A 142,929-nucleotide genomic window follows, 5' to 3' on the forward strand; every position below is an offset into this window, starting at 1 on the left:
CGACTGTCACCCCTCCATTTCCTGCCTCTTCACTTCTGCTCTCTGGGTGTACAATGCTCAATAAAGTCCTTGAACATAAGCCTTTTGCCTCATGTTCTGTTTTCTGGGGAACCCAGGCTAAGACACATGGTGTGAACCAATCCCAAAGGCCATAGGAGTGTTGTGTGCTCCACGGCTAAGGCTTGGATGGCCTGAGATAGTGTCACCGTGGCAAGGGGGGAGGGCTCTACCGGATGTGAGCGGGGTGGGATGGACAAAGGAGAGATGGCCCACAGTGCCTGCCAGGCAGATGAGCGCTGTGTGGATCTTACCTGAATTCCTTACAGTGGCCATTTCCAGTTCGCTGGGGTGGTTTCTCCACATGACTGCTGACACCTAATACATGCCTTTTACAAGCAGAAGTGATGGTACAAGTCAAATTCAGCCTCTTCAGTCTGGTAATTTCTGTTTTCAGGAGGGTGAGTGAGAAGCGACTGCAGCTGTCCAGGGCAATCACACATTAGAGAAGTGTTAATGTGGCTTTTACCTTAAATGAAATCTGACTGTAATTCTGCATTCCTCTGGATTGGGGCAGAGGCCTCTCTCAGTGGTTATGGGGCTTGCAGCCCGCTTCCTAGGTCAAGCTGGAGAAGCCTGGTACAGAGCAGGATGTTCTGGGAACGCTTCGAGTCTTTGTTCTTTGTTGTTCCCATTTATTCAAGCTGCCCTGCACTACCTTCCGGCGTGGGAATCTTCTGGAACCCAGAGTCCCTGCCTAGGGTCCCCTTCCTGCTGAGAGAGCAGCCTTGGGCCCCACTCTCTATCTGTGGGAACCTCAGACTGCAGCCCCTCCTTAGTGTCATGGGAATGCTACTTTCTACTTTTCTTCACTTGCTTTGCAGCCTTTTTCCCCCACCACTCTCGCCACCCCAGCTAACACAACGCAAAAGTACTGCTGACTTCTCTCCACCTGGGGACCCCCAGCCATGATCTCAGACCATTTAGACCCAGGGTCATTAAGTGGTGGGCTGCCGAAGTCCTGGACTCTGCTGCCCCTGGCCTTGTGTTATTTCCAGTGTTTTACAAAACGGGGACTTTGATGTGTAAATGCAAGTATTAGGCTTCTCTGGAAAAGTCACAGTATTTGGCAGGGCTGGATACTGATTCCTTCATGACAAGTTGGCTGGGACTAAGGAGTGGTTGCTGCATCAGATGGGGTATGTGCCTGCTCACTTGGGAAGGTCCCTAATATGACCTATGACTTCACTTTTGGTCTTTGTAGGCATTTTTGTGAGAGTCTTAAATTTGTTTCATTGATTCAGTAAGTACTTATTGAGCATCTTTTCTGTGTCAGGCCTTGTTCTAGGCACTAGAGATAGAAATGACAAGGACCAGGAATCCTGTTATGATGGAATTTATATTTTGATGAGGAGACAGATAATTTTAAAAAGCAGAGATTCTAATATTCAAGATGTCAGGTGACGGTTAACTGCTATTAAGAACATAAAGCTGGGTAACGGTCTTAGGAGGTAGTGAACTGAGGGATGGGAACAGGTGAGTTGCTATCTTTTGTAAGCTGTTTCTAGAACGTCTGTTTTAAGGTGACATGTAGTGGACACTGGAGTGAATGGAGGGGCTACACAAAGCCAGGAAGAGAGGGTTTGTCTTTAAGCTGCCCCACTTCAGGCCTGGGAGGTAAGAGTGTAAGCAGACAGACCTTGGAACAGTCCAGGATAACATAAGGGTCAAAACACTGAGAGTTCTAGTGTGTTCTTAGTTATGCATTCTAGTAGAAGCTAAACACAAATAAATACCTTAATCAGTTTTCAGCCTCACTGCTACAAACATTTAAAAAAATTTTTTTTAAGATTTACTTATTTATTTGAGATAAATGTGAGGGGAGGGACAGAGGGAGAGAATCTTCAGGCAGACTTCCCTATGAGTGCGGAGCCCAACATGGAGCTCGATCTCAGGATCCTGAGATCACAACCTGAGCTGAAACCAAGAATTGGATGCTCAACCAACTGAGCCCCCCATGTCCCCCACGTTGTAAACATTTTTGATAGATAAAACCAAAATTTCAAATACAGTGTTTACCCTTTCCATGGATTGAATCAATCCCGTTTCATTTCTTATATTTTTGGGAGCTGGCCTTTCTGCTTTAGTCATAAACCCATAGAGTGAGCTTTTCTAAATTGGATTGTTGGATAAGTGTATGGCCTATCTCTGTATTCTTTTCTTGGGTTATGATCACAGTTCGTGTTAAACTACTACATGCTGCCTAGTCATACACGAGGATTTGGTCACCCACATAAACATGATGCTGTTGTGAGTTCATTTTTCTATTTAGAGAAGCATGTCAGTTAGAAATACCTCCACCTAATTTCCCAGGCGCATGCGTGCTAAGTGAGTCACTAAAATAGCCCCTTGAGTAAGTGGCAGCTTTAAAAACCATCCAGCTGCTGACTTCAAACTAGAAGGTCAGCAAAGGAAAGTGGAAGTTGGATTTTGAATGATCAAGGTGCCCACAGGGATTTAACTTGCACAGCTAGCCTGGGACTTTTCCTTGGATTTCTTGCCTGTTGCCTAGCTTTGTCTTCTCTCTTCGGACATCAAGATGAATGTGCAGGCTTGCTCTAGGTGTGGGTATGGAGTTTATCCTGCCGAGAAGATCAGCTGTCTAGATCAGGTCAGTGGACATTTCTTGGCCTTTGGAAATAATAACCAATTTGGGAGATTTGTCTTCTTACATATGGACGTGTAGGGTTTTTTGGACCACCAAAAGATGTATTTCTCATCTTTCTTCATTTCTACCCATTTCTATCTCTGTCTTCTATGTTGCCTTGAAAAAAAAAGGTTATTCATTCATTTAACATACTGTAGTCGTGTGTGTGTGTGTGTGTGTGTGTGTGTGTGTATTACCATTTTATCTCTAAGGATCCATTTTTACCTGGAAATGTATAAGAATCCCGAGTCTGGAAGAAAAGGTAATTTTGCTACATCTTTTTCTTATATGATTTCTAGATCTGGCATAAAGCATGTTTTCACTGTGAAGTTTGCAAGATGATGCTATCGGTTAATAACTTCGTGAGTCACCAGAAAAAGCCGTATTGTCACGCGTAAGTGTTTGGTGCCCCACCCCACCACCTCTTGGGTTTTATTTATTTTTTAACAAGTAGCCAACCAGAGCTTCCAATCACACAGCCCAGCGTTAAATCCAAGAAATATCTTCCCCCAGTTTTTCATTTAAGTATAATCATTGATGAGCCCAATGGCAGGATTTTATGCAAAGGACAGAAAGTTGAAATTTTCAAATTTCTTCTAAGTAAAAAGTCAAATATACCCGCTATAACCCCATATCAAATCCTTAAATACTGTTCAGAACAGTGTAATTGCCTCAGATATGCCTATAAAGCCTTAATATTTTTCTTTTAAATAATTCCAGAATGCTTTTCTTTTTTTTCAGAAAGTTTTTAAGTGACCATTTCCAGTTAAATTTGGTCTTTAAATTGTATCTATTGAATTTATTTGATTTCCTTTATTTTTTGTTTAAGACATTGCCTGGAAAATTGTAAACTTAATTATTAAGTTTTTTATTTGAGTTTTGAGTTTTTATATTTTATTGAAAACTAATCATAAATTGCATGTAAGAAAACTAAAAAATATTCTATTGAATGAACTGCCATCTTTTTTTTAACATGCAATTATTAAGTTTTATATTTATCAATTTAAAAAAATGACTATACCTTTAGGGATAGTCACTCAATCATCTTGGGTAAAGTACATTTCTAATTTTGGTTTATATCTATTTTTTCTAGCCATAACCCCAAAAACAACACTTTCACAAGTGTCTATCATACTCCCTTAAATCTTAATGTGAGGAAGTCTCCAGAAGCCATCCATGGGGTAAGAGACTTAATTTTGAATTTCAAAATAACCTTTAAAGAAAATTTCTTAACTCAGGTTCTTAAGTATCTGTGTCAACATTGAACCTGCTCATGTTCTTCATTTATAAGTACATTTAAGTAACAAATATTGCTGTTTGTCCCACCACGAAGTAAGGGCCAATACCCAAGATAATCTAGCTTGAATATCTGATGTCTTTGTTATCTCTGTCTGCCGGCTCTGTTCACATTGATAGTCCCTGTATACAATAGGTGTTTAATAACCTAAAACAAATTTTATATAGCTGGAAAACATTACAAGAGCCTTTCCTTATTTTCTCCCATGATTATTTTGGTATAGGAAACTAAAAACCTCTAGTACCACACTCTCAAAATCTCTCTGAATTCAGGAGTTTTTACGATTACTAGCAGCCTCTCTTTCCCCTTGGGGTAGGGGGTAGGTCAAAAATATTTTGATTCGGAAGTGATGTTTGGATAGGCAAGGGAGCCTTGTTGATAAACCAACTTCTTTTGAAAAACCAACAATTGGATCTTGTCAAATAGCTTGGATGCCTGCATTTATTAAAATGATGACTCATTTAACTTCTTTCCCCCTGCCCCATGGAAGTTGCTCTGTGGGATGGAGCTAGCAACCTTCTAAAATTAGAAAATTGCATAGGACGTGGAAGGCTGTCAGTGATCTGCCCTCCTCATGTCACCTCACCTCAGACTGCCTCTCCTGCCTGCCTAGACTGCCAGTCTCCTCAGGAAAACGTGTTAGATCGAGCTTACCCCCACGCCTCCTGCCAAGGAGCTTATTTTGCTAAGAGCCCTGCACTAATTGTGAGCTTATTATTTTTTTAACATGCTTATGTAACATTTACTGTACAATCATTTAATTCACTTAATACACATTACTGTCCAATAGGGTAAGTACTGTTATTCTCTCATTCTGCTGGTGAGGAGCCCGAGGTTCAGAGCTGCTCATACATCACTGATTTCGAAGCATTCGCAAGCCTTAAGAATTCACAAACAATCCTAGATTACTGAGAGCATTTGTTCTTTTCTTTTTAAATTATGTTATGTTAATCACCATACATTACATCTTTAGTTTTTGATGTAGTGTTCCATGATTCATTGTTTGTGTATAACATCCAGTGCTCCATGCAGAACGTGCCCTCTTTAATACCCATCACCAGGTTAACCCATCCCCCCACCCCCTCCCCTCTAGAACCCTCAGTTTGTTTTTCAGAGTCCATAGTCTCTCATGGTTCGTCTCCCCCTCCGATTTCCCCCCTTCATTCTTCCCCTCCTGCTATCTTCTTCTTCTTTTTTTTTTTACATATAATGTATTATTTACTTCAGAGGTACAGATCTGTGATTCAACAGCCTTGCACACCTCACAGAGCTCACCATAGCACATACCCTCCCCAATCTCTATCACCCAGCCACCCCATCCCTCCCATTCCCCACCACTCCAGCAACCCTCAGTTTGTTTCCTGAGATTAAGAATTCCTCATATCAGTGAGGTCATATGATACATGTCTTTCTCTGATTGACTTATTTCGCTCAGCATAATACCCTCCAGTTCCATCCATGTCGTTGCAAATGGCAAGATCTCATTCTTTTTGATGGCTGCATAATATTCCATTGTGTGTGTGTGTATATATATATATACCACATCTCCTTTATCCATTCATCGGTCGATGGACATCTTGGGTCTTTCCACAGTTTGGCTATTGTGGACATTGAGAGCGTTTGTTCTTTTAGGGTGTTGTTTTCGTCCCTTGATGTCTAAGGGCAGCTACACAAAATTGCGCTAAATACTGAGTGAAACTCTTACTTAAACAGGGTGCCAAACATTCTGCTGGGCTCTTTCTCTATCTTCTCTCATTTTTTCTTCAAAGGAATCCTCTGTAATGTTACCATCTTACAGTTGAGGAGGCTGAGGCTGAGAGAGGTTAAGTAACCTGCCTGGTTTTACCCAGCTACTTGAGTGGGTACAGATCCAGATCTATCTGACTCTAGAACCCATATCCTAAACTGCTCCACTGGCCTACTTCTATGCACGTAGTGCAAACTGTCCAGAAGGAAAAAAGCACTTGTTTATGTTTACAAACATCCAGATGTTTCTACCGTTGTATAGCTAGGGTTTGACAGATTCAATGCCAGGAGAAGTACTTACAGCATCTGAGTGCTGTTTGGACACATTACATTCTCTACAACAAGATCCCTAATATCCTTACTTTTCCACACTACACTAGCTTTTAACAGGCATGTCCCTACCTTCCAGTCGTACAACAGGTCACACAATGTTACCTTTCTTTGAGGTGGTGGTGGATTCATTTTCTTTTCACTGTGTGTGACAGGCCCAATCTGAAGTGAGAATTTTCCTGGTTCTGGTTCTAGCCACAGACAGTGATGTGACCTTCCCGGGATGCCTGTGTGTGTGCATTTGTTTGCTTCTGTGTGAATATGTGTGCATGTGTGTAAATGTGTGTGTGTGCATATGGGGACTGTATGTATGTGTGGGTGTGGGTGTGAATAAGTGTGCACGGGCACACACACGTGTGTATGTAGTGCGTGGGTATACATATGTGTGCATGCATGCATGTGTATGCATGTGTGGTGTGTGGTGTGTATGTGTGTACGTCTCTCTGTATATTTGTGTGTACATGGTGTGTGTGTATATATGTATATTTGTGTATGCATGTGTGCGTGTGTGTGTGTGTATGTGTGTGTTATGCCAAACAATTGGCTGTTGAGGTCACTTTCTCCTCCTTCCCCACCAGGAAAAATTTCAGATGGACAGCTGTGCCCCTTCTAGGCCCGGGGTCTTATAGGCACCTGAGGAAGGGGATGGATGACTTTCTTGCCTAACTCTTGCATCTCTGACAGAGTTTGCCAATTGAATAAAAACAAATTCGTTGTGCATGTGTTAAAAGAAAGAACGAAAGGGATGCTTCACTGATGGTGATGAAGGAGAAAAGGAAAGAGTTTGAGTTGGCATTCAAAGCAGGCTGACATTTTTTGTGTTTCCTAAATGTCACCCTTTTAAAGCTAAATAAATAAATGTCTAAGACAAAATTTCCTGTTTGGTAGACGTGCATGGAATTTTTAGGAGAATAAAACATCTAGATTCTCTTTTATTCAGAGAGGGGACTTTAGCTCTTAATGCTTCTTCCTTACCCCACTCGCGACCCTTAATGGCTTTTTTTTCCTCTTCCTACTTCCTCAAAATAATCTGGAATCTCATGAAAAGTCTCTGGTGAGGCAGGTATTCCCCAGTGAAGGATTTGTTCTGTGGGTGGAGGGCAGCAAATGAGACTTTCTATCTATTTTGATCACGCGTTTCTGATTCCTTAAGGCAATGGCTCTCAAGAAGGGCAATTTTACTCCTCAGGGGACATTTGTGATGTCTGGGGACTTTTTAGAATGTCACAACTGGCAGGGAGGGGTACTGTTGGTGTCTGACGGGTAAGGAGCAGCTATGCTGCTAAACATCATGCAGTGCCCCAGACAGGGCCCGGGAAAAAGAGTTAACCGGCCCCCAATATCAGTAGTGCTGCTGACCAGAAACGTTGCCTTCAGTCTATGTCATGTTTGCGGTAGTTTCTCAAAATCCAGGGGAAGAAGCAGGTAAAGCACTCTCAATTTGTATGTTTAAAAATACACATATTGCAGCTGCGCCGAGCAGTAGTCAGCCTAGAAATTTGATGAGAGGAAGTGCCCTTCATGTGGAAATAGAATTCCTGGATTCTAAGCCTGGCTCTGATTACCTGTTGAATGACTTTAGTAAGGTCACTTCTTTGCTTTCAGTTTCTTTCTTCATCTGTAAAATTCATGATTTCAACTCCTGCTTGTTAAATTGCAGGTTTCTGGCCCCATTTTAGACCTCATCCATTATGATATCTGGATTGGGACCGAAGACCTTTTGATTTTTTCTTTTATGGCGGGTCCTACTTGTGTTGTCTTTAAGAACTCTTTGCCCAGCCCAAGACTCCGAAGATACCATTCCCATGTCAGTTTTGCCCAAATTGATCTACACGTTCAGTGTAATTCCAGCCGAAATCCTGGTGTTCTTCATAGAAATTGACCCACAGATTCTAAAATTGATGTGAACCACACAAAGATTCTAGAATAGCCAAGAAACTCTGAAGAACAAAATTGAAGGGCTTTAGTTACAAGATTTTGAGATTTACTATAAAAGTGGTAGTCATTAACATAGCGTAGTATTGCATAAGAATAGACAGGCCAGTAGAATGCAATCCAAGGTCCAGAAATAGAGCCGCTCATATGTGGTCCCTCGAATTATGACAGATGTGCCACTGCAATCCAGTATAGCAAGGATGATCTTTCAGGAAAGCGGTGCTGGAGTTATTAGATATTTGCGTGGAAAAAAATGAACCTGGACCCCTACCTCACACCCATACACAAAAAAACTAACTCAAGGTATATTACAGGTCAAGATATTAAAGGTAAAATTATAAAGCGTAGGAAAATGCATACATGAATTGAGGGGGACAACATGTTAACAAGCTCCCCAGGTGATTGTGGCACAGACTAAAGTTAAGAACCACTACTCTGATATCTAGCATTTTCTGAGGTTACTCTAACCTGAATACTGGGTGTCGTGTGATAAGTTCATTGAGACCTTCAGTCTTTTTAATTGCACTGCTGACTAGAGCTTTGCACACTGCAGGGGCTCTGCATGTGTCACCTGGCTGGTGGAGCAGGTGCGCCTGACAAACACAGTGTGTATGTTGTGCACTTATGAAGCTTTGCTGTTGAGATTTAGAACAGTCCCTCCACTTAACTATATGTTGTTTATTTTCTTTCTCTTCTCTGATGGAAATGTTACCGACAATGTCTCTGTGGTGCAGATTGATGACCAAGATGAGGGCGGACAGTTTAAGTCGGTTTTTCAATGGGACATGAAATCCAGGGATGGGACAGATGCACCTAAGCAGCAGGTCCTGATGAACGAGGTGAGAGGAGAGGTGTGAATGGGTTTGGGAAAAAGGGAAAAGACCGACACATTCTGCAAGTGAGATGCATTATGAGTATAACTTCTAAAGAAATTGATTAGGCTTTCGTTCACCCAGTTTGTGATTCCAGCTGTCTACAGAAGACATCCCCCAGCATGCTTCCAGTCCAAACTCATTAGTCAGTTTGTGTCTTCCAACTATTGTGTTTCTGTCCCTGGGAACAATCACCCAGGCCGGAGACCACGGCTGCCCTTCCTGCCTCTGATCCTTCCCTCAGCTCTGCCCCTTGCCCTGCATTTCACTCTCCCTGCTCTGATGCACGTCATCTCCTGCCTGAACCTTTGCCAGGACCTTCCGAAATGGCCTTCTCTCTTCCGGCTTTGCCTCTGTCCAGTCTGTCCAGTGATGTTGGTCACACACAGCTTCCTGGATGGCCCTAACTTACTCTTCCTACCACCTGAGAATTTATGCTCACTAGGGAGAGTCTCATTGTTTCAAAATTCCTCAGCCATTTACTTTTCATTATACACATAATACTTGCATTTTCCTCATTGTAAAAAAAGCCAAGTACAGAGGAACTCCTTGTGCACCATCTCTAATCAGTCCCTCTACAGAGGTACCTGTCATTATCAGTCTTGTGGGTATTCTTTCAGACTTTACTCATTTATAAATATAGATCTATGTCATTTATTTCTTATCTATTCCCATTTGGATATGACCACTGCCATGTACTGAGGGGCCATTGGTGAATTATTTAACCATTCTTTTCTTTGGCTTTCTCATCTGTAAACTGAACTTCTGACAATTCCTGATTCACAGAACTATTGGAAGATTAAAAGAGTATACAAATGTAAAGACCTTAGAACAATGGTAGGCACAGTAAATATTAGCCATTATTTTCACTGAACATTACATATGTGTATTTCTATTGGGATGTGTAGTTTTTTCCCCGAAACAGCATGCCTTATTTTGTAGCTTATATTTTTCAGTGAACAAATATCTTGGAGATATTTCTGTGTCAACTTCCTTGTAAGCTATTGCGGGATGGGTGTATCATGAATGCAACCATTAAGAATGGATGTATCATGCTCTTCTATTGATGGGCAGGGTTCTTTCCAGTTTTTTTTTTTTTTTTCCTATTACGAAGTTGCAGTGGACACCCTGTGTGTGACCTCTTCTGGACACAGTGAGGGTTTCTCTAGAATAGGTAATGAAAAATGAGGTTGCTAGGTGATGAAAGGGTGCATGCCTTTTTAATTTCCATGGCCACTGTCAAATTGCACTCTAATATGGCTGTGCATTTGATACTCTTATGGGCAGAGGATGGGAATACTTATTCCTCCACACTCTCATCAATATTTGGTATTTCCAGATAAAAGTTTTTGACAATTTCTATCTTGTTGTTTTAAGTTAAATTTTCCTGATTGTTAGTATGATTGAGCATATTTTCATATGTGAATTATCTGTCTTTCCAGATCTCCAAAGCATGATTCTACCCAACCTGTCCAATTTGCCCCACCTCCAGCCCACTTGGCTCCTCATCTCTTCCCCTCAATTCCAGTCAAACCCATCTCCTCATGATCTTTCACACAAAGCCAGTCATTGCCTTCATGCTTTAATTCATCGTTGTCCCTACTCCTAGAATTTATTCAACAAATACTTGAGTCAGTTATGTGCCAGGCACTGTTCCAGGCTGTTAGAATACATCAGTGAATAAAACTGATGAAAATCCTTGCCTTAATGAAACTGACCTTCTAGAATGGATGTCCTTCTTTCTCCTTTTGCCCCTGTTAACTGACCTCAGCCTTGGAGGTCCAGCTTAGGTTCCATCTTCCTATCCAGAATGGGACCCACCCATATACAGATTGCTTCTTAAAACCTTGTGTTTATCCTCAATACAGTACACTTATGCACACAAACATTTTCTAATCATTACTTGTTTCCTTTGTTGGGTTCATCTCCCTATAGAGGCGACAGATATCTTAAATAAGAGACTGTATTCCCTTTTTTTTTTTTTGGCTTTTCTTTTCCCAGTGTTGATTGCTTATCCCAATATTAAGCACATGACAAGTAGTAGGTTTTTGCAGCGTGTCTGAATCAGGCTGGTTAATCTCACATCTCCCGTCCATAGTGACTCCCCACTGCTCAGTCTAGGTACAATGATGAGCAAAGAAATGCTGAGTTACATTTGAAACCCTTCTAGAATATAAGTGAATCTCAGAAAGTTTAACTTTTTAGGATATTAGATTATTTTCTAGGTGAAAAAATTGAACTTTGTTGTTAGGTGAGACCCACCATATGCCAATAGGAGTTTATAGTTTTTAGAGAATTTCTCTTACGTTGACAGTGTACATGAGCATTGCTAAGAGGGTGGGGTAGGTCTTACCAACCAAATGTGTGGGGTATGTGTTTATGCATTTGTGTGTTTCCTTTATAGAGAGCCTATTGGACTGGATATGGGGAAGGGAATGCTTGGTGCCCAGGAGCTCTGCCAGACCCTGAAATTGTAAGGATGGTTGAGGCCCGAAAGTCTCTTGGTGAGGTAAGGGCCTTACAACCTATTCTAGCAATTAGTTTGAATGTTTCTTGATCTTAAGATTGTGGTAGACAAACTACTGGCCCCTCCCCCAAAGATTACCAAGTCCCAATCCCCAGAAATGTGTAACTGTTACATTTCCTGGCCAAGGGGGCTTTGCTGATATGATTAAGTTAAGGATCTGGAGATAGGAACATTACCCAGGATTGTTAGGGTGGATGAATGTAATCACAAGGGTCCTTACAAGGAGGGAGGCAAGAGGGTCAGAGTCAGAGACAAGGTGATGTAATGACAGAAGCAGAGGTCGAAGCCATTGGGAACCATACACTAAGGGATGCAAGTGGCCTCTAGAAAAGGTTAAGAAATGGAGCCTCCTCTCTAGCCTCCAGAAGAGACCAGCCCTGATGGCCCATTTTAGACTCCTGCCCCCCAGCACTGTAAGAGAGATTTTAGTAGATTTTCATGTAGAAAAGGCAGTTTTAGCCCAGATTGTGGAAATCCTTAATAATTTACACATGGTACCTTCTGGTCCTCTTCACACACTCAGGGCACTTACCCTTTGAAGAAACCACTTTGGAAACTATTGTCAGTCTTTAGTGACTTAGTCTTTAGCAGATGGAAAGAAAGCAGAGACACAAATGCTAGGAGCCATGTCTCATTAGGAAAACTAATCATCAGAGGTACGCAGAAAGTAAGAAGGAAAATCTAACATTTTACTCTCAATGCTGTAGAACTAATTCTAGTGGACAAGTTACAGAAAAATCTCCCGCACATTAACTGCTGCATTATCATACAAGCCTTTGAGTCGAAGGGGTTGTGCTCTCTTTGGGTCCCTTGGGTTGGGCCAGGTTCCACATAATTTGACATAAGCCCTGAATGGGAATCCCTTTGACCTGGGAAATAGGATTTCTTCAGTGTCGAAGATGTTATTCAAATCACCAGTGGAATAACATTTTCGAATTTACTCCAGGTGATTGAAATGGTTTCCAACTACTTTATAAATCCAGTTGCATTGGTTCTGATGATGCTCACAGTTCCAGTTTTCTTCGTTCTTATCTGATATCATATTGGTTCTTGTGCTGATGTTGATTCTGTCCAGCAGGAGTATACAGAAGACTATGAGCAAGAGAGGGGCAAAGGGAGCTTTCCAGCCATGATCACGCCTGCTTATCAAAGAGCCAAGAAAGCCAACCAGCTGGCCAGCCAAGTGAGCATCCCAGGGCTTATTTCACCATAGATTATGCTAATTTTGGTCACTGATGAAACTCTGGGATTCAGATAAAAACCAGTAAGAGAGTGCTTATGGACAGTAGGTGTCATTAGTGTGGTATTATGGAGAAAACTGTGCTCTTATGTTTTCCCTACCTGTTATCTTTTGTGCCTTGACTGGGCCACATCTATCAAATGCAGAGACCAGGTAGCTCATCCAAAGACTGGACCAAATAATTTCTCGAGGTCACTTTAGCATTTTAGACACGGATTGTTATTAAGTGGATGGCACGTCCTCCTGAGGAATAGCAAAGCTTGTTGGCTAAGAGCTCAGATTTTTGGAACCAGAATGCAAGGACTGGAATCCTGACTCTCTCACTTACTAGCTGTGTGACCATGAGCAAATGACTAAGTTCTCTATTCCTCAGCAGCTCATTTGTAAAATGGGGAAAATAATAGTCCTGCCTCATGTGATTGTTATAGAGATGAAGTGAGTTAATATTTGTTAATGGTTAACTGTGCCTGGCATTCTCTTGGACTTAACATAGTAGGAATGATGCTTTTTAAAGAGGAGCTTAGGAAACCAGCCCTAAAGACTTGGCCATAAGCTTGTGTTGAGTCTAGCATGATGGTATAGCTTCAGGACAGCTGCAAGGAAGCGTCCTCACAAAGGCTGGTGGGTATGACCTTGACTCCATGCCGTCTCTTCATCAGGTGGAATACAAGAGAGGGCATGACGAGCGTGTGTCCAGGTTCACCACAGTGGCAGACACCCCTGAGCTGCTACGGGCCAAGGCAGGAGGACAGCTTCAAAGTGATGTAAGAAATGATGGAGGCCTAGAGGCCTTCAAGATTCTCCTTTCCTTCCTTCCTTGGAGGTGGAGGGAGGAAGAGTGGAGGAGTCCTCTTGGTTCCGTGTGGGAGCCAGGGAGAACTTTCTAAGGTCAAGGATGGTCAAGTCAGATAAGTCAGCCAGCACAGACCTTGCGAAAACTCTTCCTTAGAGAGAAAACTTAGTATCAGTCACAAGTCAGATGTATGTGATTAATCTGAAAAAATTCAGTCCTTGTCACCGCAAATTATAGAATATAACTTCTAAGGAATTTCTACATTTGCCTTTTCACAGCCCCCTTGTTTCCTAGCATAATAAGACCAAGAACTTAGTCTTTTTCTGAGCAGGAAGTGTAAGCACAAATCCAGATTCAGCTTAACGAGTGGCTTCCACTTGCCTTGGGTTGAGAAGCCTCTTTTGTCTCCTAGACTTGACTGGTGGCCCGTTGAAGGCAAAAACCTCCTTCCTCTGCCCAGCCCCACCACCTGGCCCACAGCACATGCTTCATAAGTATGTGTTGAATTCTGCATTGAGTATCTCCATGTACCAGGCACTGTGCTGGGTTTGGGGAAATAAAAAGGTAAAGAAGATGCATGTGGTCCATCAAGCCAAAAACCAGTGATCTTGCCATAGGGGCTGTGTCAGGGGGACCTGAGGGGGTCATGCAAACCCTTGGCAGGACTTCTCATCAGATGGCCTCATACATTGTGGGATTGTGGCATGATGTTTATTTTCTTTTTTCATCTTCCAGGTGAGATACACAGAGGACTATGAACAGCAAAGAGGAAAAGGCAGTTTTCCTGCTATGATCACACCTGCATATCAGATAGCCAAGAGAGCCAATGAGCTGGCCAGTGCTGTGAGTGTCCATGACAGTGTATTCGTGGTAGGGGAGGAAGCAGGAAGTTGCCTGGGCCTGGCGAGTACAACTTCCTGTCTCCTTTTGCATGCACTGTGGTCCAGGGAGTAGCTTTCCCTGGACCCAAGCAGAAACAGAATATTCTGTAAGACATTTGTTTTTACTCTTCTGGCTTCTGTGCATAGAAGGTGAAATTCCCGAGGTTTGTCCTTACCCTTCATTTAGGTGAAGTACCATCAACAATATCAAAGGGAAATGAAAGGAATGGCTAGTCCAGCTGCTGGGGCTGCAGACACAAGGGAATGCATGGACCAGTATGGCCAGGTAGGTGATGACACCACTCCTGGGAGTCTGCCCTTTCTGATGGTCAGTAGCCTGCTGGCCTGTCACACGACGATGGCCCTTGAGTCAGGGGTTGGGCTGTGGTTTATCTTGCCCTATTTACGAAAGGTGGATTTTCCAAGTCAGAAAGCAATGACAAACAATTACATTGGGCCCAACTTGATCCGCGTGGGAAAACAGTTTCTAAGCACTTTTCCCTTTCTTTTTTAAAAATAAAGAACCTCTGTGAAGAGGGTGGATTTGCCAAGAGTAAAGCTTTCTCACTTATTCATTGAAGAAGACCATATTGGAAGGCTAAGTGTGTGTGCTGGAAGAGTACATGCAGGGAGTTTAGTTGATTTTTTAAAACTAATTGGAAACTTCTTTGAATTTTTTGTCAGGGGGTAGATTCTACAACATATATGATTTATTCAACATACATAATTTATAAAAGGAGACAACTTGTTTCTTTTCTTTAGAAGAGTGTCTAGGGAGACACTTGTGTAAAACTTGGGATCTGTGTGAAGATAGGGTGTGACCCCTTTGCAAATGTCTGTCTGAGCAAAAATGTTCAGTCTTAAATGAAAAGGTCCATTTTATTAAATTCTGTAAGTTACTTAAATGGCCTCAGTGCTTTAACCTCAATGAAATTATGTTTTTATGAGTTTCATGTTTTAAATCTATGGTATACAAGGCTCAAGACAACTTTTAAAAATCAGTTTTAAAAATTGGTTTCTATATTTGGCAGAAAATATTTTGTTCTAAATGTGGCCAACGCTTTCTGCCAGTACATGAGCGTGTCTAGACATATCTATACACATCGATGAGATGTAACCTCACAGTGTTGTAGTTGGTTCTCGCTTATTAGGACATCTTGGCTGAAGTTTCCGGTCATGCTAATAACAAATCTAAGAATCAAAGAGGGTGCTGTTTGAAAGGGCCCCCAATAACTGTCAAGAGGATCAGCCTCGTGTGGCATTTCCTTGTGTGATTTAGTGGGACCCCCCCAGGCATGAGTAGGAGGGAGTGAGAAAGAAGCAGACAGTCAGATAAACTATAAATACCCATAGTGCCTAAAATGCCAAACAATTCATCCTTCCTTTTCATGAATAACTATTTTTTTAGGTCGGTGGGCTGTATCATGTAATCTACTTATTGTTTGTAACCAGTCAAATCCCCAGGAGGATTGAATGTCTCACTAAAAGATTTATACAACTAACATAGATACATAAAAGCAGAGAGGTTAAAATAAAGCTACAAGCCAACCCCCACCCATAGAGCAGAAGGGGCAAAAGGGGATTATCAAAGAATTTGGGGGCCTTCATTATTATTTTTTTTTTTTAGTTTAACTTTTTTTACTTGTTGCGTTTGGCCCAGAACATTTTGGCAGCCAAACATACAGGAGCACTCAGGCTAAACAGTTGTCACTATTGGATAAAGGAAAAGCCTGGACTTTCTAATTTGACCCAACTGTTTTATTTTTTAAAATGTGTGTGCCAGACTCCGACCCTGGTGCAGGAGCAGGGCAGGCCCTTGCCTTGGAGGAGGCCGGAGGGAGATGGAGTCATGAGCTTGAGGGGGCACAGAAAGCTGTTTCAGATGGGTGGGAATACAGATGAGGAAGTATATGATTCTGCCTGGGGCAGGACTGGGAATGAGGGAGGAGTTTCCCAGAGAGAAGGTAGTGTGGGACGGGGTCTTCAAGTATATCCCACTGCCAGGAAAGCTTTATGCTACTGATATGAGAGAGAAGGTTTTCTTTTGTGCGAGTGGATGGGTGATGTGGGGAAGAGGAAGGAAGAAACAGGCTCAGATTATAATAGTCTGACATACACATTCAGTCCCATTTAGAGCCTCTTAGGGCAATTTGAAATTTCCCCCCAAATACAAAAAAATTCAAATAGTTATAAAATGCTCTTCTTCTTGGCAAAAAACATACATCACTGGGAAAAAGGTATCTGGGATGTGTTAATGGGTTTCTCTGCATAGATCTGCCAATGGGCCCAAGAAAGGCGGCATTTGAGATTACTAGAAGGCAGAGGGACCTCCCGGGTGTCAGATATGAAATGAGTACTCCAAGGGTGCCTGGGTGGCTCAGTCGTTAAGCGTCTGCCTTCGGCTCGGGTCGTGATCCTAGGGTCCTGGGATCGAGGCCCATGTCGGGCTCCCTGCTCCGCGGGAAGCCTGCTTCTCCCTCTCCCGCTCCCCCTGCTTGTGTTCCCTCTTGCTGTGTCTCTCTCTGTCAAATAAATAAATAAAATATTTAAAAAAAAAAAAGAAATGAGTACTCCATAATCCATGGGTCTGGGAGACTTGTAGAATATCTGGATTTATCTAGTGGAAATGTTGATGATGAGAATTACCATTTATTTAGTGCTGACTCTGTGCCAGGCACCAGTAAGTAGACCTGACTTCAGAGTCCTCCATCTTAGCCACCACACGGTTCTGCTCTTAAGGCGATCCCTGGAATGTCCAGTGTGGATGGGCCTCTATAGGAACAGGCTCTAGGAGAGATCATTTCCAACTCCCCACCCATTCAGGGAGGGGCGCATCCCTGATGGAAATTTTCTATTCGCCCCGCAGGGTTACTTGGAAGAATATCAGGAGCACAGAGGAAAAGGCAGCTTCCCTGCTATGATCACCCCAGCTTATCAGAATGCTAAGAAAGCCAATGAACTCGCTAGTGATGTAAGTACCACTTGGGGATGACCCGCAGAGCCACTGAAGCAGAGGAGAAACAAGACGTTGAAGACTGTGCTTAACTGAAACCTACACACAGATCAATTTATTTAGGGCTGAGCCAGAGTAAAATGTTATAGCCCTCAATTTCTCTCCAAATTTCTGACATCTTCTTTTGTTCAAACTCTTTGGTCACATTTATCTGCTTCAAAGGAGTGTGACACCGACAAATGGTGGAACTTACTTTAGGTGAGTTAAAGCAAGTGCAGATGCTGGTCCAGCCAGATAAGCTGGGGTTAGAAGAGTATTTGCAAAATAAGCCATTTAGAAACCTAGCACTTTAGGGGACTAGCTGATGAAAACAGCTTATATGATTATCAAACTGGGTGTAACCCAGTAGATAAAATGATTTTTATTTGCAGAATGCTGGCCAGCTGGCGGTCCTTGAAAGATAAGCTATAATTAAACTCAGTCGAGTGATGTGCCCATGTAGATCTAAGATGCCAATTTGAGCTTGGTCTATGTATAGTTAGAAGCCACGCATGAGTTTCACACCCCCTTTGCCCTTCTCCTTTGCTCTGTGCTATTCAATTATTATACCCATTTGCCCAAGACAGTGCATTCTTGCCCTGAGAGGGGAAGTAAAACACGTAACTCACTTGGCCCCTCGTTAGCAGTTTAGATGAGAAAAGATGTTGAAACCATGAGCAGACTGGGTTTGGAATTACACCCTTTGGCATGCTTGTTTCAAGACGTTTCTTCATGCAGAATTAGAGTATAAAGTACACAAAGTGTGAAAAGGGCCAATAAAACTTTAATACAAAAGGGACTGAGTGGTTTATGGATTTCATGGAGGAAAAAAAAAAACCCATGTGATTTTTTTTTTTCCCCTTCAGAAAATTCTCTTAAGTAAATGTTGACATTAAATGCAGGGTCATTTTGGGGTAATTTCTCTCACGGAGCGTGAAAACAACAACTCTGGGCCCTCTTTGTGTGCTTCTTTCAGATAAAATACAGGCAGGACTTCAATAAGATGAAAGGCCCTGCGCATTATCACTCCCTCCCAGCCCAAGACAACTTGGTTCTCAAGCGGGCCCAGAGCGTGAACAAGCTTGTGAGCGAGGTGCGTATGGGGGACCATGGATGGGGCAACCCCAGCGTGAAAAATTCTGAGCAAAGACACAGGAGCTAAACACGGTTACCAGTTCCCATGGAACAAATGGGCAGTAAAAAAAGCAACTCACTAGAGAGCCTAGAATCAAACAAATTAAAACAAATGGAATTTCTCCAAGGGTTCAGAAGTTTCCTCTCCAATTCTCACAGGGCTGTAGATATTCAGAAGTTTCAGGCAGCCGATTTTTGGTTGCAGAATACTTCCCTAGCCAACCTTTATAACAATACGTCATTCAAACAGAGTGGAAATCAAAGATCAGAAAGTGTTTCCAACATGGAACCTCTCTCATTCTCTTATTATTGGAGTCCGGTGTCCCAGAAGCTGTGTGTCTCCCGTGAATTCCCGTAGCTTAGAGGCTGGACTGGCCGCCAGACTGTGTGTTTTGTTTGGTCTACCGGGTGATTCAGATTTTTTGAATTGCTGGGACTCTGGCAAGGAAATAACCCCGCTAGCTCCCAAATTCTTATCACTCCCTCCAGTCTTTTCTTTCCAGCCGCGTCTCATTGGCATTTCCTTAGTAGACCCTAAGGGCATTTGAGTTAACAACCTCTTGCAAAGGGAAGAATGAGGGCTATTAAAAGTATTCCCCTAACAAGTTATCTGCAACTCAGAAGCAGATATTCAAGTATCCTGTATTTCTTCCCTAACCTCTAAAGGTCAGTCTTCTTCCCCCCAATTATTCCTTAATCTGTGGTCCTCTAACTTTGGGCTGCTCAGAATCACCAGGAGTGACGTTTTCCTAATCTCAGTGGGAGGCTCACGTATGAGATGGTTCTGATGCTCTAGGCCAGAGGCAGCCAACTACGACCAGAGTGTCAAATCTGACCCATAGCCTGGTTTTGTAAATAAAGCTTATTGGAACATAGCCACATCATGCTTGGTTACATATTTTCTCTGGCTGCTTTCACCCCACAAGAGCAAAGTCAAGTAGTAAACCTTGCTCTTGATTCACAGAACATTAGATCTAGATGGGACCTTGGCAGTCTTTAGTTCCTCACTTTGTCATAGATCTAGAAAAGTACAGTGTCTTATTCTGGTTCAGAGAGACTTTTAGGGACAAAGTTGGAACCAGATCTCTGAAAGTACAGTTCTACCACCCAGGAAAAACACTGTTAACATTTTGGCCTTTTTCTAGGAGAAAATACTATAAACAAGTATATGAATATAAAGACATTTATAGATTAGAATTCAACTATATTTATAGCTTGGTATACTTTTTTCACTTCTTGTCAGATTGTGAGCATTATAATGCATCTTGCATACTTTAAAAAACATGTTTCCACCATATGTTTTATAAGATAGGATAACAAATTGTATTTTTTTTTTTTTTTTGGTAAGAGGTCACAAAAGAACCTTCAGTTTATTTTTGCCCTTATAACCATAAGTAGGACATCTAGTTGTAGGAAATCCAAATGTTTCCTTTTGCCCTTATAAACATCCAGTAGGACAAACCAGTCATGCTCTATTCATGGTAATCAGCCTTCAGCTGCCTCCTCCAATTATCAGGGACGACTTGGGGTTTATTCAATAACTATAACCTCACATCTTACATCCAGCTACCCCAGGGAGCTCAACTAGCCAACCTGTTTAAAATTAGAAGACGCTCTGTGCATCTATGAGTGGTCTCATTTATTATACTCCTTTGTAAAGTAACTTTTTGGGTTAAATTTTATTGAAGTGTACATATGGTGAAGTGTACATGCCGTATGTCCATAATGGGGGAGATTTCTGCAAGTGGACACAACGCTAGCACCCAGATCAAGAAACAGAACATGACTCAGACATACCCCCCACAATCCCCCAGACACTTTCCCCCAAGAGTAACCGCCGTCCTGATTTCTAAAACCCATTTTGCCACTTTTTGGTCTGTATGATCTCTTACTGGATTTTCTCTTGGAAGGGACCATATATCTTTTAATTTTCAGAACCAAACTGATGATTTACTTATTTATTATTTGAAAGGAAAACATGTACTCTTAATTTAGAGTGTCCTATGCCTGGTATTTTTAAATGTTGGGTTGAAAGTTTTCTAAAAATATCCTAGTAAAGTCCTGGTGACATTTTCAAGAGTGGCTTTGGGGTTGGTTCTATTGTGCATCTGGTGTTTTGGTTTCCAAGGTGGAATATAAGAAGAACCTGGGAAGTAGTAAAGGTCACAGCATCAACTACTGTGAGACACCTCAATTCAGGAACGTGAGCAAGATCTCAAAATTCACCAGTGATGTGAGTTTTTAACACCTAAGCATTTCTTTGGACTTTTTTATGAGCTAATTCCTAGGTCTCTTAAGAGACAGTCTATGTGAAAAATCTGTTTGTCTCAGAGAAGCATGGCCTCTTGGGCGCAAATACCTAAGAGCTTTGATCAGGATTGCCTGCAGGGAGTAGTCCACATAGTGTTAAATTCTGTCCCATCCTCCACCACACACTTGACCTTGAATCCTTAATGGCAGCACCTCTCCTCCTGTGTTCTTCCTGTGTAGCAGTATCGGGGGCTCCTGGTGGTGAATGCTGGTGGGGGAGCCTGGCTGAGCATGCGACGTCCCCTCTCAATGTGATTTTGTGCTTCTTAGTTCATGTCTGATCTCATTTAACCTGGGGACCCAGATGTGCTTTCCTGGTTTTACAGAGAAGCAGATGGCATTCGCAAATTTGGAAATTCTCAGAGAAGTTCTGGAGATGTTTCCTTGAGAACATCAAGGACCTATACTAGATGATGTGATTTTATTTCTGCTTCGCTGCATACTGTAGTAAAATTTAAGATCATGAGGGACTTTGTAAGGCTCAGAGAGGAATTTGTTTTGCCTACATGTAGTGGTGAAGAGCACCAGCTTTGGAGCTGACCGACCTGGCTCCATAGTTAGTCAAGTGTTCGACTTTGGGCAAGTTGTTTAAGCCCCCTGAGCCACTTTGTCCATGTGTAAAATGGGGATGATACTAAGTCCTTCCTTCTCTTGGAGTCCTTGTGAAAATGAACTGAGTAGAATCGTGTCTGATGCATGGTAATAGTATCTGTTTAAATAATCTCCGTGCCTAGAAAGTCATTGGCCTCCCAGGTAGGTGATTTTAATGCCGCTTCATTAGAAGTTACCCAGATTTTCCTATTTATGACTTTCTGGCATCCTATTTTGGTTTTCCCTTCATTTGGTAAGATGCATTTGGGACATGACATCCTTATTTCACACGGTTTTAGTAGCCACTAATTTGTGGTGTAAAAAAAGCATAGAATTTGGCAAAGCTCAGGTTATATTCTTCATATAACTGGAAACAGAGGTAATAGCACACAGTGATTTGCACCAGCCCCTAGCGTGGGGCTTTGTGCCCCGTGTCTGCATGATCCGTCTTGTCTGTTGAGAGCCCCCCGCCCCTGCCCCGCCGCCCAGCTCATGGGAGGTTTTCACACGGGAAAAATCTGGCACATTTACAAGTGAAAATGTTAAAAAGAAAATTGGATCTGTTTTGTGCTGTCTGTACTCACCAGATCCTATGTTTGGTTGTGTGCCTTTGTGCTTGTCTCCCTCCATCTTCTTGTGCTTGCTTGAAATTTAAGTGGTTTTTTTAAATGAAGGTTTGGCTTATTTTTTTATTCAGTGATACACTGACTAATTAAATAGGTTCTATTTAATCATTTATATTTCCAATTTAGTGCATTACGATGAGTAGTTGATCTTCAACAAGTTGGGAAGAGAAATCTTTTGACTGTTTTGTGTTTCCATGTAGAATAAATATAAGGAAAATTACCAGAACCACATGAGAGGCCACTATGAAGGAGTTGGTATGGACAGACGGACTCTCCATGCTATGAAGGTTGGAAGCTTGGCAAGCAATGTGAGTCCAATTTTGAAGGGCCTGTTGGTCTGGGGACATATTGGGGTGGAGGAAGGTAAAATAGGAGGAATTCAGCCAACTCTTTTTCAAACTTCCTTTTTTAAAAGTCAGTGTCCTGTTGTATAAAGACTGACCCATAAAAGCTTCTAAACATTAACCAATATAACCAAAGCTAAGTAAAACCCTTGAAAATTTTCAAAAGCTTCAATTTATTTATCTCAGCTTTCTCTGGCTTGAAGAGTACTTAGATCTATTATCTTTGATCCAGTGTGAGAAAAACATGCAGTTTCTGAGAGATAAAGAGAAATGGATGAACATAATTCTTATTTGAAATTCCTCAAACTTCCAAAGCGTTTGTGATTTATTTGGGGTTGGTTGGTTGGTTGGTTGGTTGGTTGGTTGACTCATTTATTCAATTGTAGTGTTCATTGAAGACCTCCTATGGGCAAGTACTGGCCAAGGTAGTGGGGTAAAAAAAATCCATCAGATCCCATAGCATGGAATCTCTTAATCTCTCCTTGGCATTGTCAGTTCAGTTGACATGTTTGTAAATGCCAAGTTGTAAATCTTGGAGGTAAAGGGCACTTCAAAGGAACCGATTTCATTAGTAAAACATACAAATGTCAAATTTCCTCTGCTTGAGAATGTCAAATTTGACCTTTAAAAAAAATTAATTACTCTGAAGACTCTTGACTTTTCGTTTATTTTCTGGGGGGTTAGCCAAGAAGCTCTTTCATCATACACCCATGTGCCAGTGTTACTTTTTAACAAAAACTATAAGGAGTTCCATAATTAATAAGAAAGATAAAATAAATGTGCTACAGATGGAAGTTAGCTAATTTTTGATTAATTAAGAAGAATTCAAATTAATTAAAGGCAAAGTGTGAACATAATTTAATTTTCCTTGGAGGTGATGAAATGGAATTAATTTTATTTCTGGTTACTTTTTAAAAGTTTCCCATGACATTCAAACAAGGTCAAAAGAAAGTGGGGACTAATTTCTTTTCTCTTGTGTTTTTTTTTTTCTTTGTGTTTTAGATCGCCTACAAGGCTGACGATAAACACGACGTTGTGGACTACAACTACAACTACCCTGCCACTCTCACTCCTTCCTATCAAACAACAATGAAACTGGTTCCCTTGAAAGATGTAAGTGCCCCTCCAGGAGCATCTTCTCTTATTCCTTGTCCCGTCTTCTTGTGGAGTGATTCTTAAGTAGCAAGATGGAAAGAAACAAGACACAACAGTTCCTAACGGAAGGGATTGAGAAAGGGAACTCTTCCATTAGGAAAGTCCATTCATGCATGTTTGGAAACTCTTAGATTTCCCATGTAAGGTGGGGACAACTCTGGTTTCATCTTGAAAATAACCAGCAGTCAGTTAGAATTTGGTAGAATATGTCTGCCTTTGGGCACCTTTAAAATTACTATTCCTTAACAATGATGAACTTTCTTTTTTTTTTTTAATTTAAAGTTTTGGAGTGTGCTATGTTGAGGGACTAAAGGAAGTAAAATAAAATGGCTGTAAGTTGAGAGGAAGAGGTAATGTTGACTTACTTTTTTTTCTCAAGAGCACTTGGGAAAGTATATGTATTTCTTAATTACTATAGCAGTGATTTTATTTATCTATAGTTCGGCTTGTCCCAGTGAAATAAGTATAATTAATTAAATTTATTATTTTCTGATTATAGGAGTTTTATTATATTTGTTTATTACAGGAAAGTTAGAAAATACAGAAAAGCACAAAGAAAAAGATTAAAGTCATCTGTTTTCTTAAACTGAGTTCATATCATAGTTATTTGTCAGTGATGGTTATCTCAAATTATTGATCTAACCAATCAATAATTTAACAAATAATTCAACATATATTTACTGAATGCCCAGTACTACTTTCCTTCACATTCCTTTGGGATCAGCACGACTCCAGTAGCACTGACTTGGGTTTTGCTCCCGGTAAGTAGGTCTTCACATTGCTCTCCCCTTTGCTTGGAGTGAGAGCAGTGTTGGGTTCAGCTGCGCATCTCCAGTGTTTAGCATGGTTTATAGGACAACAAAGGACAATCAATGGCAAACAATAATTTAATGAATGAAATGGGCTTTTCAAATATATAGTAAAGCAAAGGATGGGAAGTCGAGGACTATAAAGGGAGACTAAGCTTTGCTTCTTCTTTTCCCAGGAAGTTTGGTTGGGTTGACTTATCACTTCACCTTCATGAAACCCAAGGTTACACTTGACTACCTAAGCTACTTCCTTTCCTTTTTTGCTGCATGCATTACCTGGGACTTGAGGACCAGGTATTGAGGACCTCATTAGAATGGGAGTGTGTACTGTGTTCATAGAGCTATTTGAGAGCACAAACTAGAGAGATTCCTACAACTTGGTACTCCCGGTGTGACATGACTCACTATTACATTTGTCTGTGCAAGACTGTGGATCAAACTATGCACCTGAAATACAGCCTGCTTACCTGGGCAAGTCTAATAGAAGAATGAAACCAGCCTGGGTTAGAAGGATTAATTAGAAGCAGAGGGAGAGTGGGGCGCCTGGGTGGCTCAGTCGTTAAGCGTCTGCCTTCGGCTCAGGTCATGATCCCAGGGTCCTGGGATCGAGCCCCGCATTGGGCTCCCCGCTCCGCGGGAGGCCTGCTTCTCCCTCTCCCACTCCCCCTGCTTGTGTTCCTGCTCTCATTGTGTCTCTCTCTGTCAAATAAATAAATAAAATCTTTAAAAAAAAAAAAAAGAAGCAGAGGGAGATTCTGAACTGGAAGACCAAGAGCCAGATCCAGGTTGCAGAGGTGTTTAGTTTGACCACACAATGTTTAAAAAATAATTGGACCATCATTTAGAGATTTTGGGAGTTCATATAAAAATTCATATTTTCATCTATTCTAGAAAAATCTAAAAACTCTGGGAACGACAGCTCTAGTTCCCGCATGGAAGCAACTGGCTGGGACTGAGGGGCAGGTGCTAAGTGTTATCTTATTATCCTTCACCTTCCCTTCCTGGCTTCCGTGTGAATTTGAGTTTATCACCCCTAGTGTAGGGACTTAAATATTCAGGAAGTTTGGGGAACCCATTAGAAGAGCATTTATGGTCTCTGTTGGGTGGCTCTAACCGTGGTCAAATAGCTATGAAATTAAATAAACAAGCACGGGTCTTTAATTAGAGAGCATTCCCTTCAGATGGATTTTATCAGCAGTAATAGCATTAAAATGAGACTCCATCCTCAGCAAAGAGTTCCTTCAGAAAGTAGATTGAAGCAATGGCCAAGCATCTGTGATGTTGCAAGGATGTGATTAATCATGGAGACTATTAATTACGTCCCGCAGAGGAGAGTGATTGTGCTCTGCAACAGATTTAATGCAAAATTATTGGGAAGGAATATGCCTTTTAAAAAATACAGTTTTCATGACATTTTATCATGCACAATTCTAAACTCTAATAGCCTCTTTATTATGAGATGATAATTTCCCCTCTGAGTTAATGCATTAGGAAGCCAGTGCACTCTAATCTCATTAACGGTTAACATTGAAATGACTTTATATTTCCTACTTTTCCTTTATACTCCTTATCCGCAACTCAGAATGTGCAAAAACTTCTGTCATTGAACCATTAACCCAAAAGCACAAAGCGAGGCTATTCTTTAGCTCCGAATCCAACAAAATACTCTGTGTCCCAGTGTCAGGAACACTCTGTTTTTCCTAGATCCTGTCCTAGAAATTAATTTATAAGTCCTCTGTTTGTACCCAGGATATATTTCCCTGTCTAAACAGTGGTAGTTTTGGCTACAGGTGATCCCAGGTTCATCTGTAAAATAATAGTTCCAAGCACACGACGCTAGCTCTGGCAAACCAGATTGACAGTGTAGAGGGTGAGAGCCACTTTGGGAGGCAGAATGCTAGAATTTGAATCCTGACATTAGCTGGGTGACCTTGGGCCAATCACTTCAGTTCTCTGGGCCTCGGTTTTCACATCGTAAAGTACGGATAACATGAGTGTCTATCCACAGGGTGGTTGGATTAAATGCATTAAGAGGTGTGAAGCGCCTGAAATAATGCTAGGCACATAGTAATGGTATTGTTTTTAGGCCATGATTATTATTAGCCCATAAGGGGGCAGGCGGGAGTGGAGTGAGTGCAAGGAAGAGAGGAAGCATAGGTCTATTTCACTTGGGTCACTGGGTTCTAAAAATATTGAACTATTTGTCAGCATTTAGAAATTACAAGACTTGACATAATAATATGGATATTTGGTTTGTTTGGAATCACTGGAAAATCTGATCGCGCTGGGCCCCACATTGTTGCACCCTAACTGTCCCCCAGAGCTGAGTAGCAATGGCTGTCCCTTGCCACAGCCCCCCCCCCGCCAACTCCTTACTACTTCCCCAACAATGAGGTCAAACACTGAGCCCAGACTAGTGCTTCACCGGTAGCCAGCTAGTGGTTTGGCTGGCTGTCACCAACTTTGTGACCTTTGGGCTACAAAGACTCCCTGGGGAGGGCTGTCACCTATGGAGGCAGCAATAAGATAGAATGGCAAAGGCATCAGACTCCAGACAGAAGGGAAGGGTAGTGGAGTGTAGTATCGGGCAGAGCCGGCAGCCGGAGGAGCATGGCCGGAGGCGGGAGGTGGAGGTCTGGGCAGGGATGGCAGTAGATAGTGGGGATGCAACAAGGGGTCTGTGACGATCTTAGGCATGGTGTAGGCCTAAAGAAGCTGCCACACTGTGTGGGATACTGGGTGGCGTCCTGGGCTTCAGGCAATAAAACAGAGGCAGGAAGACTGGGTGTGGGGCGTTCAATGACCCGATTGCTGTGAACAAAGCCAGAGCATAGCTGATGGAAGGGCGTAGCCTGGAGCCTGTGTTGGGGCGGGGGGGGGGGGGGGGGGGGGGGTTGCTCAGGGATCTCCAGGACTGAGTCAGTTTGGGGTCCTGGGAGCAAGGACCCAGCTGAGATATCTACGTGGATGGGGATGTGTCTGGGTTTGCTCACTCTGCGCAGAATGGACGCTGTTTGTTGAAGGAATGAATGAATGAACAAATGAATGAATGATGGGACCACGCAGGCAGAGGTCGTTTGCCATCCACCACCTCATGCTCTTTCTCGTCACTCACCTGCATCCCAGCTCCCCTTCCACCTGTGAGGGTGCCTGGGGCCCTCACTCAGCTCCACTCCGCCCCCTTCCCTTATCACCTGCCCTCAAGCCTCACATGTTCCTTTGCCTCTCTGCTCAAGTTCCCATTGTCTCTGCAGCGGCTCTTAGGCATGCTTGGAGGAAAATAAGATGATTGGATGAATATCTTCTCATGGGCAAATGGCTAATAATCCTTGAGTCTCTGAGGGGCAAATTGTACTTTCAAAGGAGAAAAGCCACGAGCCCCCAGTATCTTGAAATAGTGGGAAACCGGAAGTCCGTGCACCAGGCGGTGCTGGAGGCTCACCACCTTCTCTTCTGAACCCACCCACCCTTCTTCTTTCAGGAAAGTGCCCAGCTTCGGGCCGTTTTCTTGGGGACTCTGGCAAGGTGGAAGCGAGGGCCAGGCGGGGCTGGTGTATGGGGTGAAGACATGTGAGACTGTCCTCACACGGGGCCACTGATGTGCCATTGCCTCCCACTTAGACACCGCATCAGTTGGACTTTTTGTCTCATTTTTCTTTCCCTTCTTAAACCTCTTTTCTTTTGAAGTATAAAACATATATAGAAAAGAACATTAAGTATAGATAGGCAGCTTGAATTATTATAAAGCGACCTTGTGCATGTGTTTTTCTTTGGGAACACACCTAGGAATAGAATTGTGGAGACTTGGGGTACGTGTGTGTGCCAAAGCGCCATATTGGTTCCCAAAGTGGCTGTGCCAACCCTCACTTCCACCAGCTGTGTTGTGAGAGTTTCCGCAGCTCCCACATCCTTGCCAGCCCTTGGTATAGTCAGCAGTTCAAATTTTCACTCTTCAGGCGAATGTGGAGGGGTGTCTCATTGCAGTTTTAATATGCATTTTCTCTGGTTCCTAATAATAACAATGTGGATGAGCACCTTTTCCTGTGCTCACTGACAGTTTCGTTGACCTCTTGTGTGCGCTGCCTGTTCAAGTCACTCACTCTTCAACATATCATTTTTGTTTTTAATCTATGGGCTTGGAGTGTCTGTTCGTTTCCAACTGGAATCTTTGGTCCTTTTAGTAATAGGAGAATCACAGCTCTGCTGGGCTTAGGGGTAGGAACTAAGCAAATCTTAAAGAAAGTGCTGGTGACATCTTCTTATGTCCTTTTTTTTTTTTTAACCAGGTCAACTACAGGCAAAGCATCAACAAGTTGAAGTACAGCTCTGTGACCAATACCCCTCAGATTATCCAAGCCAAAATCAATGCCCAGCAACTGAGTCATGTAAGTGACCTGCCCTTCCCCAGCCAGGTGTGGGGGACTCAAGTGCTTTGCGGCCCCTGGATACCTGGCTCCCCAAGGGTTTGGCATTCATTAACGGTGACATATGTCTTGTGACAACCACAAGATGACCCCCTTCAATTTAAACTTTTTATTATGGGAAATTCCAAATATATTTAAATGTAGAGAGGATAGTGTAATGAGTCCCCATGTATCCATCATTCGGCTTCAACCTCTATCCACTCATGGCCAGTCTTGCTTCATCTGTATGCCCATCCCCTTCTCCCTCCCTGTTATTTTGAAGAAAATCCCAGAGATTAAATAACATAATCCATCAATATTTTAGGATGCATGTCTAAAAGATAAAAAAATTGAACATGTTTATACAATTTTAATACATCACACCAAAAAACTAATAATAATTCTTGATATCACCAGTGTCCTATTAGCATTTAACATTCCAATGATCTGATAAAATTATAATTTTACAGTTTTACAGTTAGTTTGAATCAGGATCCGAATGAAGTCCATGCTTGTGACTGGTTGATAGGTCTTTAAGATTCTTTTCATCTTTATGTTTTCCTGTTTATCTCTTTTCTTTTCTCGCAAGTGGTTTATTGAAGAAATTGGATTGTTGATCCTGGTATGTTTGCCACAGTCTGAGCTTTGTGTACTGCATCCCAGTGTGCACTTCATGTGTTCCTCTGGCCTCCAAATGTCCTTTAAAATAGTAGTAGTCAGATCTATAGGTTTGATCAGGTTCAGGTTCAATTTTGGGGCAAGGATGCTTTTCAGATGATGCTGTATTTTTCCACTAGGAATCACATAATGTCTGGTTGACTTTTTGTGTGTGACTTAAGGTGGCTTTTTTTTCAATGTGGGCAGCCATTTGATAATTACTCTCTGAGTATCTACTCTGTGTATAAGCAAGATGTTCAGCACTGCGGCATGTTAAAAAACAAAACAAAACTAAACAAAACCCAAAAAACAAGTTCTGTACTCTCAAGTGCTTCAAAGGAGAGTTGGTGAAGTAACTGCAGGGAAATCTTTTATAAACTCACAACTCTGAGTGTGCCTTTGAGTTGTTTTAATTTTCATTTGACCTCTTTAATCAGTTAATTTAAAACATTCATAAAATTGCAGGCTTCCTTGTCAAATGCCTTTTCCAGAAACTCCTTCTCAGCTGTGGGCCCAAGGGGAAAGTGAAAAAGAGAGCATTGCCTCCGGAATTCACCTTCTGTCTGTCTAAAAACCTTGCATTTACCCTGTGGGTTTATTTTAAATCCAACAGGTGAATTATCGTGCTGACTATGAGAAAAATAAGTTGAATTACACATTACCACAGGATGTACCTCAGCTGGTGAAGGCCAAAACCAATGCCGAACTATTTAGTGAGGTGAGTGAGCAATGGAGGTGAGAACTTGATGGAGCTTATCTAACCAATGTGAGGATGAGAGCACCAGGCCCAACAACCAGAGGCTATTCTGTTTGTGAGAGATGTTCATCAAAGGAGCTCATCATGTTATGGTTTTGAATTTTGCTGTCTCATGGCATGTGGTCGTTCATTGGGGATAAATTGATCACAGGAATTTAATTCTTATTATGTGAATGTGTGTACAGTATGAGCTGAAACACACACACACCATCTTCATTGTCATCATCATCATTGTCCTAGTGACTTCTGACTGCAGCTTTGCTGTGCGGAGAAAATTTGAGTTATTTTTTTAAGATTTTGTTTATTTATGTATTTGAGAGAGAGACTGAGAGAGAGAGCGAGCACGAGCAGTGGGGAGAGGGAGAAGCAGACTCCCCGCTGAGCAGGGAGCCTGAACTGGAGCTCGATCCCAGGACCCAGAGATCATGACCTGAACCGAAGGCAGATGCTTAACTGACTGAACCACCCAGGTGCCCTGAAAATTTAAGTTTTAAGGTCAATCTTAACCACTAGATTCTTCCTGGAGTCACAAGAGGGCTGTGGTTAGGCTTCTTATCCTAGATGGGGACAGGAGAAGAAAAAAAGGAGCCACCATTTATTGAATGCCTGCTTTCTGCTGTGCACCGAGATAGGCATCTTACATATGGGATTATCCAATTATCATAACCCTTAGGACCTATTTATGGCAGACACACAGTGGCCTGGTCTTTGGTATCAGAATGCCCTGAGTCAGAAGCTGGCACTGCCATTTTTAAGCTATGTGACCTACATAAGGTTGTTGATGTCTCTGAGCCTCACAGGCCTAATGCGAAGATTGACGAGTAGAAGGCACTTAGGAAAGGTCAATAACCTGTAGGTGTTGTTACCATGCCAACATCAATAGCTTTTGTCTTTACCAGCTTCGGTTCTGTGTTCATGTTCTATATCCAATTTATCCCCACAGCAAGCCTGAGACAGGTAATAAGAGGTTTTTTGTTATTGTTTTGTTTTCTTTCTTTTTTGCAAATGGCAAAGTAAGGCTGAGAGAGGTAATGTGTTTGCCCAAGGTCTCATGATCAGGAAACAACACAGCCAGATGGACTCATGACTCTTCTCTTTGTTCTGTCCCATCACCTCTGCCCTGCATGGCCCCATAGCTCAGGAATCAATGCACTGTCTCAGGAATTGCTATGACCATTTTGGCAATAATGGCCAAGATTCTGGTCTGCAAACAGATGAAGAAACCAGCTTTGTTGCCGTTGTTGCTTTGTTGTTGTTGTTGTTTGGGGGGGGCAGAGGGAGAGAGAGAGAATCTTAAGCAGGCTCCACGCTCAGCGCGGAGCCCGGTCTCGTGACCCAGAGATCATGAGCTGAGTCAAAGCCAAGAGTCCGATGCTTAACTGACTGGGCCACCCAGGGGCCCCTCATGTTGTTCTTTTAAATGTCTTTTTAGGGGCGCCTGGGTGGCTCAGCTGTTAAGTGTCTGCCTTTGGCTCAGGTCATGATTCCAGGGTCCTGGGATCGAGCCCTGCATCAGGCTCCCTGCTCAGTGGGAAGCCTGCTTCCCTCTCTGCCGCTCCCCCTGCTTGTGTTCCTTCTCTTGCTGTGTCTCTCTCTGTCAAATAAATAAATAAAATCTTTAAAAAAAATGTCTTTTTAAACTTCGGGCAGGAATATGGATCCTGACTCCTATTCACCCGTGTTTCTGTTTGTCAGGTTAAGTACAAAGAAAGCTGGGAGAAGGCCAAGGGGAAAGGATTTGAGATGAAGCTGGATGCTATTTCTCTGCTGGCGGCCAAAGCCTCTGGAGAGCTTGCTAGCAATGTAGGTTTCTTCTCATTAACTCAGAAATGCATAAGAAGTGGTTCCCATAAAAATGTCAGTGGTCCTGCGGAAAAAAATAATGACTGCTTATGTTGTAAACATCCCACGACTTTAATCTTCTTCTGGGTTCCTGAAAGACTGGGAGATTGTTTTCAGAATTGTTCCCGTTGCCTTGTGAATACCAGAGCCCCTGAGGTGGCAAAGTTTCTCTTCCCCTCACCGTAGACTTTCTTCTTTCTCTCAAGATTAAATATAAAGAAGAGTATGAGAAAACGAAAGGCAAAGTCATGGGCACTACAGACTCGAGGCTTCTGCACTCTCTGCAGGTGGCCAAGATGAGTAGTGAGGTAAACTCTTTCCTGTCCCTCAACCCTTTCCTCAGACTTGTGCTGCTTTAAAAGTCCTTCCAGGGCCTACTTTGCCTGGGATCTTTTGATTGACTCCCACCTATACTTTCTCTCCTGGCTTGAGCAAGAAGTTTGTTCACTTTCTTTATTTAGCCAAAGTGTACTGTTCTTTCAAAGTAAATGAGGAGTGTGGGCCCGAAGTGTGACCGGTATCTACGGCTCAAGGTACAAAGGTGTCCGTCCACCTGTATTATTCCACAGACATTTACCAAGCAACTACTACGAGCAAGATCCTGTGTAAGACACCAGGGCTGTAGGAATGAACAACACATAACAGGTTCCTCCCCAGGGGGGCTTATTTCTATGGGGAGAGTCAGACACTAAGCATCCTGCTTGTTGTGGCAGTGTCCCGGCTGAGTCCTGTGGCTGCAACACACTTGATATCCAAAATAGTTGGCAAACAACTGGGGCATCCAAACTCCAACCAATCAAAATGACGCTGCTTGTAAACAACTGTAATGGCTGGAGATTAACCCTGCTAAATGTCACTTACCGAAATCCTTTGGGGGAAGGACAGACTTGGTTTCAGATCAGGTCTTCCCTGCCAATGTTGAGCAGGCCAAAAGGACACATGAGCATTGAGTTTCTGCTTTACAATTGCTGCTTCCAGTTAGGAGGCCAGCTTATGCTGCTCCCGTGGTACAGCCAGATATAATTACCTGATGAGTCATTTAGGAGCCATGGTTTGACTAGAATAAGAGAGTTGGCATCTGGGTTGCCATTTTGGATGTGCCTATGAAACAAGTACGATGACATGCATAATCATGAAATATACTGAGACATTGAGAATTCGGCTTCTTCTTAGAAAACAAAATGATACTTCTTATTTGCAGTTGGAGCAATTGGGGCCAAAAAGATTGTGTCTTGCTCAAAGTCATATAGTAGTCAGTGATAAAGGTGGAGGGGTAGCGTTAGATCCTAGGACTCTTGCTTACTGGCATCATACTGCTTCTATTATAGCATGCCACCTCCCCCCCACACATACCACCATCACCACCATCATCAGTATTACCACCACCATTGCCACCATCATCACCATCACCACCATCATCACTATCACCACCACCATCACCACTGTCATCATCACCACCATCAACACCACCACCATCACCACCATCACCACCGTCATCACTATCACCACCACTGTCACTATCATCATCACTATCACCACCATCATCACCACCATCACCATCACCACCATCATCACCATCATCACTATCACCACCATCATCACCACCATCACCACCATCACCACCATCATCACTATCACCACCACCATCACTATCACCACCATCATCACTATCACCACCACCATCACCACCATCATCACCATCATCACTATCACCACCATCATCACCACCATCACCACCATCTCCACCATCTCCACCATCACCACCATCACCACCATCACCACCATCATCACTATCACCACCACCATCACCACCATCATCACTATCACCACCATCACCATCACCACCGTCATCACCATCTCCACCATCACCATCATTACCACCATCATCACTATTATCACCATCACCACCATCGTCATTGCCATCCTCACTGTGAACATTTATTAGGTGTTTGCTATATGCCAGTCCCTGTACTAAGCAGATTTCAGCTACTATTTTGCTTGCTTATCACAATAGTCCCCTGAGGAACATGAGCACTTAGAGAGGTGATGTAACTTTCCAGAGGTCATTCAACTGGCAAGGGGTAGACCAGCTTGAACTCAGGCTGATCTGGCTCTGGAGCCCAAGGTTTGTTATTCTGCCTCTTAAGGAGTCTACAGAAACCTTGGATAGAAACTTCTCCTCCTGGATCAGCCAGATAAAAAGATTTAATATTGGTGAGAGGCATTCTTCCTAGAGACAAAGGAGTGTGGAACTATAGCTCCCCAACACCACCCCCTTCTAGAGCCAGAAATTGGGTCACACCTTTCTGACAGATAAGTGGCATTGCCAATTCCTCACAAAAGCCCGGGCTTCTTTCCTGTGTCACTTCTGCAACGGCAGACTTCAAGTAATGGGCCTTGTTGATACATTCAAGGTTGAATACAAGAAAGGCTTTGAGGAGAGTAAGACCCACTTTCACCTACCCATGGATATGGTACACATCAAGCATGCTAAGAAGGCCCAAGCTCTGGCCAGCGACCTGGACTACAGGACAAAGCTGCATGAATACACCGTACTGCCTGAAGATATGAAGACTCAGTGGGCCAAGAAAGCTTATGGGCTCCAGAGTGAGGTGAGCTCTCCCTCACTGCCAGTTCTCCTCATGCATCTCCTGCAGTTGGGTGCAGTGACACTGTGAGGATGATTTGGAACCTGTGTATGAATCTATTACATAACTCGGAGGTCTAGGAAGAACTGCTGAGAGGTGCTGGGCCCAGGGAGGATGGGTGGGGAGGTAGAGCTATAGATAGAAGTCGAGACAATGGAGGCTAGAGGGTGAAGGACTGGGGCTCTGAGCTATTGCCAAAGTCAAGATCTGCTGATAATGGCAATGGGGAGAAGCAAGTGTTGAATACGGCAAGTAAATCTCGGAAATTTTGTAGGTTGGTAGATTAGATTTTTGGTAAGAAAGTCTGAAAAGCCCTCTTTTTGGTCGGTTGTGGGGTTTCAGCACTGAGGCAGAACATGCTCTGCTGGTTACAAGGTGGGGCCCAGTGGCTTCACCCCTAAGGAGATTGCTGTGCCTGATTATAAAAGAATGGGGGGGGGCAGTTCTTTTAGGAAAACAAAGGCAAGAGCAAGGGTTTCCCTAAGTCTCCCAACACCTTTGCCCCATCTGCATCCCTGCGTCCCATTATAGCTTGGGTTTTCTCTTGCAGCTGCAGTACAAGGCCGACCTGGCATGGATGAAAGGAGTCGGGTGGCTGACGGAGGGGAGTCTCAATCTGGAACAGGCCAAGAAGGCTGGACAGCTGGTCAGCGAGGTAACCCGAGCTCAGGCCCTGGCTTCCAGTGGTTCTCAGCCCACGAGTCCCCGTGAGCCATTTTTCCCTCTGCTTCCCCCTCCCCAACCCCCATGCTTTTTTGAGCCTGACCCAGAGGAGTCCTTTTTCATTTTTGCACCTGCAGTGCACCCTGGTTAGTCTTCCACACCCTTACCCATCCCGGGGAGGTGTCTGCAAGAAGCCTACCGATTTACATAGAGTAGCAGCGGCATCCAAGGGAAAATTCAGAAGGGTTGTCACACACAGTCGATGAGCATGAAGGGAAATGTGTTTGTCATGGGAGGCGTGTGTGATTGCTCCTGAATCAGAGAGCCTGATGTCCGGAGGTCGGCGTTCACATGATGCCTGTGCCTTAAACTCGCTGCAGACTTTGGGCAAGTCCCTCGAGCCTTCTGATCTTCTTCCTCCTGGGTGAAACAGAGAATGTTACAGAGTCCCTGTGGCTCCAAGCCTCAGCTTCTCTTTACACCATGTAACGCTGGCTTGGGCAGCAGGCGGAGGAGGATTTTGGAAGGGCATTTCATGTGGAAGTGTGATTATTGCAGGAGCTCTGTTTGGGATCTTCAAAGGGAACTCTTGTTTCAGGATCAGGAAGGCTGAGTCAGCATCCCTCTTGCAAATGGCAATTATAGTGATAATGTAGCTGACCTCTGTGGGCTGATGATAATTATGCAATCGTCGCTGTCATTGATTTGACCGTTTTGAGTGTGTTACATACATACTGCTCATTTATGGCTCACAACCGCCCTATGTGAGGAGACACTTATTACCCTATTAATATCCTCTTTTTCATGAGGAAAAGAGAGACTGAGAGTCACATTTCGAGTAGGTAGCAGAGCTGGGATCTGTCTCTGTGTGTGCGGCCCGAGGCCCCAGCTCCTGCCCACAAAGTGGTCTTGCATCCCCAAAGCACGTTTTGTAAATTATTCTTATTTTTCCACTGCTCCTCCTTCTCTCAGACACAGACACACTTAAGGTTAGAATATAGAAATAAAGAAGGTAGAGAACAGTGAACGACGTTTTACGGTTCCTATTACTTAGTTTCTTTTCAGGCCTGCTAAACTCCAGGAGGAGTAAACAAAGCCCCATTTGTCTTGGGTAAAGATTTGGTGAGGAAACCTAACCGACTGACCTCCATCCTTAGGAGTTCCCATCCCTGTCTGACTTCCTGTGCCTACTAATTATTAAGCTCCTCAAGGGCCAGGAAGACAGCATCCTCTTTGCCTGTTTTATATTTCTGTTGTGCCCTGTAGAGGGTGGGTTCTTGGCTCTTCGGTAAGTTCTTAGGATTTGACCAAGGCAGAGTCTGGAATTATCGGGAATTTCCAACCATGGAAAGGTAATGCAACTTCCTTCAATTTTGTGGTGAAGGAGTTTTCCCATTCAACACACTGGAACGAGAGAGGAAAATTACAAATCTCTTTGGAATATTGTCTCTGGAATTTTTTTTTCTCCTCAAGGGAGGACATTTGGAGGCTTTAATATTCCAAACCCTATTTTGGGTTCAGTTGGTATCTGTGACCCTCTTGCTGACAGCACAGGGGTTTTGCTCCTCTCTGCTCTCCCTGCCACGTGAAGCTTTAACTTCAGTCAGCCATGTTCAGCTGCTGCCTTTCCCATCAACTTTGGCACCTCCTGTGGAAAAGCCAGCAGAGCTAACCTCCGGGAAGGACAAGAAGTCCCTGTGGGGAGACAGAATTAGCACATTTGAAATTTTGCCAGTCACTTTGTGGCTGGGAGGCAGGGGCACCAGGAAGACAGGACCTCAGTGATCACGAAGAAACTGTGGGGGTGAATCCCACCTGGCCGCCAGCCTCCTCCGGTGCGCAGCTCCTGGGGTTTCCTCTCCCTAGAGCATAGATGGTCATACTGTGCATGATGGTGATGTGAACACTCCCCATGTCCTCGGACTCCCCTTGTGGAAAGCAGAGCCCTGAAGCCTCCGCTCCGCCCCACAGTGGGGCAGCTGCTATTTTTTGTACCATTGTGGTGGGAGTGGCTCCGGGGATTAAGTGATGTGCCCAAGGTCATGAAGCTGGAAAGAGGAGGAGGCGAGGTTTGGCCTCCATCTTCCTGGTTGTAAAGTCCAAGTTCCCTTTGCCTCACTTTCCTATGCCAGGTCTCAATTTATAAAATTGGATGCATCCCAGGGCACAAAGTGGAGTATAGGGTTTAGTGAGGGGAGAAATTCAGGTCCTCATTCAGGAGCAGCACCTAGGAGAAGCTCCCCAGAGCAGGCTGTCTTAGGTCTGTGGGGTCCCGATTAAGCTGCAGGCCCAGCTGGAGGATTCCCCCCGCCGAGAAGATGGGGGAGTCACTGAGAGTGCGCGTGTGGATGTAAGCACAAGTGTGGTGGTGGGGACAGCCAAATCCAAATGCCACAGGGATCCTTTTCTTTGGAAACAGAAAAACTACCGGCAGAGGGTGGATGAGCTGAAGTTCACCAGTGTGGCCGACAGCTCCCAGATGGAGCACGCCAAGAGGAGCCAGGAGCTGCAGAGCGGGGTGAGTCCTGAGCTGCCCCATCCCCACCATGCAGCTGTGCCTCAGGCAGGGCATCTCTGGGACAAAGCAGATGCTGCCCAGGCACGATCCAGGACCCAGTGAGCCTTTGCTTTCGACAGGCTGGGCCTGACTTTCCCAGGGCCTCCAGGCTGTCTCCGGAAGCTGGACCCCTGCTCCCCCTGCCTCACCCACTTCCCTTCTCTGCTGATTGTGAGGTTCAGATGCCTACTGACATTCTTCCTTTCTGGCTTTCAGGGTTGCCCACTCCCTTCTTTCTCCCTCTCGTCTCTCTCATCAAAGACTCCATAATTCTGCAGCCCATAGAGAAGTATCTTTGAGGCGGGTGACCTGAGCTCAGATCTGGGTAGCACGACAGTGAAACAGCACGTGCCTTATTTACACATCAGCGCTCGGCACTCCCTGTGCCCCTGCACCAAGCAGGTGCCGGAGTTGTTACAATGGGGCCAGGACCTCCCTGGCCTTCCTTCCTAAAGGTCCAGGTACACTCGCCAGAGAGGGTGCCATCAGCGGAGCTCAGAGTCGGCAGATAGCTGCTGTTTGGGGAGGGGGGGAGGAGAGGAGAGAGAGAAAGAGCAGAGTGGTAAGTTTTCCGTAGAGTAGATGCTCACCAACGCTGTCTTTCGGGTCACTGAACAGTGACACTGACACTTTCCGGGTGTCAGTACCCATGAATGCATTGGGATTGATGGTGGGGATGCCAGCGACAGTGTAGGCTTCTTATTTTTCTCATTTGGGGAGTCTGTGCTCATCCGAGCCCTCTGGGGGGTTATTTCCTGTGGCCGTGGACAGCATAGATGGGAACAGCTTGGGCAGGTTATCATGGGAGAAGTATGGGGACAGAGACCTTGGAGGTCTTCTCAGGTTTGTCCCCCGGCCACATTCTTCTCTCAGCTCTTCACGCTTCACCCCTCCTTTACTGGATTCTGCTGGCCAGCGTCTGGTCTGGGCAGTTTTGTAATGGACTGCCTGTGCAGGTCACAGAAACGCCAAGCAGATCTGAAGACACAGCAGTGATGCCAACCCGCCCCCCGCAACCTGCTCCTGACCCAGTGCTCTCTCCCAACAGGTGGCCTACAAGGCAGGAAACGAGCAGTCTGTCCATCAGTACAGCATCAGCAAAGATGAGCCTCTCTTCTTACAGGCCCGAGCCAACGCTGCCAATCTCAGTGAGGTATGGCAAGAGGGAGGGGGCAGCCGTAGGCTCTGCTTCCCCGTGTAGGCGCCCGGGCGACAAAGCCCACCCGCCATATTGGTGTGTCAACTGAGGTTCCGTTCAGTCTGGTCCATCCAGCAGAACTTGTTCCTGGCCAGTTTTTTGGGGGGGAGGGGTGGGAAGGCCCACCTTTCCTAGGAATGAGCTGGCAGGAGACTTGAACCACTGAGAATATAACAGGGTAGGAGGTGGTGGTGATTCTTGGGTCATAGTTAGAAAAGCATTAGAGTATTGATAGAAGGAAGTGAGAGTTTCAGGTGTTCGCTCCACACTGCTTGGGTTTGATCCTCGGGTCTACCACTTACTAGGTGTGTGACCTTGGGCAAATTCTTTGCACTCAATTGTCCCATTGGTAAAATCAGGGTCATACTAGTCCCTGTGTCATTGGGTTGTCACGAGGCTTCAGTGAGCTAATACACAGAAAGAACTGGAAGGAGTGTGCACAATGTAGCTATTACTCCTAGACACAAAAGCATGCATGGTCCCAACTTCCTCCTTTCTGTCTTCTAGGAGGGACCTTCCTTAGCTCTCCCACTCAGCAACCAGTCTTTGGAGTCCTGGTCTGAGTAATAGAGGGGAGAATTAGAAGGAGCAACAGAGGCTAAATTGATTCACACACATAGAGAGGGAGACTGGCTGAAGAAAGAACTTGAAATCTGCAGGTGGGGGCAGGACAGGAAATGGGAGGAGCAAGGACAGACCTAGGGGGACTAGAGGCTGGGGGCAGGAAGACAAAGGAAGGTAGTAGCTGTAAATACAGCAGCAGCTGGGCCTGAGGGGGGGCGGTGGTGTGGGTGGGCAGAGGTAGGGAACAGACCTTTCGGAAGTGTTGCTGTATATTTTGCAATGTTATTCCACCGCGGGCATGTGTTTGAGACCTCCATGAAGACTCTATTTTTCAAGGCCTCCAGAGTTTGAATTCTCCTTCTTTTGAGTGAAGCCCTGTGTATCAGGAGGCCTTGAGGCAGGAACAAGGAGGTCCGGTGGTATGCGGGGTACCGGGTTGCCGTGGGGGGGCACGATCAGTGTTGGCCTCCGAGAGAGAGCATTACAGCAGCTAGGGAAGCCCTCCCACAGGAGGGTGATCTCTTCTCTCCTACCTCTCCTCAGAAACTGTATAAGAGCGGCTGGGAAAACCACAAGGCAAAAGGGTTTGAATTGCGTCTTGACTCCTTGGCCTTCCTGGCAGCCAAAGCCAACAGGGACCTGGCCAGCGAGGTGAGTCGGTGCTCAGTGAATGCTGTGGGAGAGCCAGCCAGAGAGGAGGGTCTGCACAGGCTCTTCAGCTCTCTGAGCCTCAGGGTCCAATCTGTGAAGCGGGGCCAGAGGTGACCACTTTGCAATGAGACCACCACGTGAGTGCCCAGCACACTGCTTGCCACACATTGGTTTTCGGTGGGTGAAAGCATGACTAATCATCTGAATGGCTTATTTGACAGATTAATTGATGCCCAGAGACTTTCCAGGACTATCTAAGGATGTTGTGGCCAGTCACCGACTAAGAGTACAGGCTCTGGTGGCAGGTGGACCTTGGATAAAATCCTCGCTCCATCCCATTAGCATTGTGACTCTGGGAAGACTGTGTCACCTTTCAAAATCTCCATTAACTCATTGGTAAATTGGCAGTTGCAAAGTGGTTATGAGGAAAGGAAACGATTTCATGCGTCCCGAGTTTCCGCCGTCCAAAGCCATCTGGTGGGAGTCTGATGGGAGCTGAGAAGCCTAAGCCAGAACGTAAGGCCAAGTCCGCTCACTTCATCAAGACAGTCTGGCTTCAAAATAGATGCATACACATAAATATACTTCTCTCTATAAATATATGGAGATATCAGCTGGACTAAACAGTGGCTTGGTGACACAGTCGATTTACCTTCTGGCGTAAGCTCCTTATCTCCTCACGTGTAAAAGCTCACCAACCAGCGCTGGTCTGCAGACGTGCTCTGAGAGGCCCGGGGGTGTGGATGCTCACCTTACAGTAAGTGGTCAATACATGGTGGCAGGTATTGATACCATTGTAGTTGGCACAGAGGACAGCAGAGCCCAGGTCTCCTGATAATGTTGAAAAGGATGCCCCACGGTGGTGTCCTGTTACAGTTTTTAAAGTATTTCCATATTTATTTTTTTCTTCTGATCCTCATTGCTCTTGGCTTCGTGTATTTTTCCAAGCTGGCATGCTCCCTGTGCTCCTGAATATTTCTATGTACCCCGGTTTTATAATTTGAGCCCCTTTCTCAAATGGCTATCATATGATGGCTATTCTGTGGCTTTTTCATTTCATGACTACTTTTTATTTATGATGTTTTCACTATTCCCAGAAAGGTATTTAAAATGACTTTCATGAAAGCAACAGGCCGCTTAAAAATAAGCCAGAAAAAATGAGGTCGAATAGTAGAGACAAGAGACAGAATGTCACCAGGAACCTGGGAAAAGACTGTAGTATAGCTGAGCATTCAGTTTCGCTCTGAGCTGACTGGCAGCTGAGGTGAAAAGGGAAATGAGTAAGATTTTATTTCATTGTTTGATTTCATTGTTTAAGGGCAAACCCTTTATGACACTAATTCTAATAACATTCTGTTGTATGGCTTTGTTTGAACTTCCGTGCCTTGGGTTTGAAAGCAAACAATGCCTTTAGGAGATGCTAAGGTACTCCGCTCTCTTCCTTCCATTTAGGTGAAGTACAAGGAAGATTATGAGAGGTCCAGAGGGAAGCTCATTGGGGCGAAGGACGCCCAGGGGGATTCACAAATGAGCCACTCGCTGCAAATGTCCAAGCTGCAGAGTGAACTCGAGTACAAGAAGGGGTTCGAGGACACCAGATCCCAGTGCCACATCTCCCTGGACATGATCCACCTCATGCACGCCCGCAAGGCCCAGCATTTAGCCACAGACATTGGCTACAAGACAGCATCTCATCAGTTTACCGCTCTGCCCACTGACATGAAGGTGGAATGGGCCAAGAAGGCGTATGGTTTACAGAGCGACGTAAGCTGTGTGTGTGTACTTGTGTGCTAGCATCCCGGGGAGCGTTTGCCTGAGCCTCCCCAGTAGATACATGTAGATACCTGTTTCTGGATCCCAGGGCGGACCCATCTTTGCTTTCCTGGTGGTTTGACTTTTATTTGAACTCTGCCCACTTTAGATTCTATACCACCACCCAGAAAATCACAGAGCGACTTTTTTCTTCTGGGGATTTGCTCTACCTATGTCTTTCCTGTTTCATTTTACTGCGGAGGGGGAAGACATATACCTGACATTCTTAACTGTGGCCTGTTCTGGGAGAGCATCTCCCATCCTCCTTCCAATCTTGGCCATCCCTTTTCAGGAGCAGCACGCTAACCCCCGAGAGCCCCCTCCCCTTTCTCCCTGTATGCCCTACCTGGCTCAATCCCACCCGCCTTCAGCTGACTCTTGCACGAGAAAGTGGGTGAGCTGAAAAGGCAGGTCACCTGCAGCCAGACTGTTCCACGAGGGGCTGGGGAGGGCGGCGTCGACACACCCTTCCTGGTAGAGCTGTTTCCGGATAAATGGGTGATATGCTCATTTTAGACAATTGTCCATTTAAATGGCTTCCCATGAAAACGACTCCTTCAATGGCAAGTAAAGAAATGAGAAATCCCCCCGCCCTGCCCCGCACCGAGGTGCGTAGGAAGGAATCGGGCGCCGTGGGAAGCCTCGGCTGTCTTGTGAAATTCCCTCAAATAGCTCCCTACATGGGTTCCGTTGTGAATTCTCATTTTCTTCTCCCCTGCTTGTCATTTTAAACAAGAAAACGGGCGAAGCAGACAATGAGGATGCTCCTCTTCCCGAGGTAGACGCGCGTCCCTAATGAGGGACCAGGTGGATCCGCCCCGCCCGCTCCACCCCCGGCGCTGCTGGGCGGGGCCTAACGCGCCAGCCGCGGGAGGCTCCAATTAAAGGGGAAATTAATTGACATTTTGGAGCCCTACCTGTGACTGTACAGAAATGGATAAGACAAAAGTGGCATCTAATTTGACTCAGCTGGCACCAAGGCGACATCTGGGCGCCGTTAATAGCCCTTTAAATGTCTGCGCACCAACAATGCCCTGCCTTTTTTTTTTTCTCTCTCTCCTTTGTCAGAACCAATACAGGGCAGATGTGAAGTGGATGAAAGGCACGGGATGGGTCGCCACCGGGTCATTAAATGTGGAGCAAGCGAAGAAGGCAGGAGAACTCATTAGCGAGGTGAGATTTCCTGACAGCGTGCAACAGGCCTGGCTGCACTAGGCGTGTGGCATTTCTGTATAAAATTAAAATAATTTCCACTCAAAAGGCAAAGAAAAAGGCAAAGCTACATGAAAGGCCTGGAAACCCAGAGTAGGGCTGGTAATTAGAGGGAAACTACATACCAAACACACACCAGTAGGGGCCCATAGAGCCCTGGCAAAAACAAAGTGGGTGACAAATGATATTATGAATAGTAATGACAATCAAAAAGAGCTCAATTGCTACCTACCAACTTACCTTTTTAATGAAGCAACAAGGGAGAGATGATGAAAAGATACATTTATTGCACCCAGAAAGCTCTTTTGTGACTTTATGCACATTTTCTCCCTCTCTTTCTGCCACAGTGTAAACAGTTTTTGAATATTCACGTGGTGTGGAGCACGTGACTTGGGTCTGTCCTGTTAAGGGGGTCTCACTTCTATTTAAATCTCACTCCTTTCTACTTGTAACCTCCCTAGCCGGACCCTAAGGCGTCACGGCGTGTTAAAAAGAGCCGTTTGCTCACGTTTTAGGAGAATTTCATTAAACAGATCGTTTAAAGACTAGATCCGGGTTTCTCAATCTCAGAACTATTGACACTGTGAAAACTGTTGCTGGCTGGGGGGAGGGGGGGCTATCGCGTCTTGTGGGGTGTTTGGCAGCACCCCTGGCCTCTATCCTCTAGATGCCAACAGCACCCTCTCCCCAGTTGTGACAACCAAAAGTGTCTCCAGACTCTGCCAAAAGGTAGAGAGACACCAGGGAGCTGTCCTAGCCTCATGCTCACATGGAGGCTGCACATCCTCCAACAGCCCAAATCCCCCTCTGTTCATGTCTGTTTTCTCAGAAGGAAAGTGAGAATTTTCTTAGTTGCCTTCAGAGTAACCTGGTCTTTCTAGACTTCTGGGTGGGGATGAGACCACAATGGCCATAACCCCAGAAGACTATATAGCCTGTTATAAGTCTCCTGGGACCTTGTTTGGAGAAGACTTTTTTACTAAATGTATAGGTAAAACAGAAAGACCCTTAAGTTGGTTTTTCAAACACACCTGCCCAGCGTTGATATTTTCCCAAGGGAGGTTATTTTAGTTAACCTGACATGTCACAGAGCTGGTTCCAAAAGCGGGATCAGTCTGAGTGGCCTAATTTTTTGGAATCTTAGTCAACATGCAAGGCTCAGAAGACCCTGGGGGTTCTGTGGCTACTGTACTACCCTAAGTAGTTCAGTCTGATTGAGGAAAGGCCCTTTTAAAAGGATGATTTTGAGAAACTTGCAGGAGCAAACATGTAGGTTTGAGGACTCATGATCCTAAACTCTCATTGGGCCCACTCATAAAAGGATGTGAAAAATAAATTATACACACAATTTAGACTTCAAGATGATTCCTTCATGCATCTAAGTCTGGCATCCAAGGGATCTTTCTGGAACTATTTATCCCACGGTGGGCTTAATTTTCCACCTCATTTTGCAAACCTACTCAACAAATGTGCTTATCTTCTATGCTTCACACCAGTTCTCAACTTCAGTAGGGCAAGAAAATCCTTCAGCAACTTTCCCCAATCATCTCATTTCAGTTTGGCACATTTCCAGTTTAGTGTCAAATTGGCTAACCTCTCAATTTTCAGACAGAATGCCATGCACTGTTGAAAGAGCCACAAATGCACAGATGCCTGTCACTTAAAGCAGACCTTTTTTTGTCAAGGACAAGATAGTAAATATTTTCAGCTTTGTGGGCCACATGGTTTCTGTTGCAGCTCCTCAACTCTGCCACATAAATGAACGAGCATGATTGTGTTCCAATAAAACTTTATTTACAAAAACAGGTGACAGATGGCTGGATGTTGAATTGATTCTTCTTTAAACAACCCAGGATATAAAAATTGAACCTGCTAAATGAGGAAATGTTTATAAAATAACTATTTGATTTGAGGAAAGATACGCTTTGTAATTCCATTAAGATAGCAATGGTTCTAGTCTCCTGGAGATATATATGGATTAAAACACACACACACACAAACAGGAATTAATTTAAGCGTGACTTTTAGAACCAGAGTTGGGTATCTAAGTCTTTGCCAGCATTTGAATTCTTTGTAATTCTTTTTTTTTTTTCCCCAGTGCCTTTCAAAATGTATGATGGCTCCTTTCAATAATAGTACCCTTCTTTTTGTTATTGTAACATTTTAAAGAATTCTTGCTTGTGTTAACTGACCTGGGTTCTAAAGGATTGAATTGTTCTATCACTGGCTGTTAAATGCAAGGGTTTTGACTGTGATAATCTCTGCCAAGTCCTTTTGGGGAAGGAAAACGGGAAGCTTCAATTGATAAATGTGACTTCCTTCTTGCTTGGAAGACCCAAACTAAGATATGTAAACAACTGTGACACAGTATTTGAAGCCTATAAAAAGAATCCTTCCCTAAGTGTGCATCCCACAGTATTTTACTGGTATAACCTAATTTTGCAATGTTTTCTTTGCACCAGGTAGAAATACTTTAATGTTAATTGACATGAGGTTATTCTTAAATTGAAACAAATATTAACCTGAAGGCACCTAGGATATAAAGATGGAGGAAGCTGAATAATAATTATGTTCACAAATTCACTCTAATCTCAAGCAACCTATGATTTTCCCTTTCAAATGGCATGAAAGAGCAGCACAAAATTCACAGCTTTGATCTTTTTCTGCTCAACAGAAGAAGTACCGTCAGCATCCAGATGCTTTGAAGTTTACCAGTATTAAAGACACTCCGGAGATGGTCCAGGCCAGAATTAGTTATACCCAAGCAGTGGATGTAAGTGATAATATATATACATTATGACTCTAAGAGTGGGCTCTTCTTTCAACACTGCGATTGAAGCTGAGGGGTTCTTGCCTTGCTCCTTCTGTTTTTCTAAGGATGAAGGAACTTCTTGTCCTTTGCAGAGGCACACCTTAGCAGGGGGGCTTCCTCATTAGGATGCAAATGGGGTGTTACTGCTCTTTGGATGCCAAGTGGGGCTCCACCACTCCACCGCCCCCGTGCTCTCCTTTCTTCCCATTTGCATGTCTTCAAGATTTGTCTGTGGTGGGGCTTTTCCTCTGTCCTTTTGTTTTGAAGTTTTGTTTTCAGAACTGGAATTTTTGGGGCCAAAACTCTTGGTAATTGGCAGACTCAGCCCTGCTAGGGTGCCTTGGGACCCAGGGGCAGAAATTCTTGCTCTCTGAATTCCCCTAAAGACTTTGAAAATGATTTGGGTCTTGTGTATATAAGACTAACTTTGAAGGCATTTCCCATATTCCCTTTATAATGTGAAACTGAGATCTGGCCTTTTGCCTTCACGGCACAGCGTTCGTTGGAGACTAAATTGAACCATGAGATCCTATAAAAACTCACTTTAGGACTAGGATTAACCACTTTTGGCTGATTCTACTGAGAGAGGCCCACAGATCTTTGTGCAAGGCAGACACGCCTTATAAATATCTTCAAACCATTCAACATGCCACAAGGAAAATTCACAAATCTTGATGGGAGAGGACTTTCAAGATTATCTCTCTTGCTTCCCAGTTGAATAAATTTTTCTGGGGGTGCTTCATTCAACAGGCACTTGGAAATGTCCTGAGTGCCTGTCAGAATATGTTATGAGATGATTTACACACTTATGGGTTTAGGAATTTATAATTTCTTGACGAGCAGCCCATCAGAAGTGCACTGAATTCTGAGAAACACAGATGGTCAAACAAGAACTTTTGTATGAAGGAAAACAACACCTGCTTCTTCCTTACCCTAACCAACTCTAGGGGGCACTGCTGTGATACGGAGAAATGTGGACACACTAATAAGATTTAGGATGGAAAAGCCTGGTTTAGAAACTTTCTCTGGCGGCTGATGCCAACTTCATATGTTGTCACTACGAGGATGTCATGAGCTCAAATCAGAGTTCCGGGTGAATAGCACCCCAGACCCGCCGAGTAGACATTTATTAGCACAAGAATCCTTGAGATGGGGGAAGGGAACAGGGATTGAAGTCAGTCCAGGGCAAACCTCACCTGGGGAAGAGCCATCTCTCATGCTTCTGAATTTTGATGCCCTTTCACGGTTTATAGGGAATAACAAAATTACTAACGGTTAAGTAGATCTCATTTTCTGCTGACCTGTGTCAGCAGATGCTACAAGTAGAGGGGGTTCACTGAGAGGCAAGTTTCAGCTTGCCATGTTCTGAGCTGGAGGGCTCAGGAGGGGATGAAGTACATGTCACCATGCTGGCTGTGAGATCAAGGTAGAGGCACCCAGCATCCTGTCTCTATGGGGAGGGGGCAGCCGCCCCACCCTTGTCCCCAGGAGTGCGACTTGGCTGATGGCTGCGTGGAGGAGCCTCCTGGGTCTAATACAAAACCTCTCTCCATTCACAGAGGTTATACAGGGAACAAGGAGAAAACATAAAGCATCATTACACTCAGACAGCCGACCTCCCTGAAGTCCTGCTGGCCAAGCTGAATGCCATGAATATCAGTGAGGTGAGGCTGACGGAAGGGGCACTGGTTTTAATTACAGGAGGTCAGGTGACCTGGACGGTGCACAACAGCCTGGGCTCAGAAGGGCCTGGAGCCAAGTTTAATGCTCTGCTGTCACCATCTTGAAATTTGTCATAGTTTTGAACAAGGGCCCCCACATTTTCATTGGCACAGAGCTCTGCAGAATAGGTAGGCTGTCCTGCAGAAGAGTCAAGCTCATTTACAAGGAGACTGGGAAAACTGCCTTAATACAAAGGGCATTTGTACCAAGGGGCTGAAATACAGGAGCATCAGAATATAGGCAAGTGTACCCAGAGGCTATGCCAAGGAGAGGCGCTTCCCTCCCGTGAACTTGATCAGCAACCCCCCCCCACCCGCCTTTCCTGTTTTTTGACAGAGACAGTTGAGTTTTGTGTATGTTACGTAAAGGGCTCTGCATACTCAGCCTTATTCCTGCTGCTTCCACTCAGCTTGCTGTTCAGAGAAATCTGGGTCTGTCTGACTCCAAAGAGTACCCCCCAAGAGGCTCTCCCTCCCATGGGTGGACACGAGGCAGGATCCACCTGGGTGGGGGCGGGGGTGGGGTGGGAGAAAACCCAACAACAAAGCAGATCCCTATCTGGGTAATGAGAATCTCAGAACCACCAGATCCCATGAAGGTCTTTGTTTGTTCACATCTTCTCAACAGACACGTTATAAGGAATCCTGGAGCAAACTTCGGGATGGGGGCTATAAGCTGAGATTGGATGCCATTCCATTCCAGGCAGCAAAGGCTTCCGGTGAAATCATAAGTGATGTGAGCATCCACCTCCATTACTGTGTCAATGTTTAATACTAACCAATTTTTACTCCTTTTGCCCCTCACCCCTGCCTTCTTTTGCCTGTGGATACTATCCTCTGCTTTCCCAAATGACTGTGTTAGGGTAATCGGATAACGACCAGCGAGAAAGAACAGACCAGACAACAACAAAAAATCCCCAAGCCCGGGTACAAAGCCCAGTGCCGGACTGTAACTCCGGGCCCTGGGCAGATGAAATGCACCCTCCACCAGGCGCTTTCCTAAAGCAAGTCCGCGGGCAGAGACTGCTAACAATGCACCCACCTTCCTCTAGCGTGGGCCGCCCAAGTGCTAACGCGTCCTGCCACTTCATATCCAGCCCTTTAGTCATTGGGAGTCTTGCATATGAAAGAATAGGCCTTTTGACGACTCCCGCGCGTTTTCTTTTAACTCACCCAGTCACTGTCAAAAGAACAAAACATTTTCGCCCAATACCCACCTCTCCCATTCTGTGTCCCTTGTCCCCAAGCTGTTACTCTCTCCCGCTCTCTTTCCCTTTAGTACAAATACAAAGAGGCATTTGAGAAAATGAAAGGGCAGATGCTTGGCTCCCGGAGCTTGGAAGACGATCTCAGCCTCGCACATTCAGTGTATGCGAACTCGCTGCAGAGCGAAGTAAGTGGGAGAAAATGCAGTGGAGCTGGGGGCCCACCCGCCTAATGATGCCCAGCCAGCTTATGTCCTTGGTCCTTCTGGTTGTGGTCACTGGTCCTATCCTGACTGACTCTGTGTCGTTGTTAGGTCCCTTGGCTCCTCTGGGCTTTAGCTTCTTCCTTCATCAAGAGAGAGTTTGAGCTCGTTGGCCTCTTCGGTCCCTTCGGGGTTGGGCATTCTATGATTTGACCAGTGGCCACAAATGGGGGCCTGTGGGTTAGATTTGCACGGCAGAGGTGCTCTGTTTGGTCTGCAGAGTGAATTAATTGCAAACCTTTAAAAACGGAAATTTTCATGTAAAAGTTTTAGACTTCTGGCCAGAAGCTGGGCCTGGATCCCTCAAGGCTAGAGTTGAAGTGGACTGCTGAGAGTCCACTGAGAAGGAATCTATGCTCCCCTGGTCATGCAGCCACCCCCTCCTCCGCCACTTCCTTCTTTACTTCCTGGTGCTACTTGTCTGGCCCCTGGAACCATCTGAGTTTGCAGCCCTTGAGTTCGACCCCCTGGATGCTGGCACAAGCGTGTACACACTGCCCCCTTGCACACATGTGAGTTGGCTAATGGTGGTGGTAAAACCTAGTATGTGCCCACTGTGTCACAGAGGATTAAGCACTTTTACACACCGCATCTCACTTGACCACTGAACTGTCTCTAGGAATGTCATTGTCTTATCAGCCTGGTTTGCTGATAAGAAAGCCTAGACTCTGAGTGCTTCAGTCCTTTGTCTAAGCTCAGCTAGAAAGTGGACATGGAGCCAGCCCTCCATCTCATGCTCTTTCCACAGCTTCACACGTTCTCTGCCATCTTGTTCTCTGCTTCAGTTTCCCCATTTCTAATATTCCCCCACCCCCCCCCCATTTTTGTGCTGGAGTGCTGACCTAAGAGTGTGGGGTTGGACATGAATTGTCCTCGGCTTTATGCTGGGGGTCAGGGGAGGATTCATGGAGATGGGAGCAGGAGGTTAGGGAGGGGTGGCTGGAGCTTTGGGAAGGATGGAATAGGTGGTGATTATGCATCAGAATTCCAGGAAAGCCCGGAGTGAGCTTTGCCGACCTTCCAACAGCTTCTCTGTGCATTGCAGTGGAGTTTGTGGTCTGGAATGGCCCTTTCTTTTCTTCCCTCAGCATGCATGGTGGGCTCTTGGGAACACGCATCCCTCAGAACTGGCCCCACTGCTCCTGGCCTCCAGATTTCTTAGGAGGTCATCTGATGCTTTGAAGAAACTCTTCACAAACTCACCCGAGTAGAGTCCCCGGTGTCTAAAATCTGAACTTGAGAGGGTGATGGGGAGAAGCTCTGGTGGGCAGGGCACAGGTTAGCCATGTAGCTTCTTGTCTCTGGAAAATAAGAAGATCTAAAGACTCGAGCAAGAGCATCACTGACATTATTCCTGTCTCTTGAACTTCTGTGTTATCCCCAACTGGGGGAGGCATGGTCCATCATCATCCAAATCATGATGACCTCCAGGAGCTGGGGGTGGTGAGTCTCAGGCCCGGGAGATGAGTCCTGCTTCTGAAGCCAGTCCCTGCAGAAAGGGAGCACTGGACCTGCCAGGAACGTCTCCCCGGCTTACCTGGGACAACTGCATGGCCGCTGCTCTCCCTGATGGCCCCTGTGCAAATGGTGGCTTTGAAATAGCCGCTGTTGATGTGTCTGCCCCTCTAGGTGAATTACAAGAAAGGCTTTGAACTCTCAAAGGCACACTGCCATCTGCCGTTGGACATGGTAACCCTGGTGCATGCCAAGAAGGCTCAGAGCCTGGCCAGCGACCAGGACTACAGACACTCGCTCCCCCGGTACACTTCCTTGGCCGAAGACCTGAGGCTCAGCTGCGCCAAGAAAGCTCACAAGTTACAGAGCGAGGTAAGGAGACCCGGCCTCTCTCTCGGGGCTCTGTCGGCTCAGATTTGACCATGAGGCAGGGACCTGCAAGCTTCTCTTGGTGCCGTGGGGGGCTCCGGAGGTGAGAAATCCTAAACCCGGGTTTTCTTCAGAAGCCCTGCCCGGTGTTCCTGCCCAGCACGATTGTACAGATCTAACAACAGCAGGAAACGTTTACTGTTTCTAAGCATTACGTTTTCATGCATGATCTCATTTAAACCTCAAAAGAACCCTATGTCAATAGTCTTTATTTTATGGAGACATTACAGTGAGGCTCAAAGAAGGAAAATATGTAGCTTGCCCGAGATCACAACTATCAGTGAGAAAGGGGGGCTGACACTTGAACTTAGACAGTATCTGATCATGATGCCTTCAGTTCACAGTTTTGCATGTTCAAGATTTGCCAGTGGCTTTGCCTCTGGCCTCAGGCTGGACTGGAGGTTCTTTATGGTGCTTTGTACATTGCCAGGCTTCCCATTTTCTGCAGCAGGCTATGCTCTGTTAGAAGAGGGTGGGGTCAGAGTGGACCCATTGAAAGCAGAGGAGAGTGTCCAGAGGAGGGCAGGACATTGGGCCCCAGAGATTCTTCCTGGGTCCCCGCAAGGAGTTGTGGAGGCCTTGATAGGCCTCCCACGTGCATTTTGAGCTCATGCCGCCTGTTTGCTGAAGCAGGTGGCCTGGGAGTGTTGGGAAGCATTGAGGATTTCCTTACTCCCGAAGAGAGCCTGGATGTCTCCCTTTAACAGGCAGCAGCGTCCTGTTTGGTACTCCCCTTATTTCCCAGCATGCTGGGTTTCCGTGCGATGGGGTTTGCAACTAACAGGCCGGGATTGGAGGGCAAAACACCGACAAAGACTGATTCCTGATCTGACAGGGCCTGGAAACAGAGGGGTGCTCAGATCTGGGTTTCTGTCATCTGTTCGAATCTGCTGCCTGTGCACAGTGTTTACTGGATGACATGAACTGTCAGGAGTCCCAGAGCAGCTGCAGAAACGAGGGAGCTGCCACGCTTAGCTCCGGACCTGTGTGTTGCCTGAGTGGATCCCTCGCCTGCCCTGCCTCTCATCGTGATAGCAGTTGGAAGGCAGCATGCCAGGGGGGCACCTTGGTGGCAGCAGGGGCGTGAATTTGGGGACCTTTTAAACTGTCAGCCCAAATCACTCAGGTACACGCACTCGCCCCTACCCGTGATAGACTCAGACAGGCCTGTGCCAGATGATTCTGGATTCATTTATTAGCTCTTTCTTAAGCCATGATTAATTAATGTTACCCTCTGCTGCTGGGTTTTGTTTTAGAAGACCTATTAAACCATCATTTCCACATTTGCCCCAAGACAACTGACTTCCTAACCACAATCTGCTCCAGCGTTTATTTTCTGAGAGCCCACGTTAAGATAAAAACCCACCTCTCGTCCCTTTGCAGCTCCTGAGACAAGTGACAGCAGAAAATCTTTTGTCCTGACCTACGGTTTTGTTCCCCCAATGAACATTTACTGAGAGGCGTTGTGTGTGCGCTGAGGATGATCTCTCTGCAGAGACTTGGCGTGGCCTTGCATTCTAATTATGATGTTGTCCTGCCATGGATCCTCGGGCGTCTCTTTCTTCCTTGTCCTGTGAGTTTGGCTTTTCTTATGCCTTGTGTTGTTTCTCACAGAATCTGTACCGGTCAGACCTGAACTTTATGCGAGGCGTTCCCTGTATCATTCCGGGCACGTTGGAGATTGAAGGGAGAAAGAAAGCATCTGAACTCATCAGTGAGGTAACCGGGGGCCCTGGACAGACAGGTGACGGGCGTCAGTCTATTTTCATGGCAGAAGTACCTCCCCAGCACTCAGCTTGCTGCTCACTGCTAGAGCGAGCTAGATGTTCAACTTAACAACGGCCACTCACAGCATTACCTCTTGCCAGGCCCTTCTTCTTACTAGATTCTCCATTCAGACTGGATGCCGTTTAAGACAGCTTTGCAAATACCAAGCCGGTTCTTCTGTGAACCCATAAGAATTATTCATTGGCTCGCAAGATCTGCTTTCCTAGGGTACAATGACAAGAAGGCAGGCCTTGGCGACCAACAGATGGAGAGACTGAAATTCTAGGCCAGCACTCATTTGCTTTGTGACCTCCAGCCTGTCACCTGCCCTCTCTGAGTCTCAACTTCTTAATCAGTCAAATGGGGGTGCTCCTACCTCTCTCATTTAGTTTTTAGGGGATTGACATGAATAATCTAAGCAACCGTGCTTCTCTGGTGGCTGGGAAATGATTGCTATAAGCTTGGTGATAATTTCATGGTAAAAATACAGAAGTCTAGGATTCTAAGCTCTTTGAACGCCTGAGGAAACTTACTTACACCTGCGAGGGCTCTGGGACTTCCACTTGCTGTAGATGCAAGGACAGGAGGGCATGATGGAAGGCACTGGAAGTATCAGGTGGGCTTACACATTGATTAGGAGCTCTGAGAAAATGGGACTGGTCTCACCGTGGGAATTTAGATTGAACTTTGTGCTTTCCTTTTCCAGTGAAATCTCAAAAGAGAGTGGTTTCTGAACCTGGTGGTGCATCAGAATCCTCTCTGGAACTTTAAAAAAACACAGAGGCCTAGGCCCACGGACAGTTGACTGAATCCTGGTCTCCAGGGTGGGATGAAGGCATTATGTATTTTTTTTAAGCTGCACAGTTGTTTCTGGGATACCCCCAAAGCTGAGGACCTCTGGGTCTCCCTTGAGCAAAGGTCAGGAGCAAAATGTGGATTTCAATAGTCACATTCACAGAGGCCGCAAGAGCAGGCATCAGACTGGGTTCTGGGGGAGGGACTAGCAGCTGCGAAGTGAGGTTTTATAACTAGCACTTATAGAGCTTGTTCTGCTTCCGGTTTTATGCCTTATCAAGTTGTCTTCTTCCCTCAGAGTAAATACCGTCAGCATCCCCAGTCATTCAAGTACACAGCTGTGACAGACACTCCCAGCCTCCTTCATGCAAAATTCAGCAACCAGATTACCAATGAGGTAAAATCGGATGGCTTTGGAATGGGCTTTTAAAAAGCTAGACTCTTCAAAATACGCTTGAATATTTGTGGGATTGGGGCCGGGGAAAAACACAAGTGTTTACATGGAATTCTGGAAAGAAAAGAACGTCCTATACGGAATGTAAACATTTTCCAGAAGGAAGGAAGTCCTAGCTGGAAATCGGGTTTAGTCTCTAGTCCCACGGGCTGTCACAGACCAGCAGTACAAGTACCTCCTGGGGGCTTGTTAGTACCACCAAACCTTGGGCCCCACCCCAGACCCACTGAATCCACAAGGTCATTGAGCAGGATCCTCACAGGTTTCCTCTGCGTGTTGAAATTGAGAAGTACTGATCCATCGTTCATCTGTTCTGTCTAGGTGCATACTGGCTAACCACATTTATATGGTCGTTCTGATGATTAGTAGAGAGAGGATGTGTGGTTACCCAGGGGTGGTTATGTAGTATGGTATTTGTCAGCCTTCTGGAATTTCTGCCTCCTCCCCTCACCTGCTGTTTGCTCACTTCATTTAATCATCTCTAGTAGAGGGGCATACAGGGGAAGGAATCTCGTGACATCAGATCATCATTCCAGCCCCTTTGGTTCTACTTCTTAGTGGCTCTCTTACAAGTTTGAAATAGAAATTGAGCTTGAGAGAGAATTAAATTTGGCATTGTCCTTAGTTTTAAAAATTCTCCTTCTGACTCTTTTAGAAGTCAGTTGAGATTTGGCTATTTATACAGTGAGGTTCCACTCTCAGCAACATCAAAAAGTAAGACACAGCAGCTTGGGATAAGAATGCTCCCAAGGGCTTGTGTAATGACGTTCTCAATTTTAAATTCCTCTGGAGCCTTTCCTGCCTGCTGTGTGAGCCGGATGCTGTGGGTAACCATGCCTCTTATGGTGGCCTCTGGCCTCGGAGAACTCACCAGCCACAGACCCATTTCTGGTCATGAGAACAGGTGTTTCCGGAACTGGCTGAGGCCTCCCAGGACAACACTGGCATGAGTTCGTTCATGGGAGGAGCTGGGGCTTTAGTAAAGGGTGCAGAACAGGGTTTGGGAGCCTCTCTTCCACCAACCAGAGCTTCTCCTAAATTTCCCAGATCTTAGTATTTGTTGTCTATACACCATATCCTCAAGGGAAAAGCCTACAGTGAGAAGAACCTTAATGACGTTCCTAAATGTGCTTTTCTTTCCTCGGCCTATTGTTGAGTAAAGTGTAGGGGAGGAAAAAAAAAAAACAAAACCCCTTTTTCTTTACCTATCTTAGGTTCTCAGTGGGGATTCTGTCACCAAAGACAGATTAACAAAAGAAAAGCATATGAGTTTATTTAATATGAGTTTTACATGATATGGGAGCCTTCATAAGGAGATGAAGACCAGAAGAAATGGTTAAACATGAACGTTTTTGTACGAGATTTGATGAGGAGTAGAAAGTCATGGAAAGGGTGCCTGGGTGGCTCAGATGGTTAAGCGTCTGCCTTCGGCTCAGGTCATGATCCCAGGGTCCTGGGATCGAGTCCCGCATCAGGCTCCCTGCTCGGTGGGGAGCCTGCTTCTCCCTCTGCCTCTCTCTCTCTCTCTCTGTGTGTGTGTCTCATGAATAAATAAATAAAATCTTAAAAAAAAAGAAAAGTCATGGGAAGATGTGATAGAGCTAAGAACAGGGGTGCACTTAGCAAGGTCTGTTCCCTTAGCTTCCTCTCAGCGGCCCTTGGTCTTTGGTGATAAGGATGCTTGTTTCCTCTGGGTGTAGGGAGGGCACCTCTCATAGGAGGCTCTTATGACCTGTGTCAGGAGAGGAGAGGAGGAAGAGTTCTTCTAACACCTGCTGTGTCTCACATTCCTTCAGCTTAAAGGACTCAGGATGCCACGGTGCCATATTTTGGGGTAACCTGTCCTGAGCCCCATCAAAAGCAACTTGCAATTCCTTACATATTCCTTTTATGTCACTCAATTTGACTCATAAAAGACTGTCTTTATTGAAAGAAAGATCTTCCCCAAAGCAGAAGGTGTACCCACAACATGGCGAGGGGCCTTCCGCAAACCTACTTCCCACTTGCAAACGAGGGACCTCCAGCATTGCAGAAACACCCAGCGTTGTTTCCTTGCTTGTTCTTTCTTTTCTTTTACCCAGCGCCTCTATAAAGCAGCCGGAGAGGATGAGATGCACCGGTACACTGTGACCCTGGGGCTGCCCGAGTTTGTCCGAGCGAAAACAAACGCAGTCAATCTGAGTGACGTAAGCCTTTCTTGTTGCTGAGGCTCAGACAGGCTCTAAAGCCGCGTATATCTGTGGCTGTGATGGGACCTCCCACTGACCCTTCTGGGGTTCCCAGAAACTTAAAAAAAAATGTCTTTTCGATGCTCTCGGTAAATATGCCTTTTCCCAAGTGTGTGGTGTCCAAATGCATCAGCGTGCACTACAGCATATGGGCTGATGAGATTGTCTTTGCAAAAGAGAGAGCTTTTGCTGGTCAGAAATCGATTCTGGAACCCTGTACAACAAATGAAAGGGGTAGCCTTTGTTCGCCGATTCATGTAATTTTTTTTTTTTTTTAAGAAGATCTACATGTGTTCCTACTGTAGGCAAAATACCAGGAGTCTTGGCGTAATCTCCGTGCTCAAGGCTACAAGCTGACAATAGACGCTCTCCCCTTCCAGGCTGCTCGCATCTCTGGAGATATAGCCAGTGATGTGAGTTGAATGATATGACCTTCCATCTTGCCTAATTTCTGTTAACTTCATGTAAAACAATGTCTACGGCTGATTCTCCTGAATTAAAGCAAATCTATCACCCTGTGAGACAGGATGTCACCTGCAGAATATATTAGTTAGAAATGAGATTCTTTGACGGAGGAAGGGAAGGAAAGGCTCTGTTAATCAGAGGCTAAATTCAGGCAAAGGTCTCCAGCAGGAAAGAGATGATGATTTCTTTCTAATTGCAGTGTCTGGGCCACAATCCGCGCCTCCCGCCCCCCCCCCCCCCCCCGCCCGGTAACATGTGCACTGCCCAACTTCGCCTAGAATTCGAAAGAGAACTCGCTATAGAAATCGTAACCCAGCCCTAACACATCTCCCTCTTGGCTCTCTGTAGTCTCACATGTGGGTGTGAGGATTTGCTAGCTGTCTTTCAGCCACTCTGTTGATAGCGTCCGTAGCTTTGGGACATGAAGGTGACTTTCTCTTTCCCACAAACAAATCACAGAAAATGTGGACTTCAAATAAATGGATCCTGTCTTTTGGGTTTCATGTTTTGCCAAGTACGCATGGTTAAAGCACAAGTTTCTCTTTTACCTTTTTTGATAAATTCCTTTTGGCCATAGGACATGTTAAGGGGAGTGGGTCCCCTTCTTTGGTTCTGAGGATCTGGTTTTAATTAGATAGGAAGAATGGAGCGATGTTTTAATTGTTCATCCCCCAGGGAGGAAGCACGCTCTCAGGCCAACCTCGCTGTGGTTTTTCTTATAATCATCACCTCCTCGAGTATAAGAACAGGTGACTTTTCTAGGGTCTGCAGTGAAAACGTGCAGATGGAATTTAAGCAGGCCAAATGCCGGCCCCTGACGGTGGTCCTCCCTTGCAGTTTCTCTACAGACATGACTTTGTGAAGGAGCGGGGCAGGCTGATTGGGGCCCGGAGCGTGAGCGATGACCCCCGGCTCCAGCACTGCTGGAGGGTGGGCCAGCTGCAGAGTGAGCTTCAGTACAGGCGGGGGGCGGCCAGCAGCCACGCCCAGTGCCACCTGCCCTTGGACATGGTGCATCTGGTCCACGCCAGGAAGGCCCAGGCCCTCGCCAGCGACCATGACTACAGGACACGGTGCCACGAGTTCACGGCTCTGCCAGAGGACCTGAAGATGTCCTGGGCCAAGAGAGCTCATGCCCTGCAGAGTGAGGTAGGGGGCCTTCGGGCTGCACACTAGCCCCTGACCTTCCTCCTCCCACCAAGACTGGGTGTAAATCTCTGCTTCTTCCTTAGCCTTTCCAACAACCCCCCTCACCCCACCCCCAAATCGACTTGCTGGGTCTCTATGTTAGGTCATCTAGGTTGGAATCAATCACCTAACAACTGTTTCTTGAGCACCTACTATGTACCAGGCACCATCACAGGCCCTGGGGTTACCACAGTCAACAAGAGTCAAAAAACTGCTATGCTCATGGGGCTTCCACTACATGGGAGGGAGACAGAATGTGAGAAGTAGGGTGTGTAGTGACACATGTTGTGGAGACAGAGTAGGGCAGTGGGGAGGTGTGAAGGTGTGTGTAGACCTGCACATGTGCAATTTTAGATTGGGGGTGGGGTCCGGCCAGTTGCCACTGAAGAGATAACATTTGAGCAAAGACCAAAGTTGATGAAGGAAGGGGATAGCACTCCCGCCAACAGAATAGCGAATCCAAAGGCCAAGTCCCTGAGCTGGAGGAGCCTCGGCTTATTTGAGTGGGTGAGTGAGGAGGACGTGGTCCCGAGTGGGGTCTGACAGACCTTGCCTGCTGGATGCTGTGCAGTAGGGTGAAGGTCATGACCAGAAAACAGTAGATCCAATCATGGCTGACGCTGACTGACTGTCATCACTGTCCCTCTTGCTATGATGCCCTGAGGTGGGGCCAGTGGTGATCTCTCTTTTACAGATGAGGTCACGCAGGAGACGCCCAGGCAGCACTGGCCCCAGAACCCACGATCTCACCCATCTTGCTTTTGGGGAGGGAGCTCAAGGCAGTGGAGTCATGCTTCCTACAACCCTGATGTAGACACAGACACAGAAGGGAGAGGTCCTCACCCAGGCAAGGGCACCAAGCAAGTTGGTGGGGAGCCCCTCCACACATGCTGGAGTCAGTCCCATCCCCCTCCACTCCTCAGCTTCCTGCACCGGGACGCGCTAACTACCACAGTGTGGGTGTGGTCAGCACGTATGAAGCGCGTGCTGTGCGCCGTCGCTGTGCCACGAGGTCTTGCACATGTTGTCTCTCTAGGCCTCCGAGCAGCCCCACGAGGAAGGAACTCTCACTTTAGAACACCGCCTGTGAGACTGTTGTCACATTAACCCTTCCCATCCGTATCAGGGCTTCTCAACTCCAGGGCCCTGGATGTCTGGGGCTGGAGAATTCTTTGTTGTGGGCCCCGCCCTGTGCCTTACAGCCTCCCTGGCCTCTACCCAGGAGATGCCAATGGTGCTACCCTCCCCTGGGACGACCATCAAAATGTCTCTAAATGTGGCCACGTGTACCTGAGGGACAGCATTGCACCCAGTGGAGCACCCAGCTGGCAGTTGAGGACTGGTCTACATGAAGCACCCAGCGTGGTGTGTGGTCCATAGAAACATGCCAGTAAATGTTGGCTGTTTGGATTGTTCTCTACACCAAGCCTGTCGATTCTGGTTGTCTTGAGGGCTACGACTGCTCATAGGTTGAGTTATATGGCACAGGCAGAATATTATAAACACATAAGTGGGGGTTCCTTATGAGTCAGTGCGGTTGTGGTTTAATGATCACCTAATTATTCATCATAATTTGCTGGGAGAACAACATCACAGGGTTCACGAGCAAGTCGAGTGTGGAGCAGGGGGAACTCATTGGGCCCCATACAGAGGACGTAGTTACCAAGGTGCCCGCCCTTGTTCCACGGGAAAGGCCTTCCATTTGCTAGATGGCCAGCCTGCCACCTGCAAGAATAGCTCATGGCCTGACCCTCTTGTCAGGGCACCGTTCCTGGGAGGGGGAGGGGGAGAGAAACCTCTGGGGTGGGGCAGATCCCAGAGGGAGATACACAGGTCATCTGGGAGAGGCGAGGGGGAGCTGAGCCGGGAGCCCGAAGATATTCTTTGGAAGCCCCACTTTGTCACTTACTGGGTGTGTGTCCTCGAGCTGTCCCTTCACTTTCTAGGCCTCCATTCATCCAACAGAAGAGCAAAGAGGGTTGACTTGATTGGTGACCTCAGATTTCAGCATTTGTGGATAGATGGTTTATAAGATGGTGGTGTCAATATATTATCAGATTTTTTTTTTTAACTAAGTAAGGGAGTAAAAACTAAATACTACCTCAAGCTACCATTTATATCACAGCTTTTTTTTTTTTTCTGAAAAGAAAGGCTATTTTAGCACTAAAACAAGTAGGAAGAACAATCTAAGAAGAAGAGGACTTTCCAGGAAATGGTGGTTGGCACTCTGATGGCCACATTTTATGGGATAGGATATGTATTAATATTTTGAATGCTGAGAAACTGTTGCTTAATTTTTTTAAATCACCATATTGTGCTTCATGCATTGCTTTATAGACTTGAAGTTTGTTAATTTGGGGGGTGTGGATTCCAAGATGCTATGAACAGAGGACACCCCCATAATGTCTGGCTGGTTCCGAGGCTTCAGTTTTCTTGTGGTCATTATTGAAAATCTAATTTCATGTGGTTATGTTGTGTAGAAAAAGGAACAAAGGTTCCACGTGTGTTCACTCGATTCAGCAGAGGCTGGGGGAGGAATAGCACCCTTGGCCCGCAGCTGCTTCTCCTGCCCTCTCCTACCCAGGCCAGAAAGAAAGCTGTGGGTTGGGCTGGAGGGAGCCAAGAGGTGCTCACCCCTAGGCTGAAGGTCTTGGGCCATGATCGCTCAAGCCATGCATGGGTCGTGCTTGCCTCTGGAACATATCTGAGACACAACACTCTGCCCAGGGGATGCTCTACTGTGAATGGCCATGATCTTGCACAGGGGCTGTGGGGAGTCCTGAAAAGCACCTGCAGGGACTGTCGAGGGGACAGCCCTGACCCCACATTTTACAGCTGCATGACCTTGGGTAGACTCTGTAAGCTCTCTGAGCCTCCGTTTCCCCATCAGAAACAAGAACAATAACAATAGCTAAAATGTATGGGATGTTTATTCTGGACCGGGCATTTGCTTCAATATTTCGCATGAACTATCTCATTTAGTATCTAGCTACATATTGACATGACTCCCAGTTTTATAGATGTGGCGACTAAAGCACCTATGATCTTTTTAAAAAAAAAAAAAGATTGTATTTTATTTATTTGAGCGAGTGAGAGAGAGAGAGAGAGAGAGAGAGCACAATAGGGGGTAGGGTCAGAGGGAGGAGCAGACTCCCTGCTGATCAGGGAGCCCGATGCGGGACTCCATCCTGGGACTCCGGGATCATGACCTGAGCTGAAGGCAGTCGCTTAACCAACTGAGCCACCCAGGCGCCCCTAAAGCACCTATGATCTTAAGTAACCTGCCCAGGGTCACAGGCTGGCGGGGAAATGACTTGCTCTAGACCCCGCCCCCCCCCCCCCCCCCCCCCGCAAGTCAGAGGCGAAGGACTCTGGTCTCCCGACTCGTGGTTTGGTGCTCTTTGGCTCCCCCCGGTGGCTGGATTAGGAACCCAGGCGCTCTGACTCCTAAGGGTTCTCTTAAGGACCGTTTGTCTGGTACACCCAGAGGACAGCCGTCCATGGCTCTTCTGAGAATCTGAACAGTCCCTTGAACACCGCCCTTGTTCTGCAGACGGGTATAGGAACCCCGCTTTTGCAGGGTGGTGTGAGCCCTGCATGAGATGAGTCTAAAGCAAACCACGCCCTCTGCAAGAGGGCGATTATAAAGATTCTCATTAATATGACAAATATACCTCCTCCCCTGGTCTCCTCCGGGTCCAGTTGTTAACACTGGTGGAAATTGGGGACCCAAAACTGCAGCCTGTGCTCCAAAACGGGGGTGCTGGGAAACCCCACGTATGAATCTGAAGGTGGCCTCCAGGTCATAATCCGTACAAGGGAAAGCAGCAATACTGCCATCTGGGGAAGCCAGGTGCAGTTGGGCAGCATGAGAGGTCTCTTATTATCTTAGAATCCTTCTTCAAAACCATCTTTGGGTAGCTGATTCTTCTCGGCTCCCCTCCTCTCTCCCCCTCTTTCATCGTGAAGTCCGGGGCAGGTGTGTTGTTTTTAGGGTCTGCGTGTATAGTCAAGCCTGGCCTGGGAGCTGAAATATCAAGAGACAATCCATTTATAAGAGAGTCTGAGGCCCAGTCAGATCTTTGGGGAACCTGCATCTTGCTTTCTGACTTCCCTGCAATTGTACTGTTCAGCTCAACAAAAGGCAAGTTGAAAGAGTGCTCCCCACTTCATCTTGCGTATGAAAGGAGCAAGGCCCGGCTGTGAAGAGGCCCTGTAGGATTATTCTCTCTAACTTAGAAATTTATCCAATTTTCTCTGTTCTTTATCAGAGTGGAAGGCAAAAGCTTTGCCGGTGTAGACCGAAAGATCGTGGCATACAAAGCAATCTTACTGACATGGGGTTTTGAAACCTGCTCCTGAACCTGAGTGATGCCTCCCTTCACCAGTCGGAAGGCAGAGTGGAATTTGCACAGGGGCATTAACCAGCAGACAGTAGATCAGAAACGGACCCTCTTTGAGGCCAGCTGTGAGGGACGCTGTGAATCCTGAAATGAAAGGAAACTAAAAAGGCCAGAAGACTGGTTTCTGGAGTGATATTTTGCGTTACAGCAGAGCTTATATCTAAATTAGAGAAACGCTATCAACTTCGTTTAGATCCAGATTTTAGATTTCCTTAGCGAGTCCTTTTCCACCCTTAAAAATGCCTCATTTCCATAAAGAAAAGAAAAGCATTCCTGTGACTGTCTCGTCCTAGGTAATGGTGGGCAGATCGTGGAATGGTAATAAGATTTAACGTTTTAGGAGACTCCTAATCAGACCCATTGTCCTACTCACCGCTTAGAATTTTCTCCCAGGAATGCTGCTGCAGTTCTAATCTTCTGAGTCCTTAAAATGAAGAAAATGCATAAGGCCCAGCCCATCTTTGTGATATAAGCAAATCCTGAGCCAACAGCAGGAAGGGGAGGTAAATCCAGGCACGAAAATGTTAAAATGGCTCACATGCTGTAGGCCGGTTGTATCTAAGTGTGTGTGGTTTAGTCCTGCTGGCACTGTCTCTGCCCCCTTGCTCCCCCTCCCCTTCACCAGACAAAACCAGATCCAACGCATCAAGTGACCTTTGCTCCCAAGGCCTCTCAGGTGTTCTCATGAGAACAGAAGGGTTGTCATGACCTTCAGCTATCACAGAGAGAAACTGAGTCACATTTTGGTGAAACGATTTGTTCTGAGCCCCAGCAGGTCTGACCCAGAACTCTGGGCCCTTTGATCACCTGACGGTGGGTAAAACTGTACTATTTAGGCAGGCAGGCAGGCAGGTAGTTGCCTCACTGCCAGCAGGAAACAGAATAATCCAGGCTGATGCCTGGGCTCGGGTGTAGATCTCCACTCTTTAAGCGATCGTGTGCCTCCATTACCTTGGCTTCTAACCCTGCCCATTCACAGGTGGGGCCTGCTTGGATCTTCTGCATGATCCATTATTTAATTCCTGGCGGAGTGCACAAACTCACATGGTTTGACTTAACGATATGCATAATGCTCTCCGAATGAAGACGACGACGTGTTACGGTGAAGATGCATACAGATGCTATTACAAATCAAGCACCTTTAAATAACCCGACAGTCATTGGCACTCTGTGGGTAAAAACCGATGATCTTCTGTCTGCAGTTTCGCTACAAGTCAGACGCGATGGGCATGAGGGGTACGGGATGGCTGACACTGAGCTCCCCGCAGCTGGAGAGTGCAAAGAAGGCTGGAGAACTCATCAGCGAGGTACCTACCACTCACCCAACTCTGCCATAAGTGCAACCTGCTATTTATTTCCTCCTGAAGAGGGAACCTGCTTAGGGGGTGGAAACCCCAAGAGGGCCCCATGGCCACTGGACCCCCACCATTTTTCCTGGCCTTTTGCAACCCAATCACAAGACAAAACAAGATTTCCCTCCAAATGAGTTCACTTGCTGGGGAGTTCAAGTCATTCCAGACTGGGCAGTGAGAGACAGATGATGCACTAGAAGATTCTCAGTTGGTACATCAGGTAGTTATGAGCTAAGCTGGCCCATTGTTTTCTTGGGGGCAGAATTTTGCCATCCACCTACAGAGTTTATGCAGAGTGTCCAGTGTCTGGGGTTATCTGATTTCAGATGGCATTACACATTGCAGAAGGATGGTTACCTTTACCGAACTGCCCACCATATTGGTGGCCTGGAGATTCTGCCCTGGGGAAAAATCTCTTCAAGGGTGGTGCTGCCTTCTTCCATCTCTTAGTAGCCAGACTTACTTGGACAGGATCCAAGGACATTGATGCTGAGTCCTTCCCTCTACTGAATTCCTTTATTGTGATATGACTTGGAAATGTGCAGGAGAGTAAATATTTGTAAAATGCTCCTTATCACAGAGGCAGCTTGGAGCCCTGTGAGGTACCCACTACGAAGAGAGACTTGTTTTCCAGTAGTGCCATTAGCACACCTGGTACTGAGTAGGTCGGGTGAAGCTGCATTCAGAAAAATGCATGGTATTCAACTGTTTTGTGGGAATCTGTGTCTTTCTCTTACAGACCAAATACCGTAAGAAACCAGATAGTATCAAGTTCACCACAGTGGTTGACTCCCCAGACTTGGTTCATGCCAAGAACAGCTACATGCACTGCAATGAGGTGGGTATGTTTTCATCACCAACCCAGGAGTGGGTAGTGCTGCTCAGTACTCAGGGCTTAAGAGCTCGGGCTTGGGATAGATGTCTACTACCTGGGTGATTTAGGGCCAGTTAATTGCTGTCTCCTAACCTCCATTCCCTTATTTGAAAGGAGGGCAATGATAGTGCCATTTCATAAGATTAGGTGAATTAAATGAGAATTAAATAAATAAATGAATGTGAAGCTTTTAGCAAGTATGGGGAATGTAGTAAGTCCTCAATTTATGGTTGGTTATTATGGTTTGGTTCATAATTATATTATGGTTTGATTCATAATTATAACAATACTAATACTGCATATTATTGATGATCTTTTACTAAACACTAGATGAGATACATCTTAATTATTGATAGATGGTAATGGAATTAAAAGCTGAACATAACCCAGTTAGAAAAAAAAAAGAACAGCTATATTAAAAGCTTTTTTCTGCTTCTACTCTCTCTGTATGATTTAGCCTCATTTCTTCTCCCTTATATTTATTTCGAAGTATAGGAAGTTAAATATTTTTTCTCTGACCTTGTCAAGGGATTTGATTTTGCACACACAGTGACAAAGCCAACCCCTGGTCACACAGAGTCCAAATATACCGACAGGTTCACGTTTGCGAAGTCCAAATTGAATTTGGAAAAGGATCAGAATATTCAGTACTATATTTTCCTCTCTAAAAGTAGATGAGACTCCATCCCTTCCTAAAATTCTTTGCAACTCTTAGATCACTGCTCTCAAAATAGCAACTAAGAGAAAGCTTGAGTTTTTAAAATTGTGTCTTCCTGGGACCCAGGTAGACTCTGAAAACTTTAATTTTCTGAAAACATATGAAGGCCTTTTAGGATAAAAAAAAAAAAGACATTAGCGGTTGTGTCTTTTTATTATTACTATTCACATCAGGCAATAAGCAATTAAGACATCTCGGTACTAGTAGAAAGCTTGAACAATGCTCACTTGCAAAGATTCTTGAAAGAGCCCCACACCTTATACTGTTTGTAAAACCACACAGGTGTGGCCATCCGGGATGTTGGTTTGGGGCCCATTTGGAGCAGATCTTGATAAATATTTTAAACAGGGTCTCCTTACCACCAGCCAACCCTACCCGACTCTGGGCATGTGGGTTCTGGAGGGATGCTCTTCGAGTGCAGGGCTGGGTTCTGCTCCCACGGTGGGCACCCGGTGGGGAGGGGCAGCCTGCTTCTCACCCATAATCTCAGCCAGCCCCTGTTCTGCATTTACCGTGAGCCTGTCTCCCCCACAGCGTCTGTACAGGTTGGGGGATGCGGAATCCCTGCACAGATACACCCCGGTCCCTGACCACCCTGATTTCGCCAGAGCCCGCCTCAACGCACTACATCTGAGTGACGTAAGTGAAGTGATGCTTTGTGTGGCGTGCACCTCCTGCAAATGTATCTACACCCAGACTGGATTGTATTTGTTGGGGGGGAGAAAAGTCCCAGGAAGGGGGACTTGAGACAGGAAGAACACAGGACCGAGAGTAAGACAGACCGCACATGGGACTCTGAGCCACTTGCCTCGCTGGGCCTCAGTTTCCCCAACTGGAAAACGGGATGGAGCTGGGCAGACCAATGCCTGTGGTTCCTTCCAGCTTGAAAATTCTGGTTCTGGGCGTGACGTGACGGCCAAGACCATAGTCAGGTGCTCCCCTGGCCCTGGCAGGTGTAGACACCTGCTCCGTTTCTTTCCTAGACACGTCTCCTCAGTCCCCAGAGCAGGGTGACTTTGGAGGCATGGTGGCACTTTCTCGTCGCACAATTGTCGTCCATCGGGTACAAACACGAGCGGCTCCTTTGTGCGTGAGGCGGTGGCCTCCACACTTCTGTTTCCCTTAGATGTCTGCCCTTTGCGTGCATAACCAAGATGCTGTTTCCTAAACCCGGGCTTGTTGTTAGCGGGGGTTGGAGGCCCCCGGTTGTAATAGAATAGGCCGCCGCTCGGCCAGCAAAGCTGTGATCCGGGGATAACAGGTAGGCAGGCGGCAGAATCAAAAGCCGCTGTCAGATCAGAATCACACAGGCTGAGTGTGTCGGCCTGGGGCCGCGCGGGGCCTCCCAGAGTCCGGCCATTCTTTCCTCCCTGGCCTGGCCATTGTATCCTGGGGCTCCGTGCAGATCAGCAGCTGCTCCTGCGCACCCCAGAGGTGGCCGCCTTGCAGGGGTCGGCGAGAGGCGCCTTCTAGTTAGCGTGTGTATTAGTTTGTTGCGTTTGTAAAGCCCTGTGGGATCCCACGCAGTGAATGCGATGGTGCTTTGTAAATATGAGTTATTATGCCCATTTGAGGCTTTTGAGGGATGTGCAGGCGATAATTTTAGAAGAGCAGCTCGGGTGGGCTGACCTCCATCTGGGGGAAGCGGGACCTCCCCCTCAGCAGAGCTGGGACAAAACATCCATCGTATTAGTGCTCCGAGGATGGGGGGGAGGCCGGGCCTCCTTGGGCCGCATGATTGGAGGCCCAGAGCCCTGAAAACTGGGGTGAAGCTGCCAGTCCATTTGGGCCCCGGCTGAAGGAGGACGGCCACCCTGGGCTGGTGACAGAGCATCTTTTGGCTCACGAGGGACACCAGTCTGCCGAGTCCCGGAGCTGAAATTAGCCGCCGGGGCACGCAGATATGGAGAACTCATGGACCTCTTTTGAAAGAGCACTTCTTCGGGGGCGTGGAGAATGCACACAATTGGATCAAGTGCTCTGTGAGGAAGATGTGGAGGGAAAGTGACCTTCCTGGGCAAAGAAAGCCACTGACATGTGTAAGGCAGCCGAAATAACTGAAAATCAAATGACTCTAATGTGTGAGGATGAAGACAAAACTGCGCCCACTGTGACAAAGAAGAGGGACACCCCGGGCTCCAAATCAAAGAGCCTACCGAATCTAAAGGCTCCCAGTGGCAAGGCAGAAACCTCAACAGAATAAAAAAAACTCAGGGAGGAAGTGATCATAATCAAGCAAATAGTATACGGGGAGAAGGAGCGGGAGAAAGGGGAGCCGGCGCCTCGGGGAGAACCCCAGTTTCAGCCACGCTCGCTGGGTGACCCTCTGTCGTAGAGGCTCGGAAGCTGGGGTGCACTGGACACCAGAATGGGGTGACGTCGGAGTTCGGTGCTGAGGAAAGTTTGGTGTCCTTACCTAGCCAAGATCCAGTGTGGAGGCCCTTTGTAGGAAGGGGCCAACTGTCCCCTTCCCAGAGGATGCTAAGGGCTTGGACTCTCTTTGCTATGTCTACTGCTATTGGTGGGGTCACCATATCAGGGAGCGTAATGCTGAAGGTGATGGTCGCTCTGTCATTATCTGACTGTTTCTCCCCGTCTACCGATCCCTCCGTCCTGCCTGTTCCACTCGGCGGTGACCCAGTAAATCGAATCCTTGGGGCCGTTTGTGACCCATCAATGAGGCGATTACTCCAACTATCTCTAGGCCCCTGAACACAGCAGGTATTTGGCTCGTGGTTGATGGCATTGGATGTCGGAGTTGGAGGTGATGATGAAGGTGAAGGTGATGGATGGCAGTACATAACAATGTGGGGCTCTACCGCGCCTGGCTCCTTCTCTGTGGGCCCCTCTGGTTCCAGGCCCAGTTGTGCGGTGGTTTGAGGCACTTTGCTTTTTTATCTGCCATCCTTCCTTTGCTTAGTCCCCTCAATGCCCTGTAGAACAGAGCCTCGGCCATGACCTCTGTTTCCAAGTGACAAAAGTAAGGTTCTTCAGGGGCCTCCTGACCTGCTGTGGCTCTTGGAATGAGTGAGCCACCGACACGGTCTGGGGCTGTCACTTTGTCGTCTGCTGCTGAATGTGCCTCACCTGCTGTGTCCCTTCTCTGTGGCTGGATAAAGGACAGCCCTCCACTGGGATTTCCAGATGGCTCCTTTCATGGAGCCATTCCCTTATGCTGAAAAAAAAAATATTAGCTACATGAAGGCATGGGAGATTTTGATGCTCTCTCGGGTACGTGGGTCTACCTGAGAACCAAGAGGATGTGATTACAGACTCCCGGAGGGTGTGCGAGAACGCCTTCAAAAGGGAAAAAATGAAAGAGGAAGATGTGAAATACACGGGTCAGGAACTCAGTCAGGTTCTTGGCAATCAATTTAATTCAGGTGAAGGCTCTTCCCTCTGTGTGGGCACCAGGGGCGTGCCTATGGGAGGCGGCACGCTTCATTACGATGGTGTGACACAGCTTCAAAAGTAGCCGAGGGGCCCCTGGGAAGTCGTTGGAGCTAACAAACTCATGGGTGCCAGGACTCAAGGAATAGTGCTTTCAGCATGAGGGAAGAAGCAGCGTTCTTGAACTTCGAGTTCTGGCACCTAGAAGCTGCAAACCCGAGGCACTGGAAGTGAATGCAAAGACAGGAAGGAGTGGGGGCGGATGGCCTCTGGTACCAACAGGATATAGCAAAGGAGCCAGACTCACAGACCACAGACCCATCCGAGCAGGGCCTGATGCTCAGGCCAGGAGCGTAGAGCGTAGAGCTGGCCAGTCCCACCAGTCCCAGAGCTTGGGGAGGTCCTCGGGACAGATGTGGGGCCATGGCTCTGTCCTTGGACACCTGCAGGGCGGAGGGTATGCGCTCGTTCCTGCTCAGAACTAACAACATGCCAGGTGTGGAGTTCTCACTCCCTGCTCACTCATTTCTCTGTTTTCCCCATCTAGAAAGCCTACAGAAATTCTTGGGAACAGACCCGGGCTGGCGGCTATGACTTCAGGCTCGACGCCATCCCATTCCAGACGGCCCGGGCGTCCAGGGAGATCGCCAGTGATGTAAGACCTCAGGCTCTCTCTCCCTCTGTCACTTGTGGGTTTGACTGCTTTTCCCAGTTCTGTTGAAAAGCAAACCACCAGGAACCCAAAACTGAACAAGTATTTCAAATGAAATTAAAAGTAGGCCTTATTTTCTAGAACCTTAGCCAGAAATTTCAGATTGGGGAGGACACTCTTAAAAGTTGACATATGTGTACCTAGAAGTGAACTAACATTTGACTGATGTGTCGATCCACAATAAAGGGACTTCTAGCTGACGTGCAGCGTGACAGGGTAGAAAGAGATTGAACTTTTCCCTTAGATTGATTTTGAGTCCAAATCCTGGCTCAGTCACTTAGGACTCGGCCGTGTGGTGTTGGGCAAGTTGCTTACATCCTCTGAACGCAGATTTCTACATCTGTGAAATAGGGATATAATTTTCATCTCCTAGGATCAATGGAGGACTGAAAACAAAATGGTTCACAGTGTCAGGCAAATAACAGGTGTTCAAAGCATGGCAGCCATTTTTATGGAAGAAGAAGGTAGATCATGGATCACTCATGAATAGCTTGTATCTGCCCACAGTCAGTCCAGAAATCAAGAACAAGCATTTGGAAACATTTTTAGCAACTAGCCGTTGTGACAACCAAGCCTGTGCCCGGTGGACTCCTCTGGAGCAGGGCTGGTTTGGGTGTTACCACTACATACTAATCAGATGCAGTAGAACCACCTATGGGACTTTGATGGATTGGAAATTTAAAAAGCAAAACAAAATGAATCTGATTCTTCCCTAGAGATGGTTTGAGGAACCCTGGACGGGGCCCCTGTAAGCCGGGAAGAATCAAAGGAAGAGTGGCTGCTGAGAGAGTGGGCACATTTCTCTTCCTGTTGGATTATTCATTACAGCAGCCTTAATACCCATAGCCGCCACTCGGTGGGCACGAACCTGAAGCTCAGCCCCCATCTCGTTGAATCCTCTCCGTGTCCCATGGGTTGGAGGCTCGTTCTCCCATTTTATCAGGAAGGGAAACTGAGGCTCAGAGAGACTCCGTAACTGGCCCCAGGCCACACAGCTAGAAGGTAGCAGAGGGAGATCTAGATCCGAGGTCTACCTGAATCCAAAGATGTGTTCTTACCCCGCCATTGAACTTCCTGCTGAGAATCCTGTGGGCTGGCCCCGGAGGGGAGGCAGGCCCCCGCGCCCCATCTCTGCTTCTCTGACCTGCAGTTCCTGTATAAAGAGGCCTTCCTGCGGGACCGGGGCCTGCACATTGGTTACCGCAGCGTCAGCGATGACCCAAGGATGAGGCATTTCCTCAGCGTCAGCAAACTGCAGAGTGACAACGAGTACAAGAAGAACTTTGCCAGGACTCGGGCCCAGTTCCACAGCCGCCCGGACCAGCCCAGCTTCCTCCAGGCCAGGAGGAGCCAGCAGCTGGCCAGCAACCTGCGCTACAGGCAGCCCCCAGCCCAGCCCACCTGCGACCCCGAGCAGCTGGGCCTGAAGCACACGCAGAAGGCCCACCAGCTGCAGAGTGATGTGAGCCACCTGGCTGAGACCCTTCCTCCGCTGCCTTAGCCATCACGCGCATCCCACATGACCCACATGACCTTCAGTGGGGGGTGGGGGGATCTGGGCTGAGACAGAATCCGGGAGACCTAACACCGCAGTGCCAGAAGGAATAATAATTGCAGTTTATGGAGTCTTTACCGTGGGCCAGGCTCGGTGCCAAATACTTTCCCAAGCACCATGCCATGGACATGCTCCCACAGCAGCCCATCCCTGCCCCATTTTACAGATGAGGAACCAGAGGCCTGGAGAGCTTAGGGAACCGACTCAAGATCACCCGGCAAATAGGTGGCAGGCCTGGGATACGAACCCCATTTGGCTTGATGTGAGAGCTCAAGCTCTTGATGGTCCTGCCATACTGTTTCTGAGAGGTCTTAGCAGTTACCTGACTCAGTCCTTGCACTTTCCCTGGGAGGCAGCTGAAGCCCAGAGAAGGGAAATGGCTTTCCGGAGGCCACAGAGTGAGTTGAGGTGGAAGCTGAGACTTGAACGGATCCTCCCCACCCTCCGCCCCCAGTATGGCTCCTGTTACTTGAGTGGAAGATGCAAAGCCCAGCGACATGCCGGCCCAGCTCACAGCACATCGGGCCCTCCGTGCCAGGGAGCCTCTGTTTGGGTGGAGTTTGCCCCCCTTGTCCTGGCTTTACTGACAGGGACATATGCTCCATCCCACAGAGCCACACTGTGGCCAAACCACCCCAGGCCCCACTGACCTCCTGTTCTTGCTTCCCTCTGTCCCCTAAGGTCAAGTACAAATCAGACTTGAACCTGACCAGAGGTATCGGCTGGACACCTCCCGGCTCCTACAAAGTGGAAATGGCTCGGCGGGCGGCAGAACTGGCCAAGGCGAGGGGCCTGGGTCTCCGGGGGGCTTCTGTGAGTAGCCTGTCGCAAACCCACCCCAGCTGGCAAGGCCGTGGGGGAAAGGCAAACTCATTGTTTCTTTTCAAACTTTATTTTTGGCCGAAGGTCAGCCGGCTCTAAAGAAGTGTGAAATGCAGCTAGCTGGAGCAAGGCACCTAATTTCATGGGTCTGAGATGACCAGGCGGATGACACCAGGGTTAAACTTCCTGCAGGGTTTTCTCTGAAGTCTCAGCCATTAGCTGTGTGGAGACAAGCCTACCGGGGCCCCTTCAGTCGCGGGCCACGGCCGCCCAGGCTGTGCTCACCGCTAGCTCATTACATCCACAGAAAGGGTCAGGGACTCGCTGGCTGCAACAGTCTGGGTTTTGAACCCTACTTTGTTCAGAAGAAAGACGCCACGTCTAAATGAGAGATTGGCTTTGCTTCTTTCTCCTTCTTGCCTCGAGGATCCTTTCTCTTGGGGAGGATGGAGGAAGGGAAGGGCAGGGGAGGGGGAGCATTTGAAATGCTCCGGGGGCATCTGAGGCAGTTCATCCTGTGGGAGCCGGGCGGAAGCTTCATTCTGACTCAGGGAGGTATGTTTGATTTCTGCAGGGGGGGCCAGAGGCTGTGGAGCCCACAGATAATCAGAGGGGGGACGTGAACCCAGATGCCACTGAGATTCTGCATGTCAACAGGAGGAAGGCTCTGCTGTTGTGAGTAAGCAGCATCCACCCAGGACTCTTGGGAAAGAGGCTCAGGAGGAAATGTGCCCACCGGAGACATGCTTCCCTTCCAGCGAGCTGAAAAAGCCATGCACCAGCCCGTCCCTGAGCCGCCTTTACTAAAACAACGACTCTCAGAAAGCCACGGAGAATATTGTATTTTTGGTCCCCCGTCTGATCCTGGACGTGGGTGGCCAGTTCTGTTGCGTTCCTTGGGTGTCTGGGATGAGGAATAAAGATGTAAAGGTGACTCCCACTGGCTCTGGTTGTTCTGAAATCCCACGTTTGCAAATGTCTGAGGTGAAGGTGGTCTGTGATTTTCTTGAAGGGAAGCCAACAAAGTATCTATTGAGTTGATTCTGGCATGTCTTGGGTTACCCACAAGGCAGCCTGATAAACCTGTGGACATGCTGGTTCAGGGCGCCCCAGGCTGGGTGGCCGTTGTCTCTGCTCAGAGCATGGACACTTGGCTATATGGCCTCCTGGGGGCTCCCAGGGTGTCCAGGGCTGCCCATGAGGCCTGGCCTTGTCTGGGTGTTCGGGACAACGGGCTCTCAGGTTCAGAAGACACCTTAGAAGCTACCCTCCTTTTGGATGGTGGCTTTGATCCAATTCAGAAATTTGGTAACTTGGGTGTAGACTCCTGGCTTCTTCCCACATTCCAGGCCCCAGCTCACTATCCCATAGATATAGTAGGTACCATTCTTCTCACAGGTCAGAGGGCCTCCAGAGTCACCCTAGGGGGAAAAAAGACACATGAGTTCAGCTTTGTGAATCAGAATACATTCAGAGACACCCTCCACCTTCCATGAGGAGATGCCAGGGGGCGATGGGGTGACATTGCCCCAGTGGGTTTCTCTGGGAAGTGGAGGCAGGGCTCTTCTGAAGCTTTCTCAGACACAGAGCTCTGAAGGGAGAGAAGTGAATACCACCGCAGGCCCCTGAGTCCATGAGGGCTTGGCAGAGAAGCCACAGGACTGGACCCCAGTGCTGTGGTCACACCCCTACTTCCACACTCTTAGTCATGACTCGTAGTCACACAGCGAGTTCTCAGGGGCCCCCAACTTCCCATTCCTGCAGGGTCGGGGGGGTGGTACCCTGTTTGGATAGAGCCCTCCCAGGACCCGCAGGGCACACACAGGGTGGGGAGGACAGGGCTCAGAGACAGCACAGCCTAAATGTTCAACATGGTCCTATGGGGTTAGGTCTTCTTGGTTCCAAATCAGGTCGGCGGATGCTCGCCAAGTGGGCCTCAGTTTCTCACGTGGTGAACTGTGGAGAGCAACAGACCTCCCCCAACCCTGCCCCGGCTCCTGTGCAGATTAATGTTTGTAAAGTACATAGAGCAGTGCCTGGTTCATATTGAGCTGCAGCTAAAGTGGCAGGAGGAGGGTGGTGGGAAGGGGCAGCTCTCACCACGCCCCACTGCTCACACCGGCAGCTGAGAGGATTTACAGCGAATTGTCTCTTTGAATCTTAGCCACACCTTAGGATTTTATGCATACGTTATTTCGTTTTTACAGATGAGGCACCCGAGATTGGAGAATTATTTCAGTATAATGAATTGAATGTGTTCCCCCCAAATACTGATGTTGTAGCCTAATTCCCCAATGTGACAGTATCAGCGGGTGGGGCGTTTGAGAGGAGATGAGGTGGAGCCCTCATGCATGGGATTAGTGCCCTGCTGAAAGGGACCCCACAGAGGTAGCCGACTCTTTCCCCCTTGTGAGGTCACAAGGAGGAATCAGCTGTCTGTGACCGGGAGAGGGCGCCCCCTGGAGCTGGACCACACTGACACCCTGATCTGGACAGCCAGCCTCCAGAACTGGGAGAAAGACATCTGTGCTGTTTAAGCCGGTCTATGAGGATTTGTTAGAGCAGCCCGAGCTGACGAAACAATTCAGTGATTGACAAAAGTCACGAAGTGGAAGAACCAGGATTCAAACCCATGACTGTTTCCAAAGCCTGCAAGCGAAGCCTTCAAAATACCTAGAGGACAGAATGATCTGTTTTCTTACTCATCTTCCAGGGGCTTCAGACAAATCACACCCATCAGCCCGACCCTCCTTTGAGGAGGTGGATTTCTGCAGCCCCTTGGGCAGGGACAGAGGGTCCCAGCAGAGCCACAAACCTTAGAGAGAGTGACGGTGATTTCCCACCCCAGCTCGAGGCTGGCAGGTCACTGTTGGGCCCCTTTGTGAGGGGGGAGCTGAGGTTTGAGTGTGTCCACGCTGGGGTTTCCAAGATAGTTGGGTGATTTATGAGGACGTTAGGCAGAAAATTCTAAACTTAGGTGTTCTTGGGAGTCTAGGAAGGATGTCTCTGTGAGATGTGACCCCTACAGAGAGAGAGAGACCATGGGGCCTGGTCTCTGACCTGGGGTAAAGGCTTGAGGTCACTTCAGCACCAGTAGATGGAGCCTCCCCCATCTCCCTGTCCTGCAGCCTCTGAGTCACCACAGGCCTCTGTGGCTTGGGGTCCCCAAAAGTCCTAGACTGGGTTGGGGGGGATGTCAGGTAGGCTGAGGAACCACTCAGCCACCTAGTGTGTTAGGGCTGAATCCCCACCCCCATCTCTGTCTCTCTCTCTCTCTCATGTACACAGGCACAAACATACAGATCCTGATGTTTAGTTACTATTATTACAAATTCTCTGGGCCTGCCATCTTTCTCCTTCTAGCCACTGGTCCTTTGGATAGCTCCTTGTTGGGATTTTCAGCCACGCTGCCCAGTACTAAGGCCAGAAGCAACATCTTCATGTTTAAACACAGTGAAGTAAACCCCCACTCTGCCACTCAACCAGCCAAGTGCTGTGGGCCAAGATCATTTCTCCAAGCATCTATGACTTGTGATGATGACATCCCCTTCACCAGTGTCATGAGAATTAACTTAGACAAAGCAGGCAAAGCGGCCACTACAGTTACAATGCTGGATCTTCCCGGATGGATGTGGATGCCAGTTTGCCAGAGGACAGGTATGCCTGCCTGTGCCTTAGCTTTATGGCAGGTGGGCCTCCAAACTGGCCCTCCCAGCCAGGGGCTCTCAGTCTGGCCTCTGCCCAATGTAAGCTCCCACCTATGTCTCCTTCTCCAAGTGCCATTTGGAATCTCTGACCTGGCATGAGTCTTTCCCAGGCTTCTGAAGGTTTCCTGCACAAATCATGCTGTCATCGATCATGTGGTCATAGAGTTGGTGGGAGTTGCACAAAGTGTTGGCAATCAGCTTGACCTTGGCATCCAGGAGCTGGCGGGATCCTTCCCCTGTGGGGTAGAGAAAAGAAGTCACCACTGTGGGGACCCAGAAGACACCTGCCCCACCAGAAGATGGTGGGGGCATTGATAAGAATATGGCCACAGGTCTGAACTCAGAAAGGAAGGTTTTTCCAGGAGATGGGCAGAGGAGCCTCATCTTTCAAGGATGGAGGCTCTTAGCCTCCAGTCTTCCCCATGGTTTTATAGACCTTCTGTTTTGTGCTTATCTCAGTGGAGATAAGAATCATTTATTCCCTCTTCTGTCTCCCCAGCTAGACCATCAGGTCAGAAGGGTAGGGATAGTGTCTTAAACCATTTTTTAAATTTCCTAGCAGAGGGCTGGCACACGGTAGATTCCTAATGATGGATGCGTTGCTCCTCTAGATTACCTACTTCCCAGAGCAGAGATTTCTTCCCCTGAGGATCCTCTGTTCTGCTCAATGTGCTCTGGTCAGCACGGTGATATTGAAAGGTTTAGGTGCACGACAATGAAGATCCCTATGAAGACTGGCCTCTGGCTAACTTTACATCTGATTAACCCGAAATCTTTCCCAAAAGCCTTCTGACAAATTTGTGTATTACATTTCATTTTCTTCACGAATACAGGTCTATTTAAAGTGTTTCTTGCTTTCCATTATTAAGGGCAAGATTTGGGGGAAAGAGAGATCTATTTTGAGTATTTGAGAAAGACTTGAAATACACCTCTGGATTTCGTATGTTAGAGAATATAATCTTGTCAGCACATGAGGAAATTGATCCTGTGCTTACTTTTTTAGATAAGAATGCATCCTAGAGACAAATCAATAGCTTGGTTTAAGAAAATTTATAGAATGCCTACAATGTGGAGACCCCTGAGCAAAGCACTCCAGAGGAAACAGATGAACGAACGTGGACCCTGCCCTCCAGGGGCTGACTAAGTGAATATCTCCATGGAATTCTGTCAGCTCCTATTATCATGATTCCAAACCTAGGAGATAAGTGTGGTTATGGAGGAACTAAAACTCAGCTGTCCAAGTGACAAAGCCAAGAACCCAATGCCAGTCTGATGCCAAACCCATCTTCTTTATAATCTATCCTCTTTCCAGTCTACCAAGGGAAGGAGAGAGATCTCTGTGGATACAGGATCAATGCTTGATGGAAGTCAAGGTAGGGGACAGGGACAGATAGAAAGATCAGGGAAGGCTCCTTGGAAGTGATGAGATTTATCTAGAGATTTAGCCGTAAGGCAATCTCTTCCTTTTTGTAATACACCTTCAATGGAACACTGATTCTAAGTTCAGAGGGGATATCGAGTTTGATCCCTTTCTTCTCTAGTTAATGCAACTCACCTGGTTCTCAGGAGAATGCATGGCCAGACTCACCTGTTTCTGTCACACCCCAGCCAGAGATGTGGCACTCAGTCCCAGATGGGAAAATGCTATGAGGCAAACATACAGTCTTCACATATTTGGATTCCAAAGCACAGTGACCATCCACTGGCTTTAGCTTGAGCAAAGCTAGGTAAGGAGAGAAAGAGGAAATGAATGATGATATCCTCTCTGTCATTAGCTTCAACTTGATCAGGAGGTAGACATTGCAAAGCCCCACTCCTAGTGCCTAAAAAACGAATGCCTTGCTCCTCGGCTACTGCATTCTTTTAACTTCCAACTGGGAAGGAGTCACACTTCAGGCTGAGTGTAATACCGAAAAATAATAGTGGAGTTTGAAATCATTTATAATCCATTTTTTTAAAGAACAGTCTTCAAGAAGGAAAAAAAAAAAAGATACTGAGGAAGGAGTGCTCCCACATGAGAGGAAGATACAGATCCCAGGAATGGAGAGCTGGAGTACACACTGAGCAGCCGGCAGCTTAACATCATTGCGTCTACATCCGAGCACCTACCAGATGCCAGATGTACATGGGGACACATGCACATCAAGTCACTTAACACACAGGAAGTTGAGTGCTGTACACCAGCATATCCATTTTATAAAAGAGGAGCTGAGGCTTGGAGAAGTGAAGCCAGCTAGTAAGGGTGGGTGCTGGGATTCAAGGCTGAGTTCCTTCCACAATACTACCTTGCTAGCACCTCTTCCCCTCATTTATCGATAACATCAACACAGACCTTTAAAACTAAAGGGCTCTGGAATAAATTCTCTATCTTATAGAGTCTATGAGGGACCAAAAAGATAAAAGCACCTTCTAGAACCAAACCTCAGCTTTCCATCAGTAATGAAATCTACCCAGGACAAGACCCATGGGAGATCCACCATAGAGGAGACTTGCCAATATCATTGTGGGGAATCTCTTCTCTTTCATTATAGTGGCTGTACTTGAAAATCTTCTCCACCCCGAATCTCTGCTCATGGAATTCTGTCTTCTTCAGGTCCTGGTCCCCTAACACCACTTTCAGATGTTTAGTTTTTATGCTGCAAGGGAAGGTAAAATGGTCTGGTATTTGAGAGACTGAAGTTAAGCCCTGGCTCTGCTCCCAGTGAGCTATGACCTTGGACAAATGACCCGACCTTCTGCAACCTTGGCATCCTCATCTATAACTGTCATCTTGCTCACAGAACTCTGCTGTGTGGTCCAAGTAAGAAAACGTGAGGAAACATGGTCTCCAAATGCAAGCTGTAACATATATCCCACATTTCCTGAGAGACCTCCCATTCCCCCTGGGATTTGCTAAAGAGCAGCCAATTAACTTCTTGAACAACTATTCTTTGTGGAGGCTAATGTTTGCATGTTTGAAGAATCCCAGAAGAAATTGTTTAATGATGCTGGATAGGAAGACCTTCAAGGCTGCCACCAAAACCTGGGCTACATGGGACCAGCTCTGACCATGAATTTGGGGAACTCAGGGGAGTGGTGGTAATTCAGCTGCTCAGTAGGTGCTGGCTTCTCTAGGCCAAATAGGAGTCATGGCTGAAGACACACAACACCAGGAGGTTCATAGTAATGGCATCAGATAGGGAGCATGCTATTTTTCTCTGTTCAGGGCAAGACCGGAGAGGTTAAGGAAACAGGTCAGTCTGGGTTCATATCCCATTTACCTACTGACTTTCCACATGACTTTACTCAAGGTGCTAAACCTTCCCAAGACCCAGGGTCCTTGTTTATGAAATGAGAATAACAATCAAGTTTTTCGGGTGCCTGGGTGGCTCAGTTGGTTAAGCGACTGCCTTCGGCTCAGGTCATGATCCTGGAGTCCCGGAATCAAGTCCCACATCGGGCTCCCTGCTCAGCAGGGAGTCTGCTTCTCCCTCTGACCCTCTTTCCTCTCATGCTCTCTATCTCTCATTCTCTCTCTCTCTCAAATAAATAAAATCTTTAAAAAAAAACAATCAACTTTTTCACTGCACAAATATTTACAAAGCACTTGTTCTGTATGAAGACTTGCACTAGGCATTGGGTATATTACAATTAATAAAAGTAAAAATCTCTGTCCTTCCTCAGCTTGTCTTCCAGTAGATAGTGTTCAGGATTAATTGTCATAATACATGTAATGACCATGGTAAGCCTTCTAGACATGGTAGCTCTTTTCCATCTGGTTTTAAGGAGCCACTCTTGCTCTTAGAGCTAGATCAGCCCCTCTGATCCTGCCAAAGTCACCAAAATGCTGCTCAGATTGGAAGGGGAGAACACGCCCCAAAGACTTGCGTTTCCCTGGCCTCTGCTTTCAGTAGGCACCTACTTGGTGCAGTGGGCAGCAGTAAGCACCCAGCAGGGGTGGATCAGTGCTCCCCCGCAGAAGTGGCCCTGGGGCATGGAGACAGTCAGTGGCAATGAGGTCTGCAGGGATGCCTGCCACGGGTGCTTGCCCGCTGTGCTCTTAAAGCCTCCATAGATCCTCTTGAACTTCCTCTTCATCATCTCAGTCCTCCCACATGAGTCAAACCCTGGAAGCTTAGTCAGAGGCTCAGTGGGGCTTTCCTCTGGGTCAGCAATGTCTGTGGGACACAAGAAAGACAGATCACACTACTCATTTTCCTTCCAGGGCCTCAGAAGTGACCTGTCAGAGGTATGACTCCGAGTCCAGCAGCTTAGCAAGTTTCAGAGTTAAGAGACTGCACTGATGCGTACAAGGTGGGCATGTAGTAGGTACACAGTTAATATGTGTTAATACATGGATTCCTATGAAGCAAGTCTATAGAATTAATGATGAAGATGTTGCTTTTTTTTTTGAAGATGTTGCTTTTTACTTCTTATTTTGACATGTATACAAAAATGTGTGTGTAAATATGTAAATCCATCACTGGAGGAAGGGTTACTTCAGTTGATTTTTAAAGAATGGTTGGTTATGGACAAAATCAGATATAGGATGGAGTATTCTAGACAGAGATGACCATGAAAGCAAAGGCACAGAATTGAAACTATCCAGGGAGGTAATCCCATCGATCAGGACAAGGCGGGAAGGTGCAACTTTCCGGACATGGGTAGAGAGGTGGGCCAGAGAAGCCTGCCAGGAAGATTGTGAGGCTGGAATTCTGTCCATGTTGCATTCTGAGAGGCTATGGAGTCTCAGCCAATGTTTGATCACCACTGTATACTGAAGACCTGGCATAGTGCCAGGCACACAGTGAACAATCCATAAGTATTTGCTGAGTACACTGTCTGGGAATCAGGAAACATGAGTTTATAGTTGGATCACTGGCCTCAGTTAACAAAGGTATCCAGGCTTGCTAGGCATCCTGAAAGGGGAGCAGAGGATTGGGCATTTGGGTTTCCACTGGGATGGCAATTGGTAAAACAGGTGTGGTGGGTGAACAGGATGAAGAGATGGGGTGCAGGAGCCTGCAACCTCACCATTGCTGGGGCTTCAGGACAGCCATGTTCTTACCTAGGGCTGAGCAAGCTGGGATCTCGCAGTACTCCCATTTCACCTTTGCGTTGTTGGCTTTAATGAAACACCAGGGCTGTTTGTCTCCATCTGGGTTTCTAAAATGAAAACACAAAATAACCCACAGTCAAGGCTTGGTGAACCCCCTGAACCTCATTAAAGGACCCTTGGATAAAAGAGTACCAAGTTCCTGTGTCCACCCCTGCTGCCCAGTGACCATGTTCCATTCCATTTCTCCAACAGGTCAACAAACCCTGGCACATAAGTGTTTTTGGCAAAACTTTAACTTGCAGGGGAGAATCCCAATGACCAGAAAACAGTTAACAAGATGTGTGCCAGATCCATGGGACATATCAAAGTGTTTGTAGGAAAAGAAATGAGGTCCCTGTTGAAGATTCTCCTTTGTCAGGAAAGTGAAATAGCTACAGATGCATGGTGAGAGGAGAGCCTCTGCCAAGACCCCCAAATTCCATGCGTGGTAATTCTCTGCAGAAGGCTGCCATGAGCATCGCCCTGGAGAGCCCTCCATGAAGGGAACAGCTCAAACTGGGTGAAGGTGGGAGGTAACTTGCATTTTCTGCAAGGGAAATCCTCTGGCTTAATGGAACCGGTCCATACAAAAAGCCATACAAAAAAATTCCTGCCACTTATGTGCAGATTCTATGTGGTTAGAGCAGTGGAAGAAGCCAAGAGAGTAGTCTGGAGGCAGCAGAAGGAGAAAAAGGTAACTAGTCTTCACCAGGGATAGAAATGACATTATCCTGATGTGGGAAAACCTGAACATCCTGTGGCAGAGACTGCAATGTTCACCAGACATTCCATTTTATCTTCTACGTTTCTCCCTTGAAGTTGTGCAGGATGGCGTGACTATTTCTGGCCAATGAAATATGTGTGCAGAGATGATGTGTCCTTTCTAGGTTCAGGTAGTAAAAAAAAAAAAAAAAAACTCATGCTCTATTTTTGAGTCTCTCCTTGCCTTTCCTGGGTATTTGAGTAACTCTGTGGAGCTAAGACTCTCCCTTGCATCCCACTCCCCAACCCACAGGACCCATGTAGCTACAGTGAAAATTAAACCCTGAGGTACTCAAGCCACTGGGATTTGGGGGTTGTTTGTTACAGCAGCACAACCAAGCCTATCCTGTATAGGAAAACCTTCCTAGAAAGAAAGCTGATGAGTTTCAGTGTTCTGCAACGCCCCCCCCGCCCCGCAATTTCTAAGCTGGCCCAGGAACACTAGGAGCAGGAGAAAGGGACAGACAAACCCTTATACTGACAAGCACCCAAGACTGCTCATGCGGAAGAAGATAAGTTTTACCTGCAGAAGTTGTGCTCCCCGATCCCGTGAGTCTCAGCATCTTCCATAAACATGTTGTAATTCTCCTGCAAGAGGAGGTGGGAGTTCCAGTAAAGGCATGTGTGTTGGTTGACTGTCTTACTCACTTTCCCTTGGTAGGAGTAGCCATCACCAACGTAGCAGTCATCAGGACCTTGGAGAGAGCAGGCAGGGACACGGGAACTGAGAGGGACTGGCATGCTGCTCCTGAAAATGACCTGGCAGGTGTATCAAGTGGGGAGAGGATCGGGCCTGAATACTGATCACCCTGAGCTTCCACCATGAATTCCAGAAAGAAAGTGGCTTGTATATTCCATGTTCAGCCCAGCTTAAAAACATGAAACATGGTGGTTGTGATGGAACTTAGATGGAACTTTAGTTCCATCACAACCACAATTTAACACAATTTAACACAATTGTGTTAAAGAACACAATTAGTTCTTTAATTTTGGCTCACACAAAGCCTGATGGCCTGTGGGTTGAGGACCAGGGAGGCTCAGGTGTACTTGATTTGCCTGCATTACATCCCAGTTTATGACTATTTACACGGAGCCAGGTGCACCCTATGCCCTTTGGTTGGAAGGCAGAGGCAATAGAGTTTGGGAATCTTGACGTTAACCCCATTCTGGGAACAAAAGCCAAATGTAAAAGGATTCCAGAGGCCTCACTGTGGCCCCGAGTTTCTGTTGGAAGTGGCGGTGGTAGAGATCCATACCTATTTCACAGAATCTCCCTTTGAACTGGTCAGGGCAGGTACAGGTGAACTTGGTTCTCCGCCTATGCCGGGAGCAGGTGCCGCCGTTTTGGCAGGGATTTGGCCTGCACACAGGAACCACTGTGAACACAGGAAGTAGGGCCAGGAAGGTTCTTCAGAAGGAGTTGTAGCTACATCGGAGATGATGAGGAGATATTGGTGGCACTCTTCTGGTGCCCATCCTTTCACAAAATTTGGGTTACCAAAGGGGAAAGACAGACCCACTGACACTCTAGTAAATGGACACATGAACCTTAAGAACATAAACAAACATGGGTGAGGGAATGTGATGGAGGCCATGCAAAGAAGAACATCTAAGTAGATGGGTCACTCAGTGAGGAATAAGAGGTATAGACTGAGCAGGAACCTAGGGGCCAGTCTGAGCTAGGCTGAATGAAACCTGGCTCTGCTCCTTGATAGCTGTGTGACTGTAAGCGAGTCAGTTAACTTCTCTGAACTTTAGTTCCTTCATCCGTAAAGTTCTTCCTTGTGGTATTTTTGGAAGAATGTAAGAAAAAATGTAAATCTCTTGGGACAATGCCTGACTTATTGCAGTGACTAAGTAGAGATTTAATCCCCTATATGGCCCATTCCAAGAATAGACCCAGGCTTACTTCCTGGAGGAAATGAGTTTCAAGATTATTCTTTTTGGATGAGAAGGGACACAGGTTAGTCAATTCCCCCTAGACTCTCTAGGGGTGATGCATTTTCTTTTTTTCAAGATTTTATTTTTAAGTAATCTCTATGCCCAACGTGAGGCTCAAACTAACAACTCCGAAATCAAGAGTCACATGCTCTACTGACCGAGCCAGCCAGGCATCCTGGGATGATGCATTTTAGAGTCATAGTTAAAAGGGCCATCTTGGATGCCACTAAAACACCAGAGGCATCTGGACTTCCACACAATAGGTTGCAGACATCCCAGGCACAAGCCAGAGAGAGAAAACCTAGCAGAGCAGGGGCCTCCCTCACTTACCTGTGGAGCAGTCTGGACCCCTGTAAGGGTGTTTACAGGCACAGCGGTAATAGGGAGGACTTTGGGTAATGAGACATTGGCCCCGGTCACATGGGTTGTTCTTGCACTTGTTTTGCACTGTAGGAGATCCATAGAGAAGTAAGCAACATGATTTGGGGACAAATTTTACTTACTGGGGTACCTGCATAATACAATGTTTGGGGGCGGTGGTGAAGGGTGACTGACAGAGTGCGTGCCCTTGTCTGTGGTCCTGAAATACCATGCTACCCCTGGACAAAAAAAAAAAAAAGTTTTTTTTTGTTTTTTTGTTTTTTTAATAAATCCTTGGGTCATGGATGATTGCATCCCAGTTCCTTCCAGGGCTCATATTCTTTTTTACTCTATCTTTATAAAAAACCTTGATCATTTTTACACCTTCAACAAACAAATAGAGCTACAATTTGAATTTCTCTACTTTGCAGTTGATTTTATATTTCATTTACAATTTTGTCATTCTTTGGGGAAGTTGAGGGATGAACCCAGATACTATGTTAATGCCTGATACCCCAAACCATGCTGACGTGTTTATTGAAGGACTTACAGGATTGAAAATGGAAGGAAGGGGTGAAGACGGCACAGAGAAAAGAAGACAACCATAAAGCCCTATTTAAAGATCCTCACTGCCTCCCTCACCCCCGTTCAATGGTCACCAGATGGAACAGAATCCACATGCCTCCAGGGGTTCACTCAGCCCGTAAGGGTTCTATTCTCAATATCTTATCACATAGCTTCATGTTATGCCCATAAGAGGTCACTGAAGGCAGAAATCGTTCTTATCAGAGTCTCCATAAGTGAGGATGGTAGGAAGAAAGAGCATGGGGATGGGAGCCAGGCAACACGGCTCTAATATCTGCTCTTTCTCCTAAATAGCTGTGTGACCATGATCAGGTCCCCTGTGTCTCTGGGTTCCCTTTCTCTAACTGGGTTGGGCTTCATGTGCCTTCAGATTCTTCCTGCTCTCTCATTTGAGAACAGTGTTTCTCTGTTGTAGTTAGTCTAAACACTCTAAACAACAAGTCCTGAGTGTAGAATACATCTTGGTCAGAGTCCAGCTCTTATCTCCTCTTAGCCTCAGTGTTCCCATCTATAAAATGGTCATACCAGTCCTATACCAGTACTCATGGGTAAGGATCCAATGAGATGTCGCTTGTTATCATGCCAAGGAGTCCATTATGGATGATGCAATATGTATGGTTATAACCCTTTCCATGGAATCATTCAGCTCTTTTTACCCCCTAGAGTTGGGGTGCCTCTTGTTCAACTCAGAAGGAAGAGGGAACCCAGTGAAAGTGCACTCACCATTCTGACACCTGTTTCCAGAGAAAGGGGCTGGACAGCTGCATGTGAAGGTGTCCCCGCTGACAAGGCAGTCCCCGCCATGTTCACAGGGGTTGGACAGGCACGGATCTATGATATGCGGACAGAAGTCAATGATCGCAATGCACAGCACGTGAGACGCCCCCTGTTTGCTCGTCAAACTTCAGTCTCCTGCCCCGAAGGGGAGAGCGAATGCATAGCCGGTGATTGGGGAAAGGGGGAAACGTGAATTGCCCTTAAAGAGCAAGGAAAACTGCAGTCACAGGACCAGAGAGAGATTCAGGTTACTAAGAGGACAGGCGAGAAGGAATCTCATTGAGTTTCTCATTGAGAAACTCCCCTTTTCCACCATCAGTGTTTTTCTCCTCCCAGTCTCGCTGGGAGTACCACGGGGTCTGCCTCTGATGCTGAAGGCATTTCATAAGCCTGAAGACCTCCCCTACTCCCAGTGCCCGGGGGTGGAGGTCAGGAGTGGGGAAAGAAAACCCACCCCTAATGAAACACAAGCTTTCTGAACATCAGGAAAGAGGACCAAAGGCAAGAGGGTGACAGAAGGATTGGCGGCGAGGAGGAAATGACCCAGTGGCCTTCATCTTTCTTCAACTACTTGTTCAGTTAGATTTTGTCATATTTCATCTGTGCCTTTGGCTTTTCATGGTTGTCTGAATGGATCTTCCCTTGGGGAATTCTTTATCCTTCTGTTCACACACATTGTTCTTTGGTTCAGGAACTAGGATCCCTGGGCCCAGCTCTTGTTTTGATGGTCCCTTCTGATGTTCCCCTGATGCCCTGTATCTTGGCCCTGCCTTCCAGGCCACTTCGCACAGTTACAGTTTTTATTCTAGCTGCTAAGTGCATTCCATTCCTTCTCCTGGCTTTGTCACATGCTTTTGCTTGGGACCCACTTCTCATTTTTCCTTCTGTCCCATTGCTTGGGTTAAGAAGCCATAAAAACAAAAACAAGTGTAGAAGCATACATGTGAGTGTGCACACCACACACACACACACACACACACACACACACACACACAAACAACTGTGCAAAGCTTCCGAGGAATGTAAAGAGAAAGAAAACCACAGCACAAGGGGAAGGGAAGTTTCAATGCCACATTTGTGAAAGCTACAATCTGATGCTGAATGCTAACCCAGCCTCTTCTGCATAATTAGGACTGACCTGTAATCAAAGCTAGGAAGTGATTTTGAACATGACTTTTACTCACCATGTCAGGAGACCCAGATGATGATGCACTAACTTGCTGTATGACCCTGGCTAAGTCAACGCCACTTCCTCTGTCACTTGAGGGTGGGAGAGAGAGTCTCTAGGAACCTCCCCAGTCTCCCTAGTGTATGATTCTAACTGAAAAAAGCCAGTCTAAGTCATTTATCCGATACCCATTCTATGACGGTGGTCAGAGAGGAGAGAGAGGCGTTTGCATATAATCACACATAAACTCTTCTAGCAGAGCTGGCTTCCTCCCAGGAGGGCCCCCCAAGAGCTTTGGCACCTACCGTCCTCTATGTAGTACCAGTCAGGATTCTCCTGGTAGACAGGAGTATTATTGCTGTTCTCCTCCTGGTTGGATTGCTCATAGCTATTCTCGTAGTAGTCAGGGGTCCAGTCTGCAGAAGTGGGAAGGGAATGGAAGAAACCCCAATCATTAGACCCAAAGATTTCCAAATCCTGAAGGAGGATCCATGTGTCTTTCTAGCTCCTCAACTGATGGGGTGGACAGAAGGGGTTAGGCGTGGTGTTTTCATTTGGTGTGTTTTATGATGCAGCAGGGCAGTGTTGGCATTTGGCAGGGTCCAGAGCACCTGATCGGAAATGGGGAGAAGTCAAGTTCTTGCTTTCCACTGACTGTGACCTTGGACAAGCTACTTGTATCCTCGGGCCTTGGTTTGTTTATCTGTGAACAGCAGGAAGATGAGTGGGGTTTAGAAGGTCTCCAAGGTTCTACACAAGATGTGTCCAGGGTGAGACCCAGTAGCACCTGAGCACCTCTTTGGGCAGTTTTGTGAATAAAATGTCTCCTTGGGCCTTTATTAGTCACCTTAGCTTATGAAGTCGAAGAAACGCGTCAGTTTCCTCTTGGTCGCGGCATCAGAGTACTCTCATTGTATCTCTAGCTTCATCCTAACAGCTAAGATTTATTGAGCCTTTACTATGTACTGGGCCCTGCGCCAAGCATTTTACAGAGCTAATTTCACATGGCGAATAAACGGCAGGATCTGGACTAAGGCAGTTGATCCCCATATAGCCCCTAAATTGCATCAGCTCGACGGCATTCAGCTGGATTCTTTCACTGCCTCGGTTAATTCACACTTACCCTTGGGGAAAGGGGTGCAACCATTCCCATCACATACCCAGGCTGCTATTTAGGATTTGCCCAAGGACAACCTAGAGAAGATTCATGGATTTTGCCCAGTGAAAGACAGGGCAGGGTATGGCACTGCCCACAGGTGTCAACCTCATGCTAGGCAGGTCCTTTGGGAAGAGCAAGTGCATGCGTAAGGCTGGGCTCAGGCTCTCTGTCATCTGGGGACTTAGAAGATGCTGGTAGCTCTGTGGCTCATGGAGAGAAGTTCGCGATTTGAAGAAAGTTGGGCTGACTTTGCTCTCCCCAGCTGGCCGGAGTGCGGCAAGGCGGCAAGTTGAAGCTATAAGGATGCTGTCTGGAGATGCATATGGTAATGAGGCGGGAGCAAATGCAGCTAGCGAGACTTGCAAAGGCACTCCCACAGAGCCAGCCGGTGGCTCGGAGCATGCCACTTTACCTCGGCCTGATTATCAACCGCATTATCTCCCTCGTCTCTCAGTCATTCCCTTATAGTCTTTATCTCTTTGGCTTTTGAAAAATCGACTTTTGCACAATGGCTGTTTTATATTTCCCATTAAAATGGAACGATCTTTTTATTTCCTTTTTGAATACGCCAACTCTGGTTCCTTGCCAAAGTTTCACCTCATTTATCACAGTGTCAAGTCAAGACTCCCTTTGCTTGCTCATTATTTCTCGTGAGCTGCTTTTCCCCACTATGAAAATGCTCCCAGAGGAGGCCACCTTTCCAGGGACGAGGATCTAGGTTGAAGATAAGGCCATTGTCTTCCTGGAGCAAATAAAGTTTCTTTCCATCTAGCATGATAAAGCGGAGAAAGAGAGTGAGAAAGTGAGGGGAAAAAACCGTTTTTTCAGAGTTTGACATGAAAGATTTCAAACTGACATCTGGGAGAGACAATGGGCTGGTAATGAGCTGATTACATCATTTATTTATTTATTTTTTGGTTTAGAGAATTTATTTTTGTTTTTCCAACAGGTGTTTATAGATAAGTGCCTTCAGAGTGCTCCTGTAATTTCTCCCATCCCTCCCACGGGTTGAAGATCAGCCAGGCTAATCTCAGCTCCGCCATTAAGAATCATTCCCTTTGCAGATATTTGGAAACGGGGAAGGTTTTTACATAAATGGAATCGTGTGACTTTTCTAGGTGGTGGGGGATGGCTGAAATGTCTGCTGGAGGATTTTAACTGGAATCCAGCCTTGTTAACAGGGTCTGCTCAGCTCTCGGCGAAGCTAAAGAGGGAATAAGACATGTAAGCTTTGAGTCATATGTCTGCTAAACAAGGCAAAAAATCCCTGCTCTTCTCCGGGGGGCCCAGGGCCCTTGGTTAAGGTGGAGAGAAGCAACAGAGGCTCAGTGGCCCCAGGTCACCAGAAGTCAGCCAATTGGAGTTCTATGCAAGGAAAGGCACCAAGATCCTTTACCTTCGGGGCGCCTGTCCCATGTTTTCAGAGCGCTTTATAGAAGCACCCCCTGGCAGGGCTTCTCCACCTCCAAACTTAGCGTATTTTGTCTTTTCTACGCTATTGGCACTTAATCCCATTGTCTACAGAAGAAAAGTGTGTTGTGCACCTACGATGGGCCAAGTATGACGCCAGGCTCAGGAAAGCACTGGGAGTGATGGAGAGATGTGCAAAAAAGAGTGAGATGTGGCCTCCAACACAGGAGCTTCCGGGCCAGGGTGAGTCAGGGAGGAAAACCAGCCAAGAAAGGAAATGAACAGGGAGTGGAGAGGCAGCGGGGCTAGATGTGGCCAAGTCTAGGTTAGGTGGCTCCACGTTCCACACTGGCACGTTAATACAGTATGAGCCAATCCCATGGGGGAAGATGGCCCTGACTCGCCACCTCTCCCTGTCATCTCATCTTTAGCAGTGAGACTTTGCAGCTCCTCCTACCAAGAGATGGAGTTGATTTCCCCACCCCTTGGGTCTAAACTGGCCTTGGGACTTGCTTTGACCAATAATAGCATGTGCTAGAAGGACAGCGTGCCAGCACCAAGTCTGGGTCTCAAGAAGTCTTACACACGTCCTCTCCCTCTCTCTCTCTCTTTCTCTCCCACCCCTGCGACTGCCATGTGTACAGGTCTGGCCAATTCTTTGGAGGTTAAGAGAACGTGTGGGGCAGCAGAAGGCCGAGCACTTCCAGTCAAGGCCTCAGACATATGAGAGCCCAGCGATCTATCAGCTGACTGCAGACTTGAGAGGAGGCCTAGCCAACATCAGCTGAGCCTGGTCCAGACCGGAGGAAGTGCCCAGCTGAACCTGATCTAAATCGCCAACCCAAAGAATTGAGACCTGATTCTTATTCTATTAAGAATATTCATGGTTGAAGCCGCTAAGTTTAGGGTAGCATACTCTGCGGTAATAATGAACGAGCACCCAGGGCTTGACTCGTATTGGGTTGCCAGTGGGGTAAGAGTTTTAGGTATTTCCTCAGTGGCCCAGAAGGCTGTAGAGTGCTAGGTCTCATGGCTGGAGCTCAGATGGTACCTCTTTCTTGTGGTTTATTATTCAACTTGGTCTATCTAATTGTTCCCTCCAACTAGATAGTTGGTGTCTTAAGATAGAGGGCCACGTCTATTCCTCTTTGTAGCCCTCGGACCCAGCACAGATCCCTAGATGCAGTTAATGGATGCGTTTGACAAGTGAGTTTTTCCCTCTGTGATGGGGCCTCCCTTCTTTCTGATTGGCCAGCATGGAGCTCGGCCAGCAAAGTTGGTATTTGCTTGGAGCAGGGGAAACGGGGAACTTAGGAGAGAAACTATTTGAGATCTGGGTCGTAGGTATTTGGTCAAGAAGATGCCTGTTGAGCTCCGTAGAGTCTAGAAATTTGTCCAAGTGCTTTCCTGCATCAAGAGGGGTTAGAGCCTGACCTAGAATTTGCTTCCATTGCTGGGTTGGAGGAAAACACCGCAGGTCCAAATATAGATTATTGGAGACTTTCTCTAGGCTGTCGAAAAGGAGAATGCTTTGGGTGAAGAATGGGAGCTGCTCTCAGGAGCATTTTATGTTAGGTATAAAAAGAAATCCTTGTGGATTTGTCTATTTATCAGAGTCTGTTTCTAGAACTTATCAGGAAGGATGGTGAGAGTATCCTGAGCTAACTCAAATCATCCCAATAACTGGTTATTATCTATTGAGTACTTTCTATGTACTGGACACTATACTAAATAAATGTGGTGGCACATGATCTTATTTAACCATAGAGACACCCCATGGCATAGGTATTATTATTCCGATTTGACAGAAATGGGAAAACGAGAGCAGGAGGAGGTGATATCCAAACCCAGGTCTACCTAACTCCAAGTCTGGTTTGCTTTTCTACCGGCCCAGGAGTCTCTTGTGGGTTTGTGTTTCGTGAAATTCCATGGGTTTCAGCTTCCAGGAAGTAACACACGTCGAGAAATCTTTTTTAGCACATGCTCCAAGTCCCTCAAGCGGGATTACCGTGGTCTGGACCCAGGGTCTCTCGGAAAAAGCTCAGAGTTTGTGTGATGGGGGCTCCTCAGCTGCTCTGGTTAAGGAGCTTGCCAGATGTGCGGAACGGAATAAAAATCTCTGGAATGCTGTCCCTGTTGGCGTCATCCATCACCGTAGCACAGACGGTACCTCCGAGGGCCTCCCCCAAACCCCAGCCCTGTTGGTCTGTATCTGACGCTTCCAATCCAGCTGACAGGGCAAGCTCAGCGGAGACCCTCACTGGCAGGTGGCAGGACAGCTGATGGATGGGCTCAGCTTGTGTTGCTGGGCAGAGCCAAGCCAGCTTTGAAGAGGCATTTCCGCAGGCCCGTTGGCTGTCACGGCACCTGCTTTGGGGAGAGGAGCAGAGTCTGTGCTGTTTGATGGCCACCTCCTTGGCCACCCATTGGGGACTGCGGCCCAGGCGCCTTCTGCTCCCACAAAACCCTCGCCATGCACTGTGTCCAGCAAGACCAGCTACAGAAGCCGCTTGCCTGTGGACATGGGCATGGTGTTTCCTTGGTCGCACTGCTTTCTAAAGCCGGCTGGGATCTGACAAATTCCATCGAAGCACCACCCCCATGTGCAATTAGAGCAGATACCAACAGGGGCATTTTAAAAACCTAACCTGCTCTTTGCAGAAAGGCCGGGCATACTACATCTCGCCCCGCTCCACAGCCAGAGGTTGACCGAACACCTCGAGCCGGACTTGGGAGCCCAGGGATGGCGGGCTCCAGGGTCCCTTCATCCACTCACCAAACTGGCAGAAACTATTGACAGAGTTCTTCTAGAGCCTAGACTTTCAGAATGGTAAATCCAATACTCTCCACTCCCTACTAAGTGGTTTTTCAGCCTGTGTTTAAAGACCACCAGTGATGGAGAACTTACTACCTCCCAAGAGCCCAACAGCCCATTCAGATTTTTGGACGACTCTGATGGGGAGGAAGTTCTCCTGTTTGCAGACCAAATCTGATCCTGTCGCTTCTAATCTCTTTCATTAAAGCTAAAAGCCTTATGAACACAGAGAATGAATCCTCCCTTTTCTGTGATCTGTGTTCAGTGGGGCCACTGCATCCAGTTGTGCAAGTTGTTCACTGCACAACGTCAGTGCCATGGTGTCAGAAACTCGTGGTCACTATAGATGTCTTCTGCAATTTTCTGGAAGATGGCCGTACAGTGTCTTGAGGTAAAGACACCTCTTAATTCTCACAAAGTTGACGTCATGGACTAGGAGTGGATCTGCTTTTCAAATCCTTGAAGAGAGCGAGGTCTCTGGACTCTTCTATGCTCCTTGTCTGTTGTGTGACCCCACAGTTCTGGAGCTCCATCTCTCTGACCCCTGGTGCCTGAGTGGTGTGTGCTGAAGGCTGGGGAGGGGGCAGCTCTTCCCACCTCTTGGCTTTGGACCGCCCCCTCCCCCGGACTCCACATGTGGATGCTGGTGCAGGCAGCTGGGGGGAGCCCCCTGAAACACGATTCCTCCAAGGAATTAAATTATATGTTGTCGAATAGAACAGAATCCTTTGCTTTGGGGAAAGACATAGACCCTCTGGAAACGCACATGCCATGCTCAATTCCACAAACATTCCCTGAGCATAAGGGGTAGACAAAGCTCAGACATCGCCTGCCTTGAACCAGCACAAATCTGTCTGCCCATCCACGGCTTTGCTGCCAGAGAATATTGACCGTCACGTGGATTTTGACCCAGGTGTCCCCACATTTGCTCCAAATAAGCCCTTGACCCAAAGTTTAGACATGACCGCCATCTCCATGTGCTGGCTCCCTGGCTCTGGTCCTCTGTGGGGGACCAGCACAGGTCACTGCCAGTGGGGGATACCAGCCTCCACCCTGGTGGACTTGGGTGTGGAGTTTTCTCCCCCTTGGGCCTCGGAGCAGTGAAGGGAGACATGGGCCCCGAGTCAGAGATTGGGTGACCGCAAGAGCAATAGCCCTGCTTGGCTCGGGCACAGTGGAGGGCTCCGGGCAGGATGGCAGTGGTGGGGGTGCAGGTGGGAGGCCGTCACAGGGGCGGGTCAGCCTGAGGACTGCCTGCGTGGCACAGCACGGAGGACCCGGCTCCAGGAGCGAGTGGGGGCCCAGGGCCAGCCTGCCTGGAGCCAGTAAGTGCCCAATGCCACCCTCGCTTTGTGTCGGCCTTTTCAGCTCATCTCATCACTAACGGGCTGTGTGACCTGTAGCCTCCCCTCCCAGGGCCTCAGTTTCCTTCTCTGTAAAATGAAGGGATTTAACTGTATCAGCAGTTTTTCCCCTGGGGTCCTGAGACGGGGGACCAGGGGTACCCATGGGCAACTCAAAATCGAATAAAGCATACTGTACGTGCACGGAGGGACAAACACCAGGAGTACATTTTTCTGGGAAAATTCTTGGAAGGGGTCAACAACATTTCTGAATTGTTTGAATCCTGAGCTTGCGCCCACACTCACATGCATGGGTCCCCTTTCTTCCATCCCAGAACCAGCCTGTAGTTTGTGAGGAGCCCCAGGGCGATCCACACACTCACCTGGGTCCGGGTCTATGAGTAAAGACATCAGGGAGAACTGAAAAAAACAGAAACAAACACAAACCAACACAGGGCTGAGCAAGTTTGAGTCAGCTGACTGGCTGGGTGCCTCCCTAGGCTCCTGCAAGGCAAGAGGAACTTCTCCCAGGGTCACATAGGAGGATCAAGAGCGCTGGGTGCTCTGGGATGGCTGTAGCTGGGATGGGTGGGAGGGAGAGGGAGGGGCCTATTTTGAAGATGCCTCCTTCTTCCTGTGCCAGTTGAGCATCCTCCTTGGTAGGGACTTGTGGTGCTTGTGCGTATCTGTTCTCATGCCGGGGCGTGGGTGCCCCGGTACAGACAGTCTCGTCAGCGGTAGTGATTAGCATGGATTGAGCATCTCCTGTCTGCCTGATGTGCGTTGCTGCATCTCATTCTTATAAGAGCCCTATAAGGAGGCTTTTATTGGCCCATTGACAGATGAGAAAATTGAGGCTCAGAGGTCACACATTTGTGATAGGATTTGGATTCACACTCAAGTCTAGGTGATTGCTTTGGGTGACAACTCCTTGGGCTGGGGATGGACAGATGCTTAAAACTCTCCAGTGGCTTCCCCTTGTTCTTGGAATAAAATACAAACACCTGCCACAACCTATGAACCTCCCCCCATACCCCTCCCTTTCCACTGCCCCTTACTAATCTCCAGCCACACCTGGGTTCCAATGGCATGAGCCAAGCTCCCCTCACCTCAGGGCCTTTGCACTTGCTCTTCCTTCTGCCTGGAAAGCCGTCTCCCATGACCATCACTAGGTGCCAGCTTAAATGTCATAAGGAAGCCTTCCCCAACTCCCCTATGGGTATGACCCCCTCCCCCATTGTTTCGTCACTCTATCCGTTCATTTCCTCCGTAGTTCTTATTGCGACATGTAGTTTACATTTGTTTATCTGCACGTTATCTGTTTCTCACATTGACTCTGTCCTCCAGAAAGGCAAAGATCTTGTCTGTTTCATCACTGATGTATTACCCCATACTGAGCATAGTGCTTGGCACATGACGATCCTCAAAGAGTTTTTGCTGAATAAATAAATAGTGTTATGAATAGTTCCTTTTAGAATGCAGTGCTTACTGGAAAAAGAGAGCTTCACTCATTTGATAGCTGGAATATTTGCTTTTACTTAATTCAAGGGTCAGCAAACTCAGGCCCTTGGGGCCAAACCCGGAAGTGTGGTTTTACAAATCAAATTTGATTGGGACACAGTCTTGTCTGTTTTTAAGTATTGTCTGAGACCTCTTTTGTACTACTCCACCAAAGTCATTGTGACAGAGACCAGACAGCCCCAAATATTTCCTTCTTGGCACCTGACAAAGTTTGCTGACATCCGATTTAGAAAAAGAGGGTTGCAGCCCTGACGGGCCTCCCTTTGGGTCTTAGCCACTAAAAAGCTGTGGCCAATGTGGTCATCTTCCCAGTACCCACATCAATCTTCCTCTCCCCCCGGCGGAAGTTTGGGTTTTCTGTTTTACCGTCGGCCACTTTAACCATTTTGGGAATTAGGCAGATGGACAATAAATTAGAAAAGACAGGTAAAAAGAAAGAATGCATCCTGACAGGATGTACCGAGCGCACAACATCAACGAGTGGGATTCTTGACAAAAATGCTTACCCTGTGTCTACCCGTGAGGAACAGGGCAGGTGCAGATGGCGGCCATTCGACAAAACAACCAGCCTCGACCCTACAAAAATGTCAGTGGCATGAAAGACAAAGAAGATGGGAAGGCTGTTTTTCATGAAATGAGACTGAAGAGACAGGACAACCAAATGCAGTGAGTGATCCTTGTTTTTAAAAAGGAAGCAGCTTTAAAGGACATTATTGGGGCAATTGAGAAACCTGAACATAGACTTATATGAGAGAATATTAGCGTATCAATGTGGAATTTCTTGAGAATGATGATGGTATTGTGAATGTATCTGCATGTATATTCAGTGTGTTACTCTTTCCACTTTCTGTAGATTTGACAAACTCTCCCGCAAACGGCTGGGGAGGGAGCGGGATGCAGAGAGTCGAGAGGCCCTTAACCGTCTGGACTGTGTCTGTGCCGGTCTCATTGCCTCACCTTCCCCCACCCGGCACCTGGTTTCTGCAAAGAATGAGACAAGGGCTGGGCATTTCTCTTAGGAAGGGGGTTGATAGTGGGGAACCTGACAGAGGGAGGGTAAGTTCAGGTCTCAGGGGTATTCCTGGGCCTGGGGGCTCAAATGGGGAGCATCTGAAGTTGACCCCTCCAGGCTTGAGGGCTAGGGCAGTGCCAAAGGAAGGGCATGAGACAGCCCCAGGTGCCAACGTTACCCCTCCTGGCAACTCTGCCTTGGTCCTGGCCTTTGCCCCGCCTCCACTTCCCTCCATGGAGCTCGTCTGGAGGGCAGGGCCTGTCGCTCTTTACCCGCATTCGCGCAGCCCAGAGGAGGTACTCACTGAATTCTCCCATTTGAACTGAATTGTGTGAGCCGTGCCTGTCCACTGTCGGCCCCAAGAAGTGCTCAGGACAGGAGGGAGGACTTTGAGGGACAGACTTCCTTGGTGCCCAGTGCGGGAAAGGCCTCTGACACCTGTGCCTGGGGCCAGAGCCCCAAACTGTAGCTCTGACGCGGACCAGGAGGGCCAGCCGGGTGCTGTGCCACCCACAGCCAGCAGGTGGCAGACGTGCCCTTCCCAGGAGCTGGAGCTGGAGCTCAGAGGGAAACCAACAAAAAGAACGCGGGACCTCTTGGGGCTGGGGGCCCTGCTGATCCCACTGGCTCTCGGGGAGTCGGAAGCAGCTGCCGCCCAGCTGTGCAGCCTGGGCTGCGTGTCTGGGGGTACCAGGGATCTGAAGCCGGCCCACTCGTTTTGTGAATCACCAGGTCCCCCGGCAGAGACTGCAGTGAAATGTGGAAAGGGGCCGCCCAAACACAGGCTGGATATCTGGGGGACCTTGTGGGAAAGGTCAGGCCGGTAGCCGGTTACTTATGCCCTCCGTCTGGATCCTGAAACTAACCTGGGAGATGGGGCCGGGGGAATGGGTAGGCGAATATTTGCCTCCTTTCCTCCCATTATGGCATTCTGTTTTTACACGGTGACAGGGAAATGATATAACTCCTACTCCTGGGGCTTGCAAATCCAAGGAGGAAGACCCCTAAAGCAAAAGAATAAGAAGAAGGAGGAGACAACTGTGGTCTCCGTTGACATGTATCAAGAGCTGACAGTGTGCTAAATGAAGTACATAATACTTGATCACTGAGGTTCTATAATTATGTCCATTTTAGAGGTGAGCAAACAGATGTACAGAGATTAAGTTGCCCAAAGTAACTCAGCGGGTCAACTGCTGGAGCCAGGATGGAATGGAGCCAGCCTTCCGTCAGAGTCCTTGGTCTTAATCTCCATTACGATGAGGGATAAGGGAGCCATGGCAGGCATTCACTGGAATGGAAGAATGAAGAAGGAAACAGAAGAGCTACCTAACTCTAAGAGAGGCAGGGCATGGAACTGGGTGATGAGATCAGACCCCTGTCCTTGGAAAGCTTTATGAAAGGCCTGTCCAGACTAGCCCAGTCCTGGCAGCACACAGAGAGAGCCACTGGGCACCAGTGACAGCTGAGAAGGTACAAAAGTCAGCTCTAGCCTCGGCGGGTCCACTGTGGCTAACACAGCTCAACACACATCTCCACCCAGATCAAGGGGCACGCCAGTCACTGCCTGCTTCTGCCACCACTTATATTCCTCATCTCAACATGGGCTAAAATAGCAACTTCTAGTATCTTCTAGTGTCTTTCTAGGCTAAGGTTGGTTAGTGGGAAAGACAGAGGCCAGAGAAAAAGATACTGTCTCTGAGTCTTACTGATTTACAGTGTGATCTCCTTGGGGGTGAAGAGCATTGAAGTCTAATCTGTTTTGGCCTCTCTTTAATCTAGTTTAATCTTTTCCTAGATTATTTCAATTCTGATTCTTCCTCGAACCTTTCAGATTTTTAAATCTTCTGGAAAACAAACAAAAAGGCAGAGGCTAAAACTCTTGAGTTGATGAATCCCAGGCTTGGGAAGCAGAAGAGGGGGGATGGGGAGCTAGACCTGTCCCTTGGGGCCTGAAGCTTGGCTTAGCATGAACCAACAACAGAAAAACCTTTCCCCTGGTGGGTAAAAACTGAGGACTCTAACCCCACCATCCTGTCCTCCTTGGATGTTCTACCATGACCTGGTGGTAGATCAACGTGGAAGAATTGCATTCCTCCCGAGGGCAGCTGGGTGGGAGGGAAGTCTGCCCCGGGGCCAGGTGAGGATGCAGCCATGGAGCTGGAAGGTGGGCCAAACACAGGAGTGCACAGTTCAGCAGGCCAGTCCTCGCTATTGGACAAAGAGCTCAAGGTCAGGGTGAGAGGTGGCAGTGACAGAGGACAGAGGTTGTCAGGGTTCTGGTCACCAACCCAAGTATTGCCCCATACCATCTCCCCACTCTGTCTCCTGCTCCAGACAAACCAGGTGATGAAATTAACAGTTGTGCAAAGCCACTTAGAACTTTTCGGGGAAAAAAAAAACTGTGATAAAATACAGATAACACACTACTTTTTTTTTTTAAAAGATTTTATTTATTTATTTGAGAGAGAGAGAGAATGAGAGATAGCACGAGAGGGAAGAGGGTCAGAGGGAGAAGCAGACTCCCCGCCGAGCAGGGAGCCCGATGCGGGACTCGATCCCGGGACTCCAGGATCATGACCTGAGCCGAAGGCAGTCGCCCAACCAACTGAGCCACCCAGGTGCCCAACACACTACTTTTTAACTCTAACCATTTGTAAGTGGACCATTTGGTGGCATTAGTCACTTTCCCATTGTGTGTAATCATCCCCACTATCTTTACCCAAAACTTTCTCATCATCCCCAACAGAAAGTCTGTAGTCATCAGACAACTGCTCTTTCCTCCCTGCCCCCAGCCAACCTGTCTTCTCTTTTCTGTCTCTAAATGTGCCTATTCTAGGTACTTCGTATGTGTGGAATCACAGTATCTGTCCTTCTGTGACTGGATTTATTTCACGAGGCATGATGTTTTCAAGGTTTATCCGTGTTGGTAGCGTATATCAAAATTTCATTCCTTCGAAGGCTGAGTCAGATTTATTGTATATCCATTTTGTTTACCCCTTCGTGTGTTGAGGGACGTTTGGGTTGTTTACATCTTTGGCTGTTGTGAGTAAAGCTGCTGTGAATACTGGTGTCCAAATAGCTTTCAGTTCCTGCTTCCCATCTTTTTGGCTTGTGCCTAGGAGTGGAATTTTCTGGGTCCTAGGATAGTTCTACGTTTAACTTTCTGAGGAAACACCATCCTGTTTTCCATAGCGCCCGTGCCATTTTACACTCCCACCAGGCACGCATGAGGGCTCCAATTTTTCCACATCCTCACCGACCCTGGTTACTTTCCATTTTTAAATGGAAATAGCTAGGTGTCAAAGTGGTGTCACTCAGTCCTTTTATTCGGTCACAAGGAATCTTGCCTTTCCTGCTTTAGCACAGCAGCTGCACGACGCTGTCTCAGAACCGACAGGTCCACTGTGGCTTTGCTTTAATCTGAAGCTCAGGGCAAGGAGGCAAGGGGAAATTATGGAGGCCAAAGAAGAAAGCCCTGGCCAGTGCTCTGGGTGGGTGGTTTCCTTCTTGGGAGCCTGGCGAAGCAGGACCATAGTGACCAGCAAGGTCTACAGAGGAGGAAACTAAGGCCCGGGTGTGTGTGTGTGTGTGTGTGTGTGTGTGTGTGTGTGTGTGTGTGTGTGTGTGTGTGTGTGAGTGTGAGTGTGTGTGTGTGTGTGTGTGTGTGTGTGTGTGTGTGTGTGTGTGTGTGTGTGTGTGTGTTGAAGTATTCCTGTAAGGACATGAGCTGATTGGGGCAGGGGAGGGACTCAAGACCATACCTCCTTGCTCCGAAGTCAGTCACCTGTGTCTGGCTCAGAGGGACTCTGTACAACTTCTCTGCTCTCAAGAAATTCAGAGCTTTAGAGCCCACTCAGAAGCCTGCCTAGGTAAGTGGGGGTTGGACTGTAGCTTCATGTGACAAGCAGAGAGGGGGTGGGGCGGAGGGAGGAGCTCCATGGCAGTTGTCATTCTTTGCAGGAGAGCTGAATGAGAATTCAGATTCCTGGGCCCTATCTGCAGAGGTTAAGTGTCCATGGGTCCTGGAGCAGGCCCAGAACATGAATTTGTTCACCTCGGTACTTTACCCTCAGGTGACTTTACCCTCAGCCTCGCTTTTGATTATACCTGCCTTAGGCATGAAGCTCCTGGCCGAGGAGACTGTGGGCTGATCTTTGCTGCTGTGCAAGGTGTTGGATCTCCCGGTCCCTCAGTTTCTCCAGTTGTAAAAGTAAAAATTTCCTTGCCCTCATGTTTTATTCAAGGGGATGCGGCTGCTCATGGGGAGTGTAGCATTTGCAAAGAGTTGGGGAGGATTGAAGGTTAGGGAGTAAGGTCATCCAGGATAGTGAGATTGGATAAAAACACTCCTTTCTGGATGTGCTAATGCAGTTGGAAGGCCTTTGGAAAGGCAAATGAACAAACTTTTGTTTGGGGATGGGTCGGAGGCCGGCCACACGGGCATAATTCCCCATGTTAACCTCGGCCGGTTGGCCTCAGCAAACAGCCCAGGGGCTCAGAAAAGTAACTTCCCGCTGATGGGAACCCAGTCCATCCCTGAAGCTGTGCTTTCTTTAGTGTGGAACCGGGGATCCCCAAGCTGATTTGGGTGGTGCTTGGCCAGGGCGCGACACCAAACACAGCAGGAGGCGGTCACTCCCTTCCCAATTCTACTGTCAACCCTTCCAAACCCATCACAAAGAAAAACTCGGTGGAGCTGCTAAGTCTATCCTCTCCGCCTTTTGCTAGTCTCCCCTTCCCACAAGGAGAAAGCAGGCTTGAGGTTCTGAGCATCTGCGTGACAAGTGTAACCAGTAAGAATTCAATGACATTTTCTGTGATTTTTTTCCCCCCTATTTATAGTAGGGACAATTTCCTTTAAAAAATAAATCTATCAAGATAGAGAAAAGATAAGTATGTTTAAGGAACATATTAAGAAACTGGCTTGGGCTTTAGCAAGATTTCATTCATGAGTAAGGTTTGAAAACACTGAACGGATTGGTTAGCCATCTGGCAAGGCTCGATGCTTCTGGTGTTAGAAAGAAAAACTGTAGGGACTGTGGAAGTTGCCTCTGGGTAGGAGTAACTTTGTCTCCTGCCCGAAGCTAGACTCTGAGACACTCCCTCTTCTGACACTCCCAACACCATGCTGAACCTCCTCTTTTGTTCTTGGGTAGCGCCTGACATTGCCAACCTCTAGCCCAGGGGTAATGAGCTTGGAACTGGCATTGGGCAGACCTAGGTTTGAATCCCGGCTCTGTAACCCCCCAGGGCTGCCATCTGCGGCAGATTATTGAACTCTTCTATAGCTTAGTTTCTTATTTGTCAAATGCGGATGACATGGTCCCTAACTCACGGGGCTCTCGGGAAACTTTAATGAGATCATAAACAGTAGGCATACGACAGCTGACATATGGTAGAGACTTAATAAACTTAATAAATGGTTGCCACTATGATTATGATTATTAGCCACTGTTGTCAATGAGTTTGAGTTTCTTTCCTTCTTTCTTCCTTCCTTCCTTCCTTTTCTTTCTTTTTTCTTTCTTTCTTTCTTCTTTCTTTTTCTTTCTTTTCTTTCTTTCTTTCTTTCTTTCTTTCTTTCTTTCTTTCTTTCTTTCTTTCTTTCTTTTTCTTTCTTTCTTTCTTTCTTTCTTTCTTTCTTTCTTTCTTTCTTTCTTTCTTTCTTTCTTTCTTTCTTTCTTCTTTCTTTCTCCTTCCTTCTTTCCTTCCTTCCTTCCTTCCTTCCTTCCTTCCTTCCTTCCTTCCTTCCTTCCTTTCTTTTTCTTTTTTGCAAAGTGTGGACATGATTGAGGAGGGCTCACTAAGCATAACCTCTTCCTGGGATTTGTTTGTCTGGTCAGAGGCATGTCACACCAACCCCCACCCCTTCATTTTTGCTGGGATCCTTGCCAGGTCCTAAGCCAGAAAACCTTGTTATATTAATTATAAAGAAAAGCATGTTTTATTTAAAATCCCAGCTGCCGAATATTCTGCCATGCTGTCTCTTTGTGACAGCAGCATGACTTTTGCATTTAGGGAACCATAATGAATTTAAAATATAAATATATCTGTGCCTATATACACATGTGATTTTCCCGCGATCTGATTTCCTTAAACACCAGTGCACACCACCAAAGCTAATGAGTTGGAATTGTGCTTTGGATCAGTTTAAAAAAAAATGTATGAGAAGTTGCAGTGAAATTCAGTCTCTCTCTTTTCCATAAGATTCTGTGTGGGTTCCAGCAAGAGGGAAGGACATCCCTCCTGGGTCTGAAAGAGACTTGGACATTCTGGAACATTGAGGCTTAGAAAGGGGTGGCTTGTATCTTCCCATCAAAGGCCTGGTTTAGTCCTGGGGGGCATGCAGATTTGGATGCTCAAATTAATCAGACATTGAACTCAGTTACTTGACCATCCAAAACTGGCTCCAATCCTTCAACATCCACACTGTTTCTGCATCATAACAGACAAGCTGGGCTCTCTCGTTTCTCTCTCTCTCTCTCCAAGCTAGAATCTGGCAGATAATGTACATCTGTCAAGCAAAAGGGTGTCAAAGTAGAAAGTGGTAGGGCCTATGGACTCGGGGGCTTGAATTTCTTCTAAAAATGGGAGCAATAGCCCCTCATCTGGTTGGTGCCAAACAGGAATGTGAGCCCCATGTTACTAAAATGTCTGGTTTTCAAGAGAAGCTGGGAATTTGTACTTCTATGTGAAGTGTTCTGATTTGCAAATGTCACCAAGCAACTGAAAGGAAATTAAAATACTCTTAGGCTGACCTTCTACCCACCAAATAAAACTTGGGCTGTGAGCCAAATGTACCCCAAGTTGCCAATTTGCAGGCTCTGGCCTATTCAAAAATTTCTGTGGTGCTCTACCTGAGAGGATGCTAGAGTTCCAGAGTTCTTAGATCTAAACTCTAGGGTTTAAAAAGTCCAGGAGTGGGAACAAACACATTGGGGAGAGGAGGGGCCATTGTCTTCTGTCCTCTCTGGGGATGGGCCGAGCTAAGTAGGGCAGGCTTGAATAAGCCTTGTCCTCTGGCTTCTGATTCTATGATGGCCGAGCCCAGTGGCACCCCCAAATCACCCAAGAACCACAGCAAGAAGAGATTTCTGAGCCCTGGATGGTGGTGCCCTTCCTTTTCACAGTTGAGTGGGCTTCCTGTAATGGGGAAGGAGTTGGGCAGACCTGGGCCTCAATCCTGGCTGGGAAGTTAGTTTAATAACTCTGGATCTGTTTCTCACTCATAAAATGGGGACAACCATACAAGGCTGTGCTGGGGACAGGTGTTCATTAAGGAAAACAAAATCTAGCCCCATCCAGGAAGAACCTATGGCTGAAGCTCTGGTGTTGACAGCAATCACATTTGACCTATACCTTTTTGGATCATAGGTATCTGAATAAAAATCTAAGTTAGAGATGAGCTCAGAGAGAAGGCATTGTAAGGTGTGCTGCATGACCTAAATTCATGGGAGAGTGTCCATACAACCTTCCAAAGGATAGTGATCACAGGCCCTGTGACTGCTTTTCTCTAAAGTTCCAGAGGCACATGGAGTTGTTACACCCCAACCAGCACATAAACCCCTGGTCTAAGAGCTCCCTGTTCCTACACAAAGGACCATGCCCTTGAAGCTCTTTGGACAGAAGAGATCTCATCTTTAGCCAGGGTCCAGGCAAAAGATCTGGTCCAGACAGTGGACAGTATCCCATAGTCTAGAGCTCAGCTCTGCCACTTCCCAGGGGTATGAGGCCAAGCTGTCCATCTTCTCATCTGTGAAATGGGAGCAATAACAGTTCCTACTTCTCAGGGTCCTTCCCGAGATGAACTGATCCACTGAAAACACAGAGCCTGGCTCACAGGACTTCTCATTAAACGATAGCAGTTGGTTAGTATTTTTAGCTATGTGCAGTGGGAGAGGCCGCCCAGCCCATCTGGCTGTGTGGCTCCTTCCCCCCGATGATGCCCCCGAACTCTCCAAAGCATCTGAGCGAGTTGGCCACTTTCCCCTGGATGTCTGTGGCCTGGCCTGTGGAACGCAAGCCGCCTTCCCGACCACCTGTCTGGCACACATCTGGGATAAGAAAACATTCCAAAGCCCTGAATCCTCTCTCTGGAACCGACTAAGCTCATTGCCTGAAGGCTATCTCTCATATTTTCTCTTTTATCCATTATTGACTTATAATTTCATTGCTAACCCTAAAAATTCACTGGGGCCGGCAAAAAAGGGATTTTTGGGGACCATTATTGTTTTGTGAACTTCAAACAGACTGCATCAACTCTCTCCTTGCCTTCAAACTTCAGGCTCTAATTCTTTCCAACTGGTACTTTCTCTGGGCCCCTTGTGGGCCTCTGATAATTGCCCCTCTTCCTCTAGACTTGTGCTGTTTCTGCTGGGTCTCTGCCCCAGACATCCAACAAGCAATCAAATGAGGCAGGGAGGGGGGGGGCGCTTGAAAATGTGTAATTGCAACCCCAGCACACATATACAAGTCATCACTGGAAAAGAAAACTCTCTCAGAGGTGAGACACTTGACAGGTTAATATGGGGCTAAGGTAGGGGTCTGAGGACAGTTTACCAAAAAGGGAAGAGAGGCTCTTGTTTTTGAAGTATCTAATCAGAAAACCTGAAACTGAACCTGCTTCCTACAGGAAAAGCTCTATGAAGTAAAATGGGAAATAAAATGCAAAGGTATTTCACAAGATAAAGAGGTTATGACTGTTAATTCAGTTCCCATCCCCTGCTGCTTCTCTATCCACTTCCCCCACAACACACACATGCACAAAGGGGGGCATTCTCTGATTTTCACAGAGAAGTTGTATTCATTCTGGAAATTTTAAGGGAAAAGAGCTAACATTTATTGAAAGCCAATACATTGCCTCATTCAATCAGCCGTGGCCCTCCCCAGATCAGTGAGAGATTATCAGTTGGTTTGCAGTAGAGGAAACTGAGGCTCTGAGAGATTATGTTGCTTGCCCAATATTCCACAGCAAGAAGGTGGCAAAGCTGTGATTCAACGTGCTGACTCCCAACCCCACACTCATGCTTAAACCACATCCAGTAGGGAATTCCAGGAGGCTCTATTTCTGCTGATGGGGCCTCTCCTGTGCCCACAGAGATCCAGCCAATACTCCGGGACCCCAGTGGTCCAAAGAAGAAGCTGATCTCTCCTCTAGCCCTCTGCTCCCAAATGCCGAGCATCCCCATGCTCCCAAATGCCGAGCATCCCCATGCAAGACCCTCAGATGGCATTTCCTTTCCCAGCTCACCACCACCTCCCTTGGACCCCTGCTTCCCCTCCCTGCCCCATCTACTAGGGTCCTGTGAAAAGGAAGAAACAGTATTACCCACAAAGCTTTCTCCAAAATGAATCCATCTAAGTAAACCTGTTGCCAGGATCATATGCAACCAGCAAGATTCTCCTCTAGAGCCAAATCACAGGGGATCTTACCCTCGTGTTGCCTGAAATGGCTAGAAAACTGTGTAGGTCCATCAACGGGTACAAGGAGAGTTGGTAGCTTTCAAAGGCTTCTCAAATGGTTCTCTAAGGTCCACACCGGATCCCAGCCCACTGTCTTAGCAGATTTTCTTGCCCTGGTCCCTTTAGTTGTAAGGCGCTCAGGGAGACTCTCCTCCAAGAGGGCTCAAGTCAGTTACATGGTCTTGTGGAACAGACTTCCCAACAGCAACCGACATTGCAGGCACGCATTGACTCTTACAACCCGGCCATATTCAACGTGGCAACCCCAGTCCTTCACAACTGAAGTTTCTAGTCACTCCTGGCCTAGCTGTTTTGGTTCTCCCCATAATCTCAGTCTCTCAACTACAGACGTTTGATGGGAACACTTACCCCCATGGCCGTCTTTCCCGCCAGAACCATTAACAGCAGAATATGGAGGTCAGACATTCTGGCAAGCATCTATGCAGTTTAAGAACTCTTGCGTTGCCTGACACACAATTTCTTTCGTTGTCTATGTCTTTAGGGTGGGAAAATGTCAGTCTCCAAGGATTCAGGAACAAATGAAGAGGATGCCAATTATTAACTAGGCATCAAATACTGTTTAATGTTTAATGTTTTGCAAACCAACTATCTTGATTAAACAAATGGTAACTTTGGAGTTAGGCTGAGTCATGGGGTGGTTTCTTTTCTGGGGAGAAAGTCTCCAAAGAAAGTAGCAGAGTTCAAGAGCCCTGGCCCCTGGGTGCCCCCCGGGGGCTGCTGAGGGTTCAGTGCAGAAGGTCCGAGAGTTAACGACCATCCCAGTCGCAGGATGAAAGCCTGGGTTCGGGTAAGGCTTCTGCTATGGGCCGTGGCCATTGCTGATTCAGACAGAATGTTAACAGAGTTCTGACTCATCAAATCTCAAACAGAATTAAGGTATGGATGGGCTCCTAATAACATCACACTTTCTATTCATGAAAGATAAAGGATGCAAAACTGCTATTGACAAACATTGATTCTGGGCCCTTTGAAGCATTGCCCATGGTTGCTTGTTGCCTTCAAAAGTTTTCTTTTAAATCTCATTACATAAGGTTTTTACTTTTTAATTATTTTTTTTCCTTTCATTGGAGTCTTTCTTTGATCAAAAGGGCGAAGAAACCACGATGCTCATATTTGGGGCCCATTGTTCTCTCTGTTCCTCATTTAGCTACACTGGTTTCAGGGATGGCTATATAAAGCAACGTTACCTACCTATGAAGCGTGGGTTCTCAGGAACACAATTGATTTCTTTAGTAGGCATCATCTTGAGCTCTCATAATCACCTGATTGCCCACAGTAATCTATGTAAGGGCTCCGGGAATCCTCCTGCCTGAGTCCTGAATCCCAGTTCTGAAACCTTGCTGCCAACCAAGGCAGGTGCTCACCTGGGGCCGTAACCTATTTGGCACACGCACTCGGACAGCTCAGTGGCTTCTTTTGGCTTTGGAAGCCAGGTTGCTAGCCGTGGAGGGCCCCCCATGTACCAGCCCCGGAGAAGGCCAGTCAATGCCTCAGGCACCAGATGTCCTTGTAGGACAAATCAAGTCATGCCGTTTTACCTCCTAAATAACTCCAAATCTGTCTTCTTTTCTATACTTATTTTGTTTCCAGCTATTTTTGGCAGCCATCAACTACTCACTCTTGGTCAACATCCACCTGATGTCTATGACACATGTACTCACTAGTCCCTTTTTCTGGAAAGTTCTCTGGACTCACCCTATACTTCCCCTAATCTTTACTCCCACCCTAATTCTGTTCTTAACTGCAACCCTAATCGCTCTTCAGCAAGTTTATTTAGTTAACTCACCTAGTTAGTGCATAATGCATCTTTCTGATTTCAGCACAGACATGACTTTCTCAGAAGCCCTGCATGTGCTTTTCCTTCCTAGCCCTTACTGAGCTTGCCTTCCTGTGCCTGCATTGCTGTTTCATTAATCCTCGTCCCCCGCTCTCCCCACCAGACTGAAAGCTCCGAGGGCAGGCATTTTATTTTGCTCACTATTGGATTCCTAGCATAGAAGCCTGGCACTTGCCTGGCCCATGGTAGGTGTTCAATAAATATATCTTAAATGAAAAACCACTTTGTTAAAGTGACAGTTGGTTACCTTAGAACAAGGACCCCTAAAATAGCAGAGCCAGCTCGATGTGAAAAACTAAAGTACTTGTGAAATTTTAAACACACTCCAACCTGTGCGTGAAAACTACATTAATATCCATCGAATATGCACCGGTGATCCGCTGTGAGCCCGGTGCTGGCGACGAAGGGACCGAGTCAGCAGACATGAACTTTGCTCTTAAGGAACATACACTCTGTCTGGAGACAGGTAGACAATGAAAAAGTAAGCAAGTTCATTTTGGTGAGTGATAGGTGTGAAAAAAGAAGGAAACAAGGTGATGGACCAGAAATCCTTGTGGGTGGGAGGTCTCCATAGCCTGGGAGGTGGTGAAGGTGGTGATGTTTGCAGAACAGGTCACCTGTGTCAGGTGCTGGGGACACTATTGATGGTTATCTGACCCCAGAGCAAGGGCCAAAGAGGCAGAGCACCAGGGAGTTTGCTGTTTTCCAAACTTAAGCTGGGGACTTCACAGCACCTGTACGGTCGGTAGAAAGTAGTAAGATAAAGTTTTCACCTAAGTTAATCACTGCATCACTCATGTGACTGGGGCATCTCTTTCTCCCTCCACAGGCTTGTGTGAACTTGAGACCTTCTGACTTTATGGACAGAGTCTCAGAAAACAAACCAGCGGCTTTCCTGCCTATGTCAATGGAAAGTGACCTCAGCACATGTGCTGTCCGTCTTTTTAAAAGGATTAATTTCCCTGACGTGTAATCTTCCCTTTATCTCAAGCAAAAAACAGTTTTGCTCTTTGTGTAATAACTGCAGGCCTCCCACATAATGTATCTTATTTCCCTACAGTCTTGTTATCACAATAATGTGAAATTGAATAAATTTCTGCGCATAGCTCTAAAGGAGAGCATTCTCTAAACGATGTGTAGTCCTTTTAATTTAGGAAGACAAAAGGGTGGTGCTTATCGTGTAATACGTCTTTATCTGGGGAGTTGGAGCAGACCTACCTGGGATCGCTGTTGTTTTGAATTCAAATGCAGAGTCTTTAGCCCTTGTTCCGGTGTGGGCGTCAGCTCTAATCAAGTCAGTCGTTCCATCCGAGTTCTGGGCGGCATTTTCTCACAAGTTGGGGTACATCCCGTGGCGAGAGCCCCTATTCTGCCTTGGGTGGGCTTGGGACTCTGGTTGTCTGTGGGCTGATTCTTCCACCCTAAGAAAAGGCTTCCTCACGATGCCCTTGCCAGAGACCCACTCTTCGATGTATTGGGGTCGGGGTTGCTTTTATACAGCAACCACTGGTTGGGTCTGAACCAACCTGTTTCATGTTTATTCATGGTGACGTCCCAACAGACTTCCTGCTGGGCCTTTAGCACAGGGAGGCGGACAGAGGAGTACCCACGAACAGCAGCGAGGACTCAGAACAGCCCTGGGAGAGCCCCCACTCTGCCATAGCCCTGCTACGGGACGCTGTGGACATCATTTATTCTCTTTGGGCCTCAGTTTTCTCATCTGTAAAGTAGGGATAATATAGTTCCCACTCCGTGGCGTTACTGAGAGGTACACGTAAGAGCACGAGGTGTCTTAGTGCAACGGCTGGTATAGAAGAGACTTTGCAGAACACGCTGCCTTTGATATCAGTCAAATCTTTTTATGGGATGGTACTTGCTGAGCCCCCAGACCCTCAGAGATGAAAGGGCCCGGTGTTCAGTGAGTCTAGTCTCCAACCTAGGGAAGGAATAAGCCCCTTCTTGGGGGAAACCCTTATTTCATTAGTTCTCTCTAGGGCAAGGGTCAGCAAACTTTTCCTGAAAGGACCAGATAATAAAAATTTTAGTTTTTTTTCTGTCCATCCATTTCTGTTGCATCTCCTCAATCCTGCTACTATGACACAGAAACAGCTGCAGAGAATGTTATACCAGTGAGTGTGGCTATGTCCCGATAAAACAGTATTTACAAACAAAGGGCCACGGCAGGCGCCTGAGTGGCTCAGTCGGTTAAGCGTCTGGCCCTTGGTTTCGGCTCAGGTCATGATCTCAGGGTCATAAGACGGAGCCCCACGTCAGGCTCTGTGCTTAGCAGGGGTTCTGCTTGAGATTCTCTCTCCCTCTCCTTCTGCCCCTCCCTCTGCTCACGCTCTCTCTTTCTATATATAAAATAAATTAAAAAAAAAAAAAAAAAGGCCATGGCTTGTGAAGCCCTGACCCAGGAGAAAGTGATAGGATACAGCTGGAGCATTGCACAACTTGCCTGGGCCCCAGAATCTTTATTCTGATCCTTTATTTTATTTTTTTTTATTATGTTCAGTTAGCCAGCATATTGTACATCATTAGTTTTTGATGTAGCATTCAATGATTCATTAGTTGCCTATAACACCCAGCGTCATTGGACGTGGGCTATCCCCATGGAAGGAACACAAGTTGGGTCAAGGCGACTCTCGGTAAGGGTAATTCTCCAAGAGGAGCTCAACTGAGAGCCTTCAGGAGCCAACACCAGGCAGCTGAGAGAAAGAGGGCCTCGTTTGTGAAGAGGGATCTGAACACCATGGCATACACTCCAACTATGGACTGGAAATTTCCTTCACATTGCCTAGCTGGAAAATCCAAGTCAGGAAACCTGAATGGCTCAGTCAAGCTGTGGATGAGCCTCCCCAGTCTATCCTTGGTCTAATTCAAGATGGTTGGAGCCACAAACATGGCCAGGCCAATCCAGGTCCATGGAGCAATTGCAGATGTTTAATTGGGGCAATCAATATCAAACAGAAAACCAGACTGCTATTATGGAAATCATAAATGCTACACAGTTAATAAGCCAAGCTACAAATTTATAGCTAAGCTCCCTGTTGGCCAAAGATAAAGGAAAACCCTGATCGTTTGGCATGATTTTCATTATACTTAAGTCAGTTTTCCAGGAAAAATAAAGGTGGTTTTTTTTTTCCCTTTTTGGTCAATTCCAGGTCAATTTTGATTAAAAAAACAAAAAACCAAAACCCTTATGATCTGATGAGCACAGGTTGGAGTTGGGTAAACAGGATGGGGAATTCCACTGACATGCTGGCAATCTCTAGCTGAAATGAACCCTGGTCGTTGGTCACTGGTGGTTGTGACTCCTGTGATCTATGAGGTTTGGAAAGATACAAGAACCATCCGTGCAGTACAACTGTGTGACTTCCAAGTACAGCACAGCCCAGTATGAATTAAACAACTCAGGATCTTCACACAACAATTGATCTGCCCATTTGTAGTTCTTTCCTTTCTTTAATCTTTCAGCAGGGCTTCAATCTTCACTCTCATATTTTAAATTTCCTCTGTTGGGTGGTTGTCTATGGCGGGGAGTGTGTTTTTTCCCCCCAATCTCTCCCATCCCATCAACCAGTTCTGCAAAAACATGAGTCCACCCTCTTGGATCTTCAGACTCACAAAGAGCTATTACCTGGCCTGTGTGATGCTTCTTGTTCTAAGTGTACAGGTTTATTAACTTATTTATTGAATTTATTATTTATTATTTGATTTATTAAACACTTATTAAACATTTTTGAATAAAATTCTGCATATGTTTTGATTGTTGGGAAGCCCTCCACTCCCCCCTTCAGTGTAATAGAAAACCTGAAAGAGGGGAGGGATCTTGAGATTTGGGTGTCCCTTTCTGTCTAAACTTGGCTTTCTGAATAGAATGTGCTGTTTTCAAAAGCCTTTTCCCTTTGGGGGGGTGGCAGACCTCGGAGCACCCCCACCAAGGATGTACTTCTAGACACAGCCTGGTGTTGACATCTTTTCTAAACATGTTTGCTTCCAGCTTTGTGTTGTGGTGGCGAGAGCCTGGGTTGGCACTGCACACTTGCTGTGTGATCTTGAGCAAATTTCTTAATGTATCTGAGCCTGTCTTAAATAATTTTTGTGTGAATTAAATGGGATGATATATGTGAAGGAGGTAGAAGTGGAAACAACACACACACACACACACAAACACACACACACACACACACACACACACAGGTGTATGATTTGGCACCCTGAATCATGCGTTCTTTCACTGATTTTGGAAGAACTCATTCAGTGTGGGGTGCTATGGCATTCTAATGTGCATAGAGACTTCCATCTCTGTCAAGGGAAATCCAAATAGGCAAATCTACAAGCAGCTATAACACCAGGTCCTTGCTGAGGCCAACTCTGAGCCATGAAGGACACAGAGAAATTGGAGGAAGTCATATTGGAAGGTACAAAGCGGGTCCCATTGGTCATTACAGAATAACTCAGCTAACACTCATACCTACCCACACACCCCAACCTCACGCCATTCAGTGAAACCAGTTGCCATATTGGTAATTACTAACCATCACCAACATGTATTTCTTGTGTCTCTCTGAGGATAGAGATCACAGGATGGACCACACCTACAGGCTCTACTAAGGCCCTCACCCCCCATTTGGGGAGGCATAATTTCTCTATGATTCAGTTTCCTCATTTGGGACATGAGGGCAGTATTAGTATGCACCTCATGGGGTTGTTACGACAATTATATGGGTTATGACGTGTAAAGTTCAAAATGCTTGAAACTGTTCCAGCTCTTGGGAATGCTCTACAAGCATTTGTTAAATGACCCACCCTCCGGAGTGTCTACGGTAGGGGCTTTAAACACTACTATCTAAAGCTGCACCAAGGGCCTTGTTAATTAGCATAAAGGGTGTTAAAAAAATAAATTTCGGGGGTGAGATAGCAGGTTGACTGAAATGGTGGAGCAGGTGCCTTTGCCCGGTGTACACAAAAGAAAAGAATCCGGTGAAGCTGGCTGCCCAACCCTTCAGAGAAAAATTCTCAGTCTAGACATCCTTGTGGTCTTGGCTCTGATTCCTGGTCCAACCAAAGACCAGACCTACAATTGCAAAGTGACTCTTGCCTGCAGACTGGTGTCAGAGCACCTGCAAGAGCAGAGTGGAGACTTACAAGGACCCCACCTGGGTGATTTGATGCCTCCTTGTTGCGTGTGGCCGACCGCTTTTACTACAGTGCCCTCAGCTAGCAGGTTGGGAGGGGAAGCCATGCAGCTCCCATCCCCCTCTAATAAGCAGAGACTCCTTTTGTTTTCCCCAAAGCCTGACAGCTGTGGAATGGACAGCTTGGCTTGGGTCAGTTCGCAGCCCAGGAAGTATTGAGAACAGCTCCTGCCACATAGCACAGACCTCAAATGTGAAGCCATTACTACCCCAGGACATAGTTAGAGACCGGCCAAGTATTAGGTCACGTGGAACAGACGACAGGAGTGACAGACTGGGGGAAGAGGAAAGCCAGGACCCTATGGCCAGAAGCTAAACGGGGGCTCCCTCTCCATAGATCCGGGTTTAGTTCTAGCGCCCTCTTGTGTCCCTTGGTACCTCTGGGCAAATCGGCGACTTTCCAAAGCCTCACTTTTTTTTAACTGTAAAATGTTGTGCATTCAGCCAGTTTTGCCAGTGTGGTGAGGAAAGGCTGAAATGCTTCATGATCACAATGACCTCCCGAATGCAAGAGTGGGTTCTCCCCTCGCCCTTGCTGATCTCCCGTAAAATACTGATGTGTGTGCTGTCACCGTGCCTTGCCCCTAGCAGCCACGTCTGCAGTTGTGTCCAGGCTTATCCGTCGGCCTGGAGACAGGTGAGTTTTGTCTTGAATCACCTTCTTTCCCCAGAGTTCCTTTTCTCCTGCGTCCTCCTGGAATGTGCTTCTCGAAGCTCACAGGCCTAGCTCCCTGTACCCCCTCCCCCAGCCCCACCCCCAACCCCAGGCTGGGGGTCCCTGCCAAGGATGCAGGTGATGTGTCAGTCTGTGTGTGCGCCTCCTGAATCTCTTTCACGTCTGTCCTCTTGGGCCTACCAGCACTGCCACGGTGTGGCTCGAGCCCTCAACAACCTTACCTGGACCTTTGCAGTAGCCTCCGGCTTCTATGGAGGTGTGTCTGTCACCACAGGGGTATATGAGATCCCAGGGATCGCAGAAGGGGGTGAAGGAAGGAGAAGAGGGATAAAGGCAGGCTTAGACACCAAGCAGTGGCATCCTCTGGGGTGACAGTTCCCCAAACGTAGTCTGAGCCTATTTAGAGGTTCTCCTTGACGTCTGCCCTTGCGGACAAGTACATAGAAGTGGCAGCAACAGCAAATAAACAAGGGGAGCATTTGTCGGTGGGCTCACGGGAACTGCGTCTTTCAGAAACAGACACCCAGGGATTCCCTGTCAATACTTGCGTTCCCGCCAGTTCTGGCTCAGACTGACCCCTCCCACGGGACCTCCCTCACACAGACCTTTGCCGTGAGCCTGTCCTATGGGTTGGTGTTCACACATAGGAATGGTGGAGCTAGGGAGTTCAGGGTTTGGATCCAGTGCCTCCATTTTCTAGCTAAATGATCTGGGACTGGTCGGTTATCCAATCCACGGAGACCCAGGAGGCCAACTGAATTTGATAATACGCACGAAGGTCTTTGCACAATATCTTGCATGCGGTCAATACTCAGTAAGTGCTGCCCTTACTTTCCTGGGCTGCCTAAAAGCAAGACTTTCAACCACCACAGGGAAATGCACATATTGCAAGACAAGATTATTACTGTACTTTATGTAATATCCTAATGGTTCTTTTATGAGGCTGGCATTCTTCATTGGATTCCTCCCCTTGATTATGTCTACCTGAGGAAATCACAATAAAACCGTTACACATCTGAATTCATTTCTAGAAAAAGAAATCATGTATTTTCCTTAAGCCAAGCACATTTTGTGATTGGATTTGGGGCTTTGTGATCACAACGAGGCCAACAGACCACAGAGGTCTTCAGATCTCTTTCTAGATAGAATTTCTTCCAGCCTTTCTCATGAAACCAGTTTTCCCATATGCTCTTCACAGAGGTATCTTTCCAACATTTACCCTGGAGATGGCACCAGTTGCCGAGAGGGACATACTATACAGAGAGTTATCAGACATTTCCGAGATTCTGAGGAATCATTAATTCACCAGTGATATTTGAATCAACTAGTCAATTCCTTGTAAGCATGCATGTAATGCGTGCTGGAGTCGGCCCGTACTGGCTCCCAAGAGCTGATTGTCTACATTTGGGAGCATCACACTGGTAGCTTGAAATCAGCCACATGGAAATATTTATATCACAGAAATTAGCAAATGCTACAGATCAGGGCTCCCCCACCCTGGAGAGCTAGCTGTTAAGTGTTCACCAGCACATAACTGTACCCAATGGAAATGAGAAACAGAGAAATCAAGTGACTTTCTCAGTGTTACACAGCACAGTGGCTTAGAAGACAAATGGCAGGAATTTTTAGATGTAAAACTTAAACTGGGCTTTTAAGGGAATGTGAATAGAATAGAATAGAATAGAATAGAATAGAATAGAATAGAATAGAATAGAATAGAAATGGTCCCCAAATACCCATGCTCAAATTCCCTGGAACTTGGAACCTACTGATATGGCAAAGGGACTTGGCAAATGTGGGTAAGGGTATGGACCTTGAAATAGAAAGATCATCTTGGATTATCTGGGTGGGCCCAATTTCTTACAGAAATGAGTCTTTAAAAGCAGAGAACTTTTCTTGGCTGGGGCAAAGGGATGAGACAGAAGAAAAGAAAAAGGAGAAATTCAAAGTGTGAGAGAGACTAGACTTTGAGGATGGGGAAGGAGGGCCAGGTGCCAAGAATGGGGGTGGCCCCTAGCAGCTGAGGAATGGCCAGAAGAGGTTAATCAGCCCACCAACCATCCAACTGCCAGTCAACGAACTAGCCAGAGGGTGGACCGAGGCAGTCGGGCTGTAGAGCCCTTGCTCACCAAGGCCAAGTGCCTTCCAGACCTGGGAGCTGGCTCAAGCCTTGCTGTAATCAGCCCGCATGACCCTACCAGGCCCCGCGCACCAGCCCATGCTGGGCCTTCAAGAGCCACACGTGTGCCGACACCGCCAAGGAGGGAAGTGCCGCCTCGAAACGCCACAGCAGTTCAAGTTTTGACAGACACCACTAGCTGGAGAAAGGTTCTCCGGCTTTGATGGGAGGCAAGATTCCATGCACACAGTACCGGGAGATGGCTTTGCTCTGAGCAGATAACTCAATATAAAGGACAGAAAAAAAAAAAAAAAAAAAACCGGAGGGGTGGAGGGAGGGGAGAGGAAGAGAGAGGGGGCGGGGCGAGAGGGAAGAGTGAGGATTTCACAGAGCCCAGCCCCAACGAGACACTCTCTGATGACCAGGGGAAGGCTTTGAAAGCGGAGGGGCTGGGCCTCAAACCCGGTCCCTGAAAGTGGGGGTGGATCCCGGCAGAAATCACATGGGGACCCCTGCTGTGGAGCCAGGGAGACCGGGAAAGAGTTCAGGTGATAAAAAAAAAAAAAAAAAAAACCTGTTAATAGAGGACTGCAATGCATCTGGCGGTAATTCCAGCCTTCGGGTCCCACGTCTGCGATCCCCGGAAGAATGCTCCCACGCTGCTGCTTCTCTCGCCAGCCGGACCCCACTCGCCCGGTGTGATGACGCTCAGACCCCGTGCACCTTCTGTGGTCTGCGGTGCGAGAGTCCCCCTGTGAAATGTGGCCAAGCCGGCACCCTGGTTTGAACGGCTTTTCTGTTAAGCGCCTTCCTTTCTCCCAGATCCCTGAACTCTTTGGTAGCCACAGATACACCACCTGGAGAGAAGATGGACCCGTTTCCGCAAGAAAGATGGGGTGTCCATGGCTCTAGTTAGGGCAGAGGAATCCCCATGTTTCAGCCTGTTCTTCGGACAGGACATCTTAAAGCACAAAAATGGGGCCGTATCTCTTTTCTGCTAAAAGTTTCGAGTGCCTTCCTATTGTGTTTCCTCTGATAATCGAACTCTTGGTCAACTAGGCCCCTGAAGTCTGGCCCTTGCCTCTGGCAACCACGCCTTGGACCATTCTCCCCTTTGCCTGACAAGCTCCAGCTGAAGGGCCTCCTCTCAGTTCCTTTTTTTTTTTTTTTAAGATTTTATTTATTTATTTGACAGAGAGACACACAGCGAGAGCAGGAACGCAAGCAGGGGGAGTGGGAGAGGGAGAAGCAGGCTCCCCACCGAGCAGGGATCCTGATGCGGGGCTCATGATCCCAGGACCCTGGGATCATGACCCGAGCCGAAGGCAGACGCTTAATGACGGAGCCACCTAGGTGCCCCAGCCTCCTCTCAATTCCTAAAGACACCCACAGGGCCTTTACACATTCACTTTCCCTTCTCCATCCTTCTTTCAGGCTGCTCTGTGCATGCCTGGCTCCTTTGTCTCCTGTGGTCTCAGCTTAAATGCCTAGTGGCATTTCTTTTCAAAGAAGGGAAGGTCTATTATTTTCTATCTTGATATCCTTTAAGGTACTTCTACACCATGTAGTTAATTTATTTATTGGCTGTCCCTTTTAAACGCCACTTAAGCCCCTTTCCCAGAGTTCAGGGACTTTGTCTGTCTTGTACGTGCCCATGTTCTCAGTGTCTAAGCCCTGGGTGGTTGCTCAGTGAATATTTGTTGCATCCATGAGTGGCTGAAGAAGGACAAGAACAGAGAAGCAGAGGTGGGAACTGCAGTAAGAGGAGTGAGAACTATATCGGGGTTGACTGTATCTGGGGGTGACCCTTCCTGGGGGTGACTGTACCTGGGGGTGACTGTTTCTGAGGGTGACTATACCCAGGGATGACTGTACCTGGGGGTGACTGCATCTGGGGATGACTGTACCTGGGGATGACTGTTCCTAGGGATGACTGTACCTGGGAGTGACTGTATCTGGGGATGACTGTTCCTAGGGGTGACTGTATCTGGGGGGTGACTATACCCAGGGATGACTGTACATGGGGGTGACTCTTCCTGGGGGTGACTGTTTCTGAGAGTGACTTATCTCGGGGTGACCATTCCTGGGGATGACTATACTTGGGGGTGACCATACCTGGGGGTGGCTGTTCCTGGGGGTGGCTGTATCTGGAAGTGACTGTGTCTGGGGGTGACTGTGTCTGGAGGGGTGACTGTATCTGGGGACAACTGTTCCCAGGGGTGACCATTCCCGGGAATGACTGTTCCTGGGGTAGGTAGGAACGCAGAGTCAACAACTAGGAGCTGGCCAGTGAGGAGAAGACTATGGAGGGGGGTCCTTGCAGGCCAGAAGCAGCAGCCTGTGCAATTTGCTTCCAGGGTTTTCTGTTTTCAGCCTTTCTCTTGGCATCTGACCATCCACTGGCAAATGTGCATGTAGGCAAAAGTGGGGTGAACCTTGATCCCTTCATTTTATCTGGGCCAGCTTCCAGGGCTGGGGACACCAGCTCCTCATATATTTTACTCTCTCCTCTTTGCTTATCTATGGGACAACAATGAACATGTATGTGCTGATTCCACCCACATCCAAGCAAAGTGTTCAACTATGTTGAGATTGTGTAGATGAAGATATGGCAAGAGAGAGGACAAAAGACAGGAAAGAGAGACACTCCAGTCGATACACACACACACACACACACACACACACGGATGTATGTAAACAGTAGATATTTTAAAATAGCACAGATGCATGCATTATGTAGACAAAGGTGACCAACAGAGGAAGTCAGACTGAGCTTTAGTTCTACCAGGAAGAAGCAAGGATGAGAAGCGGCGAGTGTTCCTGAGTGAGCTGAGTCCTCATCTCCCCAAGTAGAAGGGCGATAGATAAAGTGCACCATCAATAAAGCAAGAAGTGGTAGTAGAAGCAGAAGATTTGAAGGTATGGAGGTAATCACCAGAAGAACTAAAAACAGAAGCAATGTTAAAAATAAGAAGTTGACTCTGGGCTTGACAGAGGAAGTTGGTTTTTCATTAGATGCCATTGAATGCTATTATTTTTTAATCATGTGTATATATGACTTTGATACAATTTAAAAAATTTTTTGATGTACATTTTGGTGGTTTTGGTAAACATTTTAAAATATTTTATATTTCCTAAAATATTCATACATTTAATTTTTTTCCCCCAAAGGTAAAGACAGGTAAAATGGCAGCAGGGAAAAGGGAATAAGTTAAAAGGAATGCGTTGGGTGCCACATAAAACCTGGGAAACAAGGTAAGACTGGAACTTGCCATCATTGTACCCCTCCCCAGACTCCCCAGGCAGGTTGCATGGACCGTTGGCTCTTCTGCCATGAAGAACGGTTCTTCCATTCTGCCCCCACCTGCTCTCTTGGGAATATCTCAGATCCTGGAAAGGCGTGCAAGCCCAACACCCTTCCTCATCACCTGATTGTGGGTGGAGAAAACCAGTTACAGAGAAGCCCAAGGGACCCTGAGCCCAGTGAGTAAGCAGCACTTAAAAACTGTCGTGTCCCTGAAGTTCCCAAATCCCTTTCAGGGGTGTGTCCCTCCTTGTGCTCACAGAGCCTGGAGGAGTGAGGAAGGGGAGTTGGCATCTTCTTGGGGGCACCTTCCCCATGTGGCCTCTATCTGTGGGTCTCCCCTTCCTATGGACCTGCAGACCTCACCCCTCTTTCCCCGTGTCCACTGGGGCTCCTAGACTGGTCTGAAATTAACCGGCGTTCTTCAAAGTTCCAGAGGTAGATGGGCAGACTGCAGCTCTTCCTTCAGCCCGGAGCCTTCTCACGCCCTTCTGACGATTACTCTCTTCCTCTTCTTTCTCAACTTTTGACAGAACTGGGCCCATCACTCTGCAGCCCTTGGAGCCCCTGTCCCCACCAGCCCCCCTCTGCAGGGTCTTGCTTTGCCCTGGCTCGTCACATCCCTGCCCCTGCCAGCTGGGGTGGGCAGGGCCCCACCTGCAGATGCCACTGTGCAGTCTTCCTAGGTGTGATTATGAACTCATGAGACTGTTAGTTTAAGTCACCGGCACCTCCAAAGGAGTGCTGTCCTCTTGGAAGTGCTCAGCTCTCTTGGGTGACCCACGAATTCCAGTCAGGCCACATGCATTGTGCTGGGACCCACCCATGTCCCATTAGCCCCTCTGATGGCAACCTTCAGCCTTCAAGCATAGACTTGGAGGAGTCCTTTGGACCCAAAGCCTGCCTCTCCCGACAAGGCTGAGATCTGGGGCTTGGAAACCAAGTTTGCCACAAGAGAGGGGTTGGCTTTCTCATTCGAGTATTTGAGTCCTTTGCAGGTGGACTGGAAGCAAGGCTGGCCTGGCCTGCTGCTCAGTCTTTGAAGAACCTGACACTTGTGCTTTTAATGGTGTGAAAGTGGGCAGGTTGGTGGTGCCCAGGCTGAGAAGGAAAGACAGGCTGGTGGTTTGGCAGGACGTGTGAGCCTCACCCATGTGGTCACTGCTGTGCCTCTCTGCCTCCTGCTTCCCCGGGCTGTCCCAAGGAAACTCTCACCCTCTATTTGTCCTCTGTGGGCTTGTCTTTCTGTCCTTTGGCTGCAGGGAAAGGACACGATCCTCATTTTCACAAACAGCTCAATGCGGGGGCTTTGCAGAGGGGCTCTCTCTTATCTGGGCTCTGCTTTCTCAGAACAATGTTCGGGGACGCTTTCAGTTTGGGGATTAAGCTAACCAAAGTACAGAATCCACTTCTCTGCATGGAGAATGCTCTCCAGTGGGCTGTTTATCTGTTCTCCTCCCACGCCCCTCCCTGTTTCGCCCTAATCTTTGGAGCTTAGAAAGGCTTACAATGCTTCTTAGGCACGAAGAGTTCTTATAAGGCAACTATTGATGAGGCAGACAGAAATGACTTCCAAACTTAATGTGTGAACTTGCCTCCGTGACTGCATTGCTGGACACCAAGTAAAAGGGGGGAAAGAGGGTCCTCCTGTTGTCTTCTATTGTCAGCTGTTTTCCTCCTGCAGAAAGGCTGGCGGTCAGGATGTTCAAATGTGGAACCTTGAACCTGCGCGACGAGTAGGGCTGAGTAGCCCCTCCATTCTCCCTTCACCCACTCAGCTAAAATGGTGACCATGGGCGCGACAGCCTTGCCCAGCACAGATCGTGCCCCGGGCTCTCTGGCCATACCCTGGGAAGAGAAGCTGTTCCTTTCACACCACCCTGCAGCTTCTCGTCCCATCAGTCACAGCAAAATGGCATGAGTATCCCACCCACCCCGGCCCATCCGTGGGTTTGATTTTCTGCAGCTTCAGTTACCCGCGGTCAGCCGTGGTCCAGCAGCAAACTATCCTCCTCCTGACAGATCATCAGAAGGTCGATGGTAGCCTCGCCCACGTCACAGTGCCTGGGCCATCTGGGCCCTTCACCTTGCTTCATCTCAGCCCAGAGGCATTGATCAGCGCACATCACTACAGAAGGGAGAGAGACCACATTCACGTAACTTTTTTTACAGTACATTGTTATAATTGTTCTATTTTATTATTGTTGTTAATCTCTTCCTTGCCTAATTTATAATAAATTTCATCACAAGTATGTATGTATGTATGTATGTATGTATGTACGTACGATCTGTGGTTCAGGCATCCACTGGGGCTCTTGGAACATACACCCTGTGGATAAAGGGGCTACTGTATTAGAATAGAATCATAACCTCCAGGTTGCCCCTTGCATTTTGAAAACTGCTTTGCTATGCGTTGTTTCACTTTCTGCAGACCACAGCACAAAGAGGTAAATACAGTGATTCCCATTTGCCAGATGAGGAGACTGAGTGTCAGAATGGGGAAAAGACTTGCCCAAGGATCTCAGTTACTGAGGTGTACTGTTCGGATAGAACCCAAGGTTCCGAGTTTGCAGCCATCCCTCAGCCCATTCCTGGTCCAGCAGTTGCCCATAGTGATGAGTGAAGCTGTGAGCTGAGTGAGTGGGACCTTGGGCAAAGCAGGAGCCCTTTGCAGTATTAGGAAAAAGAAGGTCCATGAATCCATCGCAACTCAAATCAATTGGAGACTCCGTGCAATAGGATGGAAAAGAGAAGGACCCAGAAGAAGGCGTCTCCGAGCTGCAATGAACATGCAAAGAACAATTTATCTTCATGAGTTAGGGAATTAGAATCCAGTGACCTTCATACCTATACCAAGGGCAGGTTAGAGCTGACCCTGAACACGAGAAGCAGGGTGGGAAGGAAGGGCAAAGCCCGATGATTGAGAGAGTGCTGAGTATCCTTGAGGGAAGCAGAATCTAGAAGTCTTCTGATAGTTCCATGCCTTTCCCCTTCACTCTGCATGTTTAGACAGGCCGGGCTGAAGGAGGACAGAAAATTTATGAAATGCTAACTTGCCTTAGCAGCCTCCATCAATGCTGATTTCAGGGGAAAACTGGAGGCACAAGTTTTGAGGTTAGAAACCGACATTTAGCTTTTGGACCTACGACTCACGTCGTAGAGAAAGCAGTGAATGCCTGCTTTCTCTGCTGCCGACATTTAGCTTTTGGACCTACGACTCACGTCGTAGAGAAAGCAGTGAATGCCTGACACTTTCTTTAAGGTGTTTGTGTATCCTCCTGATTTGGAAGAACAACCCTGGCACGGAGTGAAAAGAAGGAACTCGGTAATAAGGAGAGCGCCGAAGATGCTCGAATGGAAATCTGGGGCTATTTGTCCTGAGTTCTGGGAGGAAGGAGGCCCCCCGGCTGTCTTGCCTAAATCATCCGAGGAACACGTGATATCTACTCAGGGACGCCCCGAATACCCAATGGTGTCCTAATGAAATAATAATGGGGCATATCCTCTTCTCCAGCATTTCTACAGGGAGGACTTACCATTACCCCAGACAGGGATTAGGCCTAATAAATCACACGTCAGGATGCAGGATGCACACAAAACGTCAGGGCCACATACACATACGGATGGCCCTGAGCACAGAAAATTCATCATCCTGAGCTTAGACACACAGCAGGAAGTGGCCTGGAATGTGTCCCAATTAAGTGGTTCTTGGAGCGGAGAAGGAAATACCAACAGTAGTGCAGGGAATGTTGACTCTGGGCTTGGATCCTGCACTGGTGAGTCCCTGCTGTCTTCCCAAGAGCATACTGCCCATGCTTGGGCCTCTTACCTATCTTTCTCAGCCTTGGCACCGTTGACATTTTAGGCCATATGCTTCTTTGCTGGGGAGGAGGGGGGCTGTCCTGTGCGTTTGGGGATATTTAGCATTATCACTGGCCTCTACCCATTAGATGCCAGTAGCACACCGCCCCCCCGCCCCTCACCTTTTGTGATGACCAAAAATGTCTCTAGACATTGCCAGATGTCCCTAGGGTGGGGCAAAATTACCCTCAGTTGAGAACCACTGGTCTCCACTAGGAAAGACGAGGAGTGATTTTGTTTCTCTGTTAGATTACCCAAACCTTCAGGGACTTCTGGTCTCATTCAGAGTCTACCAAGCTCTCCAGGCTCCTTCGTGCTCCACTGGTTCAGCCTCACCTGACCTTTCTTCCCCTCGCGGCTCTACACCCAGCCGCTCTGGCCAGCTTGTCTTCTTTCTCTGTACCCAGCCTGCTCCCTTGTTAGCGTTGTTGTACTTGCCTTTCACGCTGCCTGGAACACCTTTTGCACTACTACCCCTTCCCTGGGATCCACACGGCTCATTTCCATTTATTCAGGTCTCTGCTCAAATGTCACTTGAAGACATCTTCCCCTGACTATTCAACGTAAACAGTACCCCACTGTGTCATGCTCTAGCCCTCATTCCTTAGTCTTCTTATCCTATGAGGACTTACTCTCCCCATAGCTCTATTCACTGCTGGCCCTTCTCCAACTTCCTCATCAGAACACGCTCCCCTTGGGGACAGGACCTCGTCTGCTAGGTCGCTTACTATAGTCCCAGCCCTTCCGATAAGGTCTGGCCATTGTAGGTACTCAGAAACCTGCCGATGGGATTAGGACAGAGACTATGTCTATACTGGTCATCCATGTGCATTTCTCAGTGCCCACATAATGTTCAAGAGGGCAGGGAATTCTTGCATGGGGTTCTCTCTTATAGGTGTGAGGTGGGGATAAAAGAGAAACAAAAAATAACCAAGCAAAATGAATGTACTGGGTGCCTGCTGGGCCTGACTCTTCATGGGGCTAAGAGGTTGGCTTGGGGTCAGACTGATCTAGGTTCAGATAAGTGCTGTGGGTCCTGGTGAAAAAGTCAGACAGTGGCTGTTAGATCTTTGGCAAAGTGTTTAACTCGTAGAAGCGTCAATTTCCTCGTCTAGACAATGGGGATAACAGCAGTCCCTTCCTGGCAGGGACCTGGTGGGGGGGGTGGGGGAACATGATATGATGCCTACAAAATGCTTGGCGCATCCTGCATGCAATGGAAGGCGACTCTTAGTTGTGTATAAACATGTGTCTGGTCCTCAAGAGACTTAAAGTTTCGCTGGAGACTGGGGAGGAGTCAAACATAGAATCAGGTGGAAACACTTCATTCCCAAGAGGGGCTGGAAGACATCAGAGGAGGGGAGGAAGTTCTGGGTACCAGGTAGTGTTCACCACAGACACGGGACAGAAGCCAGGAACGCTCTTGGTTTGTGATCATCTCAATCCACACTGCACTTGATTCATAAAACTCTCTCCCATTGTTGTCTTATTTGATCCTCACAACACAGTAGAGCGGATATCCTTTCCCCCATGATGAGGGAAGAGAGGCGCAAGACACTGATGGACATAAGGAGTGGTGATGAAGGGACAGGACCCAGACTCTAATCCAGATCTTCTGACTTTAAATACACTCCAAATGTCAAAGAGTCCAAATATGGTAAAAGCGCACTTAATACTATTATATGAATAGCTACCATTTCTTGCAGGCTGCAATGAGCCAGGCACTCTGCTAAGGGCCCCTGCTGGCATTGTCCCATGTCATCGTCACGATGGCCTTGTGAGGGAGGTCTTCTTATCGATTCTTTGCAGTTGGGGAAGCCGGAGCTCAGAGAGATCAAGACATTTGCTCGGCGGGGGGGCTCGGGGGGGGCAACACTGGATGTATATTGAAGTAGATCTGGTTTCCCCTCTGGGCATCGAACCTCTGTGAGATTCTGTGGGCCCTCCGAGCAGAAGCACTCCCATGCCCCGTGTCCCCTCTCTTGCTGTGACCAGTGCTGTTTGAATAGTTTGGGTGATGGTGGGAACAAGAGCGGGAGGAAGGAATGGCTTTGTAACTTCGACCCAGGCAAGTCCCACCAAGCACATCTGCCCAAAGCCTCCTGAAGAGGAGTAGAGAAGGGGGCTGGCTAAACTTGGAGCTCTGATCAGCAGGCAGCTTGTTTAGTGGGGAGACCGAGGGGTTCCCACTGCCCCCTGTCTCCTCCCCAAGCTCCAAGGGCAGCCACCTTACCACTGCGTCTTCCCAGTCGCGCCAGCAGGGAAGGCCCCCATGCGTCTCTGAGCTTCCGGAGATCTGGCGCTGTTTCGGTTGGGTGCCTGAGGTCCACTCTTCTCCAGACTGCAGGCTTCTCAGAGACTGTGTCCATTTTGGCTTTGCATCCCCACCTTGCAGGGAGACTCCTGGCACAGAGCAAGGGCTCAGTGGAGAGAGTGTTTGTAGAATGAATGAGTGAATCATGAATGAGTGGACTTCAGTCTTTCATTCCATGGCCTTCCTGTGTCCAACTTGGACTCTGGGTAGACCCAAGGATAGGACAGCATGAAGTCACTGGGGACTTACTCTCCAAGGGCCCTGTGATCTGAGACACATTTTCATGTTTCTGTCCTCTACCATTTCTACCGGAGATTTGTCCTGAGACTCTAAGATCCAACGCCGTACCCTCATGCCAGTGGCTGTGAGAGAAGAGCCTATAAGGCCATTTCCTTGGGTGTCCCCCTGCTCCTTCTGAAGCTGGGAGCATGACAACAGCACCCCCTTTCTGCTGCTCCACTCCGGCCCTCCCCTTCTCAACAGTTTCATTAGAGCCAATGCAGAGGTGGGAACAGTGGTCAAGTCCCGGGTTACATGTCCAACAAGGAAAGCCATTCAGCTTGGTCCCGGAGCCAACTCCCCAGTTCCTCCCCTAGTTGGGAGGACGATGGTGTAACAGGGAACTTTTTACCTTTCCTATTAAACACTGTTTGGGGATGAGAAGAACATATGAGTAAATATAGGAATTAAAGAAATTCTCTCAGTGTCCTATTTCTCCCCAGGAAAGGAACAAGAAGATAAAAGAACAGTGGCCCTTAGAAGAATCCAGCAGCTTCCTGAGGGTGACTCATCCCTGGGAACATCTGACAAAAAGGCTCTTTATCTGGGCGCCTGGCCCCAGGTAGGACGTTCCGCTGAGGTGGGCTCAGGCCTGGGAAAACAGCACTTACAAGGGGTGCCTTTGCCCCACAGCCTCTCCTCAGCTCAGGCTTCACACGACGGCCCTCCCCTCCCTCAGGTGTGGACCACGGCCCTGGGACACAGCTGGAGCACAGTGGTTACAGCCCTGGCTCTGCAGTCAGACTTCCCGGGTTCAAACCATTCTCCTGCCACTTAGTTTATCTTAGTAGATGTTAGTTGGCTAACATCCCTGGGACTCAGTGATCTATCTCTAAAATGGAGATGATCGTCCCCTCACAGGTCACGGTGAGGATGGAGTGAGTTAGTACATGCGTAGAACAGTTCCTGGCCCTTAGTAATTGCTCAGCAAATGTTAGATATTGTTAGTATACTCTGAGTTTAATCCTCCTACAACAAATAGCCTTTCTGCCCTGAATGCCAACCTATGAATCAGAACCTTCTAGAACTTTCCAGACTTTTAGTCTGCTGCTGGCCATCAGTAGTAGGAATTCTCCAAAGTGTCCTCAAGGACAGGCCCGGGGCCAAATAGGGGACCCATTTCTGCTTGCTGTCCTTGGCTCAAGGACATCTTCTTTAGGTTGGCAGGGTGTCCTCATCTATGGGCCAAGGGGACTGTAGTACCAGTCCATGTAATGCCTCAGGAACTCTTGTGTCATGAAAACATTGGCAGAAAGGGGGAAGGACACAGGACTGAAATAGCAGAGCCCCCCAGACCCAACCTGGGGCACAAGCCCATAGAAGATGGCCAAGTAAGCTGTTTATCTCCTGGAGAATTCCGGAAGCCTCTCCTACTTTGTCTTTTACTGGATAATGTGATGGACTTAAACAAAAGAAATAAATGTGCTCTGCTGGTGCATATCAGTGTAGGGTTTCTCTGCCTCCCTCAGAGGACATCCCAGGAATCCTATCAGCCATGAAAAGATACACTGGTTGTTTAAAGTCTGTTCCTAAAAAAAGTTAGATGATAAGATAAAAGGCCAGCTCTCATTCTTTCTATTCTTATTACTGATCAAGTACTGAACTAAGCCTTTATCATTTCATTTGATTACCACCACAGCTTTGTGAACTAGGTACTCTATTAGCTTCATTTTATGGATGAGGGAACCAAGGTTCAGAGAGGTTAAGTGCCTTGTCCAAGGTCACACAGCTAGGAAGTGCTGGAGCTGAGGTTCAAATCCAGGTCTGTTTGACCTTTGAGACCAAGTGACTCTATTACGCATTAGGAAATGGAGTTTCCTAATAAAGGAATTGTCCCTCTGACCTCTCTTCTGACTGCTTGGGTATTTCAGTTAAGTATACACTTTCTTTCTTAGCCATAGGGACATTAGGGGTCCTGTGCATGAGACTTACTGTTCCCTATTACCAAAAAACATTTTTTTCCCCTACTCATTTTAGGTGATATTGTGAAAAGGACACTTGACCCAGATATGCAGTATCTTTTGGAATGACCGGATTGCAGCGAATGCACCTTAATTAAGCCATGACCTTCACCCAGTTCATCTTTTTTTCTGAATGCACGCTCTCTTTTCCTACCCAAAGTGCTTTGAGTAAAAGAGAGGCTGGCTCAGTAAAGCATTAACCTTTTCCTCTCTTCCTCTCTAATATCTGTAGCTCTAGCTCTGGTTGCAATCTCCCATCTCCAGCTGCCCACAGGAAATTGCCCCTGGATGTCCCCAAGGCACCTCCAGTGCCTGAAACAAAGCACATCCTCTCCTCTGAGCCCCAGCCCGCCTTCCTGCTGGAGGTGTCATTATTCTCCCAGCCTGCGGAGCTCAAGGCCATGAAAGCAGATTTGATGGCACCACTTCCTTCATTCCTAATGTGCCTGGAGTTACCAAGCCCACCAGAGCTTCCTTCCCAGCATCCCTGGCCTTTATCTCTCTCTGCACCTTGACCTGAGCTCCAACCCTCCACACCCCTCCTCAGGGCTCAGGCCCCTTTACAGTCACCTGGCACGAACTGCTGGTGAGATCTTGCCCTAAAGCTACTGCTGTCACATATTCACCTGCCCGACAACCTTCCCTTTGCCCACTTTATGGGCCAAGGGGCTCCACAAAGCAGCCCCTTTCTAACTAACTTCCTTTTCCTGGCACATCTGCCTCCTCACTCATATTTCAGCTTACTTGACTCCCTTTGGCTAAGATGTCCGTCCCCTTCCTCTATACATCTTTAACCACCCATGGGTCAAGACCCAAAAAGGTAAATTAGATTGTATGCCATTTCCCCACTCTGCTTAATTGTTGTAACTGCCTGGAGCTCTAGACTGAGAAATCTGAGATTATATGCTTGCTCTATGTGAAAGAGGGCTATGACTGATCAGTGATGTCTGCCATGTCATAGGAATGATGTCTGCCATGGGTGTGGGAGGGAGAAGTGATTGATTAGTGATGTCTGCCATGGGGGTGGGAGGGAGAGGTGATTGATTAGTGATGTCTGCCATGGGTGTGGGAGGGAGAAGTGATTGATTAGTGATGTCTGCCATGGGTGAAGGAGGGAGAAATTGAAACAAGTTGACTCTGGCTAGAGCCAGCTGGTAGCCTGCCTCTTCCATGCAGCCTTAAAACAAGGCAGCCCTGTGGGTCATCTTGCCCCTGATACATTATCATATTAATAAATACCATATTGCAATGAGCTTTAAGAATAAAAAAACCTGAGATCTGCCTTTAGGGAAGGCCATGATTAGGGATGTATTTATCCTGTTCTTTATTATAGCCCATCCTGTTCTCTATCTGCACTAGACAATTAAAAAATCTTGCGTATAACAATGATTTCTAACATTTGTGGGAATTACTCTGGACTGGGCACCATGCTGAGGTTTGGACACACATCATCTCACTAAATCATCATGACTCCATGAAGGAGGAATTCTCTTAGTGGGTCCATTTTGCAGATGAAGAAAGGTTCAGAGTGACAAAGTGACATGTTCAAGGTCATCTAGGCAGTAAGTGGTCGGACCAGGATGGACTTCTGACTCTGCCTGATTCCAAAGCTAAGGCTGTTAGGTTGATAGGCATTTTTATGATTCTCTATTAGTATACAGTGTCATATGTCATCCTGAACTTCCAGCAGAGGTGTTACAAATAGACTGTTAGGTGTTTGAGGGCAGAAAGCTACCACACACTTTGTCATATAACCTTCTTTTCCGCACCCAAGCACCCAATACACTTTTAAGCCAAAGCTGATAGATACTTGGAGTCTCTTAGATGCTCATTTTGAGGCCAGTCAGGCCCCCCTGGTTATATGTCTACCATCGTTTTAATGTATTTTCAAGGCACTGGAGGGAGGGGTCACAGATACATCTAGGAAATGTGGGACTGGATCAGGATGACTCAGGGGACCCTAAAAAAACTGCTCCAGGGGGCAAAAATACCTCCGTCTCCCTGGTTTCCGTGAAATCTCTGGCTTTTTCAGCTGCAGCAGTAATTTTTGGCCACAAGAGGGAAGTAAAGACAAGGCTACCAGCACCAAATCTCCCAGCCTCCATCCAGGCCTCTGAACCAAGTGGAGGCCTGGGCAGCAGCTGTTCATTGTTTTAAGGCCACTCTCAACAATGTGCGGAGGAGATGAGCCACAACAGGCTGGTGCAAAGACCTAACGTAGGACTTTTCTGCAACTTCCAGCATAAACTAAGTTAAATGGGCTTTTATTCATGAATATATTTGTCCCACCTGCATTTATTGAGCACCTACTGTATTCCAAGCGCTGTGCTGCTACTGAGGATGATGGATAAATAAACTGACAACCTCTACTCTACAAGTATCTAAAAGGTATCTGCATTCTCTCTTTTTTTTTTTTTAAAGATTTTATTTATTTGACAGAGAGAGACACAGCGAGAGAGGGAACACAAGCAGGGGGAGTGGGAGAGGGAGAAGCAGGCCTCCCGCGGAGCAGGGAGCCCGATGCGGGGCTCCATCCCAGGACCCCGGGATCATGACCCGAGCCGAAGGCAGACGCTTAATGACTGAGCCACCCAGGCGCCCCTGGTATCTGCATTCTCAAGGGAGGCACTAACCATGTTCCTGGAAGGGTCCAGGATGGCATCTCGGAGGAGGTGACATTTGAGCTGGGTCTTGAAGAAGGTCTGGGAGTTCACCAGATAGAGAAGGCTGGGAAAAGGACATCCCAGACAAAGGGAACAGGAAAATGGCAGCTGCAGAAGTCACTGGAGTGGAAGTGAATTTTTTTGCTGCTTGCCAGGGACTGGAAATTGATGGCTACCTTCAGATAATGGTTCCTGAAATTCTCCTGTCTTTTGGTCAGGTTTATAACCACCCACAGGTGTGGAGCTATAGGCGCTGGTTAAAGGGTGACAGTGGGAACCCATCTTTTCTAGAAAGTTCTTGTGATTCGATTCTTCCTGAGCACATTCGTGGGAGTTCCCAGCAAGGGCAGCAAGATCTTCCTCTAGAACAAGCCCAAAGGGACACGGCTGGGTGGGAACCCCTGGGGGTACTCCTACCTCACCCTTCCCGCATTGCGCCCTGCCCTCAACTCTGGAAAACAGGCTGCCTGGCAGCTGGATTTCCAGCTCCTTTTCCAAAATGGTCCTTATCCCTTCGCTTCTGTTTTAGGCCTTGTCCTGAGTCTGTGGCGAACAACCGCCTCTCTGGCAGTTGATCTGAGCCTCTGGGTATGAGGCAGGGCCAGGAGATCACAAGGTCATTGAGGTCAGCCCTGAGCTTGAATCCAGGCCATGTCCACATCTTGGCTGTGTGAGCTTGGACTTGACACTTAACCTCTCTGGGCCTCTATTTCTTCATCTGTGGAATGAGCATCATAGTCCCTTCCTCCCAGGCTTGTGGTGAGAGGTATCAGAGGTAACCATGAACTGGGGTCCAAGTGAAGACCTGGGCTGTGGACCCCAGCATGCCTGAGTGCCTGGGGGTAGCAAATGGGCATGTTGGGGTGTCAGGAGCACCCGGGCGAGGGCCATAGTCTAACCTGCCCAGGGAGTCCACTGGGGTAGTTGGGTGTCCTCCCTCCCCCAGCAAGGGGAACCTCAGTGAGGAAAGGACACCCAGAAACTGCTGGGGAAGATTGCAACTGTTGTCTCCTCTGGCGCTGTCCCTTAGCCAAGGAAGCTGGGAGCCCAGAGGGTCTGAAGTGCATGAAGGAGCCAACCCTGGGGAGTGCTAGGGGGGACATCATTGCCCCGCTTAATCAGTCCACCCCAGAGCTGCTCATTGTCAAGGGGGAGCCCCAGAGTGGTCAGGACTGGGTGGGAGGAGGGGTGTCAGACTCCCACCTGCTCTTTGAAAGTGAGAACATTCGCTGTGTCGGCAGGGGGGCCAAGCACACTGCAGAACCACACTGGGGCAGAACTTTTCTTTCTGCCGAGGTGGGAACTAAGTCTTCTGTTCCATCCCCAGATCTTGCTGGCTGGCTCTCTGAATCGCGAGGCCCTTTCACCTTCGAGAAAGACATTCACGATCTGCCTGGAGCAGCCAAGTCAGTTGTACTGTACTCGTGATTCGCACGAGAGCCATGGTCGTCCATCAGCCAGTGGAATGGTGGGATGGTGTCGCCGGCAGGGACAGGGAAGGCCACCACCCCCGGTCGCTCGCACACACACTTCCTCATGGCTTTGGCCTCTCTGGCTCTGGATCCCTTGCTTTCCCTTGGCCAGAAGTAGGGAGGAGGGAGACGGCAGAAGTCATCAAGGATGCTTCTGCCTTCAAGAAGGGACTGGCTTGAACCCTGCTCAGAGCGAGACCCACCCTCTACTCGTACAGGTGCGAGGATCCAGCTCACAGTCTCGCCACTGGCTCTTTGCTGGTCAAGCCAGCCTGGGTCCCACTGGCAAACACTTCATCGCTGAGTGTACCCATGTGCACCCACCTCGCCGTCAGGGAAGTACCTGCCACCCCCCACCCCACCACCAGCACCTTTGATTTCTTTCTCCTTAGAACCACCTCTGGATGTGTGCTTATTACATATTGAGCTAAGGTTCTTGTGTGTGGATGGACAGAGGCCCTTCCCAACTGCCCTGGAAACATTTACTATTCAAGAGACATGGAATGTTCTAGAGCCACAAATAACAGCTCTCAAGCCATGGCAGGGGAGTCCATGGATATCTCATTTCTGTAGAAATGAGCCACAATTTTGCTTCTTGTTTGCCCAAATCTTCCTTCTTGAGGAGTCAAGGAAAGAGAACTACGTTCAGATAAAGAGAGGGTGGTGCCAAGCCCTCCATGCAGCTGAGGAACCCAGCAGGGACAATTCGGGACGCAGCCATAGCAGCCAGCCACCGGCCCAGGAAGGAGGCCCAGCTGGGGGGTGGGGGGCAAAGCGAGAACCAGCTGAACGCAAATTCTAAAAAGACTGAGCACTGACCCAAAAGACATGGAGTTAATTGAGAAATGAGTTTAAAATTGGAAGAGAATGAGATAGAGAGAACAAATGTGTTTGACCTCAGTCTCCTTCTCTGTTAGGTGGGCATCATAGAATAGTCCAAATTTCCTTCCTGTCTTTCTGAAATCCAGAAAGCTCAGAAAACACAAGGCCTTTCCTTTTTTGCCCAAATGTTTGTCACTAAAACCCATTTAGTGGTGAGGTCTGACCAGAATTCATGTGAAACAATTTATAACTTCTATTTGTCCCACCAAATGGGAAAATACAAGTGTGTTTGATCAAGGGGTGCTACCGCAGACCTACTGGGGGGAGGGTGATGGTCTATGCCCCCATTTTTTCTTGACTAACATCTTGGGGGGAAGGCTTCCTTTTGAAACACATCAGGTCCCAAGCATTTTGGGATAAGGGCCTGATGACCTGCAATCCAAAAGATTATTTTGAAAATCAAACAAGAGAACACACATAAAGCACTTAGCGCAGAATTTGGCACCTAGCAAGTAAACCTCTCCCCAGCCCCTGCTCCTGAAGGACACAGCTGCCGGGTGGGGCCTCAGACAGAATATATAGCTGGGCATTCTTTCAAAGAGGGGGCTTTTCCCAGAGGGAGCAAAAGGGACTTCTCATAACCCCAGAAGAAGCTCCAGGATCTGCTCCATGCACCTCCATTATATTTCTCCCAGTGAACCAAAGTATCCACCCCCGATGCCTCCCAGTTTTTCCATTAAAATATAAGTCTGTTTCCAGAAAGAACGTTGTATTATACAGAGCTTTCTCCCCCAGCTGCTTTAAGCTGCAATACTCCCTGTTGGTTACAAAGCTGAAAAATACATTCACATCTGTCCTTGATCTGGTAAGTCAAGAACATAAAAACTCAGCTACACAAAGGCATTCTTCCACACCCCTTCCAGAGGGGCAGTTTCCATCAACTGTGCAGGAGAGTAAGAGCTGCTTTACATATGTTTTTGATGCTGAAACTATAACATTTGACTTTTTTTTTCCTGCTCCAAAGTGTTAACCAAATAAATAAGAATTAGATGATGTTTGTGTAAACTTAGATACATGACCTAAGATTCTTGTTTCCCTTCTGACTTCAGCCTAAGACTTAGCTACTTAATCCTTACACTTTAAAGCATGTGTTCTCTTTATGTGTTTTATCAAATCCGTTTTTGCAGTGAATAACTCCTTTCTTGGCAAATATAGAAGCCAGGAGGTTGTTTTGTATATCCATCGAGGTGGACTGAACCCCACATGAAAGCCCGTGGCTACTTAGGGGTTGGGCCACTGTGCTTCCTTATCTTGTCAAGGTGGGTTCTTCTCTGTTCTCTTCGCCTTGATCGCCTGACTTCCAGCCACCGGCCACGGGGAGGAAGGGGTGGAAGGTGGCCAATTGACTCCACTTGCCTGCAACTGAGGGGCACAACACTTTCAGCTTGAAAACTGGGACAATCCAGGACAAAGGAGGACCAAGGGGTGAGCCCAGCATGAGTGAGAGAATGGGATGTCTCAAAGTAACCTACCCCAGCTACTGGGTGAGAATGCATGGACAACTGTCTGAGGGTCGCCGCTAATTCTGATGAGGTGCACTTACCACATGGTCACACAACCAAGGGGAGGGAGGAGAAGGAAGCTACCAAGTGCGAGCACATTGGTGGGGAGCCATGGTGGGCTGTAGAGGAATAGGAGGTCCAGCTTCCCCTGACAGGTACCAGCCACCAGGGACCATAGCATGGGACACATCTCTGGAGAGTTTGGGGAGGACCCAGGGCTGGCCCAAGGAGGAGATGCCCACAGACATGCTTCTCCCACAAGACCAGCCTCCTACCGCAAACAAACAACTACAACAGGGAAGCGGTAGTCTATCCCAGGGAAGAGGGCTGAAGAAGGGGGTGAAGAAAACCCAGAATGAATTGAGATCACATTCTGAAAAGACCAAATATTTATCCCAAAGAGTTCATCTTAGATTGTTTTAAATGGGAAGCGACTGAGACATGAACAACATCAAGTATGAGTTTTTTATTTCTCCATGGTGAGGGTGCAAGATCAGACTGACATTAGCTGGAGGGAAAAGTAACATTCTGATGATACATTTGAGCCTTAGAGTGTAAGTGTGGACACCCATCCCTCCAGTGGCTTTATGATTATGACAGCTTCCATTGTTTTTAGGATACAGTCCAATTCAGTCCCACAAGACCCCGGACGACATGGCCCCTGCGCTGCCCCTTCTGGGGCCATTGCCTCTCCTCTCTCTTCATGCCCCACACACTGGCCTGCTTTCCATTGCCCATTCTCAGATTTCCTCCTGCTTCAGGGCCTTTGCACGTCTCTTAGTCCTTTCTCCTGAAAAATTCCCTTACTTCTCCTGGATCACTCTTATTTTCTCCTCCTCATCCCACATCGGATATTCTTTCTTTGGGGATGCAATTCCTGACCCCTGAGATTAGGTCACGAGCCTCTGTTGTTACCTGGATTCAACAGTTATTAGTTGTTTGTGAGTATCTTTTTACTTTGACTCAACTACCAGACTGTAAATTCCATGAAGGCAGAAACCAAGTCTATTTTTATTAGCGTTTTATTCTTCACAGGTAGGCAGCACTGGACACATCTTATATCTGTGGAAGGAAGGAAGGGAGGGAGGCAGGGAGGGAGGAAGGAAAGGGAAGGAGGGAAAGAAGGCAAAAATTGAGAAGGAAAGCCGAGGAAGGGAAGGATGCATCCAAATAATTGACTAGCACTCTTGGTGCATTTTTTGCTGGGTAGATGCAGACGATTTTGCCAAGAATTTCTGTTCCTCTTAAGGATTATGATCTCGTTAGGACCAAAAACCTTGACTGATTCTGTATTTTGTCTCTACCAACTCTGTAGTACATAAAATGTATAAAATATTTATTTATTTTTAAAAAGATTTTATCTGTTTGTTTATTTGTTTGTTTATTTATTGGGAGGAGGGGCAGAGGGGGAGGGAGAATCTGGAGCAAACTCTGCACTGAATGCAGAGCCTGATGTGCGGCTCGATCCCACGACCGCAAGATCTTGACCTGAGCCGAAATCAAGACTCAGGTGCTTGACGGAGCAGACTGAGCCACCGAGCACCCCCCAAAATTTATTTTTTTAATGAAATAGTTGCATTTGGGGCTGACAAAGTGTTGCCTGGCAGACAGGAGAGCTCACCTGAAATACTAAGAGACAGTTCTTCGGATGCTGTCATGGCCTGCAGCCGTTCCAAATTAACTAGAGCCTCCAACAACATGTGTACTCTATCAGTCTGATGGCCACCTATTTCCAAATGAGGTCAACTCAGCCTAGACCTAATCAATGCTCTCCAAGTCCCAGATGCTCAGGTTTCCATTCATATGTAGTTTAAAGAGAGAGGCTTCAAAGAAGGTCAGTTCTGAGCTGCCTAGGAGAGGATTGCTGTTGTCTACTATGGAGTTAGAAATGAATACCAAAAGTTGGAAACAAATACCACTTCTGAGTGTAGGCCCTAGAAGCTTAAGGGAAGGGACAGGGAGATGCCTAGGAAACTAGTTGCAAAAAGGACTTGGCCCAATCACCTCACCCTTGGCTTTTTAAAGGATTCTGTCCTCCATGACCTCCCTTGGGAGTAGGAATCTTGACCTTGAGCAACTGTCATTTTGTACCATTATTTCGTGTACCAGAATCTTGCTGCCCTACCAGACTGTAAACTCCCTGAGGTCAGAAGCCATCCCCATCACCTAGCCCAATGTGGGTACTTACAAGATTCTTAAAAGGCTGATATCAGTGAAAATGGCAGAGTAGGGAACTTGAAAATAGCGCATTCCTCCACAAAAGCAATGAGTACTTGGCAAAAAAAACTCAGAATCAACCCTTTTGGAATTCTGGAAACTAACCAAAAGCATACAGCAGAAAGAGGGACACTTAATAAAAATTTTGAAAAAAAAAAAAAAAAACCCAACCTCCAAAAAGACAAAGACAAAAACAAACAAACCAAAGAACTGAATCTCAGTAAGAGAGCTTTGTGGCATTTTTAACTTATCCTGGTCCCAGTCCCCACTCCCTAGCTCAGCAGTGGTCTTGAAGACAACGGTCCACAATCCCAGTATAGGCACTGGCACCTTGAAGGAGAAAAATAGATCTTTTTCTCAAAGAATTGTGGCTGGTTGTTTTGACCTGTCTGGTGGCCCCCTGGAGCAGTTCACAGGGCTCACCTTTACCTTGCCTGACTCAGAACTCACTCGGTGCTGGGTGGCTATCCACGGAGCACTTGGCAAAAACACTTAAAGACCAAGGTACTAGTTCCTGCTGCCTGGGCAGTGGATAACAGTCGGCGCAAGCAATAGACTAACCAAAAAATTTGGAAGGAAAGGCTGGGGAATGAGACGCTTTGGAAAATAAGGGCTCTGAAATTCTCTGACATTTTCTTGGGAATCGTGAAGGCCATATGCATGCCCAGGGCTGTTTGCAGGCTCAGGGAAGAACTGAGGAGACCCTAAACTCTCCCTTCCAGCTGACATTCAGGTGCTGCACAAGAATGAGGTAAAGGCTCAAGTGGAGTTGTCAGCTGCTTGGCTGAGTATTGAGGACATGCCCTGGTACACACACAAAGCCCATCTGCAAAGACTGGGAGTTTTTGTGGTTGTCATTGTTCCAGGCATTTAAAGAAACCTCTGTCCAATCTCTACCCGGTAACCAGACTTAAGTGCTCACAAATGACAAGGAATCAGGCTTTATGAAGTTAGCTTAGAAAAATCATTCAACAAGCCAACAGCCGGAATATCCTGCATCAATACACCCCAGGAAGGCTGATAATCTAATTTCCAGAGTTGCTACCTTATAATATTCAGTGTCTGGTTTTCAACAACAACAACAAAACTGTGAAGTATGCAGAGACAAAAGAGTATGGCCCATGCACGGGAAGAAAAGTAATCAATAGAAACTGTTCCTGAGAGTACCTAGATGTTGGACATACTAGACCAAGACTTCCTATCAACAATTTCAAATATGCTCCAAGAGATAAAGGAGACCATGGACACAAAGTTAAAGGAAGCCATGAAAATGATGTAAACAACAACTATAAACATATATACACACAACAGCAGATCCCCCAAAATATATGAAGCAAAAACTGGCACAATAGAAGGGGAAAATAGTTCCACAATAATAGTTGGACGCTTCAATAGCTTGCTTTAAGTAACAGAGAAATTAGACAGAAGAACAGCAAGGAAATAGAATGCAAACATCATTGTAAGCCAACTAGGCTAAACAGGCCTCTACAGAATATGGCACCCAACAAGAGGAGAACACTCATCTTCTTAAGCGCACGTGGAATATTCTCCAGGATAGTCTCTATGTTAAACCACAGAACAAATGTCAGTAAGTTTAAAAAGTTTGAAATCATACATTCCTCAGCCACGATGAATAAAATTGGAAATCAATACCAGAGGGAAATCTGAGAGATCCACAAATATGCAGAAATTAAACAACACACTCTTAAATAAGCAATGGGTCAAAAAAGAAATAACAACTTCAGAAGGGAATTGGGAATTAGAAAATACTTTGAGATGAATGAAAATAAAAGTACAACATACTGAAATTCATGGCAGGCAGCAAAAGCAGTGCTCAGAGAGAAATTTGCAGTTGTAAACACCTGTGTATAAAAAGAAGAACGATTTCAAATCAATGATATCACCTTAAGAAACTAGGAGAAGAGAAAACTAAATCCAAAGCAAGCAGAAGAGAGGAAATAATAAAGCTTATCAGAACCTACTGGGAGGGATGGAATTAGAACCCCAAACACTGCTTTCTGAGACTAAAAGTTCTAGAAATCTGATAGGATGGCTCTGGCGAAAGTTCTCTAGCCAGAAAGAAGACGTGGGCTCCCTAGAAGAACTATGGAGAGCAGAAGAGGGACGGTTAGCCTGGACTGATGGCCAGAAATACATCCCAAGAGTCCAGGAGTTTTGTTGGGGGGTAGGCAAGTGGCCCAGCATGCTGTGTGCCTTGTACCCTGGCTTATGTCGTATTTTAAGGATAAATGGTTTACATGAGAGTGAACTGAAAGAGAAAATGCGAGCTCCATGGTGGAGTGCCCAAGACCATGCAAGGGATCTCAAACACAGGAGTGGACTGCAAGGACCATCAGGGACACCACATGACAACAACCCAGCATGCTACTCAGCTATCTGATTTCTCACTGTTAATCCAGAAAATGGAGGCAGGACTGAAAGTTTCACTTCTTCATTTAAAGACTCAGGAGTTCGAGGGGCGGCCTAGGTGGCTCAGTCAGTTAAACATCTGACTCTTGGTTTCTCCTCAGGTTATAATCTCATGGGTTGTGGGATAAAGCCCCGCCTCGGTCTACTTGCTCAGCGGGGAGTCTACATGGAGGATTCTCTCCCTCTGCCCCTTCCTCCTTCTCTAAAAATAGATAAAAAAAAGACTCAGGGATTCAGAAGTGGGTGGGAGGCTGAGGGGAGCCTTCATGATGGACATTCTGCTAACAGAGGGCAGATAGTGCTCAGGCAGTGAACTGGAAAATCAAAAGAGCTATGTCCATATTTGTGTCCTAAGCTAAAGAAATCTACAAGCTACACAAATGTGTATACACACATACACACACCCCCCACGCTCACTGACATATAATATGACAAGAACAGTTAAAAACAATTCAAGAAGAAAAGGAAAAGGAAACCAAGACTAGTAGAGTTATCTTGTGCCCAGAGAGGGAAGCTAACTCACCAATTTGGGGCTGGGAAGCTCTCTGCATGTGCTAGAGGTGGGGCCAGACATTTGTCTCTAAGTTTCCAGGAGTCGATGTGAATTAGGAAAGACTACAAGTTACTCTGATTCACGGTGCCCCTAAGGTGCATGTATATTTGTTGCTTAGATATTAGACGTGAGAATCTTCTGCCATGAATTCCCATGGGGTGGTCGCTGGTCACTTATATCAAGGGCAATGCTGCTCGTGACATTTTTATTGTAACAAGTGACAAAGCAATACAGCAGTCCCCCCTTTTCTGCCGGAGATACCTTCCAAGAGCCCTCCGCGGGTGCCTGAAACTGCAGATAGTAGTGAACCCTATACAGACTACGTTCTTTCCTAGATGTGCATGCCTATGATAAAGTTCAACTTATAAAGGTACAGTAAGCAAGTCACAACCATAACTAATAATAACATCGAACAGTTACAAGATACTGTAATAAAAGTTATGTGAATATTATTTCTCTCTCTCTCAAAATATCTTATTGTACTGTAGTCACCTTTCCTCTCGTGATGATGTGAGGTGGTAAAAGGCCTACGTGATGACACGAAGTGGGGTGAATGATGGAAGCACTGTGATGTAGCGTTAAGCTACTACTGACCTTCTGACCATGTGTCAGAAGGCTATCACCTGCTTCCACCTCCTACCCGTTGATCGCGGGTAACTAAAACCGTGGAGAGTAAAACTGCAGATTAGGGGGAACACCATACAGCCCTCTTGTGTAACGCCCTCTGTGTCAGTTGATGGCCCACCCACCCCCAAGTGCATCTTAGTAACATAATCAGGAAGGGTCAAAGCCCAGGTTTCTCTGACGATTGAGATGCATCTTTACTGGGGCACAGACCACAGGGAATGTGGAAGAAGAAAGGGACCATGCATCCTTCCTGTGCTCAGCTGGGCTTTGGTTGCTGGTGAGGAGCTGGAAATCATACTTTCAATCAAGAACTCAGAAAGAAGGTTCTGGAACCTAGTGGTTCAGAGTGCCAACTCAGGAGCAAACCGCCTAGGTCTGAGTCTAGCCCCCCACCCACCATCTGTGTGATCTTGGATGGTTTAACATCACAGCATCTGTGGTCTCATGAGCAAAACGAAGGCTTAAATGGGGTTGCACATGCGACACTTTCATTGTATTAGTTGGGGCTCTCTAGAGCCACAGAGCCAATAGGATAGATATCTTGTAGATGAGGAGCTTTATGGTAGGAATTGACTCACGTGGCTATGGTAACCAAGAAACCCCACAGTCTGCTGTCTGCAGGCTGGAAAACCCAAAAGCTAGTGGTATAACTCCATGCAAATCTGAAGGCCTGACCATGGGGGCTGATGATGTGAGCATTGTCTGAGCCCAAAGTGCCAGTGTCTAGGGGAGGTAAAGATGGAGGCCTCAGTTCAAGCAAAGACAGCACATCTATGCTTCTTCCACCTTTTTGTCCCATCCAGGCCCTCACCGGCTTGGGCGGTCCCCACTCCCACTGGGGAGAGCCATCCTCTTTATTCACTCTACCAATCCAAATGCGAATCACTTCCAGAGACACTGTCACAGACACACACAGACATGTTACCAGCTATCCCATATCCCAATCAGGTTGTGCAGAGCTCTGGGGTTGTAGCACGAATGAAGCCAGATCCCCTCACTTACAAAGCTTCATTTAGTGGGAGAAGACGGGCAATAAACAAATAGGTGAATAGAATGTGTCACATGGCAGTAAATACTTCATAGAAAAATCTCCGAGGGGAACAGAGTGAGGCCTGGGGCTGGGGAGGTTGTTGGTATTTTATGCAGAGCGTTCGGGAATGGCTTGACCAAGAAAGCGCCTTTGAGAGAGACCTGACAGAAGCAGATGGGAGCCATGAAGATACGTGGGGGGAGAGTGTTGCAGCAGAGGCAAGGGCAGGGAATACGTGAAAAGTCTAGCCCTGTGCCTCAGGCACCAGAGTCAGCCATCCTAGGAAACAAATGATTCTTCTTTACCTGTGTCTTCCTCCTGCTTCCCATCATCCTCTTTCCAGGAAGTGCCTTCTAGGGTTTGTGCGGCCTTCCTTGCCTCTGTGTGCATAAGCTGCATCTCAGCACGTGATTATACAGCCATCCTGACTCTGTTAAGCATTCCGTTGACCAGTCTTAGGGGGAAGAGCCACAGGCTAGTCCTGGGAACAGCCACTGCTGAGTCATTTGGAAGAAAAAGAGGGTGCCATTTAAAGAGCACTTGTTTTGGGGTATACGCTGGGGCTGTTTCTTGGCTTAAACATATATCTTTGGGGTCTTAAATGTACACATTTGGCTTCCACACTTGAGAATCCCCTTCCCAGGGGCATGACCATGAAATCTGAGCGTTCCCAGCATCCATGCAGGACAAGTCAAGGGCTGTGCCCTGCTGACTACCGTGGTCCACACAGGGTTAACCCAAATTTGCCTGTGTTCCCCTAAAAAAAAAAAAAAAAGCTGGAAGCATTTCTGTTTTATTTCTGTTCTCTCTGTAACTGTTTTTCTACACCATCCATTTTTTTTCAAGAAGTAATGCCTTTGTCCTTTCGGAAGGATGAAGTCGTTTTTTATCTCATTGTGTTTACCCAGACCCTTATCACCAAGGGCTTTGTAAGTTACGCCTGCTATTCCTTCGCTTCTGGGTATAATTAGTGCCCATTGTAATCACACAACTGACCAATCGCGGGAGGCCCCCAGGGGGACCAGGGCTGGGAAACAGGCTATTCATAAAATCATACTTAATATAGTCTTATCTTGCCAGGGAAAAAAGCCATCTGTCTGGCATGCTGCACCCCAACGCCATGCAGGTACTCCGGCCCTCCTCGGGGTAACAAATCTTCCCCAAAGTGTGCGGCGCAGGGCCTTCAAAAGGGAAAAAGTCACACAGAGGAAATGACTGGAATGTTTATGGACATTGTCAAGGGGAGTTGCCGGTGTGCTGTTAGGGGACAGATGGACCTCACAACCCAGAGAAGAGAAAAGGAGAGGAACGAGAGAAGGCGCAGTCTCTTCTGCATCGCTCTCCCACTATAGCAAAGCAGCTGGCTCTCCTCCTCCCGAAGATTTTCCTTGAAACTGCTGCGAAAAAGCATTGCCAGGAAGTTAATGAGTTCCGCCCTACCCCTTTCTCCTCTCCCCTCCCAAAGAAGTGAAATAGGCTTATTTATATAGGTCAGCATCTGAAGGTAATTAAGCATGTAATCTTCTATTTGCAGCCAGCTCCCTCATCTGCAGTAAATCGCCCCCACCCCTCACACCAAGTGATGCCACTCCTCTACATCTCCGGTGCACCTTAACCTTCCTCTTTTCCTCTTCTCCCTTAGGTGATGGAGTCAGGTCTTCATAGCCATCTGCCCCAGCTGAGTGGTAGAAAAGGAATCAATGTTCCCATTTTACAGATGGGAAAACTGAGATGCACAGGATTCCACAACTCACCTAAACTTAGGAAGGCCACAACTAAACAGCCCAGTTTCCTCATTTTCTGGTGAAGAGTTATTTTTCCTGTACCACGAAGATGAGAAGGTAGGGTTTGTTCTGCTGCATTGATTTCTTTGGTTGGCTCCGTTTCCATGTGTGCTAACTCAGGCTGCAAAATGTTCAAACAATAAAAGGAAGACGCCACGGATGGAGGATTTTATGTAGAATTTTGGAGATAGACACTGACTTGCCGCCCACATAGACAGCCCCTTACATCACAGACAGAAACCTGGGCCCCGGATTGGGGCATGTCAGCCAGGAGTAACACACAGAGGAAGTGGCCATCCAAGCCGGGAGGGCTCCCAGCTCCCAGAAGGTTGATGCAACATCTTCCAGTGGATCCAAAAGTTTTTTCCAAACCCTACTCCTATATGACCTTGTCTACTTATCGTCTGGGGTCAGCACTGTGAAACCACACACGATTAGGTAACTTTCTGTTGTTTGGATTCGAAATGGAATTTATGGTCTTAAAACGGAGCGAACACAGATCAGAATGTTCTACCAGAAAGTGGCATCATGTAGTAAGTAAGTCAAACACTTGACCGGGAGTCGAGACACTTTTTTTCTGACTCAAGTTCTATTAATAATGATTCCTTGGGTTATCTTAAGGAAGGGGTTGGAGGCCAGGATCTCGTTCCCCAACTGCCACCAACTGGCTGTCTGATTTCAACTTCTCTGACACTGTTTTCTCATCTGTGAAATAGGGAGGGGAGCTGTTGGACAGATTGATCTGGAAGGGCCCTTCTGCCTCGAGAAAATTTTGATTCTAGGGCACACCCATAGCACGGTCTCTCTTCCATCCCAACCACTGGGAGGTCATCTTGGAATTAGCAAATAATTGAAGAGGACAAGTCAAATCTCAACTGGACCGCCAAAGGAGCCTGCATTTTACTTACATTATATTTTCATTCCAGGGGGTATCCAATGGCGGGGGGTGGGGTATGAGCAGTCTTTAGTTACACAGCTGTTTTTGTTCAAATATAATGGTATTTGTTTTAATAGAATTTGATCTGTACCCGTGAGCATTTACGTTCCCTTAATAAAGCATCTTCCCTTCCCTCCGTCCAAGGGGCTCTAGCAGATCCTTAACGTGGAGGTGAGAGCCAGGGGACAGTGCTGAGAGATCTTCCTGTCCAACCCCTCACTGTTCAGACGTGGGGACCAGTGGCGACTGTAAGCATCACCAGGGCTCACAGTTAGCCATGGCCTCCCCAACTGGTGACCCAGAAA

General features: G+C 47.1%; 2 protein-coding genes across 7 annotated transcripts; one reads left to right on the top strand and one right to left on the bottom strand.

Moving 5' to 3' along the window:
* Positions 1–2,596: 2,596 nt before the first annotated feature.
* Positions 2,597–72,643, top strand: NRAP (nebulin related anchoring protein). 5 transcript variants are annotated; one of them, XM_088020099.1, is made up of 42 exons: positions 2,597–2,668; positions 3,004–3,098; positions 3,798–3,885; positions 8,747–8,851; positions 11,289–11,393; positions 12,487–12,594; positions 13,311–13,415; positions 14,180–14,287; positions 14,513–14,611; positions 17,192–17,296; positions 18,294–18,410; positions 20,580–20,684; positions 22,179–22,286; positions 23,325–23,435; positions 28,573–28,671; positions 29,960–30,064; positions 31,799–31,906; positions 32,152–32,253; positions 34,360–34,557; positions 35,144–35,248; positions 37,676–37,774; positions 38,862–38,966; positions 40,119–40,226; positions 41,679–41,990; positions 43,107–43,211; positions 45,925–46,023; positions 47,622–47,726; positions 48,412–48,519; positions 49,063–49,176; positions 50,881–51,078; positions 52,750–52,854; positions 53,996–54,094; positions 56,233–56,337; positions 56,685–56,792; positions 57,682–57,993; positions 63,638–63,742; positions 64,527–64,625; positions 65,914–66,018; positions 69,317–69,424; positions 70,632–70,943; positions 71,718–71,849; positions 72,433–72,643. In XM_088020099.1, exons 1-42 carry the CDS (start codon positions 2,597–2,599, stop codon positions 72,535–72,537), a joined length of 5,196 nt encoding a protein of 1,731 aa, XP_087876225.1. In that variant the 3' UTR covers positions 72,538–72,643. The 5 variants fall into 5 exon arrangements, with proteins under 5 accessions (XP_087876225.1, XP_027977543.2, XP_027977544.2 ...); XM_028121742.2 differs by having other exon boundaries at positions 12,490–12,594; XM_028121743.2 differs by lacking the exon at positions 40,119–40,226 and having other exon boundaries at positions 12,490–12,594.
* A 471-nt stretch (positions 72,644–73,114) lies between these two features.
* HABP2 (hyaluronan binding protein 2) lies at positions 73,115–105,392 on the bottom strand. Of its 2 annotated transcripts, XM_028121745.2 has the most exons (13): positions 105,324–105,392; positions 93,346–93,382; positions 86,541–86,651; positions 85,014–85,121; positions 83,676–83,792; positions 82,661–82,780; positions 81,928–82,099; positions 80,613–80,710; positions 79,467–79,722; positions 78,059–78,201; positions 77,154–77,288; positions 75,656–75,801; positions 73,115–73,279 (listed from the first exon to the last, which is right to left on the bottom strand). In XM_028121745.2, the coding sequence occupies exons 1-13, from the start codon at positions 105,390–105,392 to the stop codon at positions 73,115–73,117; spliced, it is 1,677 nt and encodes a 558-aa protein (XP_027977546.1). The 2 variants fall into 2 exon arrangements, with proteins under 2 accessions (XP_027977546.1, XP_087876044.1); XM_088019918.1 differs by lacking the exon at positions 105,324–105,392 and having other exon boundaries at positions 79,467–79,707; positions 93,346–93,376.
* Between the last annotated feature and the right edge of the window lie 37,537 nt (positions 105,393–142,929).

This window comes from Eumetopias jubatus, unplaced genomic scaffold (genome assembly GCF_037043125.1).
Source record: "Eumetopias jubatus isolate StellerSeaLion01/CBP00866 unplaced genomic scaffold, mEumJub1_p1.0 scaffold_17, whole genome shotgun sequence".
Classification (NCBI taxonomy): domain Eukaryota; kingdom Metazoa; phylum Chordata; class Mammalia; order Carnivora; family Otariidae; genus Eumetopias; species Eumetopias jubatus.

Bases quoted from the DNA above. Each gene is read 5' to 3' on its own strand.
- HABP2 (XM_028121745.2), bottom strand. From the start codon at position 105,392: ATGCTTGCCAGAATGTCTGACCTCCATATTCTGCTGTTAATGGTTCTG. The intron at 85,122-86,540 runs GTAGGTGCCAAA...CGCATATCATAG, and splicing joins CTGGTACTACATAGAGGACG to ATCCGTGCCTGTCCAACCCC. The intron at 79,723-80,612 runs GTAAGAACATGG...TGTGTCCCACAG, and splicing joins CCCAGCTTGCTCAGCCCTAG to ACATTGCTGACCCAGAGGAA.
- NRAP (XM_088020099.1), top strand. From the start codon at position 2,597: ATGAATGTGCAGGCTTGCTCTAGGTGTGGGTATGGAGTTTATCCTGCC. The intron at 34,558-35,143 runs GTGAGCTCTCCC...TTTCTCTTGCAG, and splicing joins CTTATGGGCTCCAGAGTGAG to CTGCAGTACAAGGCCGACCT. The intron at 37,775-38,861 runs GTGAGTCCTGAG...CTCTCCCAACAG, and splicing joins GCCAGGAGCTGCAGAGCGGG to GTGGCCTACAAGGCAGGAAA.